Raw genomic sequence first — 124858 nt, 5'->3', positions numbered from 1 at the left:
ACAAAGGCTGTGACCAGCCCAAAGGATGCTGCTGAAGATTCCAAAATAAGTTCAAGTCTAGTTGAACCTAAAATGTTTGTTATGATGAGAAATAAAGCTTGTATGTTTAACTAATAAATAGTGTTTTTACCTTTGTTATATACAGGGCGTTATGTAGTTTAGTGCAAATATTTCAGGAAGTAATAAAGGACCACATTTGACGACGAAAATCCTTCTAGGCATCGTTCAATCGATGCGGAGTTATTGAACATTTTAAGTTTTCGGTTCTGTTTTTGTTTAATTAGTTGCTTTCATTCGAAAACTGAGAAAATATTACACTGTAAATTGCCCTTAATCCTCCTACTTCATGAAATTTACAAACTTTTCAGAAGCAAAGAGCTTTGAAATAAGTGTTTTTCAAGACGTTTTCATCAAATTTCTCTTAAAAAGTTAAGTTAAGATAAGTTAAGATAAAGTTGATTATTTTTGTCTACCAATTACCAATTTGAAGACCTGGTACCGTTGTACCATTCGCTCTTTGACGTGAAACTCCTATCTCTCCTAGCTTCGTTGCCATTTAATTTTAAACGCGACGTGTTGAGTGTTAAATTAGTATCTGAAAACCGCACGAATGCATACATAGCGCACAGCACACTAGATCACTGCGTGCGACGGAAGCGCATGTTGAAGCGCATAAAAATGCATCCTTTCCAAACTACAGATTCAAAACCTGTTTCCTCCGGATAAACCCATGGTTTTTTCCCGACTTTTTCCCGGTTTATGTATGATTTTCCCGACCGAAAAATTTTTCAACTGGTCGGACTATTTTAAACTTGTTTGACCGTTTGAGAAACCGTTAAATAAATTCAGCTTAGATTAGATTCGTTTAGAAATGGGGCAATTCATTTTGGCGATAGCGGTGCTCTCAGTCGGATATGCAAGTTTTTGACTGCGTCATGTTGCTTGTAAACAGTTCTGCTTGGTTTATATTTTTTGTAGTCTAAAACTAATGTGGTTCCGAAATATTTATCATGCAAGAGGAGAAAATAACAATGATTGAAACAGTCAACTCTAAAATCCATCGGCGTCAACTCGGGAGCAGGCAAAACTGCTGGATCATCCCAAAGGTATAGTAGCGTGAGTTATCAAAAACTTTTTAATAAAATATGTTAGAAAATTCTCACGACTGCCCGCAAAGTGCAAACCAAACGTCGGAGTGAAACCCTTGATCGTCAACTGCGGGTAAAGATCATTCGCAAAGTTGAGGCTAATCCCAATATCTCAGATTGATTTGGAGAAAAAACTGAAGATGACTGCTACACTGTGCGGCGAATTTGGAAGGCTGATTGATGTTTTTGAAAAACAAGAATTCAGGTAAATTGCGAAAAAAATATTCCGCGAATTTTCCCTTTCTTACTTTTGAAGAAAAATGTCATCTAGAGCAAAATGATTGACCTTAATTTTTTTCTATGAGTGATTTAAATGATTTATTTCTATTTTGTAATATATCTGAATTGAAAAAATATCTGGGCTGAGCGTAAGAGACGAAAAATGAATAAGAGAAGTTAGACTATTCCTTTTCTGGCACTGCTCTGGATAAATATTTTTGCATGTAAATCAAACTTTGAGTTAAATTTCATGAAAAAATAGTCATTAGCTTGATCACATTGTTTTTTCTATGTTACCCGTTAGAAGGCGTAAACCGTTAAATACTGGCGTGTGCGGGTTCCATCCCACACTGTGGTGGGACACGTACCATTAGGCCGTATGAATAAAAGATTTAGAGCAAACTCTCCCATGAGATTTACACGGTCACGAATGAACTGAGCTAAAGTCAAACTGAAGTGGCGGGATAAAAAAAACCTGACAGACGCCCTAAAGATTATGATTGACAAAAAAGCAGCTATTGAAAACAAGACTTCTCAGGCGGGTATTTCCCGGTTTATTTGAGAAATTTCCGGCTTTTTGCCGACTGTTAGTGATTCCCGACTTTTTCCCGGTTTTCCCGACTGAATGGCCACAACCCAAGCGGCTCAAATTTTGCAGGATTATGCTAGCAACAGGAGAGGTGAACCCTCAATTTATGGAAAATATGGTTGTTGCTGTTGTTGTTTTCCATCAAAGCGTGTCCGTCGCACGTAGTGATCTACACGATTTCTCATAACTTTCAAATTAAACGTCCAATGTACCCAAAATCTTTATGATAGCAAGAACTTTGGTACTAAGATTATTGAAATCGGTTGTGTGGTTCCGGAGAAAATCGTGTCACGTAGTTTTCACATTATTGCTGATCCGAAACATTTTTACGATGCGAAACATCGGACCACGAAACAGACATTCCTGAGAAACAGATGATAGAAAATGAGCTTCACACACACACACACACACACACACACACACACACACACACACACACACACACACACACACACACACACACACACACACACACACACACACACACATACACACACGCCCACACACGCCCACTCACTCACTCACTCACTCACTCACTCACTCACTCACTCACTCACTCACTCACTCACTCACTCACTCACTCACTCACTCACTCACTCACTCACTCACTCACTCACTCACTCACTCACTCACTCACTCACTCACTCACTCACTCACTCACTCACTCACTCACTCACTCACTCACTCACTCACTCACTCACTCACTCACTCACTCACTCACTTACTCACTCACTCACTTACTCACTCACTCACTCACTCACTCACTCACTCACTCACTCACTCACTCACTCACTCACTCACTCACTCACTCACTCACTCACTCACTCACTCACTCACTCACTCACTCACTCACTCACTCACTCGGTCAACTTCGTGTTTCTGGACCAATTTCTAAACCTGACTGCCATTGATCCAATTTTTAAATGCTAGTGTGTGGGTGCCTCTTCCAAACAAATTTCATTCGCCGGCTGTCACTGATAGGACAGAGTTTCGTTTGCCAGGTGGGCTTTGTGAGGGCCCGCGCAACTACGGACCAGATTTTTACAATCCGACAGATCTTGCAGAAATGTGATTCACTGCCACTTCTGAACCGACTGGGAAAATGGTGACGAGTGGCTCAAGATCGAACTGAATGGAGAAGACTGCAACGGCATGAGTCGGGATGGTCACTAGGCTACTGCCCGAAATTCGAAAACAGACACTGACGTAGGCGAAATACTACAGCTATACCTCCATAGTACGTACCCTCGATAATACGTACCCTCCATAATACGTACATTTTGCCTCGATAGTACATACAGTTTCCAGCAATTATATTTTTTTTTATCTATACCTATAAAGAAGGATTTCTGTCTGTCTGTCTGTCTGTCTGTCTGTCTGTCTGTCTGTCCGTATGTTCCTTATAGAATCGAAAACTACTGAACCAATCGGCATGAAAATATGCATGTAGAGGTATTTTGGGGCCAGGAAAGGTTTTAGTGATGGTTAGAAACCCCTCTCCCCACTAAGAGGGGGGGTTCCCATACAAATGAAACACAAATTTCTGCATAACTCGACAACTAATCAAGCAAATAGAACAAAATTTGGCATGTGGGTGTTTTCGGTGACAAGAATTTATTCTATGGTAAATTGAGACCCCTCCCCTCTTTATTAGGGGAATTATAACTCCTCTCCTCTTTAAAAGGGGGGGCTTCCATACAAATTTCCTCATAACTCGAGAACTAATCAAGCAAATGGAACCAAATTTGGCATGTGAAGGTTTTTGAGGGCAAGAATATTTTCTATAGTAAATTAGGACCCCTCCCCACTTTAAGAGGGGGGGGCTCCTGTACCAAAGAAACACAATTTGCCTCATAACTCGAGAAGTAATTAAGGAAATGGAACCAAATTTGGCATGTGGGTGTTTTTGGAGACAAAAATTTTTTCTATGATGAATTGGGACCCCTCCCCGTTTTAGGAGGGGGGGATCCTATACACATGATATACAAATATCCTCATAAATGAAGAACTAATCAAGCAAATGGAACAAAATTTGGCACGTGAAAGTTTTCGAGGGCATGAATATTTTCTATGGTGAATAAGGACCCCTCCCCACTTTAAGAGGGGGGGCTCCTATACAAACGAAATACAAATTTCCTCATAACTCGAGAACTAATCAAGCAAATGGAACCAAATTTGACACGTGGGTGTTTTTGGAGACAAAATTTTTTTCTATGATGACCTGGGAACCCTCCTCACTTTAGGAGGGGGGGGGGGGCTCCTATACAAATGAAATACAAATTTCCTCATAACTCGAGAACTAATCAAGCAAATGGAACCAAATTTGGCATGTGAAGGTTTTCGAGGGCAAGAATATTTTCTATAGTAAATTAGGACCCCTCCCCACTTTAAGAGGGGGGGCTCCTGTACCAAAGAAACACAATTTGCCTCATAACTCGAGAAGTAATTAAGCAAATGGAACCAAATTTGGCATGTGGGTGTTTTTGGAGACAGAAATTTTTTCTGTGATGAATTGGGACCCCTCCCCGTTTTAGGAGGGGGGGATCCTATACACATGATATACAAATATCCTCATAACTGAAGAACTAATCAAGCAAATGGAACCAAATTTGGCACGTGAAAGTTTTCGAGGGCATGAATATTTTCTATGGTGAATAAGGACCCCTCCTCACTTTAAGAGGGGGGGCTCCTATACAAACGAAATACAAATTTCCTCATAACTCGAGAACTAATCAAGCAAATGGAACCAAATTTGACACGTGGGTGTTTTTGTAGACAAAATTTTTTTCTATGATGACCTGGGACCCCTCCTCACTTTAGGAGGGGGGGGGGGGCTCCTATACAAATGAAATACAAATTTCCTCATAACTCGAGAGCTAATCAAGCAAATGAAACCAAATTTGGCATGTGAAAGTTTTCGATAGGAAGAATATTTTCTATAGTGAATTAGAACCCCTCCCAACTTTAAGAGGGGGGGCTCCTAGACAAACGAAATACAAATTTCCTCATAACTCGAGAACTAATCAAGCAAATGGAACCAAATTTGACACGTGGGTGTTTTTGGAGACAAAATTTTTTTCTATGATGACCTGGGAACCCTCCTCACTTTAGGAGGGGGGGGGGCTCCTATACAAATGAAATACAAATTTCCTCATAACTCGAGAGCTAATCAAGCAAATGAAACCAAATTTGGCATGTGAAAGTTTTCGATGGGAAGAATATTTTCTATAGTGAATTAGAACCCCTCCCAACTTTAAGAGGGGGGCTCCTAGACAAACGAAATACAAATTTCCTCATAACTCGAGAACTAATCAAGCAAATGGAACCAAATTTGGCACGTGGGTGTTTTTGGAGACAAAAATTTTTTCTATGATGAATTGGGACCCCTACCCACTTTAAAAGGGAGGGCTCCTATACAAATGAAATTCAAATTTCCTCATAACTCGAGAACTAATCAAGCACATAGAACCAAATTTGGCATGTGGAGGTTTCTGGAGGCAAAAATATTTTCTATGGTGAATTAGGACCCCTCCCAACTTTAAGAGGGGGTGCTTCTACACAAATAAAATACAAATTTCGTCATAATTCGAGAACTAATCAAGCAAATGGAACCATATTTGGCATGTGGGTGTTTTTGGAGGCAACCATTTTTTCTATGATGAATTAGGACCCCTTACCTTCTTAAGAGGGGGGGCTCTCATACAAACGAAATACAAATTTCCTCATAACTCTAGAACTAATCAAGCAAATGGAACCAAATATATCATGTGGGTGTTTTTGTAGGCAAGAATATTTTCTATGGTATATTTTCTATGGATTTCCCCACTTTAAGAGGGGGGGGGCTCCTATACAAATGAAAAACAAATTTCCTCATAACTCGAGAACTGATCAAGCAAATGGAACCAAATTTGACATGTAAGTGGGTTTGGACGCAAGATTTTTTTTCTATGGTGAATTGAGACCCCTCTCTTCTTTAGAAAGCGAGTTATGGCCCATCTCCCCTTTAAGAGGGTGGGCTTCCATACAAATGAAATGCAAATTTCCTCTTATCTCGAGAACTAATCAATCAAATGGAACCAAATTTGGCATGTGGGAGTTTTAGATGGCAGAAATTTTTTCTATGGTGAATTACTACCCCTTCCCCTTTTAAGAGGGGAGCTCCCATACAAATGAAATTCAAATTTCCTTATAACTTGAGAACTAATCAAGAAAATGGAACCAAATTTGGCATGTGGGAGATTTTGGTGTCTTGAATTTATTTTACGATAGTTAGACACCTCTCACCCCTGTGGTAGGGGGATATGGACTCTCATACAAATAAAACAGAAATTTTTGCGAAACTCAAAAACTAATCAAACTCGAGAAATTCGAGACTCTTCCATACAACATTAGTCAATACAAGACCACAAAAACTATCTATAGTAACACTAGATCAATCAGGACGAGACGGTCGCGAGTGTTGCCGGTGACCCGCCGTCGGAAGCGCCGCCCGTTGGGGGGCTTGCAAAACTCGAGATTGTGACAAAGATCATCCGAGATTCATGATTTATGTACAACACAGGTTAATTTGTGGCAATACGAAGTTTGTCGGGTCAGCTAGTTTTCTATATAAAGCAGAAACTTTTTTATGAATATTTATGAGACAATACAAGCAAAAACGTATTCAATAATTCTAAATTTTTGAATAATATCAGTTAATATTTCTGTTATGTAAAAACCATTATTTTAAAATTAAAAACAATTCCTAAATAGTAAATTAATCAAATATACGTTCTAAATAACAGTTGTCAGAATGCTAAGTGTGATTTTGCAGATTTTTGCTCAGAAAATAAACCTTTTCTGCGATTCACAATCTTTCCAACTGCGATGGGGGGAACAGCAGGCAATGTTATATTCGTTTGCTTGCAGATACTGCCCAAGCAATAATGTGAGTTTTATTGTACTCTTATGGCGATTTTCATGACCAATTTTGGTCCCATAAAGCATAGTCTTGGGTTTAAACATCTTTCTAAGACTTGACCTTTCTTTATCGGCAGACTTCGCAGCCGGCTGTTTCGGGGTTAGAGCAACAATCCTACTGACTCTATCCAGCAGCACCGTCTAATCGAGACTCGAACATTTCAGCTTATATTGGCAACTACGTACCAAACCTTTACCTAGATTTGTTCGATTAAAATATGTAAATTTTCAATTTGAGAGAGAATTTTGCAAAAAACTAAATGTTTTTGGATTTCTTTTGCTTTACTTTTCAACTATTTTTTAACATTTGTAGTGTTTTTTCTTAAATAATTTTACCAAGATAATTGTTTATTTTATAATTAGCTTAGCTTAAGTAGAATGCCCGTAGTTGCACTCCGTAATTAGCCGAACCAGTAAGATTGCACAAAGAATCAATTGAATTAGTGCTTGAGAGTAGCATGACATACTCGTGCAATTTTTACTGATTCAATACTTTGAAAATTGACCAATAAGACGCTGGCCACGGCCAAAAGGCTGTACTACATGGGAAAAGGAAAGAATATTATTTTTTTTGTTGTTGTTGTCAACGATTTTGCAACGAACGAGACACGAAAGCAAGCGATGCTGATCCCTTGCAATAAAATATTCCGAATTTGAACACCTCAGCACTATTAACGAAAACTGAGAATAAAAATTTGCTTCAATAATCATTAGAATTAAGTTAGGAACATTGACCATTGCGAAACCATTTCAAATTGTTGGCAATTTTCATAAAGACGTAGATAATCACACATTACTAACTGGTCACAATACCTGACAGCAAAAACCAGGAACAGTGAAACCAATAAACCATTTCTTGAAGTAGGGTAAGGAACGAGTTAAGCAGTGTTACCTATTTTAATCAGTTGAAAATAAATGAGCCGAAAATGCACTTTTTTATTCATATTTTCAAAATGTTTTCATAAGATCATTTTCACAAATCACTTAACCATACATTTGATTCACACAAACACAATTTACTGGGTTTCCGTCAAGAAATATGATGAATTAAAAATTGTTGTCCAAAAATGTACATTTTTCAGCTGCTGAAGGCAATCGCCACCTCGCTACTAACGAATCCATCACATTTTTCAGCACTGATTACAACCACTCTAAAAGTCAAGCACTCAATTGTCACATACCATATTATTCACTATCTTTTTTTCTATTTTCTAAGGCTTTGTCACTAGCCGAAAGTTTTATTATTCTATAACAAAACTGAAAACAAATTCTGAATTGACGGAACCTGTTCACCAGTAGCAGCAGCTGCAGCATAACTGATGAACTATCGTGTTGCCAAGACACTGTTTCGGTTCTGGAAATAAGAATTATAGGTTTGAAATTACCTGAACCTCCAATGGTGAAAACGTGGTTCAATACTTTCAAGAGAAATGTATGTTCATAATTAATTTTTCTTTATTAAAAACAACAGAAAAGACAGCTTTTTCAATAATTTTCGAAGATTTTTTCAGTGATTTAATGAATCAACGATGTGTTTCAATGTTATTTGCTTTGACAACACTGTTCTGAGTCGGATCGTTTGTACTGCTATGTTTACCTCTTTTGTTCTCCCACCATCCTTATGAACAGCGAGTGAGACGTCAAACTCGCAGTTTCCCATAAGAACACTAGAGAATAAAAGAGACGACGAATACCGTTTGCCGAACGGTGCGGTGAGCGTATGCCCCGATAAACAATTTAGACAGATGGCATTTTACGCATCTATGCCGATACGCTATGCCGATTACGCATCAGATGCCGATTAGTAGGTCGCGGATAGGAACGCGAACTTACTGAATAGGGGGAAAAGTTCGAGGGATTTTTTAAGGGGACGTAAAAAAATTCAGATTTCAGGATTGCTTAAAAAAGCACCTTGCGGGTGAAAATAGGTTCGGTCTGTTCAAAATTAGTTCCGCCGCTCCAACTTTTAAAGCGAAAAATCAAAAGTTTAGCTCAACAATAGTGTCTTCCAATGGTAACAGCTTGAAGAACTAAAGATAGCAAGAAGTTTGGTATGCTGATATCCCCCACTTAGTCAACCCATCGCTTGTAATAAGGTAAAACAATCAGTGACCCGCTTAGACTGCTTAAAACTAGTTCTTTACCCTATGTCCAGGTTCTAAGTACTTCAAACTAATTTGATGAGCATTGAACGACGTGGAATTAATAAGTAGGGATAGCAACACCATCAAATCCCAATTCTTATTTTGAGCCAAACAATTGTCCAGCCACAAAGTAACATAGTGGTTGGAACCAAGGGAAGGGAAAAATTTACAGAACACACATTTACAGGGAATACAGCTGATATGAGCTATGAACGTAGCAGCCTAGTTTTTACGCCAAATTATGCGAATAAACGTTCATCAAAACGACTGATTATTCGCAAAAACTGGCGTAGGCGTTTTTCAGATAAAATAAACTTGCATTGAATTATAAAACCTTGTCGGCCCATTTCGTATGTATAATCTTCATTGAAATGACAGATTATTTAGTTGAAAATGTTAACAGATACGGTTATTTATCTTAAAATAATATAAACGCATTTTCTCAACAACGATGGCTATGGTTGTTACGTCAACTATGCATCCATGGGCAGCAAAACCCGATTCGCAATGACGGCACCGCACGACCTCTTTTCCACTTACAGAACTGCCCGTAGCTGAATGCGTGAAAATTATTTCCGACATGTTTCTGTCTTTTGCACTCTTTAACAAATCGCTATTCTGCTTCACGCATACTCGAAACTAATGTAGGTGTCTCCACTGCGGCGCCGTCATAGCGAATACATTCTATTTCCACTACTGTTTCAACAAAATGGCAAACTTGCGCATTATCTGTGTATGCAACATTTAGAATCATATACAACCGAGCAATACAGCTGTAGCGCACTTCCCCAACACAGATAAATATTAAGTTGGGCTAGGTTTAACCGTCGTAAAGAATCTTCCATGTTAGACACCATTACTATGTTAGTAAGGATAAGGAAACTTTGTCACTTTGTCACTACCCGTAAGTACACCATACACCTGGCCATATCCTTACGATTGTAGAAATGGGTATGTTAGTTGAACACCTACTTTACAAGGATGCGTAAAAACTCACGCAATCTTCATAGGTGTTCATGTACCCAGTAATATACGATATGAATATAACATGAATATATAAGCGTAAAAATAAAATAAAATGGAGCATATATGTGCAAAAATAGAACAACCTCACCAGCAATTCGCCGAATGAATTATAATTGCGTCATTTGAGTTTCATTTGAGTTCATTTGAGTTCAATAATTAATTTAATTCTTCATTCTGATATCCATGTGCATTATTTAAACTTGTCACGGCCAAAATTATCACTGTACAGTAGGAGGTGCTTGATGAGCTAAAACAAAACAAATTATTAGAATATTATATTAGGCGTACCTGGCCGTGAGGCTCAGCCGTAATTATTTGATTTTCTCCATTATAATTTGCCACTACTCGCATAACAGTCCTATTTTGGACTCCCATGGAGTTTGCTAAATAAATGGGACTGTTACACGAGTAGCGGCAGTAATACACAGCGTCGTGATATGGACCACACATGTTTGGCCAGCACAAAATCCAGCTTGCTGCCACCGCCGGAGAGTACCGTCAATTTTTTGCTGGATTCGATTAGAATATATTGCAGAGTATTTGAGAGTGATACAGAGCAACATGGTGCCGTACCAGTTCGCATATTCAGATAGACTCCATTTCTTGGGTATATTTATTAAGATTCACCAGAAATATCGCGGTTTCCCAGGTATTGTAGACTGATGCACATTTGTGCTGACAATACTGGGACATGTTCGCTCAAATGCAGTCTATCTTAGTACTTTGCTGGACTTCCTGCGTTTGTTTGCTACTTAAATTTTAGCTAAAGCACTGACGAACTGACATGACACTTAGAAGAACATCCTTTAAAAACCATCGTCCTGCACATTTGGCTTGCACACTAGCACCCTCTATTATGCATGTTGCGGAGTAGCTTGCATTTGCAGGGTTTAGATTTGCTGTAGGGTTTTGTACATTTGAATGGTTTTATACTGAAAACTCAAAGCAACACTCGCGCGCCACGGTGTGGCCATGTTGCGAAACATGCTTTTTTGAAAAATGAGTGGTTTTTGATTGGACGATGGAATTATCGCGAGTGTCTCGTCTGTTTGTCTGTGGCTAAAGATACCCCTCAGATACTGCCCAGTTAGCATCGTAGTACGATGCTGGCCTAACAATGCAGTCATCGTATGTTCCAATTTCTACTGGGCGGTACGGCTCACGCTATGTCCGAAGATACTTATTAGTCAACTTACATGCACCTCAGATTTTTCTTCACAGGATGTTAGTATTAATCAAAACAATTAATTTAGAGAAGGTCTTAAAATATTCTATCTTGGGTTTTTTGAAAAATTCAATTTTCAAGGTTATTTAGGGGTCATCCCCTCTCAAGAGATCATATCCGTTGTAATCGACCACCTCCGATTTCAACAAAATTTGGTATAATTGCCTATTCAGACCCCACATTTAATTTCTCAAAATTTTGTATGGATTGAACTACCCCCCTTGCAGTGACATGCAGTGAAAAATGAGTATTTTCGAAAATCTGAGAAAAATGGAGAAGCGTCACTGCAAGGGGGATTGTTCAATCCGTACAAAACTTTGGGAAAACGAAGGTGGGGTCGGAATAAGTAATTATACCAAATTTGGTTGAAATCGGATGTGGTCAACTACAACGGATATGATCACTTGAGAGGGAATGACCCCTAAATAACCTTAAAAATTGAATTTTTCAAAAAACCCAAGATAGAATATTTTAAGACCTGCTCTAAATTAGTTGTTTTGATTAATACTAACATCCTGTGAAGAGAAATCTGAGGTGCATGTAAGTTAAATAATAAGTGCCTTCAGACATAGCGTGCGGCTATATAATCAGTACGATCGTTGCACTAGCCCCGTAATTGTCATGTACTCTAATAACCGGGTCCGTGGGAAGTCTGTCGATAAAAAAACGTCAAGTTCTTAGGGAGGGGCATGGCTTGCTTTGCTTTTTGCTCCTGAGTTGTTGTGGTTAATGCGACGTACTGTGGGCGTGTGGCGATAGCTCAGATTTGATCAAAATCACTGATTTTCCATCCCTGAACACGACTGATCAGAGCTACATTTCATAGAGTGAGCGCCATTGCCGTGTTCGAGCGGAAAGTACTACGGACGATGTTTGGCGTAGTACAAATTGAAAGCGGAGAGTGACGTAGACGTATGAATTACGAGCTAAAGGCCCTGTTTGAAGCAAAACGCTCATCTGGCGAAAGTCAAAACCCAAACAATCTGGGTCTTATTACGCTGTTAAGGCTTGTTCGCGACAAAATCTGGACACCTCAATTTTGCAATAAAACAAATTTGCTAGAAGTTTAATTCATGAAACAATTTTATATCATTTATGGATGTATCGTTAATAATTATCAAACAAATTAACATTACTTATTTGGTCTGCATGAAAAATTGGCGAGCTTTGGAGTTTACCCTTGCCAAGAGGGCCAGTGCAGACTTGTTGGCAACCAATTTAGCTGCGTTTGTCCAAGATTTTCGAAATTTGTCTATAGTTGTTGCTTGTTGTTTGTGCTGGGACAGCTCTCTCTTCACCAAAGCCCAATACCGCTCGATGGGGCGTTACTCTGGACAGTTAGGTGGATTCGCCTCCTTCGGTACAATATGGACTCCATTAGCATCATACCATTCCAAAACATCTTTGGCGTAGTGACAGCATGCCAAATCAGGCCAAAACAGAGAGGGTACATCATGGCTGTGTAGGAACAGTAACAATCGTTTCTGCAGGCATTCTTCACAGTATATTTCCTTGTTAACCGTTCCCGTAGTGATGTAACTTTTGGTTGCTCGACCACAGCTGCATATGGCCTGCCATACTAAATATTTTTTGGGGAACTTGGCTTTCAACTTTGTCCTAAAATGCTCTGCAGCGCCGTTCCGTTTCATTGCATTGTAAAAAGACATACCACGAAGCTGTTTAAGGTCTTCTAGGGCATACGTTTCATCGTCCATTATAACGCATGGAAACTTCGTTAAATATTCGCGATAAAGCTTACGAGCGCGTGTTTTTGCCGTCGTATTTTGCTTAACATTACGGTTTGGCACAGTCCTCATCTTGAAAGACTTCATGCCCTGTCGTTGCTTAGAAGTGTGCACGAATGTTGGCGACATTTTTATTTTACGAGCAATGGTACGTACAGAAAGATCCGGTCTCCTCCGTAATATTTGTTTTACCTTCGCATCCCTGTGGTGGGTTCCTCAGATCCGTTTTTGTTCCACTTCCCTTCTTCCTAGCTGTTGTCAAGCGAGTATCGAACGATTTTAAAACACTCTGAACAGTGCTTGGAGGAAATCCAAGCTTTTTGGCAAGTTTTCTTAACGAGAGATCCGGATTTTCATTGCGATCGCACACAATTGCTTTCCGCACATGCTCTTCTTTCGACGCCATTTTACGCTGAGCGCTTGTAATATAAACTAGTGTTATATTTTCAGAAAGAACAGACATACGTCTACCATTCTGCAAAATATTCCACTCATTGTTAATGTATTTCCGAAGCTGTGTGTGTTTAGGGGTGTCCAAATTTTGTCGCGAACAAGCCTTTTTCGGCATTTATGACCGAAATTGGTCATGAAAAGTGCAATAAGAGTGCACTAAAACTGACATTGTAACTTGGATAGGCTACGGTGGGCCGGACACGTTGTAAGGATGTCCAGGAACAGGGGGGCTCAACGTGCAAGGTGGCCCGACCAGGTCGAAAGTGATTTGCGACTTCTGAACCGACTGGGAAAATGGTTACGAGTGGCTCAAGATCGAACTGCATGGAGAAGACTGCAACAGCATGAGTCGGGATGGCTACTAGGCTACTGACCGAAGTTTGAAAACAGACACTGATGAAGCCTGCAAGTCGTAGGCGTTCGTATCTTTTGCGAATAAATGAAAATAGTAGAATTTTTTTTGGACAAAGTTTTCTTTTTATTTAATTTCAGGTTTCGCATTCTACTAATAGCGAATTCATAAATTAACCTGGCTCAGGTCGATTAGCACTCAGTTTTAATCGAAGTGCTATCAAAGCATTCATAAATTAACCGAGATTGCATTTCGGTTAAACTGACAGCATTCAGTTTGAAGCGCGGGTTAAAACTGTCTAGCATTACGGGTTACGGGTCGATCTGTCAAACTGCCCGTATCGTTCATAAATTTCGGGTTCGAGTTAGCACGAACCCAGGTTAATTTATGAATTCGCTATAAGACGCTCCAAAGAACCTCAGTTTTCTTTGACCACCTGAAGCGGAATTTAGTTGACCGGAAGTGTAGTTTTGTGCTATTGTGGCTATTCTTTGCTGAAATATTGTCACATTGACCCAATGCAATAGTTATTTCAGGAAATGATAGCCACAGAAGCACAAAAATTCGCTTCCGTTCAACTAAATTCCGCTTCAGCTGGTCAGCGAAAACTAATCAATGTTTACATTTTTCCGCTCAATCAGAAAACAATGGGTAGTGGCTTCCATAGTAACCGCAGTAACCGCGCCTGCATTGAATGCCAAAACCGAACTGTACCCTTCAGAAAGTTGTACCGCCACCAGCCGCCATAACCACTCGCGTGGTTCGCGGATAGCTGGATACCAGCTACCTTCCTGAAAGAACGTAGTTCTACGTAAAAAGTTTTCAATTTGCTGGGACGAAGAGCGTTTGTAACTTTTTCTGGTGTACTTTCCTAGCCCAGATATAAAATTGGTATTGGTTTGAACGTCGTAAAGAATCTTAGACCTGTTAAGACGATGGGGTTTTATCACTTTTTTGTAAAAGGAAATCACAACAAACAGATGAAGTATTTGACTGTCGTCCCTGTATGTGAAACAAGGCTATCACAAAGAAAATGTATAGGGAAATTTGACCTTGAAACGATTCGTCAATTTTCACTATTTAAAATTATAATGAAATACACAAAATTATAATGAAATACACAAAGCTGGCAAAGCTATTATCGTTATGAAATAACAACCTGCGGTAAGACGTAGTCCTACTTCAAAAAATCGCTATTTTTGGATAATTCTCGCGTGCTTTTCAAAAGGACTTAAGTAACATTAAGTGACTCGTTTTGTTGTCCCTCGACAGAAATGCATTTCAACGAACATTTTCTTAACGTTCACCTAACTAGTGATGCCTTCAACGATTTATGCAAAAGTGATGTTTTAAATCGCATTTGCCTCGCCCTGACGAACGGAAGAAAAGCGGAACAAAGAGAATATCTCATTGTTGCTTAGGTCCTTATGAAAAGTTACGCGAGAATTGCTTTATCTTGAATTATATCCACTAGTTTCTTCTGGAATGTTCGTTCGTTCAAATCGGAGAAGGTCGAGCAACTTTTTTAATTTTTTTTGCAGGCGTCACCTGGAAATGTTTAGAAGTTAATACAAAGATTTTTGTATTGTAAAATGTTAGTTCATTTTTTTGGCAGTTCAGAAATAAATATCATTTGGGAAAAGCTTTTCAGTAATTTCTCGACAGTGATTGAAAACTCCTAAGAAAGTTAAAAAAAATATTTTCTAGATCATGGAAAACTTTCGAAGTTTTTTAAGCTAAACTTTGCAAGTAAACAAAATTTCATTGAATGCTGGGACCATTCCACAGTAGTCCAAGCGGAACTTTTTTTTTAGTACCTTTTGCTTTCATTTTATCATTTATGGTCTTCAGCACTTTTGTTCGTATGAATATCCCCCTTAATCCAAAACTGTCTAAAGTTAGTCATCGCTTACTTAATGAAAATAACAAAAATAACTTTTTTGTGTTGGGAAATATAGACATAGTTCCTTCGGCAAAGTTGTAAATATTGCAAAAAACAAGCAACTTTGCTGAAGAAATAAAATTTCTATCTTTACCGAGTGCTGGACTATAAGGCATATTCTTTAAAACTTCTTTAAAAATCGGATTTTCATACTTAACTTTTCATAGTTACATTTTCCAAGAATACAATGTTCTAGGCAATTATCGAAGCTCTCAAGATACACATTTTTGCAGAAGACCTTGGACCTTTACTTGCTGAGTTATCGCATATTCAAGCTTTAAATTTCTATAGCTTGACGAGCCCATGTGGTAAAATGGGGCAAGCGGATTTATAAAATCAGTGCTTTAATCTTCAGTCAAGTACTATAAAATTGAACGGGTTCCGCTTGTCCTTAAGCACCCAAATGAGAGAACGGCAAGCATACGTTTTGTGTGTTTCGCGTTCGCTAAAGGCTCAATACACGTCCATTCTTTTGTGTTAGTAGATAGACACATGATTTCTTCGGCAAAGTTGTAGAAAATATAAAGGCAAACAACTTTGCTAAAGAAATGACATTCCTACCTCTATCGAGTGCACAGCTATAAAGCATTTTCTTTGGAAATTCTTTAAAAATAAGTTTTTCATATTTAGCGTATGTTGGTTGCATTTTACAAGAGTATATGGTTCTAGGAGATTATTGAAAGGCTCAAAACACATGTTTTTGCAGAAGGTTGCAAATCTCTAGGACCTTTCCTTACAAAGTTATCGCTTATTTAAGCTTTATTTTTCCTTAACTTCACGAGCCAAAAGCGATTACTTTATAAGGAAAAGCCTAGAGATTTGCAATCTTCTGCAGACCATAAATGATAAAATGAAAACAAAAGAAACTAGGAAAAAAGTTCCACTTTTCGCCCTTTTGGACTACTGCGCATTCGACCTAAACTTGTATTATAATTTTAAAAAATTCCTAAATCTAGAATTTTTAAAGAGCGTTTTTATTTAAAAGTCTAAATCCGGGTCGGCTGACTTTTTACGATAATTGTGGGTAAATTATTATTTTGAGCATAAAAACTGCTTTTGAAATATCAATTGACCCTTAAGAGTTCAAAAACTCAAAACAGAATATGGAGTTCCAGTTTGAGTTATCCAATGAGGCTAAACCCGACACAATTATCTGCTCTATACGTATTGATCGAACCGTATGGCCCTTCTATTTCTTTTTTCACTTTGCATAGTAGCTAGTTGAGATGATTAGACACTTATCCCGCATTGGCAAATCAAAAGTTTCCTTATGCAAAACTTCATCATTCATCTTCCTAGCGCTAAAGCGGTAGTAAATTTGCAGACACCATTATTGATTGGACGAGCCGGCCGAGGAACTGCGCAAATTGGTGTACTGTTCGCGATGCTTACGAGTGCCGACGATAGTGGTATACTCTTTTGTGCCATTGATATTTCAATCCAGGTGTAAAACCTTATTCATAGGCCTTTCGCTCGTTTCAAAACTGCATAGCCCAAGCGAGCATAAAGCCAACGACCGATACAGTTCCACACTGGCCTGCTGTGCCTGGTGATGCGCGATGCGTGCCGATTGCACACGACACTAGCCGCTCGTTGCTCTTGTTGCTCTGCTCTGCTCTGACGACGGTGACGGTCGGTTCGGTATCGGTGGTGGTGTGGAATAGCAGCCGAGCCTCGAGCTTTCTGCACTCTTCGCGATCAATTGGACTGCACTCGAAATTACCTATAAAAGTGTTCCTGCACGATACGGGCAGCATCATTCGTCGGAAGTCGAAGTGTAAGTGTGTAAGCAACGCTCTGCAGCAATCAATTGCTAAACTTGAATTAGCAACCTATCCCGGTCAGGTCAGTGCAACCATTCAAAGTGAAAATGCCGTGCAAGTGCTGTGGTAAAGGTGAGTGCAGCATAAAAAAACCATAAAAGTTGTGTAATGTAACTGACGATGGTTTTCCCGTTGTTTTTTTTTGGCAGAATGCAAGTGCACAACCTGCTGCGGAACGCCGGATAAACCCTGTGTACCCGGGTGCCAGTGTCAATGTGCCTGCAAGACGGACAAGGGATGCGATCAGCCGGAAGGATGCTGCAAGAAGTGATGCCCCTCTGCAAGAACTGAACGCCTGAATAGCAGTTATAAGATTAGCGATTAAGTTATCCGCCGTACTGATAGGTCATTAGACGAAAGGTCATGACGATAGTGAATAAAGTTATCTCAGTTTTATAAACAAAAATTTGATAATTGAAGCTTTTGTTTTATTTTTGGCTTATTCGATGTTTTGGTGTTGTTATCTTGCACCTGCAGGCAAGTACCTATACGATGCACCATTGCCCCTTAGCTTTGGGTGTGTTTTTCTTAACCCTCTATGGGCCTGTTACAAATTAAAAATCAACATTTTACCAATAAAAGTTGATCGGATTTTCAGATTTCTCTTTAAATTTTATCGATTTTATCGAATGATTTCTAACAATTCCAGAATATTAAAAAAAATATTTCAAAATTTTTATTATTTTTGGTAAGGAATAATTCAAACATATTGTTTCAAATTTGCTTTTAATTAATTTGAATTTGCTATAATTAATCAAGAATAGTTTATAAAAAGTTACCATGGTAACCACCTTTGTTGGTCATAGATATGGTGCATGCCATCTAGTAAGCCAATATTCACCATGGAACAAATTAAGTGATTTCTTAGCTTAGGGTTTTTACTGCAACGTCAACTCTTGGACTTTTATTTAGTTCAGATTTCGATTCTATAACTATTTACGCCTATTGACCAGGGGAAAAGGGCAAAGAATCGTACACCTAAGTGGCTCAGTGGCTCGGAGAGAATATCTCATTGCAAATAAACGCTGCACAATTATGTTCCTCGAACTCCAAACAACACCAATATAGCTTGTGTTTCAAACGACCAGATCCACCTAGTATAAAATTGAGCCAAAACAAGCCAAATGAAATATGCCGTTAATTATTATTAAACGCTAGAAGACTATGAGCAGTTTCATCGGTAAAACACATCCAAGCATATCTCTGTTTTTAGCTTAACTGAATCGTACGTCAACTTGAAATCCACAAAGAGATTGAGCGTGTTCGAAGTTTGTTTCTCCCCGGAATTTACCTAGGATCTGTTGCAGAGTTAATATTTGATTAGTCATAAAGTGACCTTCTAGATAAACAGCTTGCCATTAGCCGACAAAGTCTTCCGCTTACGGTCTTCAATTGGATGGACAGGGTATGGGGTTTTTTGCATGTTAGAATGGACAGCAGTGATCTAGCCTCGATAGTTGCTATTGTGATGGCCCCTTTTCAGATCTTCCAAATATTGCTCCAGCATTTGAATCGTTTGTTTTGAGAAACCCACATGTGAATTTGATCCAATTGTAGGAAAACAACAAAAAAGATGTAGATGAACCAACCCAACCAAATCCAACCAACAAGATTTTCCTTGCTTACTTTATATTAGTGGTGACGGTCCGTCATTGATCCTGCGTCAAACGAATTATGGTCCTCCAGTACTGTTGGTCTGTACTGTACTGTATACCGAAGGCCTAAATGCCTCTTCCACTGCTCTACGGTTGCTTTCGATAATATCGACATCATTTGCAAAACCAGGAAGAATGTGAGATTTCGTGATTATAGTCCACGTTTGCACCTTCGTATTGCACCTTGCAAGGCAATGTTGAATAGCAGGTTAGAGCGTGTGCATTTCCTTGCTTTAGTCCATCCAAAGTCACGAAAGCGGATGAGGTCTCACCCGCTATTTTGACGCATGATTTTGGTCCATCCATCGTTGCACGAATCAGCGTAATTAATTTCTTCTAGCATTGCCTGCCACAGCTCGTTTCATTTGACTGGATCATACGCTGCCTTAACGTCCCCAAATAGATGATAACTCTGCAAGTTGTACTAGTCCAGTAACTGATGTAGGCAAGCCGTATGCCGTCCGTACGTACGTTCGTATACGTATAATATATGCTTAAGAAAGATCCCATTATTGATGATGAGGTCGAAGAGGATGCTGAAATCAGTTTGCCTGGAGAAAGATTTGCCGATGCGTGGATTTACAATACAATACAAAAATCACCGAAAAAAACGATATTAAATTTAAAAATCGCCGAAAAAATTGATCCTTGCTGCTGTAATGCTGTATTACGCAGGCTGCGGTACACTGAGGCTTCTCTGAGACTTCTCAGTAAAATTTAATGCAAAACAAAGTGCGATTCAATTCCAATTTATATCAAATTTAATTCAATTAAGTTCAATTTCTAGTTTGATTTCATATCCAAGTCTAATTTTCAGCTTCGGTTTGAAGTCCAACTTAAACATTTCAACAATTTTAGTTTGTTGTTCCTGAGTTATAGCTGAAAAGCTCGATTTACCTAATTCAAAAATGAACCATGAACCAAACAACGTAGACCAAACAGTTTCTTACGAAAATGTAAGTAGGGTATGTTGCTGCTTCGTCGTAATTGCCTATTCCCGTCCTATCCAACACAAATTATTAAAAATATCTGCATTTTTATGACACACAATGCAAAATTAGCTATTCCCTAATATTTTAGTTTGTTGTCTATCATACGCGATCAATCAAAGTGAGCTGAGATCTATTTAAATGCTTTTTATCATTAAAGAAGTCCTACCAGCCAAATTTCCTACGGTTTTTCTTGCGATGAAGAAGAAAATGTCGACTAATCGTTTTAATTTCCGTCATTCATGAATGAAAATAACAAGGCATTGTCGTTATTCTACAGCCAGGAAAACTTGCCCGACCTGCAGAAATTTTGAAGAATAACATTTGTCATGCCTTCCGACACAAATACATGCGCGTTAGCTTCGTAAACATTGTTGTGATTTTTAGTTCGGACGATGAAAAATTTTGATGGACGGATTTTAAAACGGTACGACGAATTTAAGATATAAATTCAGTCGCGTAATTTAAACAATATGCTTTAATAATCGCTTTTCAGTGATTTCAAAGTTCACGGTTCGGAAGATAAGTGTGTTTTAGTCAAATCAGCACAAGAACTTTTGGAGTATTCACTCAATCCTTCCAACAAATGATGAAAATTGGTATGGCTTTACTTACTACGACGGGAATTAGAAATAAACCCTATATTTTTTAGCTTATACACAGTTAGAGGGAAAAAGACGAGAGAGAAAAGAAGAAACCCGACATGAAAAAAGAGAAACGAAAGAAAAAAGTGACAGAATGGGAGCGAAATCGAGACATAAAAAGAGAAAAAAGCCAATCCTGGAAAAGTAGAAAACGGGAGAGGGAAATGAGGCGAAAAATCAGGACAGCAAAAGATGTCGAATGGAAGGGAAAAGGAGAAAGAATCCTAAAGAAAACGACGAAAACAAGAGAAAAAATTAGGACTAAAGTTTTTTGAGCTGCTTAGTGGAATACGAAGATTAAAATTAAAGGAAAACTTTTCACGATTGAATTCCACTATTACTTTATTCATGACAGATGTGTATTTCGTCTACGACTTTCAGGCTTCATCAGTGCCTTTTGAAGCCTGGAAGTGGTAGGCGAAATACGTATCGGTTGTGAGTAAAATGAATAGTGGAATTCAATCGTGTAAAAGGGAAAATGAAACAAAACTGCACAGAAAAAATGGGACAAAAAAGAAGAAAAAACGAAATATAAATGGAGGCAATGAAAAGGAAAAAATACGGGAGCGGAAGAATGATAATAAAATGACAAGTAAAAGATAACTACAGAAGACAAAAGGGCTAAAATGGGACAGATCAACAGAACGTAACAGAGAAGAACGTAAAGCAGGACATTATAAGCGAAAAAACGCAATAGCAGAACGAAAAAAAAAAACAAGTGACGAACGAGCGAAAAACGAGATAGAAAAAGGCGAAAAAAGACTGGGACCAAAACAAAAAAAGTCGAATCGTGAAAGAAAATAACAAACAACGAACAGGAAAAGAGGAGAAACGAGTCAGAAAAAACGGAATAGAAGAAATTTGAGACACAGGAAAAGGGCCAAAAACGATAACGAGAAAAAAAAAAGACAAATGGAACAGAAAAAGAGGAACCAAAAGGCAGATAATAAAGAGAAGGAAAAGAGGAAAAACGAAACAAAAAACAGTAAACAAGTCAATCCTAAAAGGAAAAGAATAATGCTACAGAATTAAGAAAACCGATACAGGCAACGAGAAAAGCGGGACAAAGGACAGAAAAAGAAAAGAAAACAGGAAAAATGGTCTAAAGAAAAAATGGAACGACGAAAAAAGACGAAAAACGGAAAGTAAAATAGGAAGCCAAAAAACGGATTGTTCAGACAGAAAAGACGAGAAACCAAAAAGAGAAAAATGGTACAAACGAGGACGAAAAAAGCGAACGAAAGGAGATAAAAATGAGTTAGAAATCAATCAATCAATCAATGTAATATACATATACCCAACCAGTTTGATCCTGGTGAGCAACATTTGCCGCAGATGATTCTTAAAATGTATCAAGATCAAACATAATTTGATCAATGATACATTTTCGTATCTACAGGCAGGGATGCCACATATAATTCTGTGTTTTTTGTTGGAAAAATCTGACAATCTGTACGGTGAGGAAAAATATCTGTGCAAAAATCTGTCCAATGCAAAACAAAGTGAGTGAAAGAGATAAAGAGTCATTTTTCTGACTATTTCCGTCTCTTTCACTCTCATGTAAAAGCTCAAAAATCTGTTTAATCTGTGTAATTTGGCGAAAATCTGTATTCTATGCATACAGATTCTGTACAGGCGATTTTTTTTAATATCTGTTAAACACAGAATAATCTGTGCATGTGGCAACCCTGTCTACAGGGTAATAAGAAACGGGGACAACAGTACCATCCGTTCCATATTCATATTTAACTATCATTTAACGTTGGGAGTATCTTTGCTAATAAAATTTAAGTGATACTCCGGACCCTCGAGGATGAACTTATGGCATTTTGAATGAGTGATCGGCTTGCCTTTCGGACGCGAGGCTCGGACCCTGAACTTTGTTTGTAGCTGGAAGGAGTTTGCAGGAGGATTGCTACGACGTTTGCCGTGCTGCGGAAATCATCGCGTTCCGGAAAAGTACTGCAGCTCAAGATGCAAGGGATGAACCTGATTGTCTGAAGACATAATTTTTCTACATGAATTCCTATCAACAAGTATGAGAAAGACGCATTTGGAAGCCAGCTTAGAAGCTCTGTCTGTATGGAGAGCAGCTTAACTATCATATGCATTGGATTACGCAAGATAAGTGAACTCATTTAGTATTTATATTGTACTCGGTAAACGATAGGTATAAAAAATTATAGAGTACTATTCGATTACCTTTCCATTTGAATGTTTCTGTACTTCTGCAGACGTTACCGTGTCAAATGGGAGTTTATTTTCTATGCTACTCCTGCAGAGAAAAACTCTTAAGCCCCAGACAGACTGCATACGAATTTTACTACGTTGCGGAAATTTGACAGAAAACTCATAGAAAAACTGTCGAAATTCCGCAACGTAGTAAAATCTGTATGCATTCTGTTTGGGGCTTCACTCGGTTAGTTTGCGTCTGCGGATGATTTTTGGTTATTCAGATTAATCTATTTTCAGAGAGCGAAATAAGACGCTATAACCTTGGTCTATCGTAGCCTGACTTTGGTTAAGAATTTTCGGAGTGAAAAATTCATGACGCGAATAAATATATTTTGACCATTCGCGGTCCGGAGATAAAATGAGTTAGAAAAATACGAAAACTGGAACCGAAAAAGGGAAACAAGAAAAAAGACTGAAAACGGGAAAGAAACTAACAAAAAACGAGTGAAATTCTCCAGTGTATTTATTGACAAAAGCTTGACAAGAGAAGACGTTTCCGAAACTGTCTAGTGCGTTCCCGTTCTTAGCAACTGTTTAACTCACCTTTCCATCGACGAAGCGAGTTAAAATCCTCGTGTTCTTCCGGACCGGATTATATTCCATCTTTTCTGCTGAAAAAGTGTATCAACGCCTTGGCTGCTCCGATGAGCCAGTTGTCAGTTTATCAATCAGTACAGGTACAAGTGTCTTCCCAACAATATGGAAATCGGTTTACATGTTTCCTATTCACAAAAAGGGAAATAGGAGAAATGTGTGTAACTATCGAAGTATCTCTGCGCTAAGCTCAATATCAAAACTGTTCGAGCCAATCTTGAGTACTGTGCTCCAGTGTGGAATCATTATTACCGAAATGGAGCTTCTGCGTGTACCGCATCGGCGAATCAACTACAGCATCTTTAGCACAGCAAGTGGTCGTTAGCCTCTTATCCAGCAACTTCGATCCCGACCTTCTCGTGGTACCAGCTGGAATACGAGCAACCTTAGCGGAGACCGGGTAACCAACCCCGGTGGAAACTACGGTCGTATACTAACCGGGAAGGAGGTATAGTCAGTCTCGGCACTATAAGATGGCAGCCCCATCGCGAGACGCGGTAGTGTTGCCCCAGTACGGCTACACACCTAAATTATATTACAACTAACAAAATTCTAGCAAATTCGGAGCGAAATATTCGGCATCGACCTAGGCGACGGAACAAGGACGACGAATGGGGACTCGGTACTTGGAACTGCAGCTTGCTAAATTTCGCAGGTTGCGAGCGGGTGCTGATTGAACAGCTGGAACCCCGCAAACTCGGCATCCTAGCTCTGCAGGAAATCTGTCGCAAAGGAGAGAAGGTATGGAAGATCCGTGGCGGAAAGGCCCTGTTTTACCAGAACGGTGGCGTTACCAACTGGGAATTGGGAACGGGCTTCGTAGTGTTGTGAGGAATGCAGGATCGCGTGATAGGTTGAAAGGTGATCAACGAGAGAATGTGTGTATTGAGGATAAAGGGCCGTTTATTCAATTATAGCATCATTAACGTGCACTGCCCGCACGAAGGTAGACCCGACGATAAGAAAGAAGCGTTCTACGCGAGGCTGGAGACAACTGCTCGCCACAGGACACCAAGATCGTCATCGGGGATGTGAACGCCCAGGTGGTAGGACCCCATAGCCTGCACACCGATACAAACGATAACGGCCAACGATGTATAAACTTCGCAGTTTCCCGAGGCCTGATGATCCGAAGCACCTTTTTTCCGCGCAAGGATATCCACAAAGCCACCTGGAGATCACCTGACCAACGTACAATGAACCAAATTGACCACGTTCTCATAGAGGGCCGGTTTTTCTCTAACATCACGAACGTACGCTCCCGTCGGGGTGCGGATATTGATTCTGACCATTACCTAGTAGCAGTACATGTGCGCTCAAAGCTGTCCACCGACCACAGCTAGATAACCCACAAGCTGCCGAGAACTACGCGCGAGTACTGAATGAGGCACTGCCTTCTTCCGAGGAGTTAGGTGCTTCAAACCTCGAAGACGGTTGGGGTAGAATACGCTCGGCCATTGGAGAGGCCGCTACCGCGGCACTAGGTATTGAGCCTCGAAGTACACAAAATTATTGGTTTGATGGGGAATGCCAACAAGCGGTGGAGGGGAAAAAACTGCTTGGAAAAATTATCTAAGTATTGCCACTAGAGAGAATCTGGCCAAATACCGACGAGCTAGGAACCAGTTGACACCGATCCTGAGGAGGAAAAAGCGCCAAAAGGAGGACAGAGATCGTGAAGAATTAGAGCAACTATTCCGAGCTGGAAGATAGTAATGTCCTAGCACCTGATCTCCAAGAAGTCAAACGAGAAATCGGGCTGCTGAGGACCAATAATGCCGCTGGGAAGGACCGCCTACCGGCAGAGCTTTATAAATATGGCGAAGAAACGATAGCAAAGGCTCTACACTGGGTTATTTCGAGGATTTGATAAGAGGAAAAGCTACCGGAGGAATGGATCTTTATTTACATCATTACATCTTTATTGATTTCAAAGCACCATACGATACAGTCGATCGACACAACCTATGGCAGATAATGCACAAACACGATTTTCCAGACAAACTGACGCAACTGATCAGAGCTACATTGGATCGAGTGATTATAACCGCCCAGCTAGCTTCGAGGTACGATGCTGGTCTAACAAGCCAGTCGTCGTATGTTCGAATCTCGGCTAGGCGGTGCTTGCTAGTTAGAGTCAGTAGGATTGTTGCACTGGCCCCGTAATTTTCCTGTACTCTAACAGCCGGCTGCGAAGTCTGTCGATAAAGAAGGGTAATGTCTAAAGACAGTATAAACCCATGGCTTTGCTTTTTTGGATCGAGTGATAGGTTTCGTACGCATCTCTGAGGCACTCTCCAGTCCCTTCGAGACGCGGCGAGGGTTGAGACAAGATGACGGTTTATCCTGCATGCTGTTCAACATCGCTCTTGAGGGGGTGATCCGACGAGCGGGCATCGAAACGAGAGGCATGATTTTTACCAACGGTAGCCAACTTCTAGGCTTTGCAGAAGACTTCGATATCATTGCCAGGAACTTTGCGACGGCGGAGGCAATCTACGCCAGACTGAAAGCGGAGTCTAGGCGAATTGGGCTAAAAATAAATGCGTCGAAGACCAAATACATGACAGGAAGAGGCTCAAAGGAAACAAACGCGCGCCGCCCACGGACGGTAAGCGTTGACGGCGACGAACTAGAAGTGGTAGAGGAGTTCGTGTATTTGGGATCGCTGGTGACCGCGGACAACAACACTAGTAATGAGATCCAATGCGGGTAATGGGTAATGAGCGCATCCAAGCGGGAAATCTGGCCTACTTTGCCTTCGTAAAATGCTACGATCAGGAAGCGTACGCCGCCGCACGAAGCTAACAATGTACAAAACTCTTATTAGGCCGGTAGTTCTTTATGGACTTGAAGCTGTGACGCTGCTCACGGAAGACATACGCGCCGTTGCCATGTTCGAGCGGAAAGTGCTGCGCACGATATTTGGCGGAGTACAAACTGAAAGCGGAGAGTGGCGAAGGCGTATGAATCACGAGCTACAGGCACTGCTTGGGGAGACTTCCATCGTACATCTAGCGAAAGTTAGCAGGCTACGGTGGGCCGGACACGTCGTAAGGATGCCGACCCAACGTGTACGATGGCTTGACCAGGTCGAACAAGATTTGCGACTTCTGAGACGACTAGGAAATTGGCGACGAGTGCTTGAAACAGCACGAGCCACCCCGGCTCTATGCTGCTGAAGAAGAAATCTTTAGCACAATCACCGGTCTGCAACGCCATTTCTATCGCTTTATACTTAGCTTCGACTTAACGTTAGCCGCGAGATACTGAAAACTTGATTCCTGCCACTAGCACGTAGATTCTAGATCTAGGTTAACCGTCTAACGGGTAAGACCGTCTGTAGACGGCCTTCGCTTTTGGGGCTCCAGAGCCGCATACGAAATTTGTCTTAAATTGACAATATGAAAAAAGTGTTCAGAATAGATTTCTTGACATTTTGATATTTATACACCACAACATTCTGGTTATGCGTCCAAAAGTTATCATCTTTCAAAAACAAAAACTCCGAAAAATTCCGAAAATAATTAATGCGCGAATATTCCCTTTTTTTGCTTTAGAAGAAAAAGTACATCTAGAATAAAATTGATAAAATGGTTGACCTCAAATTTTTTCTATGAGTAAATTTTACGCTTCATTTCAATTTTGTAATGTATCGGTATTGAAAAAATATCTAGGTAGAGCGTTAGACATTGGACTTTTTCTTACCTGGCGCTCCTCCAGATAATTATTTTTGCATAAAAATCAGAACTTAAAGTTCTTTTGAGTGTAGGGGAAGACGGGGTAAGACGGCCCCCCTAAACGAATAAATTGCTAGCATAAAATGTGTACGAAAATTCACATTTTCTTGTTCCAGACATGGAAAAGCATTCATTTATCTACTATTAAAAATTATATGAAGAATTAATTAGTTTATTTATTTTCGAAACGTCTAAAAATTACTCGTTCACAACCAGGCGGGATAAGAAGGACCACCAAAGGGGTAAGACGGACCATGGCGGAGTAAGGCGGATTGTGGCAGATTTGAAGGTTTCTTTGAGTTGTAAACACAATTTCAATATTATTAACTAAGTAAGAACAAGTTCTTAAGGGGTTTTTAAGTACATGCTAAAAGAAGGTATAGTTTAATTTAGACACCTGCTAAAAGAAGGAACTTTACTACTAGTTCAATTTTGAAAATGAGGGTAGACGTTATTTTACTCCACTGGTTTTTATTTGCTCTTTTCTTGGCGTTATTTTTGTTGATTTGTCAGCAGGACGTTTACTCTTCGAATACCATTAACTTTAGGTGAAGGTAAAGAAGGCAACGTTAAGTGAATTGGAATCATCGAATTTTGATTCCGTTAGAGTTAGATCCAAATTTACATTGATTGTGTTATTCGAATGGCACTTGTTGGCTTCTTTTGACATGGGAGGCTCTGTGTTAGACAGGATGATCTCAGATTCAGGGATAATTTTTATTACAGGTGTACTCTATTTCGAAAAAGACACTGATGAAGCTTGCAAGTCGTAAACGAAATGCGTATCTGTCAGAATAATAAAACAGTTAGTCAAATTTAACAGGAAAAAGATTGGGTTTTTTCATTCAATATTTTGAAAATCTATTAAGACACTAAACAGAAGAACTTTAGGCAATTATGAGCACTATGACGTATGGCCCTTTTACCCCGTGAAAAATGGCCCGTCTTACCCCTAGCTAACAATCTACATTATTTAACTTTTTTCTCTCAATCAGTACTATTTTATATACATTTTCCGCCACACGCAGAACAAGAATTGCCCAATTAAAGTCAGTGGTAAGAGAAACGTCAAAATATTTAGCTCTTTTTGCTGAAAAACCTTAAATTTGTTGCTGCTGAAATTATATCGCATGAAGACACTGCGAACGAAAAGTTTGTTTTGATTCTGGTTTTGACGTTAGATACGGCCGAGTGCCACAGGTTGTCTCGAAAGTGTTTAGATAGTCTAATAAACAAAATATACTGGGACATTTGTAGAAAATTTAAGGATTTCTTGACGAAATCGATGTGGTCCCTCTTACCCCGCCGGGCCTTCTTACCCCTTGTTCCCCTACTTTCATGATAAAATAAAATAGCGATTAGCTTGATCGCAACGATTTGACGATGTTGCTCGTTAGAGGGTTAAGTGTATCAGTAGGGCCAAAAGGCCTGTTATTATTTTTATACAAATAAACTCTTCCAACGTGCAGTTTTTCGATCAATACAAACTTCTGGGGCACCAGAATCAAAAAGAGGTGTCATAAATACATCTCTGGTAGAAAAAAAATATTCTAGACATGAATCCAAACACCCTGTATTACAGTTTGTATCGATAAGATGTATGTAAATATCGAGTATGTGATTATCGAGCAATTTCTTGCATTTCGAGCAGTTGCAGTATTTCAAAAATCGTTGGCAACTCTGTACTACCAGTTATCATTAGCAGAAACATCAGAAACAGTGAATCCGTAATCCGACTTCAAGATTTCTACGCAAAGTACCGTTCACTGAGCGATATTTTGGGCGTTTTAATAATGAAAAAATTCATCAATGAGTACACGCTCAAATAGAAATCCACATTCATAGTTTTTAGGTGCAACATCAGTTAAAAGCAAAAGGATATAAATACGGTTCGATTGGTGTAGTTCGCAGCACGAACAAAACCGTGTGACTGCGACATTAGATCTGTCAAACGTGTCGGGTGTCGTGTTCGTGTCTGTCATCAACAGAAATGATCAGAAAACCCGAAGAAAAAAGGAAAAAACCTCTGTTCACGCCGTAATCAAATCAGTATGGAATAGTTCAGTAGTGTTAGTAGATTCGCTAAACCTGCTTCCAATCGAACAAAAAATAGTGGTAGAGAAAAAAAATCAACGTACACATAAAATAGTTTCCATTCAATACGGCTGACTGCAGCGACGGCGGCTGCGACGCACTGCAAATTGTCTACATGGCAAAGGGTAGCCACACGATAGGCTTCAATCGTTTTGCATTTGAATAACAATAGGAACGAATGCCTCGTCGGTGTTAGGTATATACCAAAATAGCTCAACTGGAAAGAAAAAGAATCACACTTTTCACAATCACAGTCAGAGAGAATCTTCATCATCAGTGTTGTCAAAATCAAAACCTGGTAGGCTGCTATTATCACCTCTATAAGATCGCAAATGAAGGGAAATTTTCCGCCCACTCCATCAGACCAACTAAAACGAGAGGAAGCAGTCTAGATTCCGAGTGCTTATTTGTTTGGGTGCGAAGAAAAAAGGTACCAGACGGGCTAATCTGCCTATACTGGTTGGTGGTGATAACAAAACTCTGAAAAAAACGAACGTACACGTCACTCTTTTCTACAGCGATATGGTTTAGGTTTAACTAAAAAGTAATTCCATTAGTAAAGTTCCTATAAGCCGAAAACGTATCCAGTGTCAAAATATTTCGGTAGTTTTTATGCATTTTTAAAATAAACCATGATTCTTCGGCAGCTAGCGGGATGGAACTGGCTTCGCGGACTGGCGATCTTTATTACTGTGTGGGTGGTTCTGGTGGTAATTTTCTACTCAAAGCTAAACACGGGATACGGCGGGGAAGGGGAAGACACCATCCGCCGGCTTAATCAGGCGCTGGATTATCTGGAGAAATCCAAACAGGTCGATCAAGAGTTGCGGAATTTGATCGACGATTACCTCATCGATACGTCCTACAATCGGAAGCAAAAGTTCGTGGACGAACTTGGCAATAAGTTGCAGATCCACGGGGCGGGTGCAGGACGGTTCCGAGGGGTTCCCTCGCTGGAATACGAGCAGCTGAGACGGCGAGTTTACAGCAACACCGAAGAACTGTGGAACTATTTACATTCCGAAGTAGAAAAAGCGGCCAAAGTTGTGCGACGTAGCTCGACGGACGTTGCAGCTCCGTTGGACAATTTCCTAGCTCTTGCCAAGGAACACAAGCGTTCGCTGTTGAATGATATGGAGCTAATGCGGGCAAGCGATGGGTACGAATTCTGGCGATACAAGGAATCGAAGGATTTGAGTGATTTGGTTCAGAAGCGACTCACCTTCCTGCAGAATCCGGAGGACTGCAGCTCCGCCCGTAAGCTGGTCTGTCGGCTGAACAAAGGCTGTGGCTACGGCTGTCAGCTACATCACGTCGTTTACTGTTTCATTATGGCCTACGCCACGCAACGAACCCTGATTCTGAAATCGAAAGGATGGCGTTATCACAAAGCTGGCTGGGAGGAGGTGTTCCAGCCCCTTTCCGATACCTGTTTGGATGCGAACGGAGCGACCCACGCAAGCTGGCCGGGCACACGGGACACACAGGTGCTGACGGTGCCAATTATCGACTCGCTGAACCCCCGGCCACCCTACCTGCCGCTGGCCATTCCGGCCGATTTGGCCCCCCGGCTGATGAAACTGCACGGCGACCCGATCGTGTGGTGGATCGGTCAATTTCTGAAGTACCTGCTCAAGCCGACCGGCGAAACGCGTCAAATGCTGGAGAATGGGATTGAGAAGCTGGGCTTCCGGAAGCCGATTGTCGGGTGAGTGAGCTTTTGACCGTGTTTTTTCGGAGTAGATTCGCAGTAGAGACTTCTGCTTGTTTTAGGATTCACGTAAGACGAACGGATAAGGTTGGAACGGAGGCGGCCTTTCACGGAATTGAAGAGTACATGATGGCGGTTGATGATTATTACGATCAGCTGGAGATGGTGGAGTCGGTTGACAAGCGAAGGGTTTTCGTTGCCAGTGATGATCCGAAGGTATGGGCAGGGACTCTTTAATAGTAGCTTTTAAGATTAATTTTATTCTCGCGAAGGTTATCGAGGAAGCCAAAACCAAGTACCCCCACTACGAAGTGATTGGAGATCCCGATGTGGCCAAGGTAGCGGCCGTTTCAACCCGGTACACAGATTCTTCGCTGAACGGCATCATACTGGACATCCATTTGCTCTCGCTGAGCGACTATCTGGTGTGCACCTTCAGTTCCCAGGTGTGCCGCGTGGCTTACGAGATAATGCAGACCATGTATCCGGACGCGTCGAACCGATTCAAATCACTGGATGACATCTACTATTACGGAGGCCAAAACGCTCACAACAGAGAGGTGGTGCTGCCGCATAATCCGAAAAATCACGACGAAATCCACCTGCGCAAGGGTGACCTGGTGGGAGTGGCCGGCAATCATTGGAACGGATTTTCTAAGGGTAAAAATGTCCGCACCAGCCAGGTCGGTTTGTTCCCATCGTTCAAAGTTAACGACAAGATCGAGGTGGTAGATCTGCCGACTTATCCTAACGTGAAGTGAGCCGGCTTTCGCATCTTAACCCTCCACTAACACTGGAATGTGGCTCAACTGGAACGTGAACTCCACTCGGAAGTCGGAAATAGTAGACCGAAACGGCGCAGCCGTGAGAAAACGGGTTGGCATTTAGAGAAAACATTGAATCATTCACAAAAAAATGTTATGTTTTAAGGTAAGTAACCCGTGGCAGAATAGAAGCAGTGATCAATATGTGCGTGTGCGTGTTAGAAATATCAGATTCAAATGCATTAGTAGAACGTAAAAAACCTGCAGATTTAATAGCTTTTAAAGGAGCCGATTGAGAGATAAATAAATGTATATGTATTTAAGACAGGAAACAGCAAACGACCTACCAACAAGTTAAGCATTAATTTATACAAACGAACAAAAAAAAAGCAGTGAAGCAATTACCAGATATGTTAACAAAAAGACTATCCTGTGAGTCTTGTGTAAGTTATATGATGGGGTGAAATCCAACTGTAGTTGTAAATAATCGTAAATAAATCTGGTTATTCGCCTTGCCAATCCGCTAGTTTTGATAACTTACTAATATCACGTCACGACCAGTTTATTACCCAAAATCATGTTTTGAACTCAAAACCTTTTCGTATTTTCATTTACCCTAATACATACGCAACTGAAACCAAATACATTTTACATGATCCTATAGTATAAACACATCAATTTATTTATCCCGACTTGTTTTATATGCAATCTCGAGAGCCGTCGTTATCACGTTCATATCATTTTCGATAGTTTTCGCCCAATTCTCTACGTCACCGATTTCCTAAAGAATCAATCATAATGTTGTATGTAGATCATGGTTTTTGGCTAGGTTGGCCCTATCCTATACCTACCTTAAGTGAACCGTTGAAGTTTTCGATCAGTGTCAGCCACTGCTGGGTCTGTTTGGCAAAGTTTGTAGCCCCAACGTGAAGTTGTTTCGCTTCCGCGTCCAGCCGCTTTTGGTTCAGGTATGCTTGAGCGACGCTGGCCAATCAACAATCACAACACCATAAGTTTAATATTCGGTTTTCGTTTAGTACGATTAGGTAGGTACTTACCCTACATTCAAATGGTCCACTAGATTCTGGGTTAGTTCATTGGCAGATAGGATCGCCTCCTTTCTTCGTTTTTCTACAAGAAAGCAAAAAGGAAACAGGATATTCGTGTACCTCGACCATAATAAGCAGTTTTAACACATTCCTATATGCTTACCTTGCTCTTCTTTTTTTGCTGCTTGCCTTGCTTGGTGGTCTTTGATCATAGCGGATAACATTTTGCCAAAAATAAGTATTATCTGCTTCAGGAGCGTTTCTATTGTCTTATGAAGAAAAGCAAAAGCTACCTACTACAAAGTCAAAGAAGTTTTTTGAAAGAACACTGTTTTTGTTTCTGCTCGGGCCAGCAAAAAAATTTAAACAAAATCAACAAAACAAACACCTTGAGTTTATCAGAGATGCCAGATTCCAGATATTTGAGAGAAATTTGTGCTCGACTGCTCGAAACCCGAAAACAGGGTCGGCTATCGATAAGAAGATCGACATGTGAAGATAGAATTAACAAAAGGGCGAATGTCGCAAGCGTAAACCAACCCGGTAACAATGTGACAGCTCCCATACTAATCAAACGTACCTAAAACTGCTGGTTCATGGTTCACGACAGATGTTTGAAGGCGGCGTAAATATCGAAGAAAGAGTTTATTATCATTTGTTTTGGCAAAAAATCCCTTGTGCATATAAGATCTGAATTGGTTTATTATTTCAATAGAGTATTTTACGAACTGACAATATTATGTCAAGTACCAAAACGTTTCCGTGGTAATGACAATAGCAGCATAACTGGTTCTTCTGTCATAATAACATGCTCTATTTGGTTCTGTCATATAACAGTGTGTTTTTTGTACAACTGCAACGATCTCTATTGCTTGGATTTACTCTTGAATTTTGCTTAACTTGTTCTGTTAACGACAAAATCGATCCAGCAATCATGAAAGAGCATTTCATTTTGAATTGCGCAGCGGATAACTTTTAATGAAACACGCAATATTCAAATACTTTAAAGCAGACAACTCGTACACAAGAATGACAATCTTGTAATAAATACCGCTTTTTATCTTGTAAACAAATCAATCAAACAACCCACCAAGAATTCAAACAGTTTTACCGAAAACATGAAATAATGCTGAAATAATCAATACGCACTTTTCAAATCGTTGTCCAGACAGCTTTTTGCGTTCACATTTAACGTAACAAAAATTAACATTTCCTTTGGAAATCGAAGGTGCGTCAATTTTGACTGGCACGTAAAAACGATCGTCGCGACATTTTTGACACTGGCGGGTGTTATGGCAAACTGTTAATAACTGTCACTTTGTTACGGGGTAGCCTTCTTCTCTCCAGCACTCAAAATAGATCATTTTAGTTGATACTGCCGAGCCAATTTGCTCTACTACAAACTGGATGTTCAAAATTCGCACATATTCGACATGTTTTCAAAACGTTTGTTTTCGTCAAATCAAAACAACAAGGTCATAGGGTGCGCCAGGTGTGTGTGTGTGTGTGTGTGTGTGTGTGTGTGTGTGTGTGTGTGTGTGTGTGTGTGTGTGTGTGTGTGTGTGTGTGTGTGTGTGTGTGTGTGTGTGTGTGTGTGTGTGTGTGTGTGTGTGTGTGTGTGTGTGTGTGTGTGTGTGTGTGTGTGTGTGTGTGTGTGTGTGTGTGTGTGTGTGTGTGTGTGTGTGTGTGTGTGTGTGTGTGTGTGTGTGTGTGTGTGTGTGTGTGTGTGTGTGTGTGTGTGTGTGTGTGTGTGTGTGTGTGTGTGTGTGTGTGCAGCTCATTTTCTATCGCCTGTTTCTCGAAGGTGGCTCTGAACCGATTTGACCGCTATTACTTTTGTTTGAAAGGTATTATTGCCTAGTACATTACTATTGAATTGCTTTGCGGTCTGACGTTTCGTTTAAAAGTTATAAGTAATAATGTGAAAACTACGTGACACGCGTTTCTCCGGAACTACGCAACCAATTTTAACGATCTTACTACCAAACGAAAACTCTTACTATTACTAAACTTTTTACCAAGTTTCATTGAAAACGGACAAGCAGTTTAAAAGTTAGCCTTAAAAAACCACTTTTAATAAGGTTCAAATGGTCGCCTGTTTCTCAGAGATGGTTAAACCGAATCATGCGCTATTAGTTTTATTTGGCAGGTAATATAGCCGGATAGATCACTATTGAATGGTTTTTTGATTGGACGTTTAATTTGAAAGTTATGAGCAATCGTATACACCACACCAAAATTAACAATAATTTATAATGATTTTAACCTAGATAATTTACCTAATTCCAATTATTTTAATATCAAACGAGAGGTTTTGACACTACGAATATATATGCAAAATTTCATAAGAATTGTTTTTACCGGTAAAAAGATATTAATCCACGAACGCTCGCGCCAACTTTTGCAACACAGTTACTCGCGCGCACAATAGCCCAAAACCAAAGAAAACGTGCGCACTAGAGTTTTGACTAGGAAAACTTGGTTTTAAGTTTATCGAACCTTTGAAAGAGTTTCTTGAAATTGAATGCTCTATCATTTGGTAGATTGAAATTTTGATTAATCCCCCTAAAAGTGAAATAAAAAAAATATTTTTCTTCACTTTCAATATAACACATTGATGTGTTTTGCAAAGTTTTAGAGCATATTATTACAAGAAATTTTGCTAAAGACTGTAACCTTCTATCTCTTCAGCGAAGACAGAGAAATCTTATTTATTGTTTCTGAATTTGTAAAATCAGTTTTTCTAGTTTAGCTCTTTTTGTAATTGTTGTATGACTTTTTCATGTATTACCAAGTTATACAAATAGTAAAAATACACAACTTTGCTGAAAAAAGTATACCTCTATGTTTGCTTGTTTAGGAACTGTAGAACTTTGATTATTAAAATACCCTGATTTTAACCCCGAATTACTCGACTACCAACTGACGGATACATTTTAAACATTTTACATTTGCTGATAGTTTTGCTACATACAGTCACCATTTTTCCATATGAAGTAACGTGAAAAAATTCCAGTTGGGCCAATAGCGATACACCTCACATGCTGCTTGCTTCGTTTCTGTGCTGTCGGTTTATGCTGATCTATTTTCCTAACAAATTTAAAGTATTATTGCATTGAATAATTCAGACATTTTGCTCATAACAAGTTTATTGAAGAATATACGTTAGTTAAACAACGATTGGTAAATATGGCATTCAAAAACCTACACATGTTGTTCAGAATACAACAGCGTGAGTGACCGAAGGTTAATAAAAATTGATGAAACTTTTTCAAGAAAACTTTGTTGATGTGATTCGAATAGAATGGCATTACAGGAAATTATGCATAGTTCAAAAACCTATTAACTAGACCTTTACTACGCAAGGTATATGTTAAAGAATAATATTTCTTTGAAAGCCCCATCAAATAGCAAATTAATAAATAAATAAAATAATATTTCTTCTTACAACTTACTTTTACTTGCACTTACCCACATTAGTAACAACTAATAACCATGGGAGATTCCAAAACGACATTAAACTCCGACAGCAAATTCCTCAACCAGATCGCCTCACATGCTGCTTGACTGATGGAAATGTACTCAGCCTCTGTAGAACTCAACGATACACTGGTCTGCTTCCTTGTCGTCCACGAAACAGTGTTTCCGAAGATTTGGAACAAACATCCGGATGTCGACCGTCGATCGTTCACGTCGTTTCCCCAGTCAGCATCAGCAAATCCAACAAGTGGTGAAACGGCGTCCCTTCGCAGATAAGTCAGAGAGTAGTTTCTGGTTCCTTGCAGATAGCGTAACACACGTTTGAGATGAGTCCAATGTAGATCCGACGCACCACCTTGAAAACGACTCAGAGTATTCACCGCACTACTGATGTCCGGCCGAGTTGACAGCATCAAGTACGTCAGACACCCAACAAGTTCACGATAAGGATGACATGTTGGTGATTCGTTTTTTCTCAAGCTTCTTCAATTTCAAATTTACTTCCATCGGGGTAGCTGCTGACTTGCAATTTTCCATCCCAAAACGTTTGAGCAGATCGGATATGTATTTGGTTTTATTCATTGGCTGAACTAGCGCTCACTTCTAGGGGGGGCTATCTATAGCCCCCGGCATTTTTTCGACCATTTTATTTCTTTGGCATATTAAGATTAAATGTACATTGATGCATAGGAACTTTAAGTTGTGATGCATATAAAAATTACTCTTAGGTTTTTAGTATGTTAAGTTATCTAGCTATAGTTTTTTCTTAAATTTAAAAATCCAGCTTAAATTTTCTAGGGGGGGCTATATGTCTTCTAGGGGGGGCTTAGCCCCCCCTAGCCCTCCCCCTAGTTACGCCAATGGTTTTATTCAACGACAACGTACCTTTGCTTCTATCCAGTTAACCAAGGAAATACTGGAGCTCCTGCATATCCTTCATTTCGAATTCCTGTTGTAGTTGAAGATGATCCGCTTAATTTCCTCTAGTGAATTTGACGCCAGAACAATATCATCAACATAGAGCACTAAATAAATACGTACACATTTCGACTGTTTCACGTACGGGCAAGTATCATACTGCGACTGCTCGAACCCAAGACTTACCAGGAAACTGTTGAATCATTCGTTCCAACTGCGAGGTGCTTGTTTAAGGCCATACAGTGATTTGTTTAACTTGCACACTTTATTACCCCTCTCAAATCCTGGAGGCTGCCGCATGTACACCGTTTCCGTAAGCTCTCCGTTGAGAAACGCAGTACAGACATCCATTTGATGTAGATGAAGACCTTGCTGTAACGCTACTAACAGAGTGACAGCAACGGTCGAACAGTAGTTACACGCACAACGGGAGCGTAAGTTTCTTGATAGTCGAAACCATAGCTCTGGGAACACCCTTTTGCTACCAGTCGTGCTTTGTATCTAGGAAGTGGATCTCCGGCTTTGATTTTGAAAACCCACTTACACGGCATTGCTCTTTTGCTTTCCGGAATATCTACAAGATTCCAGGTTTTGTTTTTCTCCAATGCACACATTTCTTCGTCGATTGCAGCTTTCCACATCAGCCAGTCATCGCGTTCCTGCAACTCTTCAATGCTTTCTGCTTCTGGTAACGCTTCCACGAAGTTTTCCGCATTAAGCGGGGTACGCTGCTGAAAAGAAAACAGCTCAAGAAAAAATCTTGCTATTTACCGAACAAATTTTGACAACTCCAATGCAAGCAACCACCTGTCATTTTTTCTTGTGGTAATAATTGCGCCGGATATTATTCCGTACGGAAAAGTGACGTTTTAATTCAACTGCATGTAAAACTGCGCCATCTGAACGTGAAATAATATTTCTTATGAAGTGCGTACTGCTTAAGAAATCGTAAACGAAATCGATTTCTTGAGCATTTCTTGTCCTATCTTTTTACCCATTACTTTTCAGCAGCGTACCCCGCTTTAAGGGCAAAAGCAACACACTTGTCATAATCAGCCAGATGAGAGGGAGGCCCACGGACTCGCCGACTACGTCGAACAGGAACAGTTTCTTCCACGGCACAACGATCCGTATCACTATCCACCTCTTCAGCAGTATCAGTACCAGCTTCCTCCAACCGTTGCTGCGCATTTCCGGTAATTTGATTCAGCTCATCACCATTCATCGGCAGTCGATCTGCTGCTAAATGACCATCCGTGTAGATTTCCTCACATTGTGTAATCTTTGGTTTGATTTCCTCAACAATTATGTCTCGAGCAATTACGATTTTCCGCTGAGTTGGATTCCATAGTCGATATCCGTTAACACCATAACCAATCAAATAGCAGACTTGGCTTTTGGCTTCAAGCTTAGACCGTTTTTCCTTTGAAACGTGACTGAACGCCTTGCATCCGAAAATTCGCAATTTCGACACATTTGGTTTGTGCCCAAACCACATTTCGTAAGGTGTTTTCATTTCCGGGAGTGCAGATGTTGGACTTCGGTTGATGGTATAAACAGCTGTCACTACTGCTTCACACCGCATCGACCGTTTGAATCCCGCATCATCTAGCATAGCTCTCGACCGTTCCATTATAGTCCTATTCATCCTTTCGGCAACGCCATTCTGCTGTAGCGTATAAGGCACAGTTGGTTCCATTCTAATACCTGGATTCTCACAATATGCGCATTAATATACTCTTCACCGTTGTTACTGCTTAACCTTGCAATTTTTATTCCAAAATGAGCGGTGGCCATTGCAGCATATTTTTGAAATGCTTCCAGTACGTAACTTTTTGCCTTCAGCGCATAGACAGCGGTAGAATGCGTGAAATCGTCAATGAAACTAACAAATATTTTTCTTCCATTCCAGGAAGCGGGGGTGAACGGACCGCATACATCCGTAATCCGTATGGATTAGTTCAAGAGGACGAGCAGAACGAGGTCAACTACTCTCCTCGAACGGCAAACCCCAGGTAACCAATAAGCATTTCCAATGCAATTTAAAAGCAAGGCAATAAGCATTTAAGTTGCCTTAAATGCTATTTTGGCAAAATATGCGGCTACTTTACTGCTAGCCCTCTTATAGTGCTGACAATGCTTATTTGCAGCTAGTTACGAACAAGAAGAATTTAAATAGAATTTTGACTGCCAATTTGCAACAGTTATGCAGTCAAAAAGCTGATAAACAACAACCTACAGTATAAAACACCGGGGATGCTAATAAAGGACTGGGACGTGTTTGCTTCCGCATCATGCATGATTCACATACCTTCGAATCCGGTGCAGCATTTCCTCCAATGTCGATTCCCTCGACCATGTTGTGACGAATAAGTTTCAGCAGGCTACTGTTTTACCTGACTCACTGCGAATATGCGTATTATTGAAATAAAACGTAACCATACGTTTTATTTGTTTATAACGCATATTCAGTTAATATCGACAACAAACGATTTTTAATAAGTTGTGCTTTTGTTATTGCATTTAATTTGTAAAAAGTTGCGTAAATAACAATTCATTTTCACAATACAATTATTGCGTACTACTTGCACATGAAATATAATGTTTAAGTACGTTATTTTTAGTGATCAAAATTAACGATATTTTCGATACAAGGGCGATATTTTTCGAAACCTTTCGATCCAACACGATCCCGCGAATACAACGCATTTCGCAGTGAGTCAGGTAACACAGTAGTATTCCCAATGTGCCCGTACCGACGATGCCATAGAGACATTTTATTCTCCGCTTCCGGAACCATGGCTGAATTGGTTCGGTTGACGGTCACATCCAGCTCGTAAAGTCTACCCTGTCGCTTAGCTCGGCAAACCACTTCCTGTCCTCTCAGAATACGCGCATCATTTTCACTGAAGACGACTTTGATTCCTCATTCCGTAGCTCGCTTTACGAAAAATAAGTTGCTAAACAAACCAGGCACATACAGAACATTGTAAACAGTGCAATTTAATGTCCTGTTTCCAACCGTCGACACCATCTTCACTTCACCAGCACTCATTAACGACACTCCAGACTTCGCGACGTTTATCAATATCGGAGTTTCCAGTTTCCGAACGTTCCCTAGGTATTCTTTGTCATCTACCATGTGTCCCGAGGCTCCACTATCCAAAATCCAGCGAAAATCGTCTTTCGGTTCCCTTTCCGAAGTGATAAAAGCTACGTCATCGTTCGTTTCCGATAGATTGGTTCGTTGTTTCCTCTGCTTTCCTAGATTTTTCGATGGCCTCTCCTGTCTGATGTCTGGGCAGTTTGCCCGTTTGTGGCCTATTTTTCCGCAAGCGTGGCACTTGAACGTAAATTTCCTGCCCTTACCAGCAAATGCTACAAAAGCTTTTCGGTGCTGTGTTGTCGCTTCACGTCTTCATTCAGCAATCTCGTCCTAACAAATTCCATTGAACATTGCGCTACCTCCAGAGTTTTAGTCAGTTATCTTTCACTAAACTATTCACGGGTAGCTCTCTGCAGCTTGTCACCTTTCAGTCTGTCCACCTGTACATCCCAAGAAACATTTATGCGCTGAATAAACATTTTAGCAGCCACAATTATTCAGCCATAGCTGAATATCCAACGAATAAAATTTATATAAACAACTGTACAATACTTATTCAGCCGAAATTGGAGAACTTATACAACCTATTTTTTCGAGGCGAAAAAACACTTGTTAAGCAGTTATATCGCCTCTGTGCGCCTTGTTTCCAGCTTTGCGCAAGTTGGTTATTTAAAAACGCGCAAAAGCCTCTATTAAGCTACATTACAGCTTCAAAGCAGCTATTAGCAAGCCCGAAGCTTGTCTTAGATGTTTAAGAGCTGAAAAAAGGTTTTTATATCTAATACTAAACCATAGTTCAGCCACAGGTTAAATTAATTCAGCTAAAAAACGTTTGATCAGCCAGGAATTGTTACTTGGGCAGCTGCTTTCAAAGCTGAAATGGAGCTTAATAGAGGCTTTTGCGTGTTTTTAAATAACAAATTTGCGCAATTCTGTCAATTCTATTTTTAGAACGTGAAATAGTTTTGCAATACTTTTTGAGTCGCTTAATCAACGTCTTATCAACCTTTATGCAGCCAAAAAATGATCTATTTTTAAATTTAAAAAAGAATAGAACGCGTTATATTTATTTTGCTTTGGCGTCGTATGCTGTTTTAAATTTTCTATGCTATGTATGCTATGTGTTTGAATTCGTATATACAAGCTAATTAAAACTGCATGTCGTCATCTTTCGGGAATTGAACCGCCATCTTCTGATCCATAGGCACTCATCGTATGATCCGCCCCATCTGCATCTGCAGAACAGACAGTGAAAATATCTTTACACTTGAAGCAGTAGATAATGTCGATAACTGACATATATTTTTGCTGCCAGTCGAATTGCGAAACTCTATGGTCTGACAATCTGTGTGCTGTGAACCGAATGAAAGCTTAGTATTAGTTTGTAAAGCCACTTTAACACCCTTAAGCAGCTTTAAAGTAGTTTGAAAGCTGTGAGCCTAATGAAAGCATCTACTGGTTTATAAAGCCACTTTAACACCTTTAAGCAACCGTAAAACGTTTCTATGTTTATGGCTGTTTAGAAGCGGATTGTTTAGCAGAAAAATCCGCTATTAAGCTTGTTTATCAGCTTTGGAGGAAAGCTGGTTTGGAAAAACTTAAAGTAGCTTAAACATCGCTTGGGCTTGCATATACGAATTCAAGTTATTCGAAATTTAAAATATAGCTTATGACGCCAAAGCAAAATAAATATGACGCGTTCCATTTTTGAAATTTAAAAATAGATTATTTTTTGGCTGCATAAAGGTTGATGAGACGTTGATTAAGCGACAGAAAGAGCATTGCAAAACTATTTCTCGTCCTAAAAATAGAATTGACAGCATTGCGCAAATTAGTTATTTCAAAATACGCAAAAGCCTCTATTATACTCCATTGCAACTTTGAAAGCAGCTACCCAAGTAACAATTTCAGGCTAATCAAACGCTTTTATAGCTGAATTTATTCTACCTGTGGCTGAACTATGGTTTAGTTTTAGAAATAAAAATCTTTTCAGCTCTTAAACATGTAAATTTGATGATTTTATCAAGCTTCGGGCTTGCTAATAGCTGCTTTCGAAGCTGCAATGGAGCTTAATAGAGGCTTTTACGCGTTTTTAAATAACCAATTTACGCAAAGCTGGAAACAAGGCGCACAGAGGTTATATAAAGGGCGATATAATTGCTTAACAAGTGTTTTTTCTACCTCAAGCGAAATAGGTTGTATAAGTTCTCCAATTGCGGCTGAATAAGTACTGTAGAATTGTTTACATAAATTTTATTCGATGCATATTCAAAAAGCCATGGCTGAATAATAATGGATGCTAAAATATTTATTCAGGGCATAAATGTTTCGTGAGAGGGCTGTTTATTAAGATGACAAATCGTTTATTCAGCTAGTATAGCACAATAGAGGTTTTCCGTCAGATCATACCCCTCCTTTTCTTATTTTTTCCCGAAAGTACTCCCAATACGAGTGACAATGGTGCAAAAATATAGTTTCTTCGTTGACTCTAGAATTTACCACGATTTTTAAAACAATGCAAATTGCAAGAATGTTGAATTTCTTTTCACCAAATCACGAATGTTGAGTTTTAAAAAATTGGTTTCGGCAGCACTGTTTATCAAAATTTTTAGTTTTTCTGGCAGCATTGCACAACAGATTTTGACATATGTGTATCAGCGGTTGAGTGAAAAGAACAAAACGATTGAAAAGCTAATGATTACCTTCTTTTTCGTTTCGTGTGTTGCTTGCCACAAGAGTAAAGAGTGGCACAAATGGTTTCGAAGTGGTGAAAATAAAGGACACTGGTATAAAAAGGCATGTAATACATCCGAGAAGTGACGGCTTGAAATATACGTATTTTATTTTTTCATTTTCACAGTAGTTAGAGGCTTTATCAAAGAAAGTTTTATATGGGTATCATTTCTAAGAGTCAAAACCGAACATTTAATGCAAAAAAATTTTTTGACGGAAAACCTCTATTATTGAGAATATTGACGGGTTGTGGAGAGGTTGAAGATGCGCCTAATCTGCTTGTGACACTATTATGTGAAGCAGCTGATTAACAGCGCATTCGTTGGCTGCTTAATCACTTATAGAATGCAGAGGTCTTTGCTTAAATTTATTCAGCGTCTACCACCTGTATTCAGAGTTAAATCAGCTGTGACCAAATCAGTAGCATTTTAATTCAGCTTCGGTGTTTGTTGGGATATTACCGGTGACTCCCCAAACATTGTGTAAACATCCTGTTACACACTTCGGACAAACCGCTCAATATATTATAAATGTCAGAATACCACACAGAGTAGCGTTGATCAGCCGCGTCAGTTTGTCCAGAAAACCGTACTCGTGCATTATCTTCCATAGCTGTTCTCGTTCAACTGTATCGTATGCTGCCCTGAGACCCACGAAAATATGATGCGTGGGCACGTTGCACTCTCAACATTTCTGGAGGATTTGTCGAAAAATTTGATCCGTAGTATCACGAGCCCCCATAAATCCCGCCTGATACTGCCCTACGAATTCTCTTGCTATCTGCTATCTGGCGGCGTTAATCAACGTGAAATTATCCAATGAAGTGCCGCTGCTAGCGGTTCTTGGCCATTTTTGTAGAGCTTTGCCGGGAGTCGGTCCTTCCCGGCGGCTCTAATTTTCTTCAGCTGACGGATTTCTCGCCGGATATCTTGGAGATCTGGGGCCGGCACGCTGTTGTCGCATGAAGGCACTCCGAGGGTAACTTCCATTGCGTCTCCTGCTGCTATATCGCCGTTGAGGTGCTCATCGAATTACTGCTTCCACCTGTCGAACACCTCGCGCTCGTTTGTGATTAAATTAGAGCATTATATACGCAAAGAGTGTTTTTGATAATCCTAATTTACGGTAATGCTTAAACGCATTAACGATGTTTATATAAATGCTATAACCGAGCTACAACCAATATGGGGTTATTAAGCGTTAACTCTTGTGGTTACTTGGGACGTGAGCGGAGCTGGCAAAAGCAAATAAACATTGTCGAAATGTGTACCCATAGCCGCCATTAAGCGCGTGAAAAGGTGGATAGACCTTTAGAATAGTGCTCACGAACATCGGAAAATTTTCCTTAAAGTTTTCTTCGTGAAGCAAAAAATCAAATTTTATAAATAAATATTGTGCTTTGCAGCTGTACCTGGATTAATCCAGATTATTTTCTCTAATGTCATTGTATATGACAAAACAAAACAGCAACATTGCAGTAATCACTTTTTCTCTTTCTCACTCACAGCATTCGCATTGTCGTACTTTTTGTGCCAGTCGCACTTTGAGACTGCGGTGTCCAGTATGGTGCAAAATGCGGGATATTGTTTTCATTAATGACTTTCTAGAAACTTTTTAGAAACGAGTCCAAAATGTTAGATTACGCAACATATAAATAAACCCCATCCGAAATGGAAAAGCTCGTGCTTTTGTCGGCTCCAAGGTCGGCTCATATGAAACTCCCCTGAAAGCGTCGATGTTTTCCATTCATGGCGCTGTCATTGCTAATAACATCGAATAGAGTCGGTCATCGCGTCGACAAAACAGACAAAACCCCGTCCATGCAGCCATCAAAACGAACGGGTCTTTTTCGAAGTGAAGACGTCAAATCGTGAGCTCACGCAGCAGCAGCGGAGAGGTTGCAGAAACTGCACATTCGAGGACAGAAATTATCGCAGAACGGAAAAGTGGAACCTACGATCTGTAAAGGTTTCATTCGATTACTGTTGCGTTGTGTCGGAAGAACAGTGATAGTTCAGTTTGTTGTTTTCGCGATTCTCGGAATTCCGTCGCGAAGTTTTTCGCCAATCCTGGAGTAATATCGTCGGAACAAGTGTGTTGAAAACGCAGCAGCAGGCATTGTGAGTGTGCACCAGAAGGTGATGAAAAATACGGGCTATGAGTTCGGTTGAGTGGGAAGGAAGCGGAAAGTAAGAGAAGGAAAAAATTTCTTCGAGTTTGTGTATGTGTGCACATACGTTTTTGATTAATCAAAACCAATAATATTTGTGAAATTCCTGGTCGGAAGCAAAAAAAAAAAAAGTCGGAGTGATCAACATCAGTGGTCTTGGTGGTAATTTTGTGCGACCAGCGGAGCTACAGATTAGATAAGCGCGGTGGTTAGATAGTGGTCCGGCTCATTGTTTTCTGGAGAAGGCCACGACCGAGACAGGAACCCCTTTTACCAGGAGGACGGTTCATTCGTAAGACGGGGAGCTGGAGTCGACGGGAGATAAAATTTTGCATCATCAGCACCAACTCCAGCAGCAGGCGGCGGACGGTGGAGTTGGCCGGGGTGGAAGTGGCAACAGCAGCAGCAACAGGAGGGAAGGCCGCAAGACGAAACCAGGTGGTGAGTAATCGTCTGTCTATACGTAGTCATATTACGGAGGTTTTGCCTTGCTAGTGCAAAAGATTCAAACACAGCAGATGCTTACGGTATTGGGTATCTGTTCTTAAAATTGACGGCACTCTCGGTCACGGTTGCATATTTATGATTAAACTAATATATTTCAACCATGCAATGGAAGTGCATTTCAAAGCAGGTGAACAAGATGAGAACAGACCAATTTAAATTGCTCAGCTAAAATATTGATTTGTGCTGCACTTGGAGAAAATCACTGTTTACCATGGCTCCCTCATTAGGTTGTACCATGCCTGAGAATGTATCTTTCAATGCAGGAGACAACAAACAAACTTACATTGCGACGGATCCGATCATCAGTCCGGGAGGCATTGAGTCATTCGTCATCCATCATGTAAATACCGTTCCCTTCCGCCATCCCTCGTGCGTTGGCTTCTCTCCTTAGTACGGCAGTGTCGCAGTCTGAGTCGTTGAGCCCGAGTGGAACGACCAACAGGAAAGATTGTTTTCCTAATACGATAAACGTCGTCTGTTGGTAGCGGGAGCTCTCCTGCGGCGGCTGCCGCACACTTTGCTAGAGTACGAAAACGATACCACCCGCTCATTGTTGTCCTTAATATGCTCGAGAAGTATGACTTTCCAAATATAGCTTCCATAACTGCCGGCAACGAGAGGTAGAATGGTTTTTGGTGGCTGCTAAAAATCGTACACGACCAGCAATAATTATTAGAGGATTGCTTTTTGAAGTTTTTGAGTTCTTAGCTAAACGGACGATTCAAGATCAATCAATTCTAATCTACATAAATTTAAATTTTAAAATGTGAGACTAACGACCATTAGCGTGCCCAGACATGAACAAAAGCTGGAGCACCCGACCATATAGAATAATGTCTTGCAACAGACAAACGGAGTCGTAGGATGGCGAATCTTTTATTACTTATCACAACAATACCGGCCAATTTGGTTAAAAACTCCGGACTTTCTCGTTTTAGTGCTTTTCGAAACAGGCAGACTTCACTCATTTCACGAAGCCGACATTAAGAGCACAAAGTTGGATATATACACTGTTATTTACACAGTTACGTTTTCCAAAATGTACCTGCGCCGCACGCACCGAATTTACAATACGGAAAACACTTTACTATTAAGGTTATATGCTTACATTTGGCTAGAGACGGTCAAACATGCGCCAATTTCCAGAGAGAAAGAATATAAAATTAAGCCTAGTTCGCATTCTTACAAAGAATATTGGATGCTTTGCCCAAAGTTAAACGCGGTCTAAGGGAAACACCGCGCCTGAAGCAAACACCGCGCTAGATCTGTTGCCACAATGCTGTAAACAGGAATGTTGTTCACCTAACTGGGCCGTCAAAAGTAACAAAAACTTTATAATTTTTGTATAATTTCTTCCAATAATATCAAAATCGACCCGGCAACTATGAAAGAGCATTTCATTTATGAGTTGTGCGGTGAATAATTTTCAATGAAACTCACAATACTTAAGGACATTTGTAGAACATCTACCCCCGAAAGCCATGAATCTCAAAAAATATTTATGTATCTTGCGCATTTTGACAATTTCATAACTGGACACTGTCAAAAACTATGGAAAAATTGTCGTCTATTAGGTACATTAAAGTAATGTATTTTAAAGAAAGCTCCATTGAATAAAGGGCAATTCGAATTTCCGAGCAATAAATCTACAGTAGATGCATTAAACATGTTAATTGACAAATTAGAAAATCCTTTCGATACTAAAGAAATCTCACTGGCAGCCTTTCTTGATATAGAGGGAGCTTTTGACATAGATGCAAGATGCATGTGAGACTTCTCATAGATCGATGCAAGAAGCTATGAGAAAACATGCTGAGGAAACAACAAGGCAATGTTGGTAAAACGCTCGTTTTTCGTGAGAGGTAAATAGGACGATGTGATTTCTAATAGAATGCAGTCAGCAGGCCTAAATGTAAATCCCTCAAAGACAATTATAGTTTCGTTCACTCGTAAGAGGAAGTGTACAGAGACTCTTGCTGGATGGAATCGAAATAAAATTATCCGCTGGAGTCAAATACTTAGGCGTCATACTAGACAAAAAGGTAACCAGGCACGCCCATATAGAATAATTATAAATAAAGCAACGTGTGCTATTTGGTTGTACAATAAAACAATCGACAAAAATTGGGGTCTTTGACCTAACACTGGGCTTAGTTAACAAAAGTGAAGCCGAGGAGGATAACTTATGCCTCGCTTATTTGGTGGTCTGAACCGAGAGAGACATCAACCCAAAAAATTTAAACAGATTGCAAAGAATTGTGTATGGTTCAATAACAGGGACCATGTGAAGCATAGCGTTGAAAGCTTTGAAGGCAATGTTACACCTTGTTGCCAATGTTACAAATCCTTGTTGGAGGGGAACCCAACAGGACATCTTTCGATCTTGAAGGAAGTTCGTATACCAGAATAGAAGATTGTATTGGAACAACACCAAACTTCGAAATTCCCTATACAGTCATCGTACCCGAACGCTCAACCTGGGAGCATGGTGGTCCTTCCGTGCGTTCGTGGTTCAGTTATAGACCGTTGAACTAGAGTAGTATTACTGGATAGGGAATAAACCGACCAATAGCTATGGGAAACTGGTCGACGCACAGTGGAAAAATGGGACAAAACACCCAAAATGGAGTTGGTATTCTGTTAGGTTAAAATGGTTGTAGATTAGTACCATATTTTGTAGGTAGAGGAAAATCAAGTACACGCTAAAATAGACAAACTATGGCAGATAATGCACGAACACGGTTTTCCCGGCAAACTGACGTGACTGAGCAGAGACTCGCTCCAATGAGTGATGTGTTTCGTACGCATCTCTGGGACACTCTCGTGTCCCTTCGAGACGCGGCGAGGGTTAGGACAAGGTGACGCTTTATCCTGCATGCTGTTCAATATCGCTCTTGAGGGGGTGATCCGACAAGCGGGCATCGAAACGAGAGGCACTATTTTTACCAAGGGTAGCCAACTTCTAGGCTTTGCAGATGGCTTCGATACCATAGCCAGGAACTTTACGACGGTGGAGGCAATCTACACCAGACTGAAAGCGGAGTCTAGGAGAATTGGGCTAAAAATAAATGTGTCGAAGACCAAATACATGAAAGGAAGAGGCTCAAAGGAAACAAACGCGCGCCTCCCACGGACGATAACCGTTGCCGGCGACGAACCAGAAGTGGTAGAGGAATTCGTGTATTTGGGATCGCTGGTGACCGCGGACAACAACACTAGTAAGGAGATCCAGCGGCGCATCCAAGCGAAAAATCGGGCCTACTTTGCCCTTCGTAAAACGCTACGATCAGGAAGCATACGCCGCCGCACGAAGCTAACAATGTACAAAACCATTATTAGACCGGTAGTTCTTTATGGACTTGAAGCCGTGACGCTGCTTACGGAGGACATACGCGCCCTTGCCGTGTTTGAGCGGAAAGTGCTGCGGACGATATTTGGCGGAGTACAAACTGAAAGCGGAGAGTGGCGGAGGCGTATGAATCACGAGTTACAGGCACTGCTTGGGGAGACTCCCATCGTACATCTAGCGAAAGTTAGCAGGCTACGGTGGGCCGGACACGTCGTAAGGATGCCGGACGACAGTGCGACGAAAATAGTCCTCTTCAACAACCCCACCGGCACCAGGAACAGGGGGGCCCAACGTGCCCGATGGCTCGACCAGGTCGAAAGCGATTTGCGACTTCTGAGACGATTAGGAAATTGGCGACGAGTGGCCCAAGACCGAGTTGAATGGAGACGAGTGCTTGAAACAGCACGAGCCACCCCGGCTCTATGCTGAAGAAGAAGAAGCTAAAATATATTTACATTAAATCTCAAAATAATGACATACATGTACTTCGCATTTTCAAAGTTGACTATCTTTTTTTCGGAACGGAAGGTAACCGTCATTTTTACATACTTTATGTAAAATTTAGTCTACTTTTTAAAAACCATATCCGCATTTTGCGCAGCGCAGGGCACTGGGCTCAAAAATGCCACTCGACAGTCATGAAGACTGTCTTCTGTAGCTGCCCCCGATTGCTGTACACAGTTTACGAATTGCTCATACCCATTGATGGAGTTGAGCTAGGCTGTAAAACTGTCCCTCAATTAGGTACTACAAGGCTGATAAAACCAATAACTTTCTTGGGATGGAATTTCCATACAGAGTATGGAGTTGAATCGTTTGTTTGAGAAACCCCACAAGTCCACTCGACACTATTGTTGGAAAACAACAAAAAACTGATTTTCTCAAAATTTTAAACCAATCCTTATATTTTTTGGTATGAGGTTCTATGATAATATCTAAAATACATTATGTAGACTTATCTTTTGATCAAAATATTGATTCTAGCTGAAATTACAAGGCTTTAAAGTTGATGGATATTTGGGGTTTCTCAAACAAACGAGAAATTGACAGTGCACTTAAGTAGTTTTAGGCCGTTTTTATTCAAACTTGTGATCTTTCCATGCTCATAGTATGTAATTAGCTACCATATATCACTGAGGATGTTAAAAAAGTACGTACCGCTAAGAAGAAGAAGAGGGGAGGGGCGCTAAATATCATTTATTAAAAATTTTGAAGTAGAATTATACAAGTTTTAGAAAAAGTTTTGTTCTTTTTTAATCCAAATTTTTATCATGGTTTGCATTTACCTATTAAAAAATAAAAGGTAAATGGAGTAACGGCGGTTTTTGAACTGCAGAAATGGACCACAGTAAGTTACTGTCAGTAACACGAATTCACATCGAATAGGATACCTTGATACTTTGCTAGTTGTAATTAAAGATATTATAACCAGAGGCGAACCAGCCGCAGGCTGAAAACCTCTCCAATATAGAATTAAAAAAAAAAAAAAAAAAAGATATAACCAGAAAATAAACATTTTAAATCTTGGATAACAACCGTACTATGATTATGGAGCAAAATCTGAGAATGAGGGTCTGTTTTCAAATTACGTTAAACCAAAATGAAATGGAGATACGTGAACAGCATCTTAAATACTTCGAAATGATAAACTATTGATTTTACAGTTACTCGGGAGTGCTCGACGGATTACTTACATTAGGAAAAGCAACGAGTTAACAAAAAAGATAAATAGAAGATAAAGCCTTTTATTTATATATTGTGCTATTATTAACATTGTATAGTAAATGGTGAGTTACTGCTTTTGTTAGAAACGCATGGATAGTTTAGTCTGATTTCCGGAATGAGATTGCTACAGTTCTTACTGTATCTAGATTACAAGTACGGTTTATTTACGTTTATCTTGTCGACTAACTAATCCAAGCTTATCTGCATTTGCAATCAACTCGAACTTTTTCAGCTAAAACATCCTTTTCTTTTCGATTTTATACGCCGTTCTTTTACTTTTAATAACTTTCGCCTTGCATTCTGTAGTCCGCCGAACACTATGTTTCTTCGTTTCGACTGTGTCCAACTCGTAATTTTTCGATTCCGAAGACATTTTTATACTATTGAATTGTGTTGCGATTACTGCTTACAACATTGCACGTAAATATTGAATGATAATTTTGTACATATCGCAGCGCCGCTCTAGGTGATTATCGGAAACATGGATATTTGGGGTTTCTCAAACAAACGGATATTTGCAACCCCAATTAAAAGGGGTTCGTGGAACTAACTTTTTCTGGAATTTTGAGGGAAGGTGTGGATCTCCTCAAGGATTCGAAAACTGTTAAAAAGTCAATTTTCATAAAAATGGCGTTTGTGGGGTTTCTCAAACAAACGATTCAGTTTGATAGCGGATGTGGAAGTGCCTCGAAATGGTTCGGTACCAATGAACTGCTGAGAGCTGATCCTTGTCTTGCTAGGCTGTCAGCAAACTCATTGTTCTCGATTCCACAGTGTCTAGGCATCCTGAATAATGAAACTTTGTTCTGGCGGGAAAGCTCCCTTAAAGCTGTGCTGCACTCCTATATTAATTTGGATGCACATTTAGTGCACTTAAGAGCCAGTAGTGCAGCATGACGGTCCGTAAAATACCGATTTTCGCAGGCCTATACTTTTTAGGCATATATTGACGTAGATGCATATTGCATATAGGGAATGTTGCTGCTTCGTCGTAATTGCCTATTCCCATCCTATCCAACACAAATTATTGAAAATATCAGCATTTTTATGACACACAATGCAAAACTAGTAATTCCCTAATTTTAGTTTGTTGTCTATCATATGCGATCAATCAAAGTGAGCTGAGATCTATTTAAATGCTTTTTATCATTAAAGAAGTCCTACCAGCCGAATTTCCTACGTTTTTTCGAACGACGAAGAAGAAAGTGTCGACTAATCGTTTTAATTTCCGTCATTCATAAATGAAAATAACTTATGCATGTCATTGTCGTTATTCTGCAGCCAGGAAAACTTACCTGGCCTGCAACAAATTTGCAGAATAACATTTGTTATGTCGTCCTACACAAATACATGCGCGTTAGCTTCGTAAACATTATTGTGATTTTTAGTTCGGACGATGAAAAATTTTGATGGAGGGGTTTTAAAACAGTACGACGAATTTAAGAAATAAAGTCAGTTGCGCAATTTCAATAATATGCTTTAATAATCGCTTTTCAGTGATTTCAAAGTTCACGGATCGGAAGGTCAAATCAGCACAAGAACTTTTGGAGTATTCATTAAATCCATCCAACAAATGATGAACATTAGAATGGCTTTTCTTACTACGACGGGAATTAGAAATAAACCCTACTTTCGCTTGAAAAACGGTGGGTCATTTGCCCAGTGGAAGAGTTTCCTTTATTCCGGGTCCGTAGACTCAGTACAGGAACCTGTGCAAGTCCCAATTTTTGATCCATCTGCAAAGAAGCAGATGGTACCGGATGGGAGAACGGGCCTTCCACTGCTCTATATAGTGCGAGTGCGATTAGTATCAATTACACTATATGGAACATCCATGTTAGCCTGAAATTAAATAAAAAGAAAACTTATCCAATTTAATTCTACTATATATTGGAACTGGATAAGTTTTCTTTTTATTTAATTTCAGGATTCGTATTCTACTAAGACGCTCCAAAAACCTTCAGTCATCCATGTTAGGCTGTGCCTCCAGCCAATCAGAGACTGTCGTTACCAGGGGTGAACTCCCCTCTAATATGTTACGCCACCTTTGCAACCTTAGTGCACCGAGTTCGGTTTCATTCTTCACATGAAGATGTAAAGACAGGCCGTACAATAGTAGTGTATGACCAAAGGGCTAGTTGAGGTTTCAGTCCTAAGGTTTTGCGAAACAGTGAACTGTATGCCCAGATGACTGAAGTTGCTTTCTTGACAGTATAGTCTGGTGAGAAGCCCAGTTCAGTTTATGATCCAAGATAATATCCAGATGTTTAACTTCATTGCTGAGGCTGAAGTCTGACGCCATTCAGTGTAGGGGGAGTAAGAGTATGGCTCGTCCGCCTAGTAAATGGTATCACGACTGTTTTGTTGGGGTCTATATTAAGTCTTGTAAACACCATGAAATAGTGGTATTCATAGCTCCTTGCATACGACTAGACAGCACTTTGTTAAATTTGCCTCTGACTATTAGTACTACGTCGTCGGCGTACGCCGACAGCATTGCTTGGATCCAGCTCGTTGTCAGCTGGTTAGTTCCGTTGTTAAGGAGAGCCGTGTTAAGCGAAGGACGTGTTATCGGAAACGCCTTCAATGTTGAGAAAAGCACAGAGTGCCATATCTTGGATTTAAGAACGACTTTTCAATTAGCGTCACTAGGCAAGGAAGCACGGCTTTCGTAGATTTACCACGTTTATAAGCATGTTGATTGCCGTACCGAGAAGGGTTTTTTAAAAACGGATGTGATTATCCGTGATTTTTTTCAGCAACTTGAGATGCTTTGAAATCAGACTAATTGCTTTGAAGACTTTTGGCATAGTTTTATCTTTTTTACCTGCCTTAGGTATGAACACTGACTGACTTTCCGGGACACGCCCCAGCGTAAAGCTTCCACGAAAGCGGTAGATGAGCTTGGACATTTGATTCTCGTCAGCTTTTTGTAAGAAGATGATTAGTATGCCCTCTGGACCTGAAGACTTCTTAGGTTCAAAGGAGCTGAGCTTCCAGTTGATTGCAATAAAACCGAGTTATTTGGCACATTGCGTGATGACTCATTGTGCTGCTGTCCGTCTACGTCGCGTCCAGTAGTCGCTGTCGAACTGGGAAATGCGTGTTCATAAGTGCTTCCGACGCTCCGACGTCCAACGGCACATTGATGGCCTTGCAGTACCGGACGAGTAGCCATCTCGGATGTTGGTATATCGTCCTTATCACCCGGGAAGTACGCGGATGCCACGACCAGGTCCTGATCAGGGATGGCACCATCACTTTGACTCAATTCACATTCATTTGACAATACCGTCTCAGTCAAGCAGAATTGAAAAAGTTATATATGGGACGATTGAAAAACTAGTTATTATCTACAACTTTTCTGAATAAAGTTGGGCTGTATCTTTTGTATTGACGGTGCTACAATGCTAGTACCTCTTTAGTAACTAAGTGAACGTTTATTTAGTCACTGAAGAGTTACTAGCATTGTAGCGCCGTAAGTACAAAAGATACAGCAAAACTTTGTTCAGCAAAATTGTAGATAATAGCTAATTCCACAAATGTTCCTTTTATATTGAAATTTGTCAAATTTTGCTTGACTGAGACGGTACTGTCAAATGAATGTAAATTGAGTCAAAGTAGTCGTGCCATCCCTGATCCTGATCTTCTGCAGTCGTTGGGATTTCTAGGTCTAGGCACTTCCATTGCGTTGTATGAATCAGTGATCAATTGTATGAGTTAACAGAATTGCTGTCCTCGGTCTGAAAAGCGTATTACAGTAGATTAACTTACCAAGGCCGATAATTCTTGTGCCGTGACCCCAAGGTTCTTGAATGAAGGCAGCTGATAGTTACTGGTTTGCCAACCTCCGACCAAGGATACCGGAAGCGTTATTGGCATGATGGAGGCTCGCTTGCACGCAGCGAAGACTGCCAGCTATGTTTGAGGTTTGCTGTCCTTGGTAGAGTCCTTAGACTCCGTAACTGGCGGACGGCGATCATTGGCGTGAACGCTTTGTTGATTAGCCTGCTTCCCTACATCAGGAGGCTTCAGTGGCTGGAGGATTCTGAGTTGTGCGAATGGTTGATGCAAAACTCCCTCACAGGAAACCTTCGCAACCGTCGCGGACGTGCTAGGAGCAGGTAGTTGCGGTACTCCCTTGCTTCTGAACTTTGTCAGTGCGGTTGGAGAATCCTGTTCCAGATTTCGTTGCCTCGAATAGCTGTTAGCTGATCCCCGGTAAATATAGTAAATATATGTAATGACTTGGCGTGATTGCCATCCTGGAGGTGTCCATCATCTCACTATACGAATTTCCGGTTTGGGGTTTTGGCGCGGATGGCCCTTCGTTTTAGCACAGTCTAGGACCTTTTGTGCTAGTGTTTGGTAACACAGTTTCCGTCGACCGTTGCCGCTTGCTCTGCAAGAGAGGTTGAGGTTGCTGGTTGACTGAACGAAGGACCAGTTTCCTGGCCTCTTACTGAAGATTTATTTCCAATATTAAAATCCATAAGAATTCCCACGAGTGGAGGTGAAAGAAAGGTCCGCTGCATCCCTTTCTTGATGCGATAACGACAAATTACCAGGCTTCATTCTCGGTTTTTTGCTCAGTAGATGCTCAATTGACTACAGCGCCTCAACTAAACAGAATTCGAAAATGTAATGTAAAGGGCGGTTGTGGAGTCAATTATTATCTACATTATTGTTGAAGAAAGTATAGTTCTATCTTTTGTATTTACGGTGCTATGAGGCTGCTACCCCGTTGGTAGCAAAAAGAGCGCTCATTTGGCTACCAGCGGAGTAGCAATCGCATAGCGCCGTAAATACAAAAGATAGAACTATACTTTCTTCAACAATAGTGTAGTTAATAATAAGCTCTACAATCGCCCTTTACACTACTTTTTCGAATTCTGTTTAGTTGAGGCGCTGTAGTCAATTGAGCATCTACTGAGCAAAAAACCGAGAATGAAGCCTGCAAATTACTGCCTGATACCTTGGATTACGGGTTTATCCATTCAGGTCTTTTACGTCATAGCCATGGATAACAGCTATTAAAACCATTCTTCTTTTAGGAGCTTTTGAGCTTTCTGCTCTGGTTCTCAGTAGTATCAGATTCTTTAGAACATGCCTCTACAGAGATCCGTCATTTGCAGGCGGAGAGTGTACACTGAGCATTCGCAAGAATGCCTCCTTCCCTGTCCCCACGCGTCCCAAGTTTCTAACGGTTCCCCGATTTCCACTAAGGAACGTATCCCGGATGGTAGCAACAGGAGGCAACAGGATGGGAGTTGCTAGCTAAGTGGCTGAGAACCTCCGTGGGATATGTTTAATAGCTATATGTATAAAATAGACCGCGGGGTTCTGACTGTGCGCATTATCCGGCCATTTGCCGTCGAAAATTGATTTGAAATAGGATCTGACTAGGAATTAAAATAGAACATAAATTGGATTTACATTGTATTTTGAATTGACCTTGAAAGTAGATTTGAAATTGGCCTTGAAATTGGTGTTGAAATTGGGCATGAAATTAGAATTGAATTTGAACTTGAAATTGAGGTTAAATTAGGCTTGAAACCAAGCATAAAATTTAATTTATAACTGATCTTGGAAATGGATTTTAAACTGGAACTATCCTTGCGTAATTAATTCTTTTATCTCAAAAATAACAGCCAATTTTCTGACTTAAAAAATTTACTGTGTGCCCTAGTCTGGGCACGCCAGCGCTAACGGATAAATTACTTCGACAATATTTTTCAACTGACAACTTTATCATTACTCACAATGACTTATGCGTTGGACATTCGGGGAAAAAACGTGCGTAATAGATAACCAATGAACGATAAAATGTTTGTCCTTCGATTAGGTTGGCAATCGACCAGTGCGTTTGAGTGTGTAATTTAAAATAAAATTGAAGAAATTTGGAAAGTGTGAGGTTAGGTGGGGCACAGGAGTTGGTTGGTTTCAAGTGGTAAGACTTCGTTTCAAACGAGAGTCTTGAAGAAGGTTACTTACGATCGAGCTTTAATTTCTTTTGCTTTAGGTATATCTTTTATGCAAGCACAACTTCAGAGAAATTTATGTAGTTTTAGCACAACAAAACAAAACAACAACACTAAAGGTATTGCATTGCAGTAAAACAGCAAACAAGGGTTGTTGATTTTAATCTCTAAGGCACGATTTCTTTGTCGCAGCCTGCTGATTTTTTATTGGGTTTTTTTCGTTTGAAGAGATCTTTTTTGTTATCATATAATATAGATCTGAGTGTATAGATTGGTCCTGAGGATTGGTCAATAAGGTTTGTTTTTTGTATTTTTAAATTTCTAATTTTATGTATCCCAACTATTTCGCAGTCAAATGGTGCCTTCGGTTAATACCCCTTTGGAACATTTAGTCGAAATCGTATCGTGTTAATACCTTGAAATACAGCGACGTGTTGTATGGCAGTGCGCAGTTGAGCCGACATTTCTATTATTACGTGGCTTTGTGGTCACACATATAAGTCGCTTGCTGCGGTTAATGAACGTGCGTAAGCACTGCCTCTTCGCACTATACATAGGTACTTGATTTTTTTAAACACATTGTACTAACAAAATCTACTCACCGTCTATCGTTTAACTTCATACGATATTCATTCTATAAAAATCAATATTTTTCTTTTAATGAGATGGTTTCTAACGAAAGCGATCACACAAGCGCTTAATTTTCATCTTTTGCATCCAAACAAACAACCGAGCGAACATTTTATCACGACCGGATCATTATCACCCCAGGCATTTTCATTAGCTGGTGGCCGGTCAATCGTTTAACTCCATTGAATCGATCAACCACGAACACACAAAAAAAAACTCATTATTCAAAAACTTTCGGTTGGATTTGCTTTGCTCGGGTGCGTTTACAAGCAGCAAATTAAAGGACGTGCGGGAATTGGCAATGCAAACACCCCAGGCTTAATGTTTCATTTCCATTCGCCGCTGCTGGCCGCTGCATCTCTCTATTACTACTGCTACTGCTGACAGTAATTTGATGCACCTTGTGCACTTGTTAACGGTTTGCTGATGCTCTCGTATTATCTGTTAGATCATCAGCTGCTCAGCCGCATCAGAGAAGAGGAGTGTTTCATGCCACTGCTGGCTGGCTTGCTGGCTGGCAGGTGGGTGGTGAGGGGGTATAACTTACACTAGAGGAGCATCAATGAAGTTGGCAAAAAATGACGCAGTTTTATCGTGAGCCTAGCAGCATCTTTGTTTTCCTTCGACCCGACCCGAAACATTGTGACCTAGCAACTAGCAGCGTAAATCTTATCCACGAGCAACGTGAAGAGTGACTATTAGCTGATGTGCCAACGGGTTATTTCTTTTTCGGACACAATAAAAGAAGTGTCAAACTTGGAGCGAGACGCATTTGCGAACAATGATCGGGTTGAATTTTAAGCGGTAGCGCTTGTTTGCTGCTTTGTAGCGCTCTATAATTGATACCGCAAACTGTCAACGTCAACTACTTGGCTTTGGGTTTAGGTTTCGTTTTTGTGTGCGGTGAAATTGGTTGGAAAATTACAGCACATTTTTCTTGACCGTAGATAATTTGCATGGCAAAAAAGCCATTGTAGGCAAATACGACTTCCTATTCTAATGATCGTAGAAGGTAAAATCGTAACTTTATTACATCGAGTATTTTTTCTACGTTCGTCGTTCAATTAAGCTAATTTTATTTTTAAATATTCTTTATGTTGCATCACTGTTTGGGTCACTAATTCCACTAAATGCTGAGATCTGACCTGTGCTTAACTAGTTTTCACCAGTAGAGGAGTAAAGGATTCTTGGTCTTGGACCCTTGAGGATGTATGGAATTCTGATCATTTGAGAACGATTTGCAGCGATTTGCAGTGAAACCACATGAAATCGAACCGTAATAATGCATCTTTGAAACATCACGCTGATTACTCTTCGCCCGATAGCTTTGGACAGAAGTAGAATCGCGAAAAACAGTGACCGACAGATCAGTTTCTTCAAATTGTGAACTGCGTAGGTAGCAGATGGGAAAATTAGGGCAATTCTTATACTATATTACATTTAATTCACAATAACAGTGTTTCTAGCGGTCGTTTTTTGGGGTTTGGCTACGGATTTTCGCTATAAATACTGCACTAGCTCTTTGATCTTGAGGGTTGGAAGGCGTGAACGACTCTATATTTTAAAGCTTCTGTCGACTACCGCGAACGTCCAGGTTGTGCTGCGCTCAACCTACTTTGTATCTTGGGACAGTGCATAAATGCTGGTGGGATGAAAGATTAAATTTGCAGTGATAAGTTGACAACTACCAATGCTCCGAAATTTGCCTTTCCTATCCTGTTTATTTGATAGCGGGCGCGCGGTTGAGGACCGGTGTTAGGCGGGGCTGACGAACTCTCCACTTCTTCACTATACTACATTTTACAGCTCAAGTAGTACAAAAAAAACCAGGGCAAAGCACATTTACAAATTTGATCTATCATTTTTCTTCTCGTCATCGTCATTATCATCGTTATATTTCAAATATTACATTCCGGCCTTTGGCAGAGCGATCTTAGCGTCAGTTCGTGGAGTCCGCGCAGCGTCGAAACGCCTCCGCTTGCGGACATAAGCGTGACGGCTATGCTTGAGACTCTACCTGTGTGTTAGTGGGCGACATTGCCTGTGTAAAAAAAAGTAAGTAAATTGCCTGTCTCGTCAGGTAGAACTGATGTTTGAGGTCTCCCTGACACTTTGTTGACATCACAAAAGGGCCCGGCGCAGAGTTTTATACGCTATTAAGCGACCAGTTGGGTAACTCGGGAAAAAGAAAAAAGAGTTTTTAGGGAATTTGCAGTCTGCGGGACTTAAACTGGTTTCGCAATCCGCGAAAGGTCTTGTTTGCGGATGATATCCGCATCTATACTTATGCCAAGCTAAGACACGAGTCCGTCACCTTGCTCGAAATCATCTAAGGTCACAAACAGTCCGATATTTCATGCACTATTCTGACGCTTAACGTGCAACTGTGAAAGGGGGACGCATCACGTATCAGCCTAATCAGTTTCGTTGGAAAAGCATATTACTCAATTTGATTTACTGGATCATATGCTGCCTTGAAGTCTATAAACAGTCAAAAGTAGCAATTTTGATTTCATTTGAATTGTAAGGCGTAGAAGATTGAAGTAGAAGGCAGGGATTACGCATAGCTAAAGAAAGAGAGAGCTAAGAGATGCGGATTAGCTATTAAAAATCAGGTAAATCGAACATGGATCTGTTGTCGAACAAAGGCTGACATCTTATCTCCGGTAAATCAATAATCGTTCTCTCAGAATTCAATGAAACTTTGAGTTAGAAATAAAACTTGAAAACTTTAGGACCTGCAAAAAAAATATCTTTAGGTGACTTTTGGAAGATATTCTGAATTTTCCTAAAAAAATACCGAAAAAATCAAAATTAATTCCTACACCGAAGAAAAAGCATTTTAAAAACTAAAAATCAATTTTCTAAAATAAACCATCTCAGAAATTGTTGATTTCTTTTTAGAGATAGATAACAAATCTTCCATACATCGCAAAATGCGCATAATTAAAGGAAAAAAATTTTCTAACAAAAACTTTTTCATGTCCGTACTGAAAAAATTCTTTGTAGACCTAGACCTTGTAGAAGAAGAAATTGACCTGGTAAATCGAATAATCGTAGGATGACGAATCTATTGTTTCACTTATCACAAAAATCGGACCGAACTTGACACAGATACCGAAAAAATCGGACTTGAAATAGGACTTCAAATTAGACTTGAATTTGTACTAATTTGGACTTGAAACTTAACTTCAAATAGGAATTAGAATTGGAGCTGAAATTAGACTTTAATTTGGAGTAACTGGAAGTTTTACTTTGAATTGGACATGAAATCGGATTTAAAACAGAATCTAAAATTTTTAAATAAAACTGGAGTTTAACCCTCTAACGGGTAAGACCGTCCCTTCTAAAACGGGCTTCGCTTTTGGAGCTCCAGAGCCACATACGAAATTTGTCTTGAATTGACAATATGAGAAATATGTTTAGAAAAGATTTCCTGTCATGTTGATACTAATATCACAACATTCTGACCATGCGTTCAAAAGTTATCATCTTTCAAAAACAAGAATTCCGAAAAATTCCGAAAAAAATTATTGTGCGAATATTCCATTTTTTACGTTTGAAGAAAAAGGACATCTAGAACAAAATGTTTGATTTCCATCTTTTCCTATGGGTAATTTACATGTTTTTTTTTTCAATTTTGTGATATATTTCAACTGCAAAAATATTTGGGTAGAGCAGCGGTTCCCAACCTATTTTGGTTCGCGAACCCCCTGGCGGAATTCCCTATACTATTTTGCAGCAAACTAAATTTTTGGCGTACCCCCGCGGGTTCGCGAACCCCTATTTGGGAAACGCTGGGGTAGAGCGTTAGGCATGAAAAATTAAAAAGAGAAATTGGACTATTTCATACCTAGTGGTCCTCCGGATAAATATTTTCCTATAAAAATCAACACTCGAGCTTCTTTTGATTGTACTTTCGTGATAAAGTAGTCATTTGCTCGATCGCATCGTTTTTACGATGTTGCCCGTTAGAGGGTTAATTAGATTTGGATTTATTGGCTTTGAAATTTGATGATAATTGTCTGATTTTTTTGTTGGTTGTTGCTGCCACTTTTCTTCCTGTTTTTTCATCGTTTATTCTTTTGCTGTCCCGTATTTCCGGTTTCATTGTTCCGTTTTTATTCGCTTTGTGTTCCATTTTTTCTCATTTTCAATGCTGTTTTTGCTCTAATTTTTGACTGATTTTTTGCTTTTCCGTCTCTTTTCTTTCCGTTTCCAGTATTTTTCTTATTCTAACTCTTTTCATCTTCTTACTTTTCCGGTTTTAGTCTGCATCTGTTCCATTTTTCCTGTTCTAGTTCTCCTGTTTTCATTTTTTTTCTGTCATTTTTATTCTGTTTCTGGCTCCCTTTTTCCCTTTGCTCTCCGGTTTTCCTTTATATTCTCATGTTTTCCCCCCTTTTTCTTCCGTTCGATTTTTTGGAAAATTACTGTTTTTTTTTGTTTTTTGTTCCATCTTTCTCTTTTTGTATCCCATTTGATCTCTTTCCCGTTTTCCTCGTTTTCTCTATAGGTTTCTTCTTCACTCTTACTATTCCGGTTTTGGTTTCACTTGTTTTCTGTTTCGTTTTCCCTCTTTTTTCTCCTTTTTTTCCTACCTCATTTGTTCCTACCTAGTGTTTTTTTGCTTTTTCGTTACCGTCTTTCCTCCTTTGTCTCTCGTTTTTCCTTTTGTGTCCGCTGTTTACTCTTTCTCTTCTTTTTCTGTGCCGTTGTTGCCCTCGTTTTTTCTCTTTTTCGTTTCCTTTTTTGTCATTATCAGTCTTGTTTTATCTTTTTTTTCCCTTTTTTCATTTTTTCGATGTCATCTGTTCCGTTCCTTTTGTCATTATGTCCTCCCTTGTTGTCATGTTCTCTGTTTCTTTTCCGTTCCCTTTTGTCTTCCGTTTTCTTTGTTATATTTATCAGTGTCTGTTTCGAAAGCACTGATGTTAGTTCGAAAACAAACACTGATGAAGCCTGCTTTTCGTTTTTATTTATTTTCTCGTTTCCTGTGTCGTTTCTTTGTTTTTCTTTTCTCTCGTTTTTCTTCTTTTCTTTCCTTTTACTCTTCCGGTCTCCTCTTTTTGCCTCTTTTTTCTCCCACTTACTTTTCTCCCATTCTGTCACGTCTTTACTTTTTGACGTAGGACTACGTCTTTGTTTACTATACTGGGGCTGGGTAGCACTTTGTGAAAACGAAAAGAGAAGTGTAACGTTTGAATGAAAGATTTCAAATGCTTATAACTTCTATACTACTGAATGAAACATAACTGTTAATATGTCATTGGAAAGATAGAATGTCCAGCAATTTTATAGCAATATACTTATAATAATCTTTCATACGCTTAATAGTGAAAACGTATGTGAAAACAAGGTCAAATTTCGTTAACATGAAACGATAGCGGTAAGTAAGAATGACAAGCGGGAGCCGACTGCAGTAAAAGCTTTTCGGCGAAGACTACAATGAGTCGATGCCAATAACCTAAGTGCCTGTTGCCACCAGGGATGTAAAATTTGGCGGACTAAACATCCATGGATGGCGACAATTCTGAAGAAGCCTTCATATCGAAAATAACTAATAGGCAGTATTTAAATACTTTCTGATTAGTTTCAGTTGTTTTAAGATGAATCAACCAGTAGGTAGGTACCAGAACCAAAAGAGGACTAAAACCAAGGACAATGTATGTAGTTTGATACCCACCCCATCCCTCTGGTTTTCCATTCATGCCAAAAGGGAAAGACATCCGACTGGCACTTCATATTTGCATTGAGCTTGCTTTGGGTTTGTTGTTATTTGTAACCAATGGCCCTTTTAAGGGTTACCAACAAATTAAATTAAGGTCAAATAAAAAATTTCGTAATCTGCGCTTCGCGTTTATAATTGCAAACCAACTTTCTTATAAAAATGATTCGTTTATCGTACCGCTAAAACCACTGAAATGCTAAATATATGCTGCTTTTTTGGCGTTCCCTTCAAACTACTAGGCTACAACACTGTAAAATTCCCTAAAACATTTTTTACTGTTACTGATACATCGAAGAGATATTTTCAGCTAAAAGAAAATGCAATTTTATCTTCAATTATTACTTGATGTTGCAGGCTGATTGATGAATGATATTCACAATTATCTTGAAACATTTACTAGGCTCTCGAATGTCGTGATAATTATGTGCCTTCCGGGACAGCATTTTGGCTAATTCACTCACCAACTAGAAACGAACGAAGATCTGAACCTCACGAGTTTCCGTAGCGCATCTGCTCACTCTTTAGTGAACCAAACTGGAGGCGATACTTATGTACAAGCATATGCCAGAAATGCAGTCTGCATTAGTCCTTGCTCTAATGATCTGACATAAAGACTTCATCGAGTAAAACATGTTATCAATACAATACAATATAATGTTAACATAGGCCTACCCTTTCGTACAACCCTTGGGGCTGTATACCTTGTAGTTTTTGTTTCTTTTTTTACAAGTTTTTCTCTTTCACATTTTCCTTTTGTTCTATCCCGTTTGTCTAGTTTTTGACATATATATCTTTGTGATCTTTCCCGTTGCTTCTCTTTCTGTTTCATTTCTCTTTCCTGCTTTTTTGTGGAGACCAACAGAAGATGGACTGCCTCTAGATCGGTAATTACTCTGGAAATACGCTAAGAAAATTTACTTACATTTTCATAAAAAAAACTGTTTGCTCTATGCTGTTTGGATCATGAGATATTAATTTTTGAATTAGGAAAATATTCAGGAAAACCGAAGTTTTCGGTCAAAACTCAGGAACAACAAAGAATATTATGAAAAATTTAATCATCAAAAGATTAAAAATTGAAAATTTTACAGCTTTATTTCGGAATTTTCCATCATCACTTAACATAAAATTTAACTTGAAACTGAAAATCAATATAAATTGATATAAAGTTGGTTGTTCGGGATTCGTTCAAACTATTTTCAGAGCGGCAAAATGTACTTTTATTTATCGCAACTTGAAACTGTAAATTTATTGAAATTAGAGATTTACAATATAATCTAGTTTTTTACCTACATTTAGTTTCTTCGCTTTTCCTCAAACTTTTATTTTTCAGGTCACTGTCCTGCTGCTTTTACTTCTATGTCAATAAAATACCTATCTTTATGAATTTCAATTTACCAGAAAGTCCATTTCGCCTACCTTTCCTTCTAAGTAAGTTTAAGCAATAGCAGTACGAATCAGAATTTAGCACTTATAAATCATATATTATTTAATCAATTGAACTTTTAGCGCACACGTTTTACAGTCTTTCGATGTACTCTTCTTTTTGTTTATGTTTTTTTTCTTTATTCCCTTCACCGATGGTAGATTAAGTCTGCTATCATTTTGGCCAGGTCCCACTCGCATAGTAACGCATGTTATTTGCTCAAGGGTACGGCATGGTCGCAGGCGGTGCGTACACAGTCCCTCCCCGTAACTCTGGTGAGGAATTCAATACTGAACGAGATTTACAATCCTGGACCTCGAGCACCGCAAGCTTAACCACTGGATGTTTGAATTCTCCTTTCGATGTTTTAACTAGCGCCTGTCTGATCCGGCCATCCGCCCCACAGAAGACGCCTCTGACCCAGTGCTTTCGTACACTTTCATCCGCGATGTACACCCGATCACCTTTGATGATAGGGAGTGTCTCGTGATGCCATTTCGCACGTTGGTTTATGGTAGGCAAATATTCCTCCATCCACCGTTGCCACAAACGATTAGCCAGAAACTGCGAACGCTTATAGCTATCCCGGAGCACTTGTGCTGCATTTGTTGACTCTACAATCGGATTCACGTAAACACCGCGAGCAAAATGATCCGGTGTCAGCGCTTTTTTCGCATCTTGTTCCAAACCAACATATGTCAGTGGCCTAGAATTGATGAAATCAGTTGCTTCTGCCAAGATTGTTAGTAAAATTTCATCCGTCATTCGTCGTTAAGCGTCTCCAAAGCCGCCCTAACAGAGCGAACCAGACGTTCCCACACTCCGCCCATGTGCGGCGCGGAAGATGGGTTAAAGTTCCATCAGGTTCTTGCATTTGTAAAGGTGTCTTCACAGTCAATCTCGATTGGTTCAAAATTTGTTTGCTGGCACCTTGGAAGTTCGTCCCATTATCTCTATTACAGATGAACCGCCGAATCGCCACCATGCACGACTGAGTCGTAACAGCATGGGCTACTTCGAAATGAATGGCTCTCGTCGTCAAGCATGTGAATAAACATATCCATCTTTTCTCCGATCTTCGCCCGACAGAGACCATTAAAGGCCCACAATTATCAATCCCGGTAAAACTTAAAGGTGGTAATCCGGGAATAATTCGCGAAATCGGAAGTGGAGCCATCTTTGGATGATCTGGTTGACATTTGTTTACCTTACAGTGTATACAAGACTTTTTGCCGTACGTTTCAACTCTGCTCGAAGATTTGGAATTCGAAACTGTTGTTATATTTTATTTACAGCCGTTTCTTGGTTACTGTGCCCAACTTGATAATGGTAATATTCTAACAATTTAACGGTAACCGGATGTCCTTTAGGAAGGATGATCGGAAAGCGTAGCTCAAAAGGAAGAAACGTTCCACGCGCAGTTCTCCCTTCCATACGAAGGACGCTCTGTTTATCCAAGAATGAACACAAATTGTAGAAACGCTCCCGCCTTTTGATATTCTTCGCATTGTAGATGGATAACTTCTGCCGCTAACTTTCTTTTCACAAATTTCTTGAGTGCATTAGTTGTTGCTAACACTTTGATGGCCTTTTGCTGTCGCTTAAGTCTGCAGTTTGCGATAAATCTATAAAGACAAGCGACTGTTTTTACGAGAATTTTCCAACGCGAAAACCGTAATAGATCGATCACAGGTTTCGTGAGCAAAATATCATGGTGAAAAAGGCGAGCGCAGTTCTCCTCCGGCACATTTGGTGAAATTCGTGTTTTCTTCGGCCATAAACCGTCTGGTAGATACAGGAAACGTGGACCTAGGAACCAAGCACCACCCGAGTCTGTATCTTGTGTCCACGGTCCCATTTAGTTAAATCGTCAGCAATACTGTCTTTTGTAGAAATCCAACGTCATTCATTGAGTCTCGTGAGACTGAGAATTTCCCCTATTCTGAAAGCAACAAATTGCTTGTAGCGCCGTTGATCCGATTGGATCCAGGAAAGCACGGTTCTTGAATCTGTCCAAATAAACCGCTGATTCAATTCAGCTGAGTGGCTGTCGATTATGGAGTTCAAAAGTCTAGATCCCAGTACAGCAGCCTGGAGCTCCAGACGCGGAATAGAAAGCTGCTTCAGAGGTACCACTTTAGAGCGCGCCATCACAAGGAAGCACAACGGACCCGAATCGGTTGTAATCCGGAAATAAGCGACAGCACCGTATGCCTTTTGGCTTGCATCTACGGAAACGTGTAATTGCTAGGACTGATAATCTGCCGGTGAGCTTCCTTCAAAATGAAAGCGAGGAAGCCAGCTAATCCACTGGTACCACTTTTCACTGCAATCTTCGCCGACTGACTCGTCCCAATCACAACCACTGCGCCATAAAAGTGTTGTACAATCATTTTTCCGTAGATAGTAAAGGAAGCTAACACTGGTCTTGAAATCGGACTTGAAGTTGAACTTGGAAAGATTTAATACTGCACATGAAATCGAATCTGAAATTCTGCTTGAAGTTGAATTTAAAATCAAAGTAGAAATTTGACTTGAAATTAGACTTGGCACGAACTTTAACTAGACTTGACTTGAACTTTAAGTAGGAACCTTGAGACTTGAAATTAAACTTTAAGTAGGAACCGAAATTTGATATAAGTTGGATTCAAATTGCACTTGAAATTGTATTTTAATTTTTACTTGAAACTAGACTTAAATTTGAACTAGAAATCAGTGTCTAAATTGAGCATGAAATTAGAATTGAATTTGGACTTAAACAGAGGTTTATTTTGCTTCATATTAAATTTGGTGGTGGCACGGTACATTGCTGTCCGCTTAGTCAGGATTGACAATGCACTAAGGTCCAGAAAGCCAAATTAGGCGGAATAAATTGTTTACTCAATAGTCGTTGATTTTAGACTATTTACGTGTTAGCAACAAAATCTTAATTTAGGATACCGCTTTTTTTGGCCTGAGCTATTTTAGGGTGACCCTTAAATTAACCAAAATCCAGAAATTATCTTCAAAACGAAACAAGATAGAGCGATATTTAGTTCAGCAATTTTATAGCTTGAAGTATTTTGAGTAATATTGCAGAAGACAAAATCCCTCTATCTCGAACCGTTTCCATATTAGGGCGATTTTCCTGAGTCAAGTTAGGGTGACCCTACTATTTTGCGATTTTTCTCCATAACTAAAACTGCACTAAAACCATAACTGCAAAATAAAAAATTTTGCATTTCTCGCAAAAAACTTCTTCAGATGACTTTTGAGGCTCAGCAAGACGCAACTTTTGGTGAAAAACCCGATTTAATCCACCTAGTGGTGAAAGGAACCTTTGTTATACGGTCTTACTTGCTATTTGAGATAGAAATCGACACGTCTTCTGAACATAATTCATCTATTGGTTATCATTGCGTAGTGCGTTGGTATACATAAAATTTTTGAAAATTGAATAAGTTTACAAAATTTGAACAAAATAGGAACACTTTTAAATGTTGATAGATCCTTTTTTCATGAAATTGCTTTCATCAATTTTTATTAATCTTCGGTTACTCACGCTGTTGTATTTTGTACAACACGTGTAGGTTTTTCAACGCCATATTGTTATAAAGTTACAAATTATTGTTTAACTAACGTATATTCTTCAACTAACTTATTGTGAGCAAAATGTCATAATTATTCAATGCATTAATAATTTAAATTGTTGGGAAAACGTATGCAGCAAAACTATTAGCCAATGTAAAATGTTTAAAATGTATCCGTCTGCTGGTAGTCGAGTAATTCGGAGTCAAAATTAGGGTATTCTTTATAATCAAAGTTCTACAGTTCCTAAACAAGCAAACGTTCAGGTATACTATTTTCAGCAAAGTTGTGTTTTTTTACTATTTGTACAATTTTGTAGTACATGAAAAAGTCATGCAACAATGACAAAAAGAACAAAAATAAAAAAAAAACTGATTTTACAAATTCATATGCAATAAATAAGATTTTTCTATCTTCGCTGCAGAGATAGAAGGTTACTGTCTTCAGCAAAATTTCTTGTAATAATATGCTCTATAACTTTGCAGAACACATCAATGTGTTATATTGACACTGAAAAAAAATATTTTTTTTATTTCACTTTTAGGGGGATTAATCAAAATTTAAATCTCACCAGACGATAGAGCTTTCAATTTCTAGAAACTTTTCCAAAGGTTCGATAAACCTAAAACCAAGTTTTCCTAGTCAAAACTCTAGTGCACACGTTTTCTTCGGTTTGGGGCTATTTTGCGCGCGAATAACCGTGTTACAAAAGTTGGCGCGAGTGTTCGAGGGTTAATATCTTTTGATCGGTAGAACCAATTCTTATGAAATTTTGCATATATATCCGTAGTGTGAAAACCTCTCGTTTGATATTAAAATAATTGAAATTAGGTAAATTATCTTGGTATAAATAATTATAAATTATTGTTAATTTTGGTGTGTTGTATACGATTGCTCATAACTTTCAAATTAAACGTCCAATCAAAAAATCATTCAATAGTGATCTATTAGGATATATTATCTTTCAAATGAGGCTAATAGCGCATAAATCGGTTTGGCCATCTCTAAGAATCAGGCGATAATTATTACCTTGTCAAAACAGGTTTTTTAAGCATAACTTTTAAACTACTTGTTTGTTTTCAATTAAAAATTCCTGAACAATTTAACTTTAATAAGGGCTTTCATTTGATACTAAGATCGTTGAAACCGGTCATGTAGTTCCGGAGAAACCCGTGTCACGTATTTTTCACATTTTTGCTTATAACTTTTAAACGAAACGTCGTATCACGAACCAACTCAATAGTGATCTACTAGACAATAACACCTTTCAAACAAAAGTAATAGCGAACGATTCGGTTCAGCCATCTCTGAGAAACAGGCGATAGAAAAAATCATTACATACATACACACACACACACACACACACACACACACACACACACACACACACACACACACACACACACACACACACACACACACACACACACACACACACACACACACACACACACACACACACACACACACACACACACACACACACAGACATTGCTCAAAACGTCGAACCTTATCGATTGGTATATGTGACTTGGCCCTCCGGGCCTCGGATCAATTTCGTGTTTTTCGACCAATTTTTAAACCTTTGTTATAGTATAACAAAGGTAAAAAGAAATTGGCTATCTACTTTACTGCTACACTTATATTAAATTTTGTGATAAAAAGAGACCGTTTTCAAATGTTAGTATCTTAGAAAGATTCAAGCAGAATTAAAATCGGTTGATTGCGTTTGAAAGATCGTGATTTTCTGTGCATAATATCAAAAAGTTGAGGAGTGGGTTTTTGTCTATCTTAAATAAATCAACTTTGAATATGTGGGGTTTTAACAGATTTAAGTATATAAAAGTAAACGAGTTGCGCCATAACTCTGGAAGGCCTTGACTTTTCTTGATTAAACTTGGCGTACATGTTTCTTGACATAAGGAAATCAGCACAGGGGGTTGACAAAAGCGGGTGGTCGCTAAAAAGGGGAGAGGGAGGTACAAATAAGTAAAAGTGGCTGTAATTATCTTGTATTTAGATCGTTATAAGTTGTGTGAGTGGTCCAAATTTAAAAGAGAATGTATAAACTTAACCTCATGTTTGTTGACTTGAACTTTATAATGAGGTTAGACATTAAAAACAGTAGACTTTCCAATAAACAGAGGGAATAGTATAGAGCAAATTAATGAAATCATATGTGTTTCATAGTATCATGGAGTAAAACTACCGAATGAGAAGTTTAAATAGTTTTCTACCCGCGGCATGGATTTCCGTGATTCGCACCTCCCCTTACATCAGAGGCTACCATCCTTTTGTCTTTCAGCCACTTGTACATCTGTTTTCGATAAGGTTGAAAATCTCAGGCAAACGAGTGTGGAAAGCATACCATCCAAAACTTACTCCACTGACGCAAGCATACGACAAACAACTGCTGTGTGTGCATACATTCTGCTACCTACACACTCGCGAGTATACAACCTCATAGCAACTTTCTACACATCCCGCCCGCGAATCCAAAGCTCACGAGCTGTCCATAGGTCGTGCGCACGAGCGGCACACTAGGATGTATGGATACGGATTTTACTTTACTTCTTTTCTTCTTCATTTTACACCCTCGCTTACACACTCGGGTAAGTGTGTGGGTTATTGCGAGCGATGATAGGTATCAACTGCTGGGTTGCAATGACGAGCGTAAGCAACGACCGTGGCTGATAACATAACTAAATAGCCAAGCATAGCAAAGCCTAGATGCTACATTCCGTTATCGAAACTTAACGTTCTGTTTTGTTATACGACAAACTTCGCAGTCAATTGTTAGAGTGCAGGACAATTGCAGGGCCAGTTGCTACGATGCAATTGACTTTAACAGTCTCTCCCTGTCGGGATTCGAACATATGACGACTGGCTTATTAGGCCAGCATCCTACCTCGAGGCCAACTGGGAGGTGATAACTAAATACACTATGGCAAAAACTTGTCGCAGTGCATGAGAAGTGCGTTAGAAGAAAATCGTGAGAGAAAATTGGACCACACGAATACTACGTTTCAGTTTGCAAATTCTCATAATACAAAAAACAAAGCTTTCAATTAGACATATATACCCCTCCCCCTGATTAGCTTTCCTCGGTCAGCGACCCTTTTGTCTACAGCAACTTGTACGTCTCTCCGAAGATAATGAAAGAGAAACAAAGCCTTCCTTATATTGTTCTACTCCCGTAGTTGTCATCCTCCCATCTTTTCACACGCTCTTCATCTTATCTCTCAGCCCACTTGTACAACTTCTAACGGTCCAAATGCAAGATATTGTTATTATTATTATTCTATATTTGAGAGGTTTTCAGCCTGTAGCTGGTTCGCCCCTTAATGCAAGATGATCGCCACTTTTACATATTTGGACCTCCCCCTCCTCTTTTTAGCGACCACCCCGCTTTTGTCAACCCCCTGTGCTGATTTACTTATGTCAAGAAACATGTACACCAAGTTTAATCAAGAGCAGTCAAGGCCTTCCAGAGTTATGGCGCAATTCGTTTACTTTAATATACTTAAATATGTTAAAACCACACATATTCAAAGTTGATTTATTTGAGCTAGACAAAAATCCACTCTCCAATTTTTTGATATTATGCGCACAAAATTACGATCTTTCAAACGCAATCAACCGATTTTAATTCTGCTTGAATCTTTCTAAGATACTAACATTTGAAAACGGCCTATTTTTATCACAAAATTTAATATAAGTGTAGAAGTAAAATAGATAACTTGTTTCTTTTCCCATTAAAAGTTGCGTTTTATTGAGCCTCAAAAGTCATCTGAAGAAGTGTTTTGCGAGAAATGCAAAATGAAAAAGTTATGGAGAAAAATCGCAAAATAGAAGGGTCACCCTAACTTGACTCAGGAAAATCGCCCTAATATGGAAACGGTTCGAGATAGAGGGATTTCGTCTTCTGCAATATTACTCAAAATACTTCAAGCTATAAAATTTCTGAACTAAATATCGCTCTATCTTGTTTCGTTTTGAAGATAATTTCTGGATTTTGGTTAATTTAAGGGTCACCCTAAAATAGCTCATGCCAAAAAAGCGACATCCTAAATCAAGACTTTGTTGCTACCATGTAAATAGTCTAAAATCAACGACTACTGAGTAAACAATTTTTTCCACCTAATTTGGTTTTCTGGACCACAGTGGTGCAATGTAGAGAACGATTCCAGTCTGACCGTTAAGAACCTTCTAAACTTTGAAGTTGAACGAATCAAAAATTCCAATGTTCCAAACCGGTAATGATATTGGACTGTAAGCGGTTGCAGTGTATATCCCATCAATTCGTACTCTTCTTATGGTATTTTAAACTACGATTAGGACGTTTTTGAAGCAATTGGCTGTAGATTGGGCCCTCCTAGTAGCAATTATATGCTCTTCGATGGCTAATTCATCAATCGAGATGAAGGATTCAATCGTTTTGAATACTTTAGTCGTTTTTTTGTGAACCAAAGCTTGATGATTAAGTAGAAGAAGAGAAATGTTACTTACGCATAAAATAGGAACAAAAGAGGTCAAGTGAGTGCCCTGAACCATATTTAAAATATAATGTGGCTTTGGTCGGAGTTACATAAAATGCAAAAAAAAACGACGTGTTGTCCTTTCCGCAGGCCAGTAAAAGATGATACTTAGAAATAAAACGTTAACATTGCAGGTTAATCATCGCGATAATTACTATAATAAAGATTTTTTTTTCGAAGATAAGATACGGAGACCGTATTGTCGTTTCCTACTGAAATAAAAGTAACAATTACTTTCCGTCTACGTATGATACAGTTTCGCCAAATGAATCGACTAGTTCACTAGGACGGCCGGTTATTCACAGACCATAAAAATAGCATGTGAATAAATGAAAACCTATAACAATTAGACACGTAGTTCGAAAATTGGAAAACGCTTTCGTTTGGTACAAGTTTCATTATTTTCCAGCGCCTAACGTGGATGTGGCAAATCAAACACTTGACCATCCCATACTCCTATACGAGAGCGATAAGCTATCACTCCCTCCATCTCTATTACACACGTTTGATAGTAGCGATGGTCGTGATAACGATAAGCTCATCTGTAGTAGTTTTGATTATGTAAATCGGCTAGGCTTAGTGTTTTTTTATTTTCACCTTTAAAATCTCTTTGGAAAGATGACAATTCCGTACACGGTGTCATAAGATGTGATGTATACTTGTTAATTCGTCGCGCAATTGAATTGATTTTTCTCACGAATGAGATCTTCCATCAAACAGGTGTTTGAACTATCGCCAATCAATGGAGCTCATTTTCGTTCCGGGTACAGTTTCCTAGATACACCAGCTAGGTTGCAACCTTTTCGCCATAGATGGCATGAAAAAGTATTTTTTTTTGTACTGGCCAAACAAAGCATCCGCCAGAGACTGAGAGTGACAGAACGATGTCAGCTAATTGTTGCACATATCGAGAGAGTTGAACCGCCCCGGTTTGGCAAAAGGAATGCCGCGCCAATCGCTGAATGCATTGATTTGGTTCAATAATATCTCACACAACAAAGTGCCAAGTCATGTGTGCAGCACCATTCGAAGACAGGTCGTCCGGATGCTTGTCAATAGCCGCAGCTCTAGTCTAGCTATAGGTATAATAGCTAAAAACAACACTGCCAATCAATAGATCGTCAAATTTTTAACCAGCCAGCGCACCATTTCGAGCGTGTTCCGATTCGTTTCGCAGTACGTACGTGGTTGACGACGATGCACCTAGCCGCGGCGGCCGACGTGGTCCTCCAAGCTGCTGGAGGTCACTGGAATTAAATAATCCAAATTTGGAACTGTACGCCCGTTTGCTCGATTGCTACCTCCTCGACGTAGTCGTCAGAGATGCCAAAAGTGAAGACATGTCTTCATTTTGAAGACATTTTGGTTACAAAAAAGTGAAATGTCTTCGCTTGAAGACATGTGAAGACATGTCTTCACCATGCAATTTAAATGGGCAGAAAGCCGAAGGAAGACAAATAAAGACATTTTTCCTTGATTCGTGAAGACTTTTCAAAAAATCACCTGGCATCCCTGGTAGTCGTAGTAAGTAAGTGTGTATACACGCAGCTCTCAGCTCGATTCTCTCTACCACTGGCACTGGTCGGGCTCTGGGTTGTGTGGTGTGATTTATTTCCTACTTTTCGGTTAATATTAGACGTTTTTCGCAGCTGGAGTTTTCAGCAAACCGCATCGAAACCAAACCAACCGGACCGGGTTGAGGAGGTTACAACGAACGTTACCGGCAGCGGCAACGTTGATGAGTTTGCATTTGATTAGCTGGCAGCTAGCCATTAGCTAGGAGGAGGAGACGCGTGGGAATCTTTCAACCGGAAACGTGCGGTGCTGCGAGTATTTGAAAGTACACAAGAATTAATGCACCGTGAGAATGATCTGGTGTAAACTGCATTAGTAACTGATTAAAAGTAAAACAATGATTTCAGTTACCAAATATTAGAGTTGACCTTAAATTGTTGTAATGTTTCATTTGAAAAGAATTGTTGTACAGTTTTTTGGAAGAAATCTTTGCACCAAGATAAGCTCCACTCACAGGCTTTGAACTAAACATAACGAACGTGACTTTTGTGCCTTGACTGCTGAAAATTCGTATTTCTTCCGTGCAGATCGGTGTCCAGAAGCTTCCCTGCACGTTCAAACGGGGAAGAGCTAATGTTTTTTTTGCTGCTCGGTTTGCAATAAACCATAAATAGAAGCACGCACCACTTGTTTGATATTTTTTTCGATTCAACATACTGCATCCGTTGCTATCCGTTCAGGTTCAAATTTTACAAAAAAAAATTGTGGAAAATTCTATTATTTTAAACGCCTCATCTTAGAGTAATAAAAGCCGCGAGCCGCTATCGAACGCGGTGAAAAACTTTCCGAATAATATTTTTCTTCGATTGTTTATGGATTGTGATAGGGTAAGGAACGAGTTAAGCAGTGTTACCTATTTTAATCAGTTGAACATAAATGATCCGAAAATGCACTTTTTTATTCATATTTTCAAAATCTTTTGATAGGATCATCTTCACAAATCACTTAACCATACATTTAATTCACACAAACACAATTTACTGGGTTTCCGACAAGAAATATGATGAATTAAAAATTGTTGTCCAAAAACGTACATTTTTCAGCTGCTCTTCAGCAATCGCCACCTCGCTACTAACGAATTCATCAAGTTTTCAGCACTGATTACAACCACTCTGAAAGTCAAGCACTCAATTGTCACATACCATATTATTGAGTCTCTTTTTTTCTATTATCTAAGGCCTTGTCACTAGCTAAAAGTTTTATTATTTTCTAACAAAACTGAAAACAAATTCTGAATTGACGGAACCTGTTCACCACTAGCAGCAGCTGCAGCACAACTGATGAACTATCGTGTTGCCAAGACACTGTTTTGGTTCTGGAAATAAGAATTTTAAGTTTGAAATTACTTGAAACCTCCTATGGTGAAAACGTGGTTCAATACTTTCAAGAGAAATGTATGTTCATAATTAATTTTTCTTTATTAAAAACAACAGAATAGACAGCTTTTTCAATAGTTTTCGAAGATTTTCTCAGTGATTTAATGAAGCAACGATGTGTTTCAATGTTATTTGCTTTGATAACACTGTTCTAAAGTTAGACCGTGTGAACTGCTATGTTTGCCTCTTTTGTTCTCCCACCATCCTTATGAAGAGCGAGTGAGACGTCAAACTCGCAGTTTCCTATAAGAACACCAGAGAATAAAAGAGACGACGAATACCGTTTGCCGACCGGTGCCGTGAGTGTATGCCCCGATAAACAATTTAGACAGATGGCATTTTACGCATCTATGCCGATACGCTATGCCGATTACGCATCAGATGCCGATTAGTAGGTCGCGGATAGGAACGCGAACTTACTGAATAGGGGGAAAAGTTCGAGGGATTTTTTAAGGGGACGTAAAAAAATTCAGATTTCAGGATTGCTTAAAAAAGCACCTTACGGGTGAAAATGGGTTCGGTCTGTTCAAAATTAGTTCCGCCGCTCCAACTTTTAAAGCGAAAAATCAAAAGTTTAGCTCAACAATAGTGTCTTCCAATGGTAACAGCTTGAAGAACTAAAGATAGCAAGAAGATTGGTATGCTGATATTCCCCACTTAGTCAACCCATCGCTTGTAATAAGGTAAAACTATCAGTGACCCGCTTAGACTGCTTAAAACTAGTTCTTTACCCTACTTCGCCGCGGCGGTGGAAAATAAAAAGTCGAATCAGAAAAACAATGTTTCAAATTATGGAAAACCTGCAAATGTTGTATTCTTATTAGTTAACTAGCTGATTACCCGATGTAAATTCCCCTCATATTGTCCCCCAGCTACTTTTAAATCTGTCTTTTTCTTCTTCTCGGTAATCCCTATAAATCGACACAAAGCTTTTTTTGCGGGTTTGAACATCTCCCTTGTTAATGGCCACCCTATTCTCCCTTTCAGAAATCTAGCAACTTGTACAACTGCTATTGTGCCAAATGCAAGAGGAACGCTCCCCTTTATAGCCATTTGAACCTTTTTCTCCTTTTGTAAGAGACCGTCTCCCTCTTTTGTCAACCTCGCTACGCTGATTCTTTTATAATATACCAAAAAACATGTGTTTGACAAACGACGTTTGATGAAGAACAGAAGTTCCAGAGCTATGGGGGACATACATTCGTACTCACGTTCCTCGTCCTCCTACCAGTCAGATTTTTTTATACGACAAAAAAATACGCGTTTCAAGCATTTTTACTAAGTGTTTAAATGTGAAAACCAAATCTATTCTTGCTTTTCATATAGACGTTATTATTTTCCTTGCAAAAACCTACGAAAAGAAGGACAAAAATAAAAGATTTTTTTTGCCGATTTTCAGAAATTCCATTTTTCGTATTTCCATTCGTGTTTCGTTTTAAAAGCGTTAACTCCACTCGTACACTTATTTTTCGAGTTTTTTTAAGCTGTAGAGACCACAGGCAATTGATTGAATGAATACAAAAAATTTAGCAAATTATTTTTTGCCCCTGATTTATGAAGCAAATTTTCAAGAGGGGGGGGGGTGGCAAAAACTTTAAAAATAATTTGCAATGGCCTTTATTATAATTTTAAAAATTTTGCAACACAGAAAATCTTATATATAAAAATGGATTTCTGTCTGTCTGTCTGTCGGGATGTTCCTTATAGGATCAAAAACTACTGAACCAATCGGCGTGAAAATTTGCATGTAGAGGTTTTTAGGGCCAGGGAAGGTTTTAATGATGGTGAGAGACCCCTCCCCCCACTAAGAGGGGTGATCCCATACAAATGAAACACAAATTTCTGCATAACTCGAGAACTAATTAAGCAAATAGAACAAAATTTGGCATGTGGGTGTTTTTGGTGACAAGAATATTTTCTATGGTGAATTAGGACTCCTCCCCACTTTAAAAGGGGGGGCTCCTGTACAAACGAAAAACAAATTTCCTCAACTCGAGTACTAATCAAGCAAATGGAACCAAATTTGGCATGTGGGTGTTTTTGGAAGCAAAATTTTTTTCTATGATGAATTGTGACCCCTCCCCACTTTAGAAGTGGGGGCCCCTATACAAATGAAATACAAATTTCCTCATAACTAGAAAACTAATCAAGCAAATCGAACCAAATTTGGCATGTGGACGTTTTTGGAGGCAAAAATATTTTCTATGGTAAATTAGGACCCCTTATCTTTTTAAAAGGGGGGCTCCCTTCCGAACAAAATACAAATTTCCTTATAACTATAGAACTAATCAAGCAAATGGAACAAAATTTGGCATGTGGGTGTTTTTGTGGGCAAGAATATTTTCTATGGTGAATTAGGACCCCTCTCCACTTTAAGAGAGGCGGGGGGGGGGGGCTCCTATGCAAATGAAATACAAATTTCCTCATAACTCGAGAATTAATCAACCAATTGGAACCAAATTTGACATGTGGGTGGTTTTGGAGGCAAGATTTTTTTCTATGGTGGATTGAGACCCCTCTCCTCTTTAGAAAGCGACTTATGACCCATCTCCCCTTTAAGAGGGCGGGCTTCCATACAAATGAAATGCAAATTTCCTCTTATCTCGAGAACTAATCAAGCAAATGGAACCAAATTTGGCATGTGGGAGCTTTAGATGGCAGAAATTTTTTCTATGGTGAATTACGACCCCTCCCCTTTTTAAGAGGGGGGCTCCCATACAAATAAAATACAAATTTCTTTATAACTTGAGAACTAATCAAGCAAATGGAACCAAATTTGGCATGTGGGAGTTTTTGGAGTCTTGAATTTATTTTATGATAGTTAGAGACCTCTCACCCCTGTGGTAGGGGAATATGGACTCTCATACAAATAAAACAGAAATTTTTGCGAAACTTAAAAACTAATCGAACTCGAAAAATTCGAGACTCTTCCATAAAACATTAGTCAATAACAAGACCTGCATCTTTTTCGCTTTTTTATTGCTCTTTTTTTACTCTCATTTTCACGTTTTTTCGTCATATATCTGTCGTATATTAATCATCTTTTCACGTCAATTCCCCAGTGTCCATTCTCTTATGTCAAAGAACATGTATGCCAAATTTGCTGTAGAACGGTCAAGACGTTTTGAAGCTATGACGGAACTTACATAGGGTGCGAGAGGATATACTTTTAGCCTGCTTTAAGTTCAGCTTGCATTCCCTTTCTATCGCTGCGCTTTCCTAAATAAAAGCTTTGCCAATACTGAGAAAACAATACTGAACAAAATGTAAAACCCGTACGCTTTAATGTGTTATAACTATTTTCAGAAAATTTTACAAATTTAGCAGAATTTTATCTACTTACTTTTACTTTTCTTTTTCGGTGACAATCCGCTTACCGAATCTGGGCCGAATTTCGGAACTGTCTCCACGCTTCTCGATCTTAGGCTGCCACTCTCCAGGCGCCCCACACCCGCTGTTCTAGCATCCTCGTCAACAGCGCTGATCCAACGGGCCGGTCTCTGCCGGATTCTCTGCTGAATATTGTTTTGGATGGCTACGTAACTAATCCGTAGAAGGCCCTGATGGCAGCCACTATCCACCTTCCTTTTTAATTCACGGTTCACATTGTTGTCACATGTCACTAACGTACCAAGATAAATAAATTCGTCGACCACTTTAAAAGTATCACCGCAGTTTCAACACCCAAAAGGCTATTACAATTTCTACTTCATGGTTAATACCGACCGATGGTATCGATGTCATCTGAAAGCTCCAAGAGCATTTGAGATTTTGTGCTTCTCTGTACGCCTACCCTTCGAATAGCACCTTCCAATGCAATGTTGAATAGTAAATTCGACAGTCCGTCGCCGTGCCTTGCTTCAAACCATCTAACGTCGCAAACAAGCCCGATGTCTCACTCGCTATCCTCACGCTTGATTTTTAACCGTCAAGGGTAGCACATATCAGCCTAATTCGCCAGTTAGTTTAACTGAATCTTATGCCACCTTGAAATCTATAAAAATGGAGGGTCTGCAATTGGGCTGTTTTTCAGCTCTAGCTGCTTTTTTAACCTCGTCCAAAGTTTACAGATCCTTTGATGTTTCTGATGACAGCAAGTTGGAGCCAGATTCATCATTCAACAGTACATCGAAATGTTGTTTCCAGTTTTTTTCCACTACCGCTTAGTTAGGATGAAGCAGAGATGGCACGATCACTTTGACTCAATTCACATTCATTTGACAGTACCGTCTTAACCAAACAAAACTTGACAAAGTTTTATATGGGACATTTGTAGAATTAGTTATTATCTACAATTTTGCTGAATAAAGTTTTGCTGTATCTTTTATAGTTGTGAATTGAGCCAAAGTGAGTGTGCCATCCCTTTGCTTATTCTAAAAATTAGGCTACTATTAGTACAGAACAATTCTTCTTCTTTGTCATCAAGCAGTAACACAAAAATATCATTGTGACATCGATATGAAATAATAAATCAATTTTCTTGCACTAGTTGAAGATTCATCTCGATTTTAAATCCAGTCCAAACAAACTAAGGTGCATTATTTGCACTCCGGGCTGCCCTACACTTAGTGCACCTCAGCCAAGCAAAATGCGAAAATATTATGCAATGTTGCGAATCGGGCGAGAAGCCAACGTTGTCTACTCTCAATCGTTTAGTAGATGCTTTCGAGGTACGATGATGGTCTAACAAGCCAGTCGTCGTATGTTTGAATCTCGGCTAGGCGGTGCTGCTAGATAGAGTCAGTAGCATTTTTCCACTAGCCCCGTAACTGTCCTGTACTCTAATTTAACCGGCTGCGAAGTCTAATCCCACGGCTTTGCTTTTTTTGTCTTCTCTCACGCGAGTGAGTATGAGAAGCATAGCATAGCATTTAACGCTTACGCCGCGTTGCTATGGGCAGACATTCTGCTACCTGCACACTCGCGCACGCACATCCTCACATCGTCTTCCTGTATAGCTTATTCGCGAATCAAGTAACGCCTGAGCAATCAGCTGCCCGTGAGTCTAGGGGCGCACTGGAATACAGATTATATATTACTCTTTCTTTTCTTCTTTATTCTCCCCCTTGATTCTTGTTTCTGATCTTTGGTAGGCGATAAGCTTTTGATAAGCCCGAACAATATGCCAAAAATCAACTTTATTGTTAATTGAGCAACTAAGAAATTACGGTGGACGCTTGGGCAGCACCACCGATTGAGTTATTTGAGGTATTGCTTTATAAGTTTTAAAACAGCCGCTCCAACCTCATTATTTATCGCAACTGTAACTCAAAATGAAAAGCATATTCTTAATTCCAGAATGCATTCCGATATTCAGTAGGTAAATGTTATCCAACCAATTGGTATGAAAATCTTGACACGGCAAAACATTGTTTCAACATAACTCATGAATGCTGTTCAAGATAGCATTCCATGCTATTAGAGGGAAGAAACCCCTTACGAGGAAAATGCGAAAGCGAGTATCGTAGCAAAGCCCCGTAAACGAAAGCCTAAAAGTAAGCAGTATTAGAAGAACGTAGATAGTTCTACTGATCTTTAGGTACGGCAATAAAATGATCCTAATGCAAGGGAATCAAATTATCGTTGGCTGGCCATATTCATTTTTATTTTAATTGAAATATCTTAGTTTATACTGTATTAATAAAATATTGATATTAATCAAAGTTAAACTTATAACTTGCATCTTACAACTTAAACTGAAAATGACGCTCAGATTTAAAGTTTAAATTTGGTGTTTGAAATGCCAATTATAAATAATATAATTTCAATGTACGCGTTGGAGTTGTATCTTTCATTTCTAGAAAGGTTCAGTTGGAGAAAATGAGGTTGAAGAGAGTTATGAGCTCCGTTCCCACTTACCCCGTATTCCCACTTTCCTCGAAGTACCCTAGTAGTTTAACTTATTAATTAACAAGTTAATACAAATCAGTTCATGATACATTTGAGAATTATTCATGGACACTTACTCTCGACTTTCGTTCTTGGTTTTTCGTCTTTATTTTTCCATCTTTCAACTTTCATTTTTCGTCGTTTAGCTTTTTCTTCTTTTGTTTTGAACCCTCGTCTTTTTTGTTATGCGTACTGTGTCGCCTTCTTGCCGGTTTTTTGTTGTCTGATTATCGTTTGTTAGTCGTTTTTCGTTCATTTCACATCTTCTTTTTGCCTCTTTTCAGGGATTTGCTGTTATTTTTCATCGTTTTTTGTGACATTTCTGTTGCACTTCATTGCGTCTTTTTATAGTGATTTGTATTTTTTTTTAATTTTTGTCACTTTGACGGTTTTTCGGTGTCTTTTCAGTATATTTCTGTTGTCTTTCCTCTGTTATCGATTACTTGTCATAATTTTTTTTATCATTTTTCCATCATTTGCTTTAGCCGGTTATTCCTCATCTTATCGTTGTCGACACTTTTTCGACATCTTTTTGCTGCCTTATCTTTGTATTCCTAGTCTTTCGCCATATTTTTGAAGTCTTTTTCTGGTTTTTTCGCCATCTATTCATCGTATTTTTGTCTTCTTTCCGTCGTCTTTTTGTTGTTCTTTGTCGTGTTTTTTATTTGTCTCTCTTTTGACTTCTTACCGTTGTTTTTAGGTTATTTACGAAAAATTTTCATTGTATATTCGCCATCTTTTCACTACTTTTTCGACACCTTTTCTCCGCATTTTCAGCATCATCTTTTCTTCGTATTTTAGTCATCTTTTCATTGCCATCTCGTTGTGTTTTCTGGAAGCTTAAACTGTTTTTGAATATCGCGTAAAAAGAATAAAGCTAATTAATGCAAATAGAAAAAAGATTCTAGCTACTTGGTTATAAAGAACAATAATATTTGCACTACAGTATTAAAGTTCTATCACACTACAAAAACCATATGAGGAACTTTCAAAATGTGTGAAATGGAAATGAAAATGTTTCATAGATTTTCTATAAACAATCAGACAATTTTCTCATGAAATTTTAAACCGTTAATAGTCATAAATCGCTTGTAATATTAGCAAATTATAATAATGCTCTCTTTTCTTCTTTCGCTTCCAGCTTCCTGAAAAATGCCTCCACCGCCACCGCCGCCCGGGCCTCCTCCGCCACCGGGTCCACCGCCGCCGCCGGCGGTGAAACTCGGCGGCGGAATGCCCGCGGGGGACGGGCGGAACGCGCTGCTGCAGTCCATCCAGAAGGGTACCAAACTGAAGAAAACGGTCACCGTGGACAAGAGTGGACCGGTGATTCCGGGCAAAGTAACGACGACGACGTCGTCTAATGCGGTCAACAATCGCGGCCCGGCCTCGGCAGCAGCAGCCGGCGACAGCAACGGAGGCGGAGGTGTTGGAGGACCGAAACTGGGTGGAATCTTTGAAGGTCTTTCTTCAATGCCGAAACTGAAACCGGTCGGCAGTAGAGGTGAGTCAGAGCCGGCTGTCGTCATTGTTCGCACAGGAGGGTATGTTTATCGTGGGTGTGTGCTCAGAACCCGCTCGCCCATTCATTTCCGATAGCAGCTTATGGACGGGCGACACATGCGTCTATATGAGATTAACCTTTTATAATTTTTTTCACTCAAACGGTTTGGATGCGTGATTGATTCATGGGTTTTTTTACTACCATGCGGCAATCAAACAAAGTACGTACGACGATAATAATTGTTGTTAGCATTTTTCAATATCGGTATGGAGCGTACAATAAATGCTTTCAGTGTAACAACTTAAAGTCAACAACGAGCGACTAAGTGCGCCCTTCGGGCGGTAGGGTGAATGACTCACTGTGACACTCAGCTGCAGGCGTTTACACACCACTGGCTGGGGGAGCACATGGCGGTTGCATACGATGTCACCCATGTGCAATGCCAGCAGTCAGTTCCGAACTGATAAAACTAAACACATTTTCAATCCCCTTTACCCGGCAGGCGCACAATCACCAGCAGGAACAACTAGCAATAAGTCACCATCGCCGGAGAACACAATCAAAAGCAACAACCGGCTCGGTGGTGGAGGAGGAGGAGGAGGGGGAGCAATGGACTTTGCCGATGAGCTGGCGGCTAAACTAACGCTCAAGAAGCCGAAACACACCGCCAGCAATAGTAACAATGCCAACAGTTCTAGCAACAATGCCATCATCAACAGCAACAACAGCAACCACCAGCCGGTGACGGAAAATAATCTAAGGACTAACCGAGGTCCTCCGCCGCAGCCGCCAGTGCAGCTGAAGGTAAAGCTTTTTGCGCTGCGGAAGTTTCTGCTTTGTGATCGTAATTTTTTTTTTAATTTTAGAACACCAATGATTCATCGGTACCTCACGGGAAATCGAGTTATTCGAGTCAAAAAAGGTACGATTTAGTGTACATACGATAACAGCGGTGTCTATCTGCCTGCCTATCTATCTATCTATCTATCTTTCGAAGGGGAAATCGGTACAAACAGAGCAATGAATAGCTTCTATGTGGTTTGCTTGTGTGACGTAGGTTTATGAATTTATTTCTGTTGGGAATGGTCTGTTAGAGAGTTATTTGGCTGCTTCTATTTAGTTGGATGGTTCAGTCGTTGGTTAGTAGAGTGTTCAACAACTAGAAATACTAGTTCTAGCCGAAGTCTAGAACTTTGATGATGGTTATAAACAAAACAATGCACATGGTTCGAACCATCTCTATCTAGTTTCTCGGTAATTTGGCTTTGTTTGCCAGCTGATTCACTCCCTTTTAGAATATCTTTTTAGTCAGCAGCGCAGTACGTTTTTGCGTTGTCTGTTACTGAAACGTGTACGGCCCATTATGACGGGGCTCAGGCAATAATAAAAATTTATCTTATCTGATACTGTAATAATGTAATTCACCAGCGATATCAAACTGCCAAAAAGAAGAAACAGTTTTGGGGATTATTGTTACCAAACCGTGCGATAGGTACCTGCAAATCTTCGATTAACATTATCGGTTGGCTAGCTCTCATGTAGGACAGGGAAGTCGGGTTTGATTTTCGAATCAACCGGAAGTTTTCTTCATAAGCACAGAGTACAGGTGCTAAAGATAATGCTAAGTAATATTAATTTCTTTTTTGAAATCTTCCGCAAGCGCTTGCTGAAGCTAGTATTATCCATGGCCTGAGAAAGTTCGTTCTAAAATTCTTCAAACATTCGGTAAAATATTCCTGGTTTATAGTTCGCATGCGTCGTTAAGGCAAAAGTAAGGATCTATTCAACGTCATTCGAATCAGTTTCATCAATTTCGTCAAAATATCGTGTTCAAGCAATGCCTCTTATAGCTCATTTCATCCAACTGAATCATACGTCGCTTTGAAATCCACAAACAAATGATGAGCCTGTAGATTGTACTTGATCCATCCAGCGTCACACAAATCAGCTTAACTAGTTTTGTCGGAAAACTATGTTCCAGCATTTGCCACAGCTCATTTCGTTTAATTGAATCGTACGCCGCCTTAAGCTCCACAAACAGATTGGTCTAAAAACCAGCTCACCGATGAAGGATTCCGCCAACGGTTTCCGTCTACAGAACGGGATACGGGAGAGCACCTTACAGGCAGAATTGAGCAGTGTAATGCCTCGATAGTTTGGACACTCGAGTCGATGTCCTTTTTAAAAGTTTTTTCCTCCTAGATCCTAATAATGATTCGCTTGTTTGCTTCGTGCAGCCGTTCGCTATCCGCTTTTAGAAGTTCAGCTGGGATACCGTCCTTCGCAGCAGCCTTCCCTTTTTTTCAAGTCACTGATTGCCTTCTCTACCTCATTCTGTGTTAGTGGCTTCACAGCTTGACCACTTTTTCCGCACACTTCCACACGTCGTACCTATCACCTCTCTCACAGTTGTTTCAATGGAGGTTGGAGACTTATATCTTCTTCCCTTTCTTCCTGCTGCTCTGCGATTCGTTTATCAGGCTGGATCTGGTTGGATGTCCCTCAGTGCGAGTTTTCGTCGCGTTCGACAACCTAGCGCGAATCTTTCAAACGACAAACGATAGTGGTCGATAACATCCGAAAGTGTCGACTGTCAATCAGAACATGATCGATCTGAAAGCTAGAATCCCTATTTGGATGCCTCCAGGTGTGTTTCCGAATACGGGGAAAGTAGGTACTACAGATGGCCATTCCTATAGCCGCGGCGAAATTTATCATCTATGCCTTTCAATGACAGGACGGAAGAGTTCCTTCCTCCCGATCTGCGCGTTTACGTCTTCGATGATGATTTTGACGTCATGTTTTGGGCACTCTCCATGGGTCCTCTCGAGTCTGTCATAGAACTCGTCCTTTTCGTCATCGGATTTATCATTTGTCGGGGCGTATACGTTGATTAGGCTGTACTGTGCTGTGATCTAATACTGCGTAGCGCCTAATACCGCACTTTTTGAAGTCTCAGTCTTTTGTCGGCTGCTTTCTTGGACATTCTGAAAAATAAAAATAAAATCAAAAGCACACGTTGTCCGGTCATTTCTTCGCTGCCGCTTAACCACTGCGCTAAGGATGTGATGTTGAATAAAAAATATTTTTTGTTGAATACTCGTGGATTTCATAATTAACTACTACATAATTAATTAACTACAACAAAATTAATCAACTACAACAAACTTAAAGTTTTACTGTCAGATCATTCTGATTTGGATAATAATGATCATAATAAAATATCCCGTAGAAAAATTAATAAATTTTGAGCAATCTCCGTTGATTTGCAGCATTTGCGCATTAAATTTGATCGTGCATATTGATATGATAGGTGGATAAAATTAACGCGACATTGAAATTTTGCAATTTTCGAAAACTGGTTGTTTTAACAAAATTAATATATTCAGTCAATCTCAGTTTTTAGCAAAGTCATTTTAGTTGCTTTCTGTGACAAGAAAACCGATTGATAATAACTATCTTTCTGCAAAACACTTTGCTTTGATGCATTTTTGTTTGCAAGCTAACGCAAAATACTGGAATATGGCAATATGGCTTAGTATCAAAAATTATTTTAGCGTTGAACTCTATTATTCTTCATAATAGCGCAGCAACAAATCTGTCAGCAGTCAGCAATAAATTGGTCAGGGTGTTACCGTTTTAATAGCTTTTTATTTATTTATTTATTTATTTATTTATTATCTCACTTCATCGGAACTAATTTCTAAATGAAGATTTAAACTGTGGATGGGAAAAGCCGATTTGAGTTGAGATTTAATCCCATTCTCAAATCGGCATAAAAACCCATTATCTTTTGAAATAACGTGAGTAACATTGGTACACAAACTTAATCAAACATAGAGACATAAAATTCACATCAAGTCACACTATTTCTTATCCTATTCTTAAAAGTATTCGTCGATATTGTACAGTCAAAATGTTCATACAACTCATTGAATAAACAACACATCGCGTGAATTGGTTCATGTAGTCCGTAACTTGTACGGTGAAAAGCAGGCCGTAGAATTCTTCGGGATCTAAGCGGTCGAGGCATAACATTCACATCAATTATACGTAGAAGTTCTGGAGCGTCGACGTCCCATTTCAAAAGTTGGGCTACGAAGACGGCTCTGGATACGTTTCTCCTTTTACATAGAGTTTCCACATTCAGCAGTTTACAACGGTCCTCATAGGGTGGGAGATTTTGATGGTCCGCCCACGGGAGATTTCTTAATGCGTGCCTAACAAATCTGCGTTGCACTGCTTGGATTCTTGTTGACCAAATGTCCGTGAACGGACTCCACACCACAGAAACAGTCTCAAGAATGGAGCTCGCAAACAATATGGGTCGCGGAAATCTTTAGTCAGGCGCATGATAAAACCCAGATTACGATTCGCCTTTGAAATAATGTCTGAGTAATGGTTGTTGAAGGTCATTCTAGTATCCAGCTCCACTCCTTAACAACTTTGACCCGCTCAAGACAAGAGTTGTCGATTGTATAATTGTACGCAATTGATGTTTTGCTTCGTGTGAAGATGATGACTGAGCATTTAGAAATACTGATGGTCAGGTTGTTTAAACGACACCATTTTGTAACCTGGTTGATAAAGCCTTGTAATAGTTTGCAGTCCTCAACAGGTCGTACAGAGAGAAACATCTTTAGATCATCAGCGTATAGTATTATGAACAGTAATGGGCCTAGGTTGCTTCCTTGCGGGACTCCAGATCGACAACAAAAGCAGTACGACTCAGTAGAGCCCAATTTAACTGAGAGTTGTCGATTTGTTAGATAAGTCTGAAGCCAGGAGCCGAAACCATCAGAAGCTCCTAAGCGGTTTAGTTTCCGAAGCAAAATATGGTGGTCAATGCGGTCAAAAGCAGCTTTGAGATCTGTGTATATTGTGTCGACTTGGGCTGCGTCTTCTATCTGGCGAAGACCGAATGAACAGAACTGCAGTAGGTTGGTATTAATTGAGCGTTTGGGAACAAATCCATGTTGCTCTATCGAAATATATGATTTCACTTTTCTAAACAGTAGCTCATTCACGAGAATCTCAAGTAACTTAGAACCAGCACATAAAGAGGTTATCCCACGGTAGTTCGCGATGTTGCATTTATCTCCTTTTTTAAATATTGGAAAAATATAAGATCTTTTGCAGGACCCTGGGAACTTACTTTGTCGAAGAGACAAATTGCAAATTTTCAGTAGCGGTTTATATAACGCATCAGCGTATTTTTTTGAAAATTACAGACGGTATCCCATCAGGCCCTACACTGCACGATGATTTTAGTTTCGAAAGGCCGGCTTTAATGTCAGCTTCGCATAATTGTGTAGAACCCATACTGAAGAGGTTTTCGGGAACATTGCGCATCGCTTCGTCAATTTGGGAAGGAAAAAATGCTTCGCAAATAAATCACAGGTTTTCTGTTGGCTGTCAGATTCGGAATTTCCCAGGAACATTTCAGATGGCAGCACAATATGTTTACGTTTTTTGTTGACGAAAGACCAGAAGCGCTTCGGGTTCTGTTTCGGATCACTTTGCATACGTCTAGCGTAGCACGAATAAAGATGTCGGTTGTAGATTCGATATTCATTGCTAATTTGACAAAAAGCAAGTTTAGTTGTGGGATTACGCCTATTCGTATACCTCCTTAAAGCAGCAGATCGTTTACGCTTCAAATGCCGAAGTCTGGATGTAGACCAAGGTGGCTTCATGCGTGGTCGCCATGCTGGCACGTATAAATGCAGAAAACCCGAGATTGTCGTGTTAAAGTAGTCAACAGCTGAATCCACATCGACAAAGCTGTCAAGCAAGGTCCAATCGACTAAGTAGTGATTCGTTCAGTGCAACAAAATCAGCTTTGCTGAAGTTCAACAATCGTTCACAAAGATAAGGTCTAGCGTACGACATATGCTGTTGACAACCATGTTCATTTGTCTCATGTTCAAGAGAGCAAACCCATCGATCGGCACAGTACTAGCCAGAGAAAAAGTTGGAAAGCTGGGATCGGGAAATGCAGCTCCATTTAGGCCCCTAAGCCACGATAAGTTTGGCTGATTATAATCCCCAAAAACAATATGTAATATGCACTGGGTTGCAAGGCGTTCGACTGCCGTAAGAGTGAATCGATATGAGATTCAACCGACGACACGTTAGTAGCACTGTCAGGGCTTATGTAAGCGACGCCAAGGCAAATAGTTCTATCTAATCCGAAAATTTTTACCCAAAGCTCTTCCACTACGTCAGAAATTTGAACCGACGAGATTTGCGAGTTCAAACGGTTAGCAACTGCTATTAAAACGCCACCACCAAGTCTCTTTCCTGTTTTGCGTGGATTACGATCATTCCTGAACACGTTATAGGCATTTCTAAACAATTGTGCTGAATGAAAGCACTCGTTGAGCCAAGTCTCAGTGAGAATGATAACGTTTATAGAGCTAGAGCTAACAGATTTATTGCGGTTTGACAAGCAACCGTGATAAGATCAATTCAATGATTGATGCACCATGTATTGCTACGCCGCACTTATGGTAAGTTTATGAAAGACGTAATGCAGCCAACTAGTTTTATCGTGGTATTAATAGCTGTATTATGGTTCGCGAGTTTAGGATAATTCGCATGCACACTAATGCGTTGAAAGTTTTTATAATTGTGACTTAAAATGGGTACTTAAAATACCTGCTCCTGAACTAGGCTAATCACAAAAATCATCATCTTTACGCTTAGACTTGAAAAAAAAAAATCATGACTTTTGAGTCATCGAACCGATTTTATTGATACTGCAGATAAAAGATACTTCTATGAACGTTTTAGTAAAATACTGGATTGGAGCAAGTTTCCAACATTAAACGAGCGACTTGAAAATATTCTGTTTTCTGCATTTTATTGGTGCGGCGAGCTAGCTTTTCCTATTTTTTGAAAGCTGATTTTTTTTTGCGTAGCTTCTAAAACATTCAGAGTTTTAAAACTTTATTTTTTATAAAAATAAAGTTTTCATGATGAGACGAAGATGGATGGTGTCTTTTTTCAACTGCAAGGTAACGGATATTTCCAGTTTTTCAGATTATAATTTATCTTACCAAAAAATTTGTTTCCACGATCCAGGAGCGAAATAAACATGATATCCCTAGAAAACAAAGCTTGAAAATAGGCCGCAGCAAATAGAAGAATAGGAAAAAGTGTGCTTCGAGCAGGCTTGGCATACACTTTTCGCCTCGATTTTGCTCTTTTGATTACTGCATCTCAGCCAAGCAAAATTTGAAAAAGTGATGTATGGGGCATTTGTAGAATTTGTTATTATCTTCAATATTGCTGAAATAAGCATTACTGTGCATTTTGTATTTATGGCGCTATAAGGCTGCTACCCTCTTGGTAGCAAAAAGAGCGCTCTTTTTGCTACCAACGGCGTTGCTGCCTTACAGCGCCGTAAATACTAAAGATACAACTTCACTTTCTTCAGCATTATTATAGATAATTACTAGCTTTACAAATGCCCCATATATCACTTTCTGAAATTCTGCTTGGCTGAGGAGCAGTAATCAAAAGAGCAAAATCAAAGCGAAAAGTGTATGCCAAGCCTGGCTTCGAGGAAATAGTGAAGGGAGAGAAAAATTGGTTGAAAGCAACATGAAGGTGAAGAGTGAAAAGTATCGAAGATTAGAAGGGAAATAATCCCTTAAGAAATATTTTGCAATTGCTAACATGATAACTGGTTGCTGATTATTTTTTACTAGTTGAGCCCGAATCTTACGATCCGGAAAATATAAATGCCTGTTCAGAATTCAGAAAACTGCGGATACATTCCATTGGCCAGTGTATACGAAGATGTTTAATCTTTGAATTAGTTCTTTGAGTTCTTATATTGCATAATATAGCTCTAAGATGTTGTACATAAAAGAGTCAGCCGGAATCTGAAACAAATAGTTTTTATGGTCGTATTGGATTTTATTTCTGAATAAAAACTTCTGGCTGTTTGCAACATTCATGTAGTCTGATTAGAGTAAAATGTTGCTTAGAAAATTCTTGATCCTTTGCTATCATTACCTCATTTTTTAAAATTTTGCGACTTGGTCCAGTCTGATTTAACACCGACCATATGATATCGCGACAAGCAATCGAGTCAAGCAGTTGAGTCGAGCAGTCGAGTCGAACAGTCAAGTCGAGCAACCAAATCGAGCAGTCTAGTCGGGCAGTTAAATCAAGCTGAATCGAGTGGTCAAGTCGAGCAGTTGAATCGAGTAGTCTAGTCGAGCAGTTGAGTCGAGCAATCTAGTCGGGTCAAGCGGTTCAGTCGAGCAGTTGAATCGAGCAGTTCAGTCGAGCAGTTAAATCGAGCTGTCGAACTAAACAGTTAAGTCAAGCAGTTGAGTCGAGCAGTCGGGTTGAGTGGCTAAGTCGAGCAGTCTAGTCGAGCTGTTGAATCAAGCTGTCAGTTGAGTCGTGCAATTAAATCGAGTAGTCTAGTCGAGCAGTAGAATCGAGCAATCGGGTTGAGCAGCTGAGTCGAGCAGCTGATTCGAATAGTCCAATCGAATAGTTGAGTCAAGCAGTTCATTCGAACAGCCGAGTCAAGCAGTTGAGTCGAGTAGTCCAGTCGAGCAGTGGAATCAAGCAGTTGAATCGAGCAGTTGAGTCAAGCGTCGAATCGAATAGTTGAGTCGAGCAGTCTAGTCGGGCAGCTGAATCATGCTGTCCAGTCAAGTAGTCCAGTCGAGCAGTCGAATCGAACAGTCCAGTCGAGCAGTTCAATCGTGCAGTTAAGTTGAGCAGCCGAAGTCGAGTAGTTAGTCAAGCAAAGGTGTCAAGCAGCCGAATCGAGAAGTTACGTCGAGTAATCTACTTGAGCAGTTAAATCAAGCAGTTAAGTTGATCTGTGCAATCAAGCAGTTGAGTCGAGTAGTCGAATCGAACAGTTCAGTCGAGCAGTTCAGTTAAGCAGTCCAGTCGAGCAATCAAATCGAGCAGTCTAATCGACCAGTCCAGTCGAGCAGTTTAATCAACCAGTTGAGTGATTCCACGGAGTTTCGCAAATCGATTTTAATTTTTGATTTAGCTGAAACTGTAAAAGCTTTAAAAAATTATTTTTAGTGAAAATAAAAAAACATGAAATTTTCAAAATATTATAACATATTTGCCCTTCATTCGCCAGCAATGAAACTTTCAGAAAAAGTAGTGTATATTGTTATGTCAAAAAATAAAATTTTTGAAAAATGCACTTTTTTAGATATTTAACTTTTTAGTTTTACTTTCTTTTTTTTTTCAACAAAAAAAAATTTTACAGTGCACATATTTTTTGAGAAAGGCAATTTTATTATCTACAGCTTTGCTGAAGACACTATTTAGATCAAATAAACCATTTTTCCAATATAAAATATTTAATGGATTAGCGCCATTTTTGGTTAGGCCCTTTTGAAAAAGCAGTCGACATCTTAACAAAATACCTGATATGATAAAATGCCACCATTTTTTAAGGAGAACAGCTATGCAAAGTTTCAGCTAAATCAAAAATGATAAATTAAAAAATATGTTTTTCGTCACTTGGATCCCTCAGTTGAGCATAATCGAGCAGTCTAGCAGTCGAACAGTAGTGAGGTGACTTAGAATACAACCCATTGCTACGAAAGCATGACGTCCTGTCAGGGACCTGTTTGTAGTTACCGATGACGTCCTGTTAGAGACCTGGTTTTCGGTACAGACATAATAAGCCTCTTATATAAATAGATAGATTGAAACATAACTTAATAGAGAACTATCAAATTAACTTTGAGGTCGATGTAATATAATTGCATGTCCAATTATTCAGATTTTTATAGTATTTTTGTCTATTTATAATTATTTGTTTAGAAAAATCATTAAAAATCAAAACTCAGTGGTTTAGCTGTGCGATCATTGCCAAATTATCCTAATATTATTCAGGCGGGTCTAAGTCATGGGTCACTCATAGAATTTGATGCAAGTATATTTATTTATTTATTTTTATAATTTTTCTAGTTGCTAAAAATACCATGGAATTGAGGGATGTCAAGAAATACTCCGTCCCAGTATTTACCCAATATTTTTTATTACGATTGCTTTAAAGAAGCAGTTACTTTACCTACTCTAGAGAACTGTTAATGCTTTTAATAACGTGAGAAACGGAGGATCTATCTGTGTTGCATTTAGGGAATCTTTCGTAGCCCAAAGTCGAGAAAAAACAACATAGAATGAAGAATGAAATTATTTGTGCCTTGCCTACGATAAATGTCTTGAAAACGAAAAAAAATCTGAACTTTTGGGCACATACAGAAAACAATTTCTATTCGTATTTGTATTTTAGTCGATTCATCTGACAATTTTGATATTATCTACCTGAATATGAAACTTAAATCTAGAACAAAACTATTGCAGCATCCTAGACCTTGTCAGTCTTTTACTAACGGCGCGTGCAGAAACGTCTCCAAAGCCAAATAATTCTTCGACCAGACGTGAAGCACGAAAATCAATACGGGACAGCAAATTTCTATTTCTATTTCATTGTTAAGCAGCTTGGCCACAAAAGCTGCTTGTTGAATCCTTCTACGACTCTCTAATTCTCCAAATCAAAAAGCTGGCATCGGTCTACGTAGCCGGGAAAATTTAAATACTATTTAAGTAAATATTGAGAATTGAAAATCATCGTAAGTATAATGTAAAAGTAAAGAAAGATATCATAATAATTAGCTAATATTGATGCAACATGTTGTGTAACTAAGCTAAGATCGGAGGCATAATTTTTTTTTGCTATGACGAAATTCGGCGAAGCACGGAATTAGGCATTCTCCTGCGCGGTATTGGGAATTCGTTCGCTCAGGTGTCCGGTATTAGGCAAAGTGACTTGTTTTTGATTTAAGTATTTTTTCTTAATTTTTTTAAATAAAAAGGTCCAATTATTTTTTGTGCATAATATAATCTATTGCACGGTTACTCAAATTGTCAAAAATATGCAGCTTTAGAGAAATATTTTTTGCATTACTGTTCAATTGTATGGGTTCTTAATGTCGCAGTATTAGGGCATATCACGGTAGTTGAATAATTTGCCCTTAATTCGCAACGGGCCTCCACCGGCTAACTGATTGCTTTTGCTTTCCCAACACTACGAAACCGACTCCATATTCTGCCTTTCTGTTGCCACTGTAGTAGATGTGGTACTTGAAAGAGGTACTGTAATAAAGTCTACTGCACGGAAGTCCCTTCCTTCGGAATTTGGCCAACCAGCTTTCTGATAGGCAGCGATCTGCACTCTGAATTCGTGTAGCTCTCGTGCAAGCAAGCCAGCTAGTTTGCCTGTTTAAAAAATTCTATAAAAATGAAAGATTCCTAAAAGTCCCCTGAACATATTCCGGTTGATCGAAACTTATTTTACCTAGTTTGTAGTTTTTTGTGATTTAGTTTGAAATATTCATTCCGTTTTTTGGAACACCGAACACTGTAGGTTTCTTTCCTTACTTTGGAACTACAGCACCGTCTGTTTACGAACTCATTCAACATAACTCTGTCGCTTTGTTTGTATCCTCTAGTTTACTCATCATACGAAACACTTCTTTCTACCCTTTCTCCCTCTCGAACACTACTCTCCGGTTGTTCATGACATCAAAATCATCATCCCTTACCATACCGTATCGTAAATCTCTGGAACGAACGTACGAACGAACGCCCCACAACAACATCGTTCGGTAAGTAGTCAAGCGCCCTCAACCCCGAGTCAGTCGCAGGCTTCGCCCTCCAATGGAGCAGCAGCAGTATCGTCATCGGTCACTAGTCCCGCCGGAACAAACAACCACAACCACTTGCAGCCAAACAAATCGACCCTGTTCGGCGGGGGAGGCGGCGGCATAAGCAGTAGCAGTGCTAATTCATCTGCCTCCGGCAGTCCGGTGCCTCCACCGAGCAAACCGGTGCCAAATCATGGCAAACCGAATCTGGCTCCGAAACCGCCCGGCATGCAGCTGAACACCAGCGGGAACGGGAATGGCGTCGGCAACCGGAACATGGTCGGTAGGCATCACAGTATGAGGAGTCCCAGGTAAGTGAAGCTGCTGCAGCCTTGGGTGAAATTGTTTTAGCAGATTATTTTTGGGTTTGTGTGTGAGTTTTTAGTCTTGTCTAGGCTTTTTCAGTAAGAGTAGATTTTAAAAACTAGCTTCAAGTCCAATCAGTGCGGAGGTTAAGGTGGTTGAATCCACATCATGTGTTGAAATGTTTTTCTTGTTCGACAGGTCTCCTCCAGTGGCAACAGGTGGTCCACATTTCCCAGTGAACCACTTCGGAACTTTACGGGGTCCACCATCGAGCTTTCAGTCATCGGAGTCAATTTCTCGGCAGAACAATCTAATAGGTACGCTCGTTTGTCTATTACTTTAAAGGTTTTCAAGTTAAGGTTTGTAAATTTGTAGGACGACCAGCAGCGCCACCACCGAAACCGCCGGTGATGAAGCCTCCGCCTCCCCCGCCAGTTCGAAGCGTATCGAACACTAATCTTACGCATTTACCGATGAGCTTGGCACCGGAAGCGCCCGAACCGAACTTCGGTTCCGCCAACAACGTGGCCAGTGCCGTTGCGGATGAGCTCAAATCAAAGCTAGTCAACAGCGGTTCGGCGAATAATGTCGCAACGCTTACCACTTCCACCACCTCTTCCAATTCGATTAATTCTACCAGCCAGCTCAGTATTGCCAGCACGAAAACGATCAGCAGTGGCAGCATAAAGGCAACGGCAGCCCCTCCACTGCCGCCACACCGAACCTGTCCGGCACCACCTCCACCTGTAAGTGTCACAACACAAATCCGTCCGACACAATCTTATCGTCACTTTTGAACTGATAAGATAACCGTTCGTAACCTATCTTCATCGGTTAACATTTTGCACATTTTCACAGCAACTCACCACAAGCACCAACAACACGGGCAGCGGCGAAGCACCACCCCAGCCGCCACAGCGAATTTCCTCCATACGACAACAGCAGCTGGCGCAACAACAACTTGCGGCCAACGTCAATAGCAGCGCTAGCAACAGCAGTCAGCAGTCGAATTCCAGCCTAAAACGGAAGGAAACTATGAGTGCCGCCGCCGCCGGAGGTGAGGTAGCTGATCGGCGGAAGCTGGCAGCGCCCCTGCAGGAGATCGACCTGGAGGCCAAGTATTCGTTCTACTTCCGGAAGGTAACCGAGTTTCCGGCACCGATTCCGTTTCTCAACGTAGCCAAAATCTATCCGAGTGCGATACGACAACAGCAGCAGCATCAGCAGCAGCAACAGCATCAGTAGGTAGTGATAGCCAGCAACAGCACTGCTGCCACCGGCTGGCAGCATGGGATTTTACGGCAATCGAGATCATTTAGGAAATATAAAAGTGGGCGCGACTTTTCCACCTCCGGTGGTGAGACGGGAAAATTATAATGTGTCGAGTGAGTATTTTTGTTCTCTTTTTAATTTATTCGCCCGCGGGTTGACGTAATTCGTTGCGCCATGTGATGGTAGCTTTTTTCACTATTTCGACGTGTGTTCGAAATGTCGTGCATTGATCCATAAAATGACACTGTCCCAGCTACATTATTTTCGTTTCTCGTTAGTATTTTCCTTTAAAGTTTTTCTTTCTCTTTTTTTATTATTTACCATATGAATTTCAACCATCTATTAAATCAATCAAGTTTTTTAATTGCTAAATATTGAAAAATGGGAGTTCTCTTTATGAAATGAAAATTAATTTGTTAACTTGCTTGAATAAAATTGTCATATTGATGTTATAAACAAGCTTCAACTTTGCGTCGTCCTACGTTTCTCTCGGTCAGTGCGTGTGGTATGACCCATATTCTTTGCCCATTTCCATTACGATTTGATTTTTCCTTCTACCATTTCTCTTTTGTATTTCCTTTTTCCGTTTCTTCTCTCTTTGCACATTTTCTTTTCCCATTTTCCTGTTTTCTTTCTCATTTGCATTTGCACATTTCCCTTTCCTATTTACTTTTCCCATTCCCCTTCTCCATTTCCTATTATTTTCCTATGTTCCTATTATTTTCTTATTTCTTCCTTTTCTCTGTTTATTTGCCATTTTTTGTTCTTAATGGCCTCCCTGTTGTCCTTTTTCGTTTTTCAGTAAAAACTCTCCCATTTCTATTTCATATGTTTCTGTCTCCTTCTGTTTCCCTTTCCCCATTTGTAATTTCACTTTCCTATTCATTTTTCTAATTCCCTTCGGTCATTTTTTCCTATTTCCATTTCGTATTTCCCTTTCCTATTCCCTTTTCTTATACTTATTTTTCCTTTTCGCATTTCATTCTTTCATTTCCTTTTCTTATTCTACTTTCCTGTTTCATTTGCTTCTCATTTCTCTTTCCTGCTTCGTTTTTTTCATTTTCTTAATTTTCCTAGCTTCGTGTTTCTTTTCCGATGACTTTCTTCTACTCCTTGTTTTTGTCCTTTTGATATTTCTCTTTCCCATATATATTTTTATGTCCCTTTTTCATTTCCTTTTCCCATTTCTATGTCCCATTCCTTTGTTCTATTCCTATTTCTGAGTTCATTTTTCCTTTTCTCTTTCCCATTTTCCATTTGTTTTTTATTTAACCCTCTAACGGGCAGGGTTGTCTGTATCTGTAGACGGTTTTCGCTTGACGGAATTTCAGAGCCACATAGGATTTTGTTTCGAATATGAAAAATGAGTGGCCTCTAAATTTTTCTGTGACTAATTTACAAGCTTTATTTCAATTTTGCAATAGATTTGAATTGAAAAAATATCTGAGTAGCCCGTTAGACATCAAAAACCGAAAAGAAAAATTGGACTATTTCTTACCTGGCGGCTGGCGCTCCTCCACATAATTATTGTTTCATGAAAATCAAAACTTGAGCTTCTTTTGAGTGTAGTTTTATAAAAAAAAATGTTCATTAGCTTGATTGTATCGTTTTTACGATGTTGCCCTTTGAAGAGTTAACTTCACTTCACTTTCCTATTTTCCCTTTTCTCTTTACCTTTTGTTTCTATTTCCTTTTTCTTTCTTTTTCTAATCTTTTTTCTCATTTGTATTCCTCATTCCCATTTCCCTTGACTATTTTTTCTCACTTTTATCTCGCTTTTTCGTTTTCCATTTACCATTTCCCGTTTCTATTTTCCTTTTCTATTTTTCTTAGCCATCTCCCTTTGTTGCTTCCTTTTCCTATTATAGTCCCTATCGTTTTCTGATTTTGTTTTTTCTTTTATTTTATTTTCTTCTTTTCTTTGTCTCATTTCCCTTTCGCATTTTGCGTTTCTATTTCAACTTTTATTTTCCCTGCTTATCTCCTTTACTAATTTCTCATTTTTTATCTAAGTCCCCCTAAATATATATACACTGAACGCCCTTTCCCAATTTCCTTTTGATTTTTTTCCTCTCTCTTTCCTATATTACTCTTTATCCTTTTCATTTCCTATTATCATGCCACTTTCCTGTTTCATTTTCTCATCTTTATTCTTCATTCCCACTTCCCTTGACTATGTTTTTCTTATTTTCATTTCTCATTTCCCCTTTCCATTTACCATTTTTTGTTCCTATTTCGCTTCTCTATTTTTCTTTCCCATTTTCATTTGTTGCTTACTTTTCTCGTTATCGTTTCTATTTCCTTTTTTTGTTTTTCTTTCAGAAAGATCTGTTTCCTTTTTTGCATTTCTTCTATTTTTCAATTCCCTTTCTTATTTCCTTTTCCCATTTTCCATTCTCATTTCTCGTTTCTATTATTTTGTCTTATTTTTTCCTTTCCTTTGTTTGTTTGACATTTTGTTTTCTTATTTTTCTTTTTTAAGAAAAAGAAACGCTAAAGGGACTACCCTTTCCCATACCTTTTTCTTATTTTCCTTTCTTTTTCTATTTTCCTATTCTCATTTCACCTCCCTATTCATTTGTCTAATTTCGTTCATCGTTTCTTTTTCGTATTTCCTTTCCCCATTTCCCTTTTGAGAATCCACCTTTCCTTTTCGCATTTTTTCTTCCATTTCCATCCATTTTTCATTTTCTAATTTCCCATTTCCCTTTTTATTTCCTTCTCATTTTTCCTGGTTCTTTTTATCATTTTTCTCAATCATTTTTCTTTTCTAAACGTCTTCAAGAACTTGACTACCCCGGAGCTAACTGGGCATGCGTTTCCTTTCCTATTTTTTTTTCTAATTTCGTATTTCTTTTCTCAAGTCTCTTCTATGCTTCTTTTTGCATTTTTTGTTACCTCTTTCATATTTCTTTTCGTGTTCCTGTTTTATTTCCCCTTTCTTGTTTTTCCCTTTCTTTTTCCCTTTTCTCTTTCACATTTTCCTCTCCTATTAATTTTTATTTATCCTCATTGCATTGCCTCATTTTACCTTTCATATTTCCTTTTCCTTTTTCTCTATCCCAATTTCCTTTATCTTTTTCTGTTCTATTTTTCACTTATTTGTTATTTTCATTTCATTTCTCCATTCCTCTTTATTACATTTTACATTTTTCTTTCTCATTCCCATTTCCTATTTCCTTTCCTATTCCTTCCTGTCCCTATTTTCCTTCCCTATTTTTCTTTCCGATTTCCATTTGTTGCCTCCTTTTTCCATTATCCTTTTTTTTTCAGAAAGATCTGTTCTCGTTTTTCATATTTTCCATTTCATTTTTTAACTTCCTTTCTCATTTTTACCCTTTTTTTAATTCTTACTTCTCGTTTCTATCCAACTTTCCACGAGCGATAATGGCGGCTCAGGTGGGCACAATCTTTTGATATTCATTGTAGGTGCGTCCGGTTCGCCCTGACCATGTTACTATGGAAACACCCATGATTGTTTGCTGTTCAAGTGTAAAAATGTAAACATTGTTTAGTTATGCAAATCAGCTGAAGAGAAACATAATTGAACTGAACGGATGCAAACGTTTGTGGTTCGTGGCCATAATTTCCTGAAAGCACCGGCTTTCATTTTTTACGGTCTTATTATTTTTTTCAAGAGTGCACTCAAAGGCAAACATTAACTTCATGTTAGTCGAGCCCTGACCAAGTTGGCCAGCATCTAGGCTTGATAAGAAACTTTCCGTTGCGTATTTGGAAGTTCTTCCCGAGGTTTTTGTCCTGAATCCTTCCAATTATGTTCCTTTTCAGCTGATCTGCGAAACTAAGCAACAATCATAAATATTCTCATCGTAACTCCTTCAGGGCGAACCTGATGCACCTGCAATGAATGTCAAAAGATTGTGTCCAAAAGCTGCCATTATAGATTGTAGAAAGCTGGAATACTTTTTCTAATTTTTCTTACTTATTTTTCCTTTCATCTATTTATTTGCCATTTCTCGTTCTTATTTTTCTTTTTCATTCCCCTTTACTCTACTACCTTTTCTTATTTTTTTTCTTATTTTTCTTTCTCTTTCTCTTTCACTTTCCCCATTTACCATTTTACTTTCCCATTCATTTTTTCTAATTGCATTTGTGATTTATTTTGCCTACTTTCATTTTCCATTTTCATTGTCATATATTCATTTCCATCGAGCATTTCTTTCTCTCATTTCCTTCTCTTTTTATTTTTCTCATTCCCCTTTGCCATTTCTCTATCCCGTTTCCCTTTTCGTTTCCTTCTGATTTGTTTCTACTGTTACTTTTTTTTCATTTTACTTTACTATTTTTTCTCCTTTTTCTTTCTTATTTTGCATTTCTTTTCCCATGTCTCTCTCTTCTACTCTTTTAATTTTAATTTGACCCATCTACTGTTGTCATCTTTCTTTATTTTGCTCTCTTTTATTTCTTCTTATGTTCTCTTTTAATTTTCCTTTCCTATTTTGCTGTCCTATTCTTTTATATTTCTCATTTTATTTTCCCTTTTCTCTTTCCCATTGTCGTCTCCTGTTTTCATTTCTCATTTTCCTTTTTCATTCCCCGTTCCTATTTTCCTTTTTTATTTGTCTTTCCCATCATCTTTCCTTTTTTGTCCTTCTTTCAAAACGATCTGTTTCCTTTTTCGCTACTTCCATTTTATTTTCCTATTTTTTAGTTCCCTTTCTCATCTTTTCCCTTTTTCCTTCCTTAATTCTCTGTTTTACTTTGTTCTTGTTTGTTTATTTGCCATTTTTTGTTTTTATTTGCCTTCTTATTTTGCTCTTTCATTTGCCCTTATTGCTACCCTCTTTCCTATTTCCTTGTCTGTTGTCCATTTGTCATTGCACTTTCCTGTTAATTTTTCGAATTTCATTCATCGTTTCTTTTTGCTATTTCCTTTCCTCATTCCCCTTTTTGCATTCTTTATTTTTCTCATTCCTCTTTCCTGTTTCTCTTTTTGATCTCCACATTTCTCTTTCTTTTTTCTTCTTTTTCTTATTTTTTCGCCTTTGCTTCTCCCATTTCCTATCATATTTCGTTATCTTATTTTGCATTCTCTTCTATTTTTTCCTGTTTCTTTTCCTCATTTCCCATTTCTATTTTTCCGCATCCCACATTGCCCTGAGTGATTTTCTTTTTTTATTTATTTTTATGTCCCTTTTTCTTTCTCATTTTTTCCGCATTGCTCTTTTTTGTTTTTCTTTCTCACTTCATTGCACTTTTTCTATTCCCATTTCCTTTTTATACTTCTCTTGATTTCTTATTTCATTTAGGCCATTGCAAATTATTTTTAAAGGTTTTGTCCCCCCGCCCTTCAAAATTAACTTTAAAAATCGAGAGGCAAAAAAATTGTTAAACTTGAGTTAATTTTTTTTATATAAAATCAATTATCTGTGGGTTTTACTGCCTAAAGGACTGAAAAAATGAGTGTACGGAGTGTTAACGCTTCAAGCACGAAACAAAAGTGGAAGTACAAATAATGTAATTTCCGAAAATCCGCAAAAAAAATCTTTCGATTTTGACTTTATTTTGGAAGGGTTTTGCATGGGTTTTACGATGAAACTTTAAGTAAAAATTTCTGAAAACCTCAATTTTTTTGCGGGATTAAAAAAATCTCTGTTTTTTTCGGACCACCACCCCCCCCCCACCCTGCAGTTGTCCAGCATTGGAAGGACAAAAACTTTGTAATATAAATATAAAATATTTGTAATTGCCTTACCTTTCCCGTTTCCATTTTTAACTTTTCATTTGGTATCCTATTTCTCTTGTTTATTTTTTCGATTTCTTCTTATTTCCCATCACTCTCCTGTTCTTTTTCTAGTTCTTGTTTTTTTTCCGTTCTCATTTCCACCCAGTCCAACCGAAACCAAACGCACGATTTTCGTTTTTCCTAGAAGGTCGAATACACGCTTGAAATTTCTCTCAGTCACTTCGCATGGAATGATCCATATTATTTTTCTTATTTTCTTTTTCCCCTTCCTTTCTCTATTTCTTTTTTCATGTCACTTGCCTGTTTCTCTTTCTTGATTTCCAGTCCTGTTACCTTCCTTTATCATTTCCATTTGCTTTCGTATTATTTCCTACTTTCATTTCACGCTTCCCTTTTCCATTTCTCATTGCCTTTTCCGATTTCTCTTTGCTTTCTTATTTATCGTTCCTATCTTGTCGGGAAAAAGTCGGGAATTTATCGAATATTGCTCTAAATCGGCAATTTATCGACAATTGCTCTCAGTTATAAATTCCGTAGAATTGATCTGAGTGAATAGATGGAGAACTAGAGCCATGTCCAGCAAGTTAGATTCTTCTATACTTATGTAAACTTAACTGAACTATAACTGAAAAACGAACAAAAATTCGTCGGGAAAATGTCGCTTCCTATCGGGAAAAAGTCGGGATTTTTTCAAGAAGTTGTGTGTCCACCCTGTATTTATTTTTATGTCCCTTCTTCTTTTCCCTTTCTCAGTTCTCTTTTCTATTACTTTTACTATTATACTATTATATTATATTATATCTTTTTCCCCATTTTCTATTCCACTTTCCTATTTATTTTTCTAATTACCGTTCTCATGTTTTCCCATTTTCCTTTCCAATTCTTTTTTTTAGTTTTTTTTCTCCTTTCTTGCCCTTTTTCTTCTCCCGTTTTCTTTTTCTACTTTTCTTGTTTTCCTTTCTCATTTACCTTTTCCTTTTCCAAAAGTGATAACTTTTCCTTTTCTTTCCTATTTTTTTGTTTCTTTTTTCGATTTTTTCTTATTTCACATATTTTATTTCCCATCAATCTTCTATTCTTTTTCTAGTTCTCCTTTTTTATTTTTATTTTCCATTTCCTTTAGTGATTTTCCTGTCCTAGTTCTGTTCATTTAGTTTTTTAGTTCTCCCTATTTCTGTTTACCATTAGCTTAGCTAATGCCTAATTTTGATATTTCCCCTTCCGATTTCCCTATCCTAGTTCTTATTTTCTTTTCCCATTTCCCCTTACTATTTGGAAGTTTTTCTAAATTATTGTACAAGATGGGCCGCTGGGTATCAAAATTTCATGAAAATTTCTGCCTTTTGCAATAGAACAACAAGCTGGGAAGCAGTGTTGCGAAGCCCACACTCCACTCGTGTGATCCTATTTTCTCACACACGCGTACTCATTCTAACGAACGCGCCGGTACACTGTGGGATGAAATCCAAATCTAGGTGGATTGTCTTAGGCATATAGGTATGTAAATTTGTTATCTTAACTTCCGCATTTTTTGGTGTACATGACATTAGGATGACCATCATAGTAAGCGAGTGCAAAATATAAACTTTTTTATGGCTTAGGTTAGCTGATTTTCGTTTTTTAATCCATTCTATTTACGTAAAAATTGTGATTTTGGTAAGTAAAATGGTAACTTTTGCTAAACATCTATACAAGATTTGACATGCTGCTTTTGAGCAGTTTTTACGTTATATTAGCATTTGAAAAACCATATTTTTTTAGAAAAAAATGCCTGTAGCTCCGGAACCGAAAGAGATAGCAACTTAACTCCTTCAAGCAAAATGTGCGTTTTCCATGCATGTGAAAGTGCCCAGAAGGCATGATTTGTGTGAAATTAGCACGAAAGAAGATTTAAAGAAAAAAATGGAATTTTTAGGTCCACCCCGACCAAAAACCATTAGATAGCTCTAGCTCATCAACTATAAGAGATAGAACTTTCATTTCTTTAGCAAAGTTACTCAAAACTTAATGTTCAGCTAACTTAAGCCATAAAAAACTTTATGTTCTGCACTCGCTTACTATGATGGTCACCCTAACGTCATATACACCAAAAAATGCGGAAGTTAAAATAACAAATTTACTCAGAACATACTATTTACCTAGGACTAACGGTTTTAACGTAATTACTTTTGTCCACCTAGATTTGGGTTTCATCCCACGGTGCGGCATAAGCGTCCCTTTCGGACTCTTTTTTGTACTAATACATACATTGCGACGAGTTTTTGCGAGAGTGTGTTTAGCAAACAGCTACGGTCAGGCAGGAGCATGATGTGAGGATGTACGTGCACGAGTGTGTAGGTAGCAGAATGTCTGCACACAGCAACCGGTCCCAAGCAACAATGTGAGTTTTATCGTACTCTTATTGCAACATTTAAGACCAATTTTGGTCTTAAATACCATCATAAGAGTGTAATAAAACCCAAACTTGTACTGGGGGTGGCTGTTGGGGGAGCGTTGAATGCTATGCTTCTCATACTCACTCGCGTGAGGGTAGACAACAACGTTGACTTCTCGCCCGATTCTCGCCCGTGGAAATAGTAAAACTCAATCGGAAATGTGAATGGAAAACGAAGCCAGAAAGCACAATTAAGAAGAAAGCTGGAAATGAAACTAAAAAAGTACAAGGGTCCATGCCTAGTGCCTTAAGCGCAGGCTTGACGTAGGACTACGAATGTAGAGCAATTCGTCTCCCAATTATAAAAGGGATTTTTGTATAGATGCCCAAATTGCGCATTAAAGGATTGTGTTCTGCTGCCATGTGAAAAATTCGTAATTTCAACTCTTCAGATAACTTAAATTGCGGACCTGGAAAGGTCCGTTTGTTAATATTGAATTCTCAAATTTCTGACTCGTGATGCCCATTGTTAACTCTCGTCCTTTAGATGGGTTATTGGTGTGAGGATTCACACTATTGGGAATATTGTTTACCGGACAAACGCTACTGGTGGGATCTGTAATAAGGATAGACTTTTTTGTTTATGATCGTTTAGATAAATTTGTGTAACACAATTAGTAGCAATTCTCTTTGGACACGGGTTCACCGCCACAAATTTAACGTTTCGAAGATCTAATCAGAAGAAAGTTCTTCATGATCTAACAAAACAGATACATTTAGAAATTTAATTACGATTCGTAAAGAAAATTTGTATCTCTTCATAAATGAATTCGTTCGTCCTAAAAAGGACGGTTTGGAACCTTTAGAATGAAGCCACGTATGTGACTCGAAAGCTGCCTGCCGATATGTCACCTACCAAAGCCGCTGACCGAATGACGATGCGCAGCAAAAGGCATTGCAGCCAAAACCATATCGCTCGCTGGCGTCTCGCTTGCTGAATTTGGATGTCTTTGTTGCCTTATCCGGGCAAGCAGCAACAGCTGAAGCTCAACAATTTTCGATCGTATTGTATGGGACGTAAATTAGATACAATCATAAGGGAGCTTAACCCAAAGCTCATCTCCTACATATTTGTGTCATCCGTGCTAGGGAAGCATTGATGTGGGAAGGCGAAAATAATGAAATGATGAATAGTCGTCTAATATTTTCTCAATTACTAAACGTCTGTTAGGGAAACATGCGATCTACTGTGTTGTAATGGATTTTTTGAGAAATTTCCAATCGATTGATACCAATATATCTAGAATCTATTGACGGATGATTGAGTTATACGCGTGCAAACGTTTTTCTAAAGTGCACCCTCATATAGATAGAATAGAAATCAAAGACGTAGTCCTACGTCAAAAGAAATATAGCAAGCGGAAATAAAGTTCAGGGAAATTAAAAAAGGAAACGAGAAAGGAAAATTAGAAAAAGGAATTGGACGGAAAATTGAACAAGGGTAGTTATAAATAAGGAAACGAAAAGCGAAAGGGAAATAAAAATAGGAATGGGAAATGGAAAGGCAAAACATCATAAGGAAAAAGCAAAGTAAATGGGTAATAAAAATAGAAAACCAAAATAGGAAAGGTAAATGGGAAAACGCAATGAGAAATAGAGAATAGTAAATGAGAAAAAGAAATATGATAAAGGAATAGGAGAAGGAAACGCGAAAGGGCAATAAGAAAGGTAAACGGAACAGGGAAAGGGAGAATGGCATGAGAAAGAGAAAAGAAGTAGAAAAGAAACATTGAAAATTTAAATAAAAAATAGGAAAAAAATTTGTGGAATCTGCTCCTACCTGTTAGGGTCAGTTCTTCTTCAGTCTTGTCGACTGTTTCGCTGTTCGAGGTTGAATGCTCCAATTTTCCAAAACAACCTGCGGTTGCTTTGTTAGCGTCGTAGTCATGCTGTGTGCATCATTGTTATGTGTTGTGTTGTTAACGTCGGTGTTGTTTTATTGAAGTCATCCAATCAACTCATTGACTACTATGATATCAATGACTCGAATCCCACAAAAATCGAAAAGGCAAATGAAGAAAACAAAATTTGCTAATGGTAAAAGAAAACTAGAGAAGAATTGGAGAGAGCGTTCCCATTTAAGAAAGAAAAACGTGAGAATTAGGAAATGTACATTGAAACTTCAAACAGAAGGTGCTGTAAGTGCCTTATGCAAAGACATGCCAGTTTTATTTTACTTCATAAAAGAATAGCTTTTAGGAAAAAACATGTATCACATTTGACTCAAATTTGCTTTCACTTATTTTGTCTTTTGCAGTCCAAAACCCCCTGCATAATAATATAGGCTCTCAGTTTAGCCACAACACACACATCGCTCAACTAATTACTGCGTTGCAGTGCAAAACAGAAATCAAGTTATCGGAACTAGCAAAGCAAATAAACGTTATATTTAAACTACTACATGATGATCATCATATCAAAGTTCACAACAGACTTAATAGGCAACAAGGAACAAACAAACCCGCTAGCAGCAGCAGCAGCAGCAGCAGTGTATTATTAATCGTCTACCAACCGTAATATCCGAAACACTGTTTCCAAAAAATCCTCGTGAAAGTTTAAACGTCTGTAAATATATGCGTTGCTCTAGGACACCAATTACTACTAACCTATGAATGGTTCTGACTTTTCTGTAGGCAAATAAAAAACAAAACCAGAAACATATTTAGGGGAACACTTTTACCCCCGTTGTAGGGAAAAAAAATATAACAAAAAAGTGCATGAACTAGGGTTAATCGAAAAGAAGAAAGGCAACAAAACAATAATTACACAATCTAGGAAGTTCTATTAACAAAAAAAACCTGAAAATAATGTTGACAAAGCTCTTTCAAAGTGAGTGTCGCAACGCGAAGGAAAAAAAAGGTTTAAAAATCGTTACTCGTAAAGAAATATTCTTTATTAATTTTATTGTTATTTTGTACATATTACGCAATATTTAATCCTTCTACTTTATTAACTGAATCATGAAGATTTTAAACTAATTCGAAGTCGGAGAGAAGGAAAGAAAAATGTATTACACTAAAAGAGTAAACCTACACTTTACTGTTCCGAAACATTCACCGCACCAACCCACCACATGGTTAGTGAGTTTTCCACTTTGTTACTTTGCCCCGCGTCACTCGGCAGCGTTTGCTCTTCGCTAAACTCCTCAGCCGGCGGAAAGTGATGCTGACCGCTTGCGGTCGCAATAATGGGCTTAAACGGATGGAAAGCCACTCCATTACAGCAATCTCGATGTAAGGGAAACTGTAAAAGAAAACCAAATATTATCTGAACGAATCAATTGTTGCTCAACAAAAAAAAACCCACATTATATTGGCGGTAGGTTTTCCGCTCCGTCTCAACATCCATCAAGTTCCAAGCGCGAACAACTCCGTCGGTATTTCCGGTAACCACCCACTCGCCGTACGGCGAGCTATCAAAGTACACCCGCTGATTGGTGTCGCAGGTTCGCTGCAGCACGTGGTACGGCCTATCCAACCTTCGGATATCCCACACTAGCAGTTTTGGATCCTTTCGACCGCCGGAAACGAACAGATTCGTTCGCGGAATAAACCGCAACCAGGTGACACCCGCATTGTGACTGCACTCGCGCGAGTTGTTACCCACCGGAATGGTCGTCTGATTGCTATTCGTTGCCAGCGCCGTGATCGAACGACTCCAGGAGCCAAAAATCAGCAGATTAGGAAGGGGTGAACACATTGTCATACAGGAAGCAGTCACTTTGGTAGGGAACGAGGAAATTTCCCGTCCCGGTGTTTTGACGTCGAACATTTTGATACTTTTTTTGTAGCCACCGAAAATGAAACCTCCATCCAAGGACCAGGTGATACTCAAAGCAGCTTCCACCTCGTCCACCGCATTGTAGCCTTTGTACGAACACCGAAGCTTGCCGGTATAAGCGTCCCACATTTGGATCGGTTCATGCTGCCGGGAGGCAATCCAAACGCTGGTTTCTGGCATCGAACTTTGCATCCCGGGATACCATTTATAGTCGTAAACCAGCGTTGTTTCACGAACGTGCACCGCCGAATCTAGCAGCTGTACTGGTCGTTCCGTAGAGATCTGTTGCGCCTCGTACATGTCAGCCGGAAGCTCGAGTACGTGCATTCCATCGCCGTTAACGGCAGCCAGCACACAGGTTCCATCCGGTGACCAGAGACAACCGCGAACGTAGTTTTGTTTCTCCGCTCTGTCCCAAGAACATCGCCCAACCTCGCATGCCGTCAGCGCTTGAAAGAAATCCTGCTCGTAGGTTGCCGATTTTGTTTCCATGTCGATCTCATAGTCCATAATTTCCGCAGGAGGAGGAGGGTTCGCATCTTCGATTGTGCCATTTGTGAGATTATCCTTGTGTTCTAAGAGTTCTGTACCTTCGTCAACGGTCGCTTTATTTTCTTCTAACAACACTTCTTCATCCTCGGCTAAGGGAGAATTCGGTCCACTGTCAGCAACGTTCAACAGCGTCTCCTCAATGGCCATTTCTTTTTGTCGTTCCACCACATCCTCCTGATTCGAACTTTCAACGATGGGCAGGATATCGTTCGTTACTTCCATTTGTATATCTAAATTATCCGACATACTTTCTACTTGTTTTTCATCCCAGTTTGGTTCATCCTTCTCCGTCTGTTCCATGATTTATAATTTCTTGAAATGTAATGAAAACGTTAATACTCTTTTTCACCATGAGTTAAAACTGAGTCAATATTGAATTTTTCTGTACAAAATTCATAAACAAACTTATGCCTCCATGTGTTTTGATTATCTACTCCGGCGAGTCCGGCAGTCCGGCAGAATTTGACATCGAGAAATGTCAAAATACACGAACAACAAAGCCCCGACTGCCCCTACAAAAGCTTGCAAACATCACCCAGCCAAAGCGCTTTCACGACTTTCCATTCCCACCCACCAGCAAAAATACCAGACACACGGATTTATCGGATTATTATTATAATTACCATTTACCAAATGCATTTTTTTACTATTTTAAAAATTTTGTATTAGTTTTAGTAAATGTTTTCTGGAAAGTAGCTGTCATATTTTTAAAGTATAGATATTTCTGCCACTTCAGCAGTCTCTTCATAAACAGAAATGGCATTTTTGTGATTTTTGTTGGTTTCACATTCGAGTTTGCTGCTATTTCGATATTTCTGGCATCTCTGCTTTTGACGCGAAGAATATCGACTGTTGTGAAAGTTCATTGTCGACATCAACCACATCAACACGGCAGCATAATCTGCTGTATTCCGCTCTGTGCATCAACGACGAGTTCCCAAAACAAACGCAATCCAACGTTATCCATTGACGTCTGTGCTGTGCAAGTGTGCAAAGTAGGGAGCGGATACAGAGTGTCGAAAGTTTTCTTCTCAAGACCGGGGTGCCGTGCGTGTCGTGATCGTGATAGTACAAAAGCATAAGAGAAATGGCTTGCAGAATGTTTCATCTGACCCGAGCCGTGCTACGAGGACAGCAACAGCTGAAGCTGATAGCTGCTGCCCAGGTCCGGGCGCTGTCCACCACAGCTAAGGTAATTCAAGGTCTCTTCTGTTCGTTCCCCGCTCACTCAGTCAGGTTGGCTGAGATAAATTTTAGCTGAATAATTACATAATCCACCAGGTCGAGGAAGGAAAATGCGGAAAATTATTCTAATGTTCATTGAAGCAAGAAATTTTTTCGTGAAACTATTCACGCTAAACGCTCAAATCATCCAAAACGCTGATTTCCAACAATAACAGTCTTGAAATGCAATTTGACTCATCTGTTGTTTTGTAGAGTATTATTTGACAGTACCTACATTTATTTGTTTGCTTTCGGCTGCTTTTATTTTTTAGAGCGAATTATCGAAATTACCATTTTAAGCAAGTTTTTATTTGCATTATAACATTCAAATATGTTGGAGGCAAATGACAGTCACAGTTTCCCGTTAGTGAATCAATTAGACAACGGATCGCCTTTACATAAAAAACGAAAGCCGGTTAGTATCCTCGAGCTTACGATTTTTGACTATCGAATTAAAATTGTGGTTGCTGCTGTCAAAAATGAAAACGAATTAATAGGTAATCGTCTGCAAGTTCCTTACTTTTTTAGTGGAAAATTCAACGTTTCGATCGGTCTGTCAATAAATCAATCGGTTGATGAACGGCTCACTAAAAATTGAACGAACTCAATTCCGTACTCGTCAATTTTCCCGCACGTCAACGTGTTATTTTCATTGTTTCCAGTCCGTCGCCAGCAATCCATTTTCCTCGAGTTATGCTTTTTCCGTTTCCAGGCCCTACAGTGTCTGCCTGGAAGCGGACAAACGGATGTCATCATCTGTTCATTCCTCATCCTTATTACTTTTAAATAATGCTAGTTAATATTTTGTTTTTATCGATGTAATCGTAGTGTAAAGCAGTCGTGCTATAGCAGCGGGAATAGAATGCGGCAAGCTTCGTTCAAGGTCCTCGCACGTTCTGATAATATTTTAACAACTATATTGATATATTGGGAAAAATTAACTGTCACGGTAGGGATAAAAAGAGACCACGCAACCTACCCTGCGAGAATTTTAGGGCATCAAACCCATCCTCGTGTGCAGCGTTGACAACCTTTTTCTGGATCTTCCCGACTTTCTGATGTCTAGCCAGACAAAAAAATGCTTCCCAAAATTGTCTTTCTACCAGACCAAATGGTTGCCAGATTTTTTCCAGACATTTTTATCCTCGTTTGCCAGGCATTCGTAAAGACTGGTTGGCAATACTGTTCTGATGTTACATATAGGGAAATAGTCGAGGCTTTCTACGTTGCCATAACTACAGCTAATTACCCAGTTGCCCAAGTCACTACGAATCAATCGTAGACTGTCCGACATCTGTTCTTCTGGATCGCATAGCTTACCAGGTATCTTCAGACATTAGGCCCAAGTTCTGGAGTTGTCAAATCGAGAATGGTTACTTGACAGATGACACTGGTTTGTTCTGACCAGAACACGGTTAACAGACCTGAATAAACGGCGTCTACTCTCATTCCATGGAACATGTGGAACTTTCAATGTGGCTTTCAACTACTTGCCCAGGACCTGCCGAAGGCTCATACCTTCATTGGGTACTTCCAGGTAAATTTCAGCACCACGAACGAGAAAATTTTGCGTATACTTTAATATCAGAACAACGGCTTTTCAACGCAAGCATGCAGGTTACGCCAGCGCAATATGTTTGGAAAGATCGTCGAACAGCTGATGAAGGTTGACCAAAAGTCGGTTAGCCAGTTCGCTGAGCAGTGCTTCATGCTAAAAACTATAAGGTATACAGCCCTAGGGGTTGTGCGAAAGGGTGACGTAGGACTATATCAGAGCATTAGATCAAAGACTAATGTAAACTGCATTTCTGGCATATGTATGTTTATAAGAATCTGTGAGTGCCATTGTTTAAGTGAATGTTTAAGAGAAGAGCGAAATATTGATTCAATTCTTCATTGAATGTAATGATGGCTATGAAAATACGTGGAAGGGTGTTCATAAGTACAACGCCTGCAATTTCTGAGACAGAGCTTTCTTTTGAAAATCACTTGTGTGCATCATAAAGGTAGTAATGAATGAACAGCCCACAGATTATTGCACCTGGCAGCGAGTCCTACGCAAATTCTTTTTTTTAATAATAACACTAGTTAACAGCATTTATGAACTCAGTAAGCTGAAGGTGGTTTTTCATGTAAAATTGGTCGCTGAATCCGAAAATATGGTCAGAAAAATTTAAAGTAGGATAGTTTTTGAGATATGCAATAAAGTTGAAATTTTGCTTAAAGAAAAAAAGTACATGCATATGAACTTAAATTTCTCCGGGTGCGGTGCACCAATTTCAAATCTTTTTTTTTTCATATTAAAGAGGAGAAAATTTGCTATCGATTAGTTGAACTTCATTTTTCTGTAAGAATAATAGTACTGTAGATATTTGAGAATTTGTTCACAACAAAACAAAAAAAAACGCATTTTTTTGGAATAATTTCAACTGTATCAAAGGTTTTAAACCAGATTAACGCATTTCAAAAATTTCATTTAATTTGGGTCTTAAAGGCCGATAAAAAACAAAAAAATTATGGGGTTAATGATAACAATCGGTTGAAAATTGTAGAAGTTATGACCATTTTACTAAAACAGTAATATTTGCGCATTTTACTTTTACTACTGGAAAGAAATTGAAATTTACAGGATACCAACGAACACCAAACGAGTTATACCTAGCTCATCTGACCACTCCCGCCAACACAAAATGGCAGCTTTCCATCTCATGATACATAGGATGGAAACATTACTGTTAAGTGAGCTAGGGAAACAAAGAATTAACACGGTTGTATGACATTTGCCCGAAAACCATCCCCCAGAATTTTTTTGCCAGAATACAATTTGCCCGAAAACCATTCCCCAGAAAGTAGCATTTCCCAGAAAAATTTTTCCCAGAATATACCATTCCCTAGAAAGATTTTTCCCAGAATGTACTATTCGCCAGAAAACCATTTCCCAGAATAGATTATTCTCCAAAAAATTTAATAAATGGAACCATTTTTCGCATTTTGGTGAAAACCATCTTGCGGAATATATCAATCTGCAGAAGAGTCGTACGACTTTTCCTCGAAAACGATTTTCTATTTTCCAGAGTATACTATTTTCCCAAAAGACCTTTACGCGTAGTACAAAGCAAAGCCTTAGATTACAAACTTTATAAGACTTGACCGTTCTTTATCGACAGATTCCGCAATCGGTAATTGGGGTACAGGCTAATTACGGAGCTAGTGTAACGATCCTACCGTCTATATAGCAGCGTTACGCGTAGTACAACTCTCCCGAATAGACTGTTCCATCTCTTTACCCCGTTTTCCCGATATTTTCTTTCCCGAAATTATATTTTTCCTGAAAACTTTTCTCGAATAATATACATTAATAAGAATATATTATTAAGGTTAACATTGACCGTCATAAACACAATTCAAAGTTAATCTTTTGCGTTTAAGTAGGATATGGGATAACGAAGGAAAGAAAAAAGCATTTCTCAAGATCTACTGCTTATGGTCTATGGTTTATTATGGTATTTATTTGCATTGGTTAGCGGGACATTGGATTTTACCTGGCCATACATAAAAGAAAATCAGCCTTATTCTTGTTTCTTGTTCGAATGACATTCGTTCGAAAGTTAAGCCGATTCTTACTCTTGTTTTCGTTCGAATCAATTCGAACGTTCGAACGCCTCTTCCTTTTGAACGTTCCGAACGCCTCATTCGAATATGAGAATATTGCTTCCCGATTCGTTCGAAACAAACTATTCGTACGAATGCAGAATACGGTCGTAAACATAAATAAAGGTGAATATATTACTTGTACTACAAATCCTTTTTTCTTTCCCTTAAATGCAAATAAGTTATGCTCATTACAAGGTGTTTTACCGTCTTAGTAGCAAGTGTTCCCTAGATGATTCAGGGCGAGACGGCCGTAGGCCGCGAGTGTTCGCCGGCGACCCGCCGTCGGAAGCGCCGGCCACTGCGGGGGGGGCAGCCCCCCCGCAGAGATCACCTCAATTTAGGTGCAAGCATTTTCCTAGGTTTACTGACTAGTAGGGGTTATCCCTTAGTTGAGTCCGAACGAGCGATAGCGAGTAAGGACAGCATATGCTCAATAAGTAGGCCGAACATGCTGTCGCAGTTTCCGAACAGTAATAGTTAAACCCAAATTACTTCAAGCTGATTTTCGGGAAACAGTTAATAGAGAATTATTCGAAAACTAGACAGCATGAAACATTTTTGTTTCAAGTATTCATCATACACTTGATCCATTTATCCAGCTTTTTACGAGCCATAATGGCGGACATGTTCGTAACATTTGAACGGCATTTTTGACATTTCAGTAATACATGTCTTGTTTCCGCATGTTCACGGTAAAACTAAAGGAACTTACGGAAACAAAGTACTCTTCTTCGAAAGTTTCCTTCTTACTCCATATCACGTATAGAGCCTTAATCCCAAAACGGTCATTGGCTTTATAAACCATGTAGTACCAAATTGGGGCACAGGATCACAACTATCCCCCTCAACTCCATCAATGGGTATGAGCGGTACGTAAACTGTGTACAGCAATCGGGGCCTGCCATAAAAGACGATCATTAAGACTGTCGCAGTGGTCTTTTAACCCAATGCCCTTCTGACATACAAAAAAAAGAGTCAATAACCAATAAAACGCTTCATTGTTTCAAATTTCTGGTAAGTTCATGCAAATACATGTATTTTGGGGTATGGTCCATTCTGGTGAAGTTTCCTGGGAGACAGAGTATAATTTTCTGGGAAATGGTCCATTCTGGGGAATGATTTTCTGGGAAATGGTTCATTCTGGGGAATGGTTTTCTGGGAAATGGTTCGTTCTGGGGAAGGGTTTTCTGGGAACAGGTTCATTCTGGCAAATAATTTTCTGGCAAGTGGTTTTCGGGCAAATGTCATACAATCAATTAACACACATTCTTGAAATTGCAAAACTGGACGTATATAAAGAAACGACAATCTAGAACATTATTTCCAAGAAAAGAACAGACGCCTACAAAAAATCACTCACAACACTTACACCATTAACACCAGAACTTAAGAGAGTGGCAGTAGAATACGACGGAAACATTACACGCCCTCTCCGTCGAAAAATGAGGAAATTTGGAATTGAGCCGAAACAACCAGCTCAAAAATAGGTTGGGATCAACTAACGACCCTGTAGGGAACGAGCCGAGTTAGATGAATCAGCGTAAAACAAATCTAATGAAACTGAATTATTTACTTGAGTGTAACTGAAACCCCTTGCATAGGAAGAATACCGTCATACGAACGATGAGAGACAAGGATAGAAATGAATCGTTCAATATGAGACTTACGCATACTGTGGCATGATATAGCATGCTCTAAACAAGTCAGTTTTTGGACGAACGTTGACTTTGACGGACGTTGTTCCGTATTCCGGAGGGCTCGGTTGGAAATAACCGACGGACACGACATTGGCGTAGTGCTCCCAAATAGTGAGTATAGTAAATTGAATATATATAGTGGCGTCTGGTAAACGCCTATTCCAGAAAATTTAAAAGATGCTTGTGCGCATCTGGTTGTTTGCCGAACTGCCTCTGTGAGGACTATTTTTTGTACATACTTGTGTGTATGATTCGCGTGCCTCTGGGAAGGCAGAATAGTTTACTAAAACACGCTGGTATGCGTTGTTTGATCGCCTCTGGGAAGGCAGCGTAAATTTGTTTGTATGCGATAGCTCCCCTGAGAGGGACTTTTAGCATCTCGCTTGAGCGCGTCTGACTATTGGAATGATTGGAATACGCTGATGTGCGCGTATTAGTGGCGTCTGGCAAACATCCATCTGAGAAAGTTGAAAAGATGCTTGTGCGCATCTGGTTATTTTTAGCTGCCTCTGTGAGGGCTACTTTTGGCATATGCTTCGCGTGCCTCCGGGAAGGCAGAATGGTTTACTGAAACACGCTGGTATGCGTAGTTTGATCGCCTCTGGGAAGGCTGTGCGAAATCGTTTGTGTACGATAGCTCCCCTGAGAGGGATTTTTAGTAACTCGCTTGTGTGCGTCTTACTATTATTGGAATACGCTGGTGTGCGCGAATTAGTGGCGTCTGGCAAAGGTCTATTTGAGAAAATTGAAAAGATGCTTGTGCGCATCTGGCTGGTTTTTGAACTGCCTCTGTGAGGGCGACTTTTTGCACATGCGTATTTTTTGCGTGTGATTTGCGATTATGATTCGCGTGCCTCCGGGAAGGCAGAATGGTTTACTGAAACACGCTGGTATGCGTAGTTTGATCGCCTCTGGGAAGGCTGTGCGTAATCGTTTGTGTACGATAGCTCCCCTGAGAGGGATTTTTGTAACTCGCTTGAGTGCGTCTTACTATTATTGGAATACGCTGGTGTGCGCGAATTAGGCGTCTGGCAAAGGTCTATTTGAGAAAATTGAAAAGATGCTTGTGCGCATCTGGTTATTTTTTAGCTGCCTCTGTAAGGGCGACTTTTTGCATATGCTTTGTGTGTGATTCGCGTGCTGAAACACGCTGGTATGCGTTGTTTGATCGCCTCTGAGAAGGCTGTGCGAAATCATTTGTGTACAATAGCTCCCCTGAGAGGGACTTTGGCAGAATTGTCTATTGAAACACGCTGGTATGCGTAGTTTGATCGCCTCTGAGAAGGCTGTGCGAAATCGTTTGTGTACGAAAGCTCCCCTGAGTGGGACTTTTAGTAACTCGCTTGTGTGCGCCAGACTTTATTGGCATACGCTGGTGTGCGCGTATTAGTAGCGTCTGGCAAAGTTCATCTGAGAAAGTTGAAAAGATGCTTGTGCGCATCTGGTTATTTTTTAGCTGCTTCTGTAAGGGCGACTTTTTGTATATGCTTTGTGTGTGATTCGCGTGCTGAAACACGCTGGTATGCGTAGTTTGATCGCCTCTGGGAAGACAGTGCAAATTTGTTTGTATGCGATTGCTCCCCTGAGAGGGACTTTTAGTAACTCGCTTGTGTGCGCCTGCCTTTTCGGAATACGGTGGTATGGGCGTATTAGCGGTGTCTGGTAAACGTTCATCGGAGAAAGTTGAAAAGATGCTTGTATGCATCTGGTTATTTTTTTAGCTGCCTCTGTGAGGGCTACTTTTTGCATATGCTTCGTCGAAAAACACGAATCTGATCCTGATATCTTTTAGCTGCCTCTGTGAGGGCTACTTTTTGCATATGCTTCGTGTGTGATTCGCGTGCCTCTAGGAAGGTAGAAATAGAATAGTTTACTGAAACACGCTGATATACGTAGTTTGATCTGGCCTGTAGAAAATCGCTTGTGTGCGAAGGTTTCCCTGAGAGTTGATAATGAAAATGATGATTGCAATGACGGAAATAATTATGGTAATGACAAAACTGTGATATTGAAAGTAAGGATTGCAATGAAGAAAATAATTATAATAATGACTAAAGTGATAATGAAAATGAGGTAAATGATTATGGTAATATCGAATCTGACGTATGTGATGGCTGTAATGACGAATATAAAGATAGAAATGAAGTAAATGATGATGGCAATGACGAATCTGATGAAAGAGATGATTGTAAAGACGAAACGAAAGCGATGCTAATAACGAAAATGACGATGGTAATGCCAAAATAGCAATGGTAATGACGAAAATGATGAGGGTAATAACGAAAATGATAATGGTAATGACGACAATGATAGTATTGATGATAGAAAATGATGACGATAAAAATGATAGTGATAATGACGTAAATGATGATGGTAATGTCGAAAAATATGTGGACGATATTGACGATTTGGTTATTTCAATGATGTTAGTTTTGTTGACCTGGATGATAATCATTTTGATCATTTTGATGATGCTGATGATTTTGAAGTCGTGGATAATGTTGACGGTTTAGATAATGATGACTATTTGATAAAGATGTTGATATAGATGTTGATTTTAATTATTTCGATGGCGTGAATGATGATTTTGAACATTTTGATGATGTTGATGATTTTAATTATGTTAACGATTTTAATTATGTTAACGATTTTTATTATGATGATGGTAATGGTAATTATAATGGTAATGACGAAATTGATAGTGGTAATGATTAAAACGATGCGGATGTCAAAAATGATGATGGTCATAAGATTTTTTTTGGTCAATTAATCAGAAGAGTAGAGGAGGGGGTGAATGTAGGGAACGAGCCGAGTTAGATGAATCAGCGTAAAACAAATCTAATGAAACTGAATTATTTACTTGAGTGTAACTGAAACCCCTTGCATAGGAAGAATACCGTCATACGAACGATGAGAGACAAGGATAGAAATGAATCGTTCAATATGAGACTTACGCATACTGTGGCATGATATAGCATGCTCTAAACAAGTCAGTTTTTGGACGAACGTTGACTTTGACGGACGTTGTTCCGTATTCCGGAGGGCTCGGTTGGAAATAACCGACGGACACGACAGACCCGATTGCGAGAAGGTTTACATCGGCCAGACTAGAACAAATCTGGAAACACGAACTTAAGAACACTTGGCAAAGTATGTGCCAAACCACAGACATACAGGAACACACTCAGTCGAGACAATTTCTGGCTAAAAACTTCGCTCTCTCTCTCCCTTCTCAGATCCCAGTTTCACATTATTCGCATAATCCCATCAGGCTTTCTTGCCTCCAGAAACGTTCTCTAGTTATGCAGAAATTTGTGTTTCATTTGTATAGGAGACGAGCGTTAGGGGGAGGGGTCTCTAACTATCATAAGAACCTTCCCAAAAACCCCAACATGCAAATTTTTACGCCAATCGGTTCAGTAGTTTCCGAGTCTATAAGGAACATACGGACAGACAGACAGACTGAAATCCATTTTTATAGGTATGGATTTTGAAATAATGAACATCTTCATGGTGCCGATTTTGGAATGGAAAATTAGTTCTGGTATCGTTTTCAACTATGTATATCAAAGGAATTTGACTTATATTGGGGTAAAAAATGTCTTATATCGAAGTAGTTTTATGAAGAGGTTGTCTTATATCGAGGTATCCCTATATATAAGCAGGGATGTGTTATAATGGTGCAACGGCAATGGAGTTCCGATCATTTCAAAAGAACTGATTCCACCAAATTATTCCCAGTTGAGTATGATCCCAGTATGAGAGATTTTCTTCGAAATATCGATCGTCCCAGAGAGACTCGAGAAGTCAGTTTCGAAACTGTTTTCCATATGTGTCTAATCGTGTCCGTCGCACGCGTTGATCTAGTGTGCTATGCGTGATGTATGAGTTCGTGTACTTTTCAGATACTAATTCAACACCCAAAACCATACGTTCAAAATGAAATTGCAACGAAACTAGAAGAGACAGACGTTTTACGTCAATGAACAAATTGTAGAACCGTACTAGAGCTTAAAATTGGTGAATAACAGCAACCAGTTTTAACACACATTTTTAGGAGAAATTAAAAAAAATGCCTTGAGAAACAAATGCCTTGAGATTCAAAGCTCTTTGCTTCTAGAAATGAACTAAATTTCTTGAATTTTCTTAGCTTTCGAAGTAAAGTAACCGAATTGAGCTAGCTAGCATAGTTTTTGTACCAGAACTAATTTAAAAATGTTGAGATCGTAGTAAGCCGGCCTCGCGAGTGGATGTCATATTTTTTCGCGAGCATTTTTCCGATTAATAAATTAACATTAATAACGCAAAACTAAAAGTTTTTTGAATAAAGGTTGATTGTGATACGATACATTTTCCATAAATCAAGTGTTTTGTCTCATATTTGCAGTGATTTGTGTTCTTCCTCAAGATCAAGATCCTCAACATTAGGCAGGCGGATTCGCGACTGGACGTGAAAATGTTTCATGTCAATATTTTTTTCGTTTTTTACCAAAAACGATTTTTCTTTCAAATATTAATACGTGCTTTGTGCTCAGAAAAGGTGAATTTAGTGTTACTAAGTACAAAGGTTTTCGGAATAACGTGCGCTTATGTGGTTTTAAGATAGTACTGGTGGCATTAAGTAAAAAAGACATTGAGCGCTAGGCGCAAGCTGCGGACGCCCGGCATTCAAGACCGGTACTGGATGATAAGCAGAATGCAGAATGGTCCAGAGGGAAACTGGGGCGGATCGACAGATCGAAAAAGACAAAAAGGTCGTCACTAGTGAATCGGTTGAATTTGAAGGTCCTGCATAAGCAGTAGTCATCCAAAAATGGTTGTAGCAACGGGGCCTCACTGGTAGGCAGTGAAGCTGCTGTAACAGGGAATAATCGGAAGCCAGCAATAGAGGGATTCATGTGTCCAACAGGATGTTGGATAAGTTCATTCCGGAAGTGGTCTATCTGGTGGTTGCCTAAAGTCAAAGCAGAAATAAACTCATTTTGAGTTGTGCTTTTTTATTGTTTCAATCAAGTAAAGGAAATCGTTAATATGGTCCAGGAATTTGCTATCGTGTTGCGTAGCTTATCGAAACGGAGGAGGACAAACAGGGAATGCCGGTGAGATCGTTCTGTAATTTTATCGTTTATTTTATTTTTGATTTTCAAGCATTAACTTCAAAATCTAAGCACCATTTTTGCTGTATTAATTTTTATATTTATTTTAGGCCTTATATTTATCTAATTTTGAAAGCTCGTATGATTTATCTATTTTCAGAGAGCGAAATAAAGCTCTAAAATCTTGGCCTATTGCAGCTTGGCTTGTGGTTAATGCCATAAGTTCATCCTCGAGGGTCCGGAGTATCACTTAACCTTTATTAGCAATTGATACTCCCAACGAAAACAAAGTTAAAATTGCTCAGAGATGGTTGGTACGAGACGTTTTCGTTTCTTCCCCCCTATTAATTTAGAAATGTATCTATGTATGAATAAGTTATTCACACAAGATTCATTTCATGTATGATATACCTATATTTGATATTTTGTAAATGTTAATACAGACAAGAAAATAATTTGAAGTATTTCTATGATTAGAAATAATTAAAATTATTTCCAGGAATCCTTTATTGTGGCTGTGATGGTATTCATAAGAATAAGAACAGAGCTAATTTAAAAATGTTGAATAACTCTGTAACGACTGAGATTTGGCCATATGCGTAGAAAGATTTTTTTCGTAAAATATAATCTTCCATCACCCCCTGAAATATCTGCACTAAGCTACCTAACACCCTGTATAATGGCATTCTTAGACAGCTTTTCGCTTGAAAGAATGGTTAAAAAACATACGCATTTGAGTGTTCCCTGAGCTAAGCTTTGAACTAATACTGCATATTTTGAATTATAAAAAAAACTCCGGGTACTTTATATTTTTGTTGGTTTGCTGAAAAAAAATTTTGTACATTTTCATCAAAAATCTATCATAAAAAGGAGACCTCAGTTTTTGTGAATTTTCATTCATAGTAAGGTGCATGTCCGCATCCAATATTTCTTAAAACTCTGGGATAATTCGGCCTATATCGTACGATAATTTTAAAAAGGATTCTTTTGTGAATGTAACATTTTAATAATTATTAACGCCAGATCGCGTATTGCGCGAGGCCCTGTTAGGAATGAAACACAGAACAACAACGTTGGTTGGATGCAAGTGTAGATTAAGTCAGTATTATCAAACCGGTATCACATCACATTTGTTGTCGCTCATTGTTTTTTTTTATTTCTACTTTGCACCTCACAGGCAGGCTCGTTTCTGTAGGGTGTGTGTGTTTGTTGTTTTTTTACTTATAAATAATGCAGTGATAAGTATATAGTATAATGACATCACTGCCTTACTACCAATAAAAGCATTTATTCCAAGTTCCAACGTTGGGTTAGATTTGTTCTCCGTAGGAGACTCTTATTTTTAAGCTGGACAGACATATGACGTTCATTTAAGCTTGTAGTCTGGTTGAACTAGGGTTACTAACCCTATTTTAGCTTCACTTTATTCAATTATCGAATCGATCTATACAGCCTGAAACAGAATAGCAGTGGCAGTGTTTTATGCTCAGTATATGACCATCGAACAGAAGAAATATAACTTTACTTGTAACAGTCTTGTTGCTTGCAGTCACCAGAGGATCGTTGCCACATTCAGTAGACTATCGCGATCGTTGAATTTATTTTTTTTCTGTGTTTTTTGTTTTCGTTACCCAGTTTGTTTCGCCGGTCATCGTTTACTTCTAGCAAAGGTCATCTGGTAGTCAATTGCCTGTGGTGATTTTCGTTAAACTCATCCATTATCACTCTCGGCTAAAATGGTAATTCTTCGACTTCGAGACTAAAGCGAATAATTTGACGAAAATAAACTATCAGAAACTTGTTTTTGATGGATGTTGTTGAGCCGCCTTCTCTTGACTCAATTGCATAACACGTGACGTGTCTGCCGCACTTTGAGTGCCACGAATTAATTGGATTTCTTTCGTTTTTGTGTTTTTTTTTTGCTTCGCACACACCGCAGACCAGCAAAGATGTTGGATTCCGAACCGAGTCGGATACGTTCGGCGAGCTCAAGGTTCCCAACGATAAGTACTATGGTGCCCAGACCGTGCGCTCAACGATGAACTTTCCCATCGGTGGACCTACCGAGAGAATGCCGGTATGCGTGGTAATCTGTAGAAAAAACATCAGTTTTCATGACTAATTGTTTTCTAGCAACCGGTCATCACAGCAATGGGTATTCTGAAGAAAGCCGCCGCACTCGTCAACAAGGAGTACGGACTGGATCCGAAGGTTGCCGATGCCATTTCCCAGGCAGCGGATGACGTTATTTCCGGAAAGTTGTACGACGATCACTTTCCACTGGTCATTTGGCAAACCGGTTCCGGCACGCAGACCAATATGAACGTCAACGAGGTTATCAGTAATCGGGCTATTGAGCTGCTTGGAGGAACCCTAGGTTCTAAGACACCGGTTCATCCGAACGATCACGTCAACAAATCGCAATCCTCGAACGACACCTTCCCGACAGCGATTCACATCTCCGTTGCCCGGGAGCTGACTGGCAATCTGAAGCCAGCCATTCAAATTTTACACGATGCCCTAAAAGCTAAATCAGATGAATTCAAAGACATCATCAAGATCGGTCGTACGCACACTCAGGATGCGGTTCCGCTGACCCTCGGACAGGAATTCAGCGGCTACGTGCAGCAGATGACGTTTGCCCTGCAGCGTATCGAAGCTTGTCTGCCCCGTGTTTATATGCTCGCTCTGGGTGGAACGGCCGTCGGAACTGGCCTGAACACTCGTATCGGATTCGCTGAAAAGTGTGCTGCCAAAATTTCCGAACTCACTGGACTGCCGTTCGTCACTGCCCCGAACAAGTTTGAAGCACTGGCTGCTCGCGATGCGATGGTGGAGGTTTCCGGGTGTTTGAACACGATTGCCGTCAGCTGTATGAAGATTGCAAACGATATCCGGTTTCTTGGTTCCGGTCCTCGGTGCGGGTTGGGTGAGCTGAGTCTGCCCGAAAACGAACCGGGCAGTTCGATCATGCCCGGAAAGGTGAACCCGACTCAGTGCGAAGCCATGACCATGGTTTGCGCCCAGGTGATGGGTAACAACATAGCCGTTACCGTTGGTGGTTCGAATGGACACTTTGAACTGAACGTTTTCAAGCCATTGGTCGTGTCCAATGTTCTGCGTTCGATTCGATTGCTCTGTAAGTATCAGTTTGTAATTACCGACTAGGTAAGAGGTAAGTATTTATCATGATTTTGTTTTGTTTCCCAACAGCGGACAGTGCTCGCACCTTCACGAAGAACTGCGTGGTCGGCATCCAGGCGAACCGGGCAAACATCGACAAGATTATGAACGAATCGCTGATGCTGGTGACGGCGTTGAATCCTCACATCGGCTACGATAAGGCAGCTAAGATTGCCAAAACGGCACACAAGGAGGGAACCACGCTGAAGCAGGCCGCACTCAAGCTGGGCTATCTGAACGAGCAGCAATTCAACGAGTGGGTCCGCCCGGAGAACATGCTCGGACCGAAGTAAAGGTATTGTTTGTATTTTTTTTTGTTTTATTATTATTATTTTTTTGTTTCTGAAAGAAATTTGCTACTAAAGTATTGAGAAGATTTAATATCATGTGTATTTACTACTCGAAAAATCATAATGGCATCCAAAAATTGAGTTGAGTTTAAATATTTTGAATGCGAAGTTTGAAGTACCCAAACTCTACCATTTTACATGTTCGAAATTTGTGTGCACCTTTTGAGATCGAAGTAAACCGCGAGTGCGAACAAACGTGAAAAAGTTTACTGTCGAGTTTTTTTCGGTTTTTAATTGAAACTTTCAACACCACGAATCGTGTGAAATCAAACCATCGAAAACGAGGATGGAAAACCAGAAGTAGAAAAATGAAAAGCCAAAGTGTTGTTAGTTTAGTAACGGTAAGAAAAAAGAGACCTGGGTAAGTGCCCGTAAACAAATTCGGTGCCAGACGGCGGATAAGATGCAGGATGCAGAAAAATCAACCGGGACCAATCGTAAAATATGAGAAAATCGTTGCTATTGAATAAGTTTATTAAATTGGAAGGCCTTGCATAATCAAATGATTCAAATTCAGTTCAACACAACCCGGGAAGTAATTTCCCTCTATTTATTTGATTATTTCTACAAATCAGCCTGTCTTTTGG

At 39.4% G+C, this 124858-nt stretch overlaps 5 protein-coding genes across 6 annotated transcripts; 3 read left to right on the top strand and 2 right to left on the bottom strand.

Annotated features, from left to right (window-relative positions):
• The first annotated feature begins 29208 nt into the window (after positions 1–29208).
• Positions 29209–32562, top strand: LOC128741121 (alpha-(1,6)-fucosyltransferase). The gene is made up of 3 exons (XM_053836700.1): positions 29209–31284; positions 31350–31503; positions 31560–32562. Exons 1-3 carry the CDS (start codon positions 30209–30211, stop codon positions 32046–32048), a joined length of 1719 nt encoding a protein of 572 aa, XP_053692675.1. The 5' UTR covers positions 29209–30208; the 3' UTR covers positions 32049–32562.
• Positions 32563–32708: 146 nt separating this feature from the next.
• On the bottom strand, positions 32709–33421 carry LOC128743334 (biogenesis of lysosome-related organelles complex 1 subunit 1). The gene is made up of 4 exons (XM_053839888.1): positions 33264–33421; positions 33110–33182; positions 32903–33035; positions 32709–32832 (listed from the first exon to the last, which is right to left on the bottom strand). Exons 1-4 carry the CDS (start codon positions 33322–33324, stop codon positions 32731–32733), a joined length of 369 nt encoding a protein of 122 aa, XP_053695863.1. The 5' UTR covers positions 33325–33421; the 3' UTR covers positions 32709–32730.
• Positions 33422–45206: 11785 nt separating this feature from the next.
• Positions 45207–107757, top strand: LOC128742296 (WAS/WASL-interacting protein family member 1). The gene is made up of 9 exons (XM_053838625.1): positions 45207–45948; positions 82943–83305; positions 83808–84109; positions 84172–84227; positions 94986–95327; positions 95521–95639; positions 95698–96068; positions 96181–96707; positions 106993–107757. Exons 2-8 carry the CDS (start codon positions 82954–82956, stop codon positions 96565–96567), a joined length of 1929 nt encoding a protein of 642 aa, XP_053694600.1. The 5' UTR covers positions 45207–45948; positions 82943–82953; the 3' UTR covers positions 96568–96707; positions 106993–107757.
• LOC128742297 (telomerase Cajal body protein 1 homolog) lies at positions 107616–109468 on the bottom strand. The gene is made up of 2 exons (XM_053838626.1): positions 108042–109468; positions 107616–107978 (listed from the first exon to the last, which is right to left on the bottom strand). The coding sequence occupies exons 1-2, from the start codon at positions 109365–109367 to the stop codon at positions 107772–107774; spliced, it is 1533 nt and encodes a 510-aa protein (XP_053694601.1). The 5' UTR covers positions 109368–109468; the 3' UTR covers positions 107616–107771.
• Positions 109469–109973: 505 nt separating this feature from the next.
• Positions 109974–124290, top strand: LOC128741934 (fumarate hydratase, mitochondrial-like). Of its 2 annotated transcripts, none has more exons than XM_053838062.1 (4): positions 109974–110259; positions 122678–122815; positions 122872–123877; positions 123952–124290. In XM_053838062.1, the coding sequence occupies exons 1-4, from the start codon at positions 110155–110157 to the stop codon at positions 124212–124214; spliced, it is 1512 nt and encodes a 503-aa protein (XP_053694037.1). In that variant the 5' UTR covers positions 109974–110154; the 3' UTR covers positions 124215–124290. The 2 variants fall into 2 exon arrangements, with proteins under 2 accessions (XP_053694037.1, XP_053694038.1); XM_053838063.1 differs by lacking the exon at positions 109974–110259 and adding an exon at positions 122291–122477.
• The last annotated feature ends 568 nt before the right edge of the window (positions 124291–124858 follow it).

This window comes from Sabethes cyaneus, chromosome 3 (genome assembly GCF_943734655.1).
Source record: "Sabethes cyaneus chromosome 3, idSabCyanKW18_F2, whole genome shotgun sequence".
Taxonomy (NCBI): Eukaryota; Metazoa; Arthropoda; class Insecta; order Diptera; family Culicidae; genus Sabethes; species Sabethes cyaneus.
Note: the sequence above shows the minus strand (reverse complement) of the source record. Positions and strands in the feature narration are given on the sequence as shown.

Excerpts from the sequence above, each read along its gene's own strand:
- LOC128741121 (XM_053836700.1), top strand. The coding sequence starts at position 30,209 with ATGATTCTTCGGCAGCTAGCGGGATGGAACTGGCTTCGCGGACTGGCG. Across the intron at positions 31,285-31,349 it reads TTCCGGAAGCCGATTGTCGG|GATTCACGTAAGACGAACGG; the intron begins GTGAGTGAGCTT and ends TGCTTGTTTTAG. Across the intron at positions 31,504-31,559 it reads TTGCCAGTGATGATCCGAAG|GTTATCGAGGAAGCCAAAAC; the intron begins GTATGGGCAGGG and ends ATTCTCGCGAAG.
- LOC128741934 (XM_053838062.1), top strand. The coding sequence starts at position 110,155 with ATGGCTTGCAGAATGTTTCATCTGACCCGAGCCGTGCTACGAGGACAG. Across the intron at positions 122,816-122,871 it reads GACCTACCGAGAGAATGCCG|CAACCGGTCATCACAGCAAT; the intron begins GTATGCGTGGTA and ends ATTGTTTTCTAG. Across the intron at positions 123,878-123,951 it reads GCGTTCGATTCGATTGCTCT|CGGACAGTGCTCGCACCTTC; the intron begins GTAAGTATCAGT and ends GTTTCCCAACAG.
- LOC128742297 (XM_053838626.1), bottom strand. The coding sequence starts at position 109,367 with ATGGAACAGACGGAGAAGGATGAACCAAACTGGGATGAAAAACAAGTA. Across the intron at positions 107,979-108,041 it reads AAACCTACCGCCAATATAAT|TTTCCCTTACATCGAGATTG; the intron begins GTGGGTTTTTTT and ends TTTCTTTTACAG.
- LOC128742296 (XM_053838625.1), top strand. The coding sequence starts at position 82,954 with ATGCCTCCACCGCCACCGCCGCCCGGGCCTCCTCCGCCACCGGGTCCA. Across the intron at positions 83,306-83,807 it reads GAAACCGGTCGGCAGTAGAG|GCGCACAATCACCAGCAGGA; the intron begins GTGAGTCAGAGC and ends TTTACCCGGCAG. Across the intron at positions 84,110-84,171 it reads AGCCGCCAGTGCAGCTGAAG|AACACCAATGATTCATCGGT; the intron begins GTAAAGCTTTTT and ends TTTTAATTTTAG.
- LOC128743334 (XM_053839888.1), bottom strand. The coding sequence starts at position 33,324 with ATGTTATCCGCTATGATCAAAGACCACCAAGCAAGGCAAGCAGCAAAA. Across the intron at positions 33,183-33,263 it reads AGCAAAAAAAGAAGAGCAAG|AAAAACGAAGAAAGGAGGCG; the intron begins GTAAGCATATAG and ends GCTTTCTTGTAG. Across the intron at positions 32,833-32,902 it reads ACTTCAACGGTTCACTTAAG|GAAATCGGTGACGTAGAGAA; the intron begins GTAGGTATAGGA and ends TTGATTCTTTAG.